Source organism: Chaetodon trifascialis, chromosome 2, assembly GCF_039877785.1.
Source record: "Chaetodon trifascialis isolate fChaTrf1 chromosome 2, fChaTrf1.hap1, whole genome shotgun sequence".
Taxonomy (NCBI): Eukaryota; Metazoa; Chordata; class Actinopteri; order Chaetodontiformes; family Chaetodontidae; genus Chaetodon; species Chaetodon trifascialis.
This window is the reverse complement of record NC_092057.1, coordinates 24,125,123-24,269,301: the sequence shown is the minus strand read 5'-3', so window position 1 is coordinate 24,269,301 and position 144,179 is coordinate 24,125,123. Positions and strand designations below refer to the sequence as shown.

At 41.2% G+C, this 144,179-nt stretch overlaps 6 protein-coding genes, 2 non-coding genes and 1 pseudogene across 10 annotated transcripts in view; 1 reads left to right on the top strand and 8 right to left on the bottom strand.

Annotated features, from left to right (window-relative positions):
- clgn (calmegin) overlaps positions 1-7,020 on the bottom strand; it is a 10,346-nt gene extending 3,326 nt beyond the window's left edge. Inside the window, exons 1-13 of one of the 2 annotated variants that reach the window (XM_070976042.1) lie at positions 6,797-7,020; positions 3,907-4,194; positions 3,672-3,745; positions 3,446-3,504; positions 2,959-3,100; positions 2,759-2,840; positions 2,381-2,573; positions 1,712-1,901; positions 1,354-1,467; positions 1,095-1,251; positions 606-821; positions 327-443; positions 79-229 (exon numbers count right to left, since the gene is read on the bottom strand). In XM_070976042.1, coding sequence (XP_070832143.1) covers positions 79-229; positions 327-443; positions 606-821; positions 1,095-1,251; positions 1,354-1,467; positions 1,712-1,901; positions 2,381-2,573; positions 2,759-2,840; positions 2,959-3,100; positions 3,446-3,504; positions 3,672-3,745; positions 3,907-4,194 — 1,783 coding nt within the window. In that variant the 5' untranslated portion in view covers positions 6,797-7,020. The remainder of the gene's footprint in view (positions 1-78; positions 230-326; positions 444-605; positions 822-1,094; positions 1,252-1,353; positions 1,468-1,711; positions 1,902-2,380; positions 2,574-2,758; positions 2,841-2,958; positions 3,101-3,445; positions 3,505-3,671; positions 3,746-3,906; positions 4,195-6,796) is intronic. The other variant, XM_070976050.1, reaches the window with a different exon arrangement.
- Positions 7,021-7,729: 709 nt separating this feature from the next.
- Positions 7,730-11,997, top strand: exosc9 (exosome component 9). 2 transcript variants are annotated; one of them, XM_070980696.1, is made up of 12 exons: positions 7,730-7,902; positions 8,281-8,375; positions 8,729-8,848; positions 9,037-9,139; positions 9,325-9,462; positions 9,744-9,826; positions 10,238-10,370; positions 10,485-10,573; positions 10,694-10,840; positions 10,928-11,106; positions 11,346-11,418; positions 11,546-11,997. In XM_070980696.1, the coding sequence occupies exons 1-12, from the start codon at positions 7,837-7,839 to the stop codon at positions 11,607-11,609; spliced, it is 1,290 nt and encodes a 429-aa protein (XP_070836797.1). In that variant the 5' UTR covers positions 7,730-7,836; the 3' UTR covers positions 11,610-11,997. The 2 variants fall into 2 exon arrangements, with proteins under 2 accessions (XP_070836797.1, XP_070836804.1); XM_070980703.1 differs by having other exon boundaries at positions 11,349-11,418; positions 11,546-11,993.
- A 281-nt stretch (positions 11,998-12,278) lies between these two features.
- trnaq-cug (transfer RNA glutamine (anticodon CUG)) lies at positions 12,279-12,350 on the bottom strand. The gene has a single exon. It is a non-coding gene; the product is annotated as a tRNA-Gln (tRNA).
- A 292-nt stretch (positions 12,351-12,642) lies between these two features.
- Positions 12,643-12,716, bottom strand: trnai-aau (transfer RNA isoleucine (anticodon AAU)). Its single transcript has one exon. It is a non-coding gene; the product is annotated as a tRNA-Ile (tRNA).
- Positions 12,717-23,761: 11,045 nt separating this feature from the next.
- On the bottom strand, positions 23,762-37,419 carry LOC139349913 (high affinity choline transporter 1-like). The gene is made up of 9 exons (XM_070990973.1): positions 37,102-37,419; positions 32,604-32,813; positions 32,327-32,440; positions 30,868-31,023; positions 27,171-27,319; positions 26,870-27,013; positions 25,846-25,999; positions 25,405-25,622; positions 23,762-24,530 (listed from the first exon to the last, which is right to left on the bottom strand). The coding sequence occupies exons 2-9, from the start codon at positions 32,785-32,787 to the stop codon at positions 23,985-23,987; spliced, it is 1,665 nt and encodes a 554-aa protein (XP_070847074.1). The 5' UTR covers positions 32,788-32,813; positions 37,102-37,419; the 3' UTR covers positions 23,762-23,984.
- Positions 37,420-56,203: 18,784 nt separating this feature from the next.
- Positions 56,204-61,527, bottom strand: LOC139345886 (high-affinity choline transporter 1-like; annotated as a pseudogene).
- A 2,845-nt stretch (positions 61,528-64,372) lies between these two features.
- Positions 64,373-72,877, bottom strand: LOC139344300 (multidrug and toxin extrusion protein 1-like). The gene is made up of 16 exons (XM_070982356.1): positions 72,633-72,877; positions 71,555-71,656; positions 71,366-71,434; positions 71,009-71,157; positions 70,186-70,228; positions 69,808-69,852; positions 69,621-69,718; positions 68,984-69,081; positions 68,255-68,436; positions 68,018-68,126; positions 67,015-67,090; positions 66,349-66,418; positions 66,126-66,258; positions 65,943-66,037; positions 65,777-65,840; positions 64,373-65,696 (listed from the first exon to the last, which is right to left on the bottom strand). Exons 1-16 carry the CDS (start codon positions 72,780-72,782, stop codon positions 65,455-65,457), a joined length of 1,725 nt encoding a protein of 574 aa, XP_070838457.1. The 5' UTR covers positions 72,783-72,877; the 3' UTR covers positions 64,373-65,454.
- A 1,006-nt stretch (positions 72,878-73,883) lies between these two features.
- On the bottom strand, positions 73,884-91,197 carry LOC139344293 (multidrug and toxin extrusion protein 1-like). Its single transcript, XM_070982344.1, has 16 exons — positions 90,954-91,197; positions 89,505-89,606; positions 89,347-89,415; positions 89,059-89,207; positions 86,812-86,854; positions 85,442-85,486; positions 85,250-85,347; positions 83,816-83,913; positions 83,450-83,631; positions 82,716-82,824; positions 82,371-82,446; positions 76,612-76,681; positions 76,380-76,512; positions 76,189-76,283; positions 76,043-76,106; positions 73,884-75,912 (listed from the first exon to the last, which is right to left on the bottom strand). The coding sequence occupies exons 1-16, from the start codon at positions 91,104-91,106 to the stop codon at positions 75,665-75,667; spliced, it is 1,734 nt and encodes a 577-aa protein (XP_070838445.1). The 5' UTR covers positions 91,107-91,197; the 3' UTR covers positions 73,884-75,664.
- Positions 91,198-92,854: 1,657 nt separating this feature from the next.
- Positions 92,855-128,753, bottom strand: LOC139341519 (uncharacterized). Its single transcript, XM_070978077.1, has 16 exons — positions 128,261-128,753; positions 120,459-120,572; positions 113,740-113,862; positions 113,280-113,443; positions 108,472-108,574; positions 108,237-108,282; positions 106,792-106,896; positions 104,740-104,835; positions 104,094-104,219; positions 103,796-103,915; positions 102,886-103,022; positions 102,340-102,559; positions 102,016-102,198; positions 101,480-101,624; positions 100,060-101,376; positions 92,855-98,373 (listed from the first exon to the last, which is right to left on the bottom strand). The coding sequence occupies exons 3-16, from the start codon at positions 113,856-113,858 to the stop codon at positions 94,898-94,900; spliced, it is 6,357 nt and encodes a 2,118-aa protein (XP_070834178.1). The 5' UTR covers positions 113,859-113,862; positions 120,459-120,572; positions 128,261-128,753; the 3' UTR covers positions 92,855-94,897.
- Positions 128,754-144,179: the final 15,426 nt, after the last annotated feature.

Below are 144,179 nucleotides of genomic sequence, written 5' to 3'. Positions count from 1 at the left end.
TGGCAGTAAAAGAACAATGCTCCGGTCAATACAGCACCAGCAGAGGAGTGTGTGATGTCCTGTGTGTGACCCTCTAACCTGCAGCTGCTGCTCCCTCTGTAGCCTCAGCTTCTTTGTCATCCTCATCTGCTGCTGCCTCCTCTTCTTCTTCTTCATCCTCCTCCTCCTCTTCTTCTATATCAGCCTTGGGAAGATCCACCTTCTTGTACACGTATTCGTCATCGGATTTCTAGGGCACAAAGTCGGGTTTAGAAGCTTTTCTGGTGTGCTTCTGCATTCATCAGGGATCAGAAACACAATAAATGAGCTCATTAGGTGCACAGTACCTTTGGCCAGCAGAAGAGCACAGTCAGTCCTACAGGCAAGCCCACTGTCAGTATGTAGATCACCCAGAGCCACGGCCGCTCCTCTGCTGCCATCATCAGCTGAGCAAAAATCCCTGGCTGGTTAGGAAAGACAAGAGACACGAGAGCAAATGGTGAGCATTTGTGAACCTCACAGAGATGGGCCGCACTGTGGGAAATTATATGCACACAGTGACAATGTAAGTGTCTATTAAGATGCTGCTCTGTGTTCCTGTTGCCCTTACGAAACATCACACTGACCTCGTTAGCGCTGGCCACCAGTTTCTTCAGCCCCCAGCTGTCAGAGGCCCAGCGGTCAGCCACCTCCTTGTGAGAGGTGATAATGAAGTTGTCAAAGTAGATATCTGAGGTCATGGACCACAACTCCAAGCCCAGAGCCTTGAAAGGTGCCATCCTGAACGGCTGCAGGTCCTCAAAATAGTCTGGGTTATCGATCTTACGCGGTTTCCAGACTCCCTTAAGAGAAGATGGAGAATGTGACGGTAAAAAATTAGAAGAAAGGCATCACGGAATGGTTTCAGCTAGAGCACAAACGTAAAGCATTGCCAACAGGACAAGTCAGAAGTGCTTCATGAAACACAGAGTAAACCGTGTTTTGGCTGTGTGCAGTTGTGTGCATGTTGTCATTAAGGTTTAAAAAAAAGAAGAGTAAATATAAGAGTAATGGACTCAAGATGATCTTTGAACTCTAAGAAGCCAAACTCTTCAGCCTGGTGTGGTTATAGTTACCTGATAGTTGGGATTGTCCACCAGAGGGGCTTTCCACTTGCCCTTGTACTGAGGGTTATTGATCTTGGGACGCTTCCACTCCCCACAGCCAGGGGCCGTTTCACAGGCTGGGTTGGGAATCTGCGGGGCTTCCCACTCTCCGTCCATCTCCTCATCCCTGCACACAGGGGACAGCGGCGTCATTTTCTCAGTGTAAACGCTCTGACATCATTCAGAAGCTGGTTAGGGGTTTGTGTGGGTGGTCAATGTGTTTATTTACCAGTCTTCTGGTTTCTCAGCATTAGGGTCAGGGACAAACTCTGGTTCATTGTCCAGCCAACCCTCTGGCTTCAAAGCATCAGGGTCCTCAATTTTTGCTGGAGCATCTTCATCCCTGTGAGGGAGGGAGGGAGGGAGGGAGGGAGGGAGGGACGGACGGACAGACAGACAGACAGACAGATAGACACACACACACACACACACACACACACACACACACACACACACACACACACACACACACACACACACACACAAGTCCATGTTATTCATGACTTGGTCACTGAGGCACTAAAATTTAAACATGTCCAATCTGCAACTAAATCTGTACTGTCTACTAGTATGGGGGTTGTAGTCACCAGTCATCGGGCTTGACAGCCTCGGGGTCAGGAATCTTGGCTCTCTCATCCCAGTCTTCCGGCTTGGAGTCATTTGGGTCATCTATGTCTTTGGGCGGGTTGACTGGAGGCACCACGTCATGCAGCAGGCTGCCGCGGCTCACGCTGGACTGGTCGATGAACATCTCATAGCTGTTGTCTGGGTTCAGGACTGAAAACAGGGGCAAATGTATATTTTTTAAAAAGCGGAACAACACATGCAGGTACATGTAAAACTGAAGTTGAAGTCATTATGCTTCAGTGTGGTACGCAAAGCATTACATATGAAAGACACATTTCAGACAGATAAAAACACTGACCAGCCACTTCATTAGGTACAGTTGTGCAATCTGTGTTGTACTGTCGTGCATTATATTGAAAGGCGTTTCTAATATTCTACCCCTGTCCTGTATGTAAATGGGGTAGACAAAATATTAAGAACACTTCTCAATATAATGCAGTCCAGTTCAACACCACCACAAACTGCAACCTAAATAATATGCATTAATACTTCTCTGACAGTGACAGTCAAAACTGAACATCATTATCTTGGTAAAGGCAGAAGTTATGGCAAGCTGTTGAACTGGATCACATTAGATTATAAGTATAGCTAATGAAATGGCCCATGGCCTTTACAAACTCTCTTTGTACCCAAGGTGTAGAGGTGAGTCTTCTTGTCAGTGTAGAACTTCTTGAGGTCAACATCAGGCCTCTTGGCATGCTTCTCCTCAAAGTCTTTGTTCAGAGGATTCTGGTGGCGGAAGATGAAGTGTAGCTTGTAGTCTTCGCCACACTTGTCTGGTCCAAACATGATAGTGTAGGGTGTACGGTCTTGGAATTGTTCCTGCAGTGCAGAAGAAAAAAAGTGCTCCAGTGTAAGATGCTTTGGGTATAAATGGCCATCAGATGGCCTATATGTGCCATTATATGGATATTTCATTGTCATTCACAAGTACAATTCTACCATGCACATGAAAACTTATACACATTAAAAGTTGATTAATGCACAGTGACAACATGTATACCAACCAGATTGAGACTGCCAGTGTCTGAAAGCAGTTTGACATACGCTCCACCACAGTCAATACCATCCTGGAAATTCACTTCATACCTGCAACCAGAACACAACAAAACAATTAAACAAGTCTTGGTAACATAATTTTACAGTTCTGTTGACTGTAAAATGTGAGTACCATATCTTAGCCATGCACGTAAATGTCTGAACTCACTGTAAGACCAGAGGTTCATCCTGGAAGACAAAGGGTTTGTCCATCATTGCGGCGACTGCGTGGTGCTTGGCCCGGGACTTGAGCACCAGACCCTGGTCTCCTGGAACTTTGTTCTCCTTCAGCTGCTCCACAGCCCACTTCCCTACAGCCAGAGAAGAGAGGGATGGACATTCAACAACCGAACCTATTTTTTCAGGGTCATGCTAACATTGCTGTGGGCTATGATTCATTCATTTTTTTTGTTGGGGTGTGTGGTAGCAGTCTCAGACCTTGAGACTTTCGTGTAGTCAACAGAACATCGCCAGACACTGTTTTACTGTCTGAGCTGAGGTGTTGTGACTTCAATCTCAGCTATTACGCTGCCAAGTGAAGTGTTATCACAACTAACAAGGATGATGGCCAAAACTACAACAATGCAGCAAGTTCTGCCTCTGTATAAGCTATAAGCATACAGGTGAATGAGTAGAAAATGAATAAAGCAACCAACCATCATATTTGGCAATATCATCATCTGCATCCCCCTTCACCGTCTTTGACAGCTGCCATCTGTGGAACATCAACATCACAAAACTCTTGGCTTCCACACAAGAAAAGCTGAACACACACACAAACACACTACAACCACTGATTGTCTTGGTTTATCCTGGTCACTCAGTACCGTTGCAGGCTCGTGTGGCCCAGTATGCATCAAACATTTACAATGTAGGCTGTACCTGCCCAGTGATCCATCATCAAACGTCTCTGCGAAGTAGACATCTCCAGTGGGAGTAGGAGTCTTGTATGTTACCTGGGGACCAAAAACCATAAATTAGAAGAATCCGGAGATTTACAACAGTCAAGAAAGCATTTCTTTATTGTAATTTAATTTACTATCTTTCAGTACCATACTACTATACTTCAGTTTCACATGTGACCATTATTTGACCTACATTGTGACCCATTTCTTACTTGAAAAGAAACATTTGCATCCATTCCAGCTTTATCAGCCTTCCCACTTGCTGTGGCTGTCTCATCAGAGTGGTCTTCATCCATTACAGTTGCCTCTATCTCCTCCTCCTCCTCTTCTTCTTCTTCTTCTGCCGCCATCAGAACATTTAATTCCTCCTCATCCAAGCCCATATCTTCATCGGCGTCTGTAACACCAACCTCCAGCTGCTCTTCCTGTGCTGCCACAGCTGCCACAGCCAGGTAGGACAGGAGCAACATGCTCCACATCCAACCCCTGTCCAGCTTCATCTGTAGAGGGGAAAATAGGAGCGGGCGTGTGGTGATTACAGGAGGGTGAGCAGGGTGTGTGATAAGGGCATCAGTGAAGAGCAGGGTGTGAGCAGCAGAGTGAGGAGGGAGTGTTATGTGAGAATCAGGGAGGGGGATGGGAAGAAGAGGCAGGTGTGAGTGAGATAGTTATTTATGGAGACAAATGGAAAGTGTGTATGCGTGTGCATGTGTATGTGCACGCATGGGGGGAATCAGGTATAAATAGAGAACACAAGTGTGTAAAAGGAAGGAGGGTTGAAAGTCAGAGAAAAAAAACAAAAGAGGGAGGTCACATTAGTAGATCCCATCCTTATCTCATGTTTTTTTCCCGACAATATTTCCTCAAAAAAACCTTTACAGCTGCCCCTTCTCTGCTGTAATGCCTCTCTAAAGGATAATTCATCAAGACAGACTCCTTCTACACAGAAGCCAGAAACATCTGCAGTGTCAACATACAACTGACCTCTTTGGATTTACAATACGTCCTCTTCCTCCAACACCCTCACTAGTCCCATTTTGTAGCAGCAAATGCATCAGATTACAATCTTTGTGTGTGTCCTAATAAACACCTGAAACCTTAAAAGTTATTCTATCGAATAAAGGTGCAATTCACAGATCTGTTACAGCAAACTACAGATTCAATGACCTCCTATTGATCGGGCCACACCTGCTCACTCTTGCTGTGAGCAGCAGGAATTGAAAAGCATGAGCACAGACAGCACAGCAACACACTTTCATTAATTCCTAATTAACTTTAATTCCCATAATGCTGTTGTTCTATTTGCTAACATCAGAGCGCAGGAGGATCAAAAGGGTTCTGATAAGCATAAGGGAGGGATGATGAATGGGGAGCACTACAAAAAACCAGCTTATCTTGGAAAGCATCAAAATTTATTTGCAGCAACGACAGTTTGTAAAAAAAATTTGGCCACCTTTCATTCAGATGGAGGTGATCAACAAAAGCAGATTCTGATTTGAGAATATACAAAACGTGTGTGTAAAAGAAGAAACTTAAAAGCTTGATGCAGTTGTTTAAATTAACAGAGTCTCAGAAGTAGGTACACTGCAAAACTTCTTTTGAACCATTGCTTTTTGTTGCACAGAATCCAGTGAAGCTATTAAGTGCTTGTGTTTATATCAGTGGGGTATTGAGGGCCCTCAGTGGATTGGCTTCCTATCTTTAACAACAATGAATAAGAGGTGACATTGGGAGTTAAAACTGAATAGACAAGCTCTTTCCTTGTCCTTTTGTATTTGTGTCCATAAAATAATTAACTGCCTAGTAGAGGTATAGCACTTTATGAAAATCTCAGCTGCCTGAACATGAAGAGGGGCATCTACCTTTACTTTCACTTCACAGAATCAGGCATGGCTTCAGCAGCAGGCACATCATGACATCCTCAAAAGTAAAATGATCAGTTTGAGGCCAACTATTCATTGGTTGAATGTGTGATACCCCACGGCCTTCCTGTTCTACATGACATGTCTTTTAAGTATGTCAGGAGTGGTGAACTGGGCCAATGGTTACCACCTTATGAAAGTAATGAAGGTTAGATAAACTCATGCTAAATTCAATACTACTCTCTGACATAATTACTCCAGCATTGGTCTGACTGTGAAGCAGCTTTGAGGTCTTTCCTCAGGAAACAGATATCACAGCTTAGCCTTGTGTTCTGACTAAACACAGACAGGGTTCAGCAACAGACATGTGGAGCTCATACACCCCTTACACTCAGACATAACATGCAAGGAGCCAATGAAGTGTATGGCATCGTGTAAACATCTCTCCTGCTATCAGTCCAACAGGAATATAGGTATGGTCCCCCTTCGGTGAATCTATCAAGTTGTGGCCAAAGTCTAAACAGGTACAGTATTTCCAAACAGTTGCCACTGGTGAGTCATATCAACCCCACATCCATTAAGACAAGTTTGTCATTACGAGCTAAGGGAAGGCAAAGGAGCTGACAGGAATTCCCTTTATCCAAGTTTCAGTGTGCAGATAACTAGCTGATGTGTCTGTATGTCAGCTACACAGCCAAATCTATTTCCCATTTAGCTTAATTTCTCCTTTGTGACACAGTTACAGTGCAAGTGTACATCCCTCACCAACCTCCGCTTGACGTTGATGTTTGCCAAAAAGGACTTATTTTATTCCTATCACTATGTAAGATGATATAATTGGACAGATCCCAGACCTATAGAGAAAAGGTCATAGGACAGGGTTGTGGAGCTAACATGGCTGCCTCCGAACACTGCAATGTCCAAACTGTTTCAGATGAATGGCTTCGGCTGCAGCACCTGCTCCGCTAGCTAGCTAGCTGGACCGCGCGCCAATCAATAACAGCAAACATTAGCATAACATTAGGTTAGCTCCTAAACTGACGGGCTTATGGAGAGAGCCCAGTAATGAAACATCGCCTGCCGTTAAAAACAAAAGAAAAAAAATGTTTTAGTATAAGGGTGGCCAACAATGTCCCATTAGACTTCAGAAATAAGAGGATAGCAACGGTTAGCTTGCTAGATTAGCAGTGATGTCGCACAGGGAGGGATGGAGAGAATGAATGAGCGCACGATAACAAACCTTTCGCCTTCTTGTACTTGCAGAGCAAATTCCTCAGTAAAAGCTCCTTCTCCGCTTTGAAAAAACAGAGTAAATATCTTGCGCGTTTGGCCCTCTGACAGTGTCACCGAGACTCGCCGTGCAAGCTTGGGAAAGAAAACACGGTCGTCGGCTGAAGAGGATGGAATATAGATGACAGCTTGGCCCGGATAACGGTAAACGGTTGATGAGTGAGAGCGTGTCCCTTCAAATGGGCATGCGCAGTGCGCCCAGATGGCCTGCGAGACGGCGCTGCAGATGTCGGGCGAGAATGGTGCCTTCACGTGCCAGAGGCAGTTATAGGAAACGAGGATTAGACACTACTCTGTTTCTACTCATATGACTATTGTTTTACATGAGATACGGTTTCAGTGGCAGTTGCCACAGAAACAACTGCAATACTTTCCACACCACTTAAACGGTTCCTTCTCTACCTATTATGGAGCAAATTTTTATTGTAATGAAATACTATTTTTTAAAAAGATGCATGATGCACAGGACAAAATGGCAGTTTGCCGATCGACGGCTACAAAGCCACCCAAAAGTACCTAAGATAGGGGACCCATTCTGTTAGTGTTAAAACAAAAGCACACAAGTACCTGATACGTGTTCATCTGTCAAAATTCCCCCCAAATTCTACAGGTTCTTGCTGTCAGTATTTACAACGTGAAAAAAGCCCAAATTACGAGGTATCGGAAACTTGCTCTGTAGTGAGATTGCAAAGTAAAAGCACATTTTCAGTAAATTGTACCAAAAATGCTCCGCGAGCACAGTGCCAACAAATATTTGATTTATAATAAATAAACGCATGTAGGCTAACATAACCGCCTATTCACAATAATCGAAAAGTAGTCAAATTAAAACAAATATATTTCCCATACTTTTACTATGGCATGTTACATGCACTTCCGGGGTAGAGTTCAGAAAACATTGACGGTAGGCACATGCCTGTCAGAGCAGTGGCATCGCCGTTGTAAATTAAACTGTTGAAATCTAAGCATAACCACTGACAGTTCCGCAGGATGAAGGACACACCGCTGTCAAACTGTGAGCGGGACTTCCTGCTGAAAGCCATCGCAGAGAAGAAGGTGAGCTGGGTTTAGGACTTTGTGTCCACATTGTGCCCCGACTCATGAGATTGGTGCAGAAAATGATGTTGCACAGAAGGAAAGCAGTACTCTATTTGGACACAGGGCTAACACACTGTAACTGATACGAAATAAAGAATATTTCTTTGTGATTCATCCAATAACCGGAAGATGGACTGCTTCCAAACACCATGGGTCACAAAGCCAATCTCTAGTAACTGTAAACGCAAAGGACTCATTGTCTTTATTTGGGACTTTGGATCATGGATTTGTGCTTTGGGGGAATTGTTGTCCTTATCCCCATACGGAACACAGTAGTTTCTCAAACATGTCGCCTGTTGTGGGTCTGTGAGGGTCTCACCTGTCCTCTTCCTGCAGCGCCTGGATGGACGACAGACCTACGACTACAGAAAGATGAAGATCACATTTGGGACTGACTATGGATGCTGCTTTGTAGATCTGGGGAAAACCAGGTGAAACCACATACATGTCTTTACTTTTTCTACCTAGTAACCCATCCTCATCAAAAAGTGGTGCTGAATTAACCTTTTAAAATTAATTCTCACAGTATTGTACAGTATAAAAGCTTAATATACTGTATTTTGTGTAAATATTCATGCAAGATGTACTTTTTTTGTGACAGCACCATTATTGTGCAGATTTTAAAAATATTTAGTGGGACACATTTGTTGTCTTTGAAAATATTTGTAACACTTAAATCTAAGGTTCTATGTGCTTGTTGTCAAACATTCGTAGAACTCATACAAGTTCATATGGAACATTTGTATTTATGAAGAACATCATAAGCTCTTCCTGTTGTCCACAGAGTCATGGCTCAGGTGTCGTGTGAGCTGGTGGCTCCTAAAGATAGTCGACCAAACGAGGGAATCATGTTCTTCAACATCGAGCTGTCGCCCATGGCCTCACCAGCATTTGAACAGGGCAGGTGAGACACAACTAAAGAGATTGTGTTTGTATGTACTCTCCAGAAACATCTGACAGATTATGTGTTAATGTAAAAATGATGACGTGAAGGGATGTGTTCGACCAGGACTGTGTCTGAAACATGCTTCATTTAGTCAAACAGTTTGTGCAGACAGTGTAAATCATCTGAGGGCTTTCCTTTCTCTCCAGACAGTCTGAGTTGTCAGTGAAGCTGAACAGACAGCTGGAGAGATGCTTGAGGAACTCCAAGTGCATTGATACTGAGTCCCTGTGTGTGGTGTCTGGAGAAAAGGTAAAACATACACACAAGCAAGAGAAACAGCAAAGAAGCGTATCCAGTGTGGTGACGGTGTGCGTGTGTGTGTGTGTGCGTGTGTGTGTGCGTGTGTGTGTGTGTGTGTGTGTGTGTGTGTGTGTGTGTGTGTGTGTGTGTGTGTGTGTGTGTGTGTGTGTGTGTGTGTGTGTGTGTGTGTTCAGGTGTGGCAGATCAGAGTGGACGTTCACCTGTTGAATCATGATGGGAACCTGATGGATGCTGCCAGCATCGCTGCCATCACCGCTCTGTGCCACTTCAGACGCCCTGATGTCGGCATCCAGGGAGATGAAGTGACAGTGGTGAGTCAGCAGGCTCACCAACAGACTCAGCAGGTGGTGTCTCTGCTTCACTGAGCCTGCTGGGAAACGTGCGATGCTCCAAACGCCAACAACTGCTCTGTTCTGTGAATGTGATGTAGGAGCTTTACTGCTTTACGACAAGTCACCACTATTGAGTCATTCAGTTTCTTTTTATTGTCAAAACAAAAAGCTTTTCTGTCATAACTCATGTCAGGACGGTTTTCATTTCTTTTATACTCTGTGTTGTTTGTAATTGTGTGTTTATTGCTGTACTCCCACAGTACAGTCCAGAGGAGAGAGACCCTATTCCTCTGAGTATCTACCACATGCCTATCAGTGTCAGCTTCTCCTTCTTCCAGCAAGGGTAAGAACCACATTTTCAGTACAAGACAGAGTCATTATCCGTGCAAAGGAAAAAAGATGTTATAATGTTCATTTGAGGTTTATTTTACAGGATGTAGTTTGTGGTACATTTGAACTGTGTTGCAATATGCAGAGAGGTGTGTCTGATATTCAGCCTCCCCTCACTGATGTAAAGGAGGTGGACAAAATCATGGAAACAGCTGTTCAACAGTACCACTCATACATTTAAATAGTAGTAAGAGAAAAGAAAAAACAAGTATTGCAAAAGTCAAACTTCGTATGTATTGCATTACACTGGATTCGTTTTAGCTAGGTGTACCCGATAAACTGCCCACTGAGTGTGAACTGCAAACTCACAGAGTTTATACGTGATCCAAGTTTTCTTCCTGTGTACTTCCTGTTCGCTCTGCAGGACATACCTGCTGGTGGACCCCTCCGAGCGGGAGGAGCGGGTGATGGATGGCTTGCTGATGATCGCCATGAACAAACACAGAGAAATCTGCTCCATCCAGTCCAGCGGGGGCATCATGTTGCTTAAAGAGCAGGTGAATGGAGTCACGATGATATTGCTTCGTTTTGGAGCCATAAAGGTCAATTAGTCAAAGAAGTAAAAAAGAAAGAGTTAATCACTAATGTACTTTTTATGTGTGATGTTGAAGGTTATGAGATGCAGTAAAATAGCCAGCGTCAAAGTGTCTGAAATCACAGAACTCATCAGCAAAGCCCTGGAGAATGACAAGAAAGCAAGGTGAGCAGTAGCAGCACGTTACCACACTTCAGTGTTTCACAGCAAACTGTGCAAGTGGACACATTTACCACCACTGGTGTTGTCATTAGAAGATGACCTCTGTGCTTTTATGTTTTTCAGGAAAGCAGGTGGCAGGTGTGGTTTTGCAGAGTCTATGCCTCAGGAGCGAATCACAGCACTGAAAATGGACGAGACTCCAGTGGAGATGACAGATGTGTCAGACAGAGCCAATGACGTCATTCAGAAAGCCGAGGCCCCACCTCACACGTATCCTTTACTGAGCCGAATCACACCACCATCTTCCAACAGGAGGTCATTTTACATCCACTGTGGCTCCTTAACCATACACACCAGTGTGCCTTCCCCTGTGGTGCCCGTCCCAGGTGTGGGTCAGGTAGGGCAGGGGCTGCAGAACACGTGGGGACTGGAGGAGGATGATGAAGAAGAAGAAAATGATAACAGTGGTGAAGAACAGGAGGAAAAAGTAACACAGATGGAAGAGGAACTGCATGAAAAGGAGGAGAGCGGAGGAGGTTATTACATGTTTCTCAATCTTAATATCAAGAAAGAGTTATATAGGTATGATTTCTTTTTCAGACAGGAGACAGACAGGAATGAGCATCGACTCGCAAATGTAATGTAATGGAAAGTAAAAGTTGTTTCTGACAGAAGTGATGCAATAGGCAGAAATCATAATTAAATATTATGTAATCTGTATGCTTTACTTTAAATGACTTAAAAACATACATGAGGAATTTGTTTTGTTTTGCAGTAGATGTGGTTGAGATATCTGACAGTGAAGAGGAGGATGTGGTCATACTTCATCCAGAGACATCAGCTCCCAAGTAGGTGCATCAGTTGTCTCTTCCATGTGTAGGACATTGTAGTCAGCAGCAGAGGAGGTATGCACTCTTTACACAAGGATTATCAGATTGTTTTTTTTTTTAATTCACATCTTTTTCTTGCTGTCAGAAATACAGGACTCAGCAGCCACCAGAAGGGGGCAGCAACGTCAAAGAACAGACGGAAGAAATGAAGTGGAGCGCAATCTGAGATGTTCATATGAACAGAGTCAGCACCTGCAGCACCTCTTCATAATAAAGACTCCTGTCCTGGCTTAAATGATTCCTTCCTGCTACAGCTGACGATTGGGATCAAACAGCTGTTACAGTACAGAGACACTTCCCAGTGTTAGATTCTTACTCTGAGAATATGAAGTTTACTTCTTGCTTGTAGCCATTTGGATCAATGTAGAAACAGACCATGCTTAGAAATGTACAAAACATGAGTTGTAACTTTTTTATGATTAAAGAGAATATTCTCAAACACCATTGGGTGTTATACAGACATTTACATCTCAGCTTGAACAATGATATATTTTTCTAAGGTGAAATGTGATCTGTGGTGGTGAGTGTCATCGAAATAAAAAGGAAAACAAAAATGTATTTCTTGTACGTTTTCTGGTTTGAAAACAATCATGTGCTTAGCTGCAAATACTTTAAGTACAACATTTTTTTTTTTTTTTCCACTATGTGGCGTTTGTGGTGCCAGAAAACACATGCTATGGGTGGAATGGCAGATATTAATCACTCACTTCGGTCATTCAGTGAAGCACATAAGGATGGAGTAAATATTTAGGCTAAGTGAGGTATTCATCCAGTTGAACGGTAAAGTGTGCAACGAAAGAAAGCATGTAAAAAAATACAGGTTCCACCGAGATTTGAACTCGGATCGCTGGATTCAGAGTCCAGAGTGCTAACCATTACACCATGGAACCTCCCTACATTCGCCATACGTCATTTAAACAATTAATTCCTAATGCGTCACACCACACAATTTCTACTGACGACTGTGCGACTTCGAATAAGACTATAGCAACACTGTGGTTCTCATTGCAACAGATATTACACTATTTTCCCGAACAGTAACTAGTTCCCGCTGTCGTTAACTAAATCAGGCATTGTTAGCAAGCATATATATATTGCCAGAAAGTAGTGAATTGAAAAAACACACGCCAGTTGCTTACGTTCATAACAAACTACCGAGATACATTGAGCAAAAACGTAACTTGGCCCGTACGGGGATCGAACCCGCGACCTTGGCGTTATTAGCACCACGCTCTAACCAACTGAGCTAACCGGCCATACTACCACTCAAAATCGGCATCTATTAAATATCAAGATATGTATAATTGTTATGCCATTTTCGGTTTGTGGGTTCTCTTTGTGGTCACCAACCTGCCATTTTGCCAGTACAAACACACACAGCAAATTCAATTTAATTTAAGGTCTGCTGTTGGTCTAAAGATCGCTGAGGTATAGAATTCTCTTGTTTTCACAGGAGATGTCTAAGGTTGGAACCAAAATGCTTCTTAAGCGAACAGATCAAAAGCCGACGTCCAAGTTGTATTGAGGAAACGTTTCTGTGGTAACACAAAAGAAGGAATGAATTGCAAAATGTGTTATATTCAACATCTATTAGTTGCTAATTACTCACTATGGCATGATATGGATAGGTGTGTGCTACACACACACAAGCCCGGGTGGTTTTCTTTTATGATAAATCTTGTGCACATATACTTGCACACAGCACAGAACTTATGATGCCTCCCTGGTCAGGGAGCTCATCTACTGTATGTTCCCAGGGTCCTGTGCTCTCCAGTTCAATATTCTATTAATACACATTAATTCACCTATTGTGTTCAGGTCAAAACCCTAATTCCAACACCTGGACCCTTGGAAAATTGCTCTGCACTGAGGCAGCCAGATACCTTCACTCAGCCACATCTCTGCTTTTGCTTCAGATTTTGTGGGAGCCATGTCAAGCACTGAGGTGTCAGAGTTGGCAGGGCTGTCCCCTCTTAACAGATACGCATGACTAACTGCTCAGTAATGCTGCCTAATTTGTGCACATGAAGTTCTGTGTAATCCTCTGAATTTGTCTCCCCCCCCAAGAGTTCAGGAGTTTAAGTTTTTGTCTTTTCCTTCTGGTTAACTGATAAGGTACAACAGGTGCAGCTGTATTTTCTTCACACAAGGCACTCCTACACACAGCTCCTGACAGTCAGTGGAAAAGTACTGGACAAAGCAGAGACCGCACGCCAGCCTCATCACTGTCATTAACAGGTCCGCACACAAAGCCACAGACCATGGTTACCTCCTTGGTGTATTAAATGACATACAGGGATACTGTGTGTGATCGTATTCGCTATTTGACCACTCAATTGATAATCAGTGTTGTTTGTACAGCCATAAAAGCCACTACAGTGCATCAGGGATATGAGCAGTGCTGAAAAAGCTGTAATTAACACAGCTAGATTTATACTGGGGAGACCTGATATCACTGTGGCATCTATCTCTTTAATCAAACTTCTTTTGCAGGTTTTTGAATGTACACAAGTGTACATTCAAAAAGAGTGCATGCAAAAAATATATACAAGCATGATCTGAAATTGATTATGTTAAAAACAAAAAAGAATAAAATAGACATTAAGAGCAGGCCAAGCCAGCATGTATTATCATACCTTATTTTATATAGAATTGTTTATATTATTAGGATATAGAATATTATTACTTAAAGGTATACAAAATGAAGCAATGTCACATCTTTTTTTGCTAAGTGAAATGAGGAGGTAATCTAATATCTGATTTAAGAGATGAGTGCAGCACATTAAGAGAGCAATGTTAATCAGGACAAGCTGACTTTAGTTAAGAAATTAGAGGAAAGAGACTGCCTTAAAGATGTTGAGTAACTGGAGAAATTGAGAAACTTATTTGCTTAAGTGATTTGAATGCTATTAGATTGGAAGAAACTATTTCAGTTCAAGACAATATTTGCCAAATTATATGTACTTGAAGCCTGCAGGTTTTTTATTCAAAATGCCATGAGAGCAGTAAAACTCATGTTGTGGAATTGTGAAATGCCATTTAGTCAAATGATTTGTCAATTAAGCTTTAACTTACCACATTTCACGATATGAAAAAAGATGAAGGAAGAAAATGGCTCAGCCTCCTTAACTCCATTACAGTCAGTGGTCAACCTGGTCAATATTCATCCAATGATGGTGAAAAATATTAAACAGAAAAAAATGTCTTGGTTTTTGACTACTGATAACTCAGCTAGTACAGACAGTCTATCAACTGCTGAGGAGAAGCTGCCATTAGTGAGTTATTGCATCACCTTTTTTACAGACAATGTGAGAAAAGGTGACACAAACATGGCAGTTGCCTTCTTTGTCATTAAACAAGCTCTGCTCATGCCAAATGTGGAGTGAATTAGACAAATGGAAGCAAAAGTAGGAAGTGCTGCAATGTTAATTTGGAGGGCGGTTGTGGTCCAGGCTGAAAAATTTAAAACAATGTTGCCTTACAATAAAGTGTATTTTAGTGTGCATGTATAGGCCTGTAGTTTAAAGAATCCTTCCAGATCCTTCGAGTTTTACATGTTTTACCTTTTTTAGTACTTAGCACTGAAATAGAGCCTGTAGTAACCCAGCAAAGTACTGGTAACACTGGTGCTTGGTAATGACTGCAACAAAAGCCCAGTATCTAAGGAATTATGTTCAAATTGGACAGGGATGTTTCTCTCCTCTCCAGGAAAATGTCCAGGAAGAAGTACTGACCCCCTGGCCTGAAGACTTGGATGTCAAGATACTAGAGTGGGTGACATTTCAGACCAGCTGCTGAAGACCAGTTAACAGGGATACAGGGGCATCACCGGGACAAGATACCAGAGAAATGAATTTTTCAGATGAGAGGACCAGAAGGTACCCTGGAGTAAAACCAGAAAACTAGAGGTGAGAAGAGTGGACTGGCCATAACATTTTCTCAAAGCTCTCTGGTCCATTAGGACACTGTTGTCTGACCTTTAATGGAGAAAACACATAGCAGAGTAATAAGGTCACCGGGAATCAACATGAATAGACATTAGCTACATGAATCTGACTCAAAACAGTATAGTGCCCATGCTGAAGGACTAGCGTGCTAATGTCGTACACATTTACATAAGTTACATAAATGTCTAAACTAGTTCGCTAAATAGGATTTATTTAGCTAAAAAACCTTCAGTTAACTTGACACTGAGTATTTTAACATTCTGCATCATGCAGTGCTAATGCTTTATGCCTGTTGGATTAATAACATCAATATCTTACCCTCCAGCTCTAGGACTCAATTATCTGATGTGATAAATAAAAATGTATATATTATTTTCCTGTCCAGCCTTGAACATCTTTTCTATCTATTACCTTTATAAAGTACAGTTTGAATTAAAGTTTGATTCAAATCCTAACCAGGGCTTGCCTTGAAAGCATTTTTGAATGTTATGTGACATTTGTTTTTCAGGGAAACTACTGGGAGATATACCAGTTAGCCAGGGAACTATAACTATAACTAAGAGCAACAGCATCCTTTGTTTTGAAACATGAGCACCTTCCTGCTAATTAAAGTTCCGCCTGCTATAGATAGAGTGTGAGGGATTTAACAGCTTGATCCTTTTCATCCACAGCTTTAAGTATTTTTCTTAAGGCCACTTTTAATATGTTTTATTTAAGATGTAAAAAGTAATTTTGTTCTCTTTTATCAAGTCAGATCCACCTTCAAAAACAAAGGTTTATATTTTGTGGCAAAATAGAGCATCACACCAATCAATCAAGAACTGCTGAGGTTATTTTATACCTCACGAACCCAAATTGCACCCAACAGAGTAAGTACCAGTATCAGCCAATTTCAACATCAACAGTATCATCAAACAGTTATGTGGGCGATGTGTGGTAAAGCCACAATACATAGTTGGTTTTTGAAGCACAAGCTCAAATGTCATCTTGGTTCCAAACTGTTGGACCAGAGGTGATGAAACGAAACTTGGTTATACGAGAGCATTTGCACTTACGCAACCTACATTAATAGCTCTGTTTGAGGCGTTAATGGCCACCGGTCAAAGTGCTGGTCTTTGAGAGAAGTTAACACATGAGCTTGTATGAGGTCCCCTCTGAGTTTGGGTTTGTTGCTGTTTCACATGAGCATGTTTTCTATCTCTTAATCCAAATACATCTTTTCTCAACACATGTAATATACTAACACACTGCTGTGGTTTATTCTTAGTGTGGACTATTTGCTGGATTTTAGAACCACTAGAGGTCACTACATCTGAATGGACCAGCCTGTCCCCTTTGGAAACTAGTCCTTCACAGGAACCATAAATTAGCCTGTATATCACAGAAACACATTAACTTATTGTTATTTTAAAGGAAATTAGCAGTAGCAATAAATGTTGTGATACATTAGATCTGCTTCAACATACTATATAGTTTCGCAGGACAATCACATTAAATCTCTAAAAGTACAAGATTAACTGAACCCTTAAACCACAGCAAAGATAAGCAATTAACTGCTCATGTTACCGGAGCTGTGATGTTTTTGTAATGACAGAAGCTTATTTTAAGGCCCACTGAAACACAGCCTTAGGCCATGTCCTCTGTGAAGTCACTATTCAAACTGAAAGCCACAAACAAACTTTCAAGGTTCATCTTCTCTCCGTTTGGCAGTCGGCGAACAACATTAGGTCCCCACTGTCTGGTTGAATAGACCCGTTCAGAAAAAAATAAGCAAATCCACTGCTTTGCCATAGACTTGTTGAGCTTTGTTGTGTCTGTGACTCTCTTTGATAAATTATTTTACCTTATGTACAGGAAGGAGCAAGGCTTCGACACTGAGACCATAATACAATAATGTTTTTACATTCATGTATTTAGCAGACACATTGGTGATAAATACATGCACTACTGACTGTATTGTGTACAATGAATTAAAATTAAAGCTGGAGTATGTAATGTAATATATTTGAACCATTTTTTATTAAATTTGTTGAAATTCCCTTAACAGCTGGGCAGTCCAGTTAAAAGATAGCTCACGATTTAACTCCATCATTAGTGGCACTATTTAAACAAACTTAAAAATATAAAAGCCAAACAGGAGATTAAAGTGAATGTGTGATCCAGTAGTTGAACAGGAGATGATTTATGGTAATTATGCAGTGATGATTATAGTGGTTTGACAATGACATACTCTATATTGTTGTGTTGGCTTGCAATCCAGCAGATTAGATCTGAAATGAAAGAGACTGTGAGGGTAATGTAGCCTATTGACTTTCATCCATAGGGAACTAGTCCTATGACTATTCTCAAATTTGGACTGTAAAAAAAATTAGTATTTACAGGTTTGAAGGGATTTCACATATTCACATATGATTATTTGCTCTCTTGAGATTAAGGTGAGAAGACTGATTTCATTCTCATGTCTGTATAGTAAACATGAAGCTACACTACAATTAGTAGCCAGTTAGCTTAACTTATCTTAGCATTAAGAATGGAAACAAATTGCTAGCCTGGCTCTGTCCAAAGGCAGCTCCATCTGCCCAGCATCCCTCTACAGCTCACTAACGTGTTATATCTTGCATGTTTATTCTGTACAAAACCCTTTGCACACTGCGAGGCTAGCTGTTTCCCATCAGGACAGCAGGACAGCATCTTAAAGCGTCAGCTAAATGAATGTAATGTAAGAAGAACAGGTGATTAATGCAACCTGCCAAAGTTTCTCACGCAAAGGTTCAAAGGCCCAAATGAAAATAAACCCAAGTGACGTCTCTTGTGTCTTATAGACTTAGCTTAGTGATTCTCCATGAGTATCCATTGTAGAATGGGTGAACTATGAATTACATACTTTTTTCAATACAAAACCCACAGTTCAACTACCGATGAATGAGTCCTTATCTCTACAAAAAAATCCTCCTCAGAATCCCAGAAAGCAAACAAAACCACTTAGTTTGAAACTCAATACAACAGTTGGCCAATGAAAATTAACCCAAGTCATGCCTCTTGCATCCACTTGACAAGCTTTGTGATCATCTGTAGGACAGGTGAACTATGAACTACCTGAAAAGGCCTGCCCTAATTTGTCACTCAGTCTCAAAAGTGGTATCAGTCTTCTCACTCTCTGTAAGATGGCATGTAAGCATATTTATTTTTTGTTCTTTAACACTTTAACCTTGTATTCACTGTGTAATTTAATTCTAATGTGCCTGACAACAGAGGTACAACAATGAAGCATTATCACTTTTCTGACTGTCCTGTATGTTCAGAGAAGTAAAAGCAAACTACTACAGAGCAATTATAGAAAACAGCTGTCTTCTAGAAAGTTCACCTTTTCTTACTCAAACCAAAAAGCGCTCTTCACTAAGAATTGCCACACACCTGACATTAATGTTGTGGAATAGCCTGCGTGCCTTCACAGTGAGGAATTTAACACTGGCCTCGCTGGCTGCACACTGACTGCTCTGGTGGACCACAGTTGCTATTTGGATGCCACAGCAGAATTCAATTCTCAAAATAGAAATAAAATAATATTTCTCTCCTGGGGTTTGCAGTGAAAATGTAGCTCCTCCCTCTAATGTGCAGTTCACTCACCAGCTTGGCGTACGAACACGAAAGAGGAGCTACAGTCTAAGCTTGGTGCTAATGTCAGTTGAAACCCACTAAACTATTTGAATGCTGATGGTATGTTGCATTTTTACTGTGCCAACTTTTAAGTAAAAGTCTACAGAGTCCAGGTCTCAGGCACAGTAGTTCCTTCAGCTAAATGTTAACATCAACATGCTAATATGCTCGCAATGACAAGGCTAAAATTCTTTTTAGCTGGCATAATGTTTATCATGTTTACTATCTTACTGTAGTAGTTCAGTTTAGAGTCAGCATGCTGCACTTGATTAAGTAGCACTAAGCACAGCTGAGGCATAAGGTGAATTGGAAAGGGAATTGGTGTTGGAAGTGTTTGGCATTAATCCAAAGTATTGGACAAAGTCAAATTTTAGCTTGATGATGAAGCTACTTGAAAGGTTAGGGTATAACGGAAGTTGTTAACCAAACAATTTATCCTGAGGAGAACATGAGTGTTTGTACTAAATTTCACAACAATCAATCCAAGAGTTGTTGAGATATTTTACTCAGGAGCATACACGTTAAACCGTTTGTGGTGCTAAAGGCAAAGTCACATAATTGACAAAGTCATTAGGATGCATCACCAGAGAACCATGAATGTCTGTCCAAAATTTCAAGGAAATAAATTTAATAGTTGTTGAGGCATTTTAGTCTGGATTAAAGTGGTGGACAGACAGACAGACAGACAGACAGACAGACAGACAGACAGACAGACAGACAGACAGACAGACAGACAGACAGACTGCCATTCCTTGAACCACGTCCCTAACATGTCTAAAGAAACCCTTGGAAATCATAAAAAGAAAGCTGATATTCAGCAGCTTTGGGTATGTAGGCGCACCTGAACTCATTACTGAAGGCTTCAGAATCATACATGTAGTCATTCATTTTTAAGTCAGAAATAATGTCAACATGTTTCTGCAATATGTAGTTTTGTATTGCTAAAAGGAAGAAGAAATGTCGCTGGGGAATTATCTGAATCTCCTTTGCTGGCTGGATGAACGTGTCAGTGTATGATTGACAAGAGCTGACTGCCAGAGTGCCAGTGTTACATGGAATGAGAAACAAAGTGAAGAAGCTTGCAATGTAGCTGAGGATGTACCAGTTCATGTATTTGTGCTGAATCATGATGGTACGGGGGTCACAGTACGGTGCATGAAGCCCCATGAAGACTATGGCGAATGCAAATGAAAGAGCAAGACGATTTGTCTTTGACACCTGCACTACTGTCTGTCCAAAGGAAATAAATGAAATGCATTTTTATCAAACCAAATCTTTTTCCTCGCGTTGCTCAAAACCAAGAAGGTTAGGGTTAGGGTAAGGGACTGGGGTGGACTCCGTCATTATCCTATTTAGAAAACAACTATGTGTACCAAACTTGCACTGAGCCCTGACTCCTAAATCTGGGTATGAACTGAACTGTGACCTCAGTGCAGCATTACACCCCTATTTGTAGCTACATGTCATAACCAGACCCAAAAGACATTTGCGGATACGTTTATAAACTGTTTAATGTGCTGCAGCTGAGCAGCTAATTAGCTATCAAGCCTAAAAACTGAAGTGAGCAATGCACTTGTTCCTGGTGAATCTTTGTTTGGTCAGTTGTTCGACAAGCTAAGGTGCAGGAGAAGACACGTGTTCCTGTCTGTAAGTTGGGTAAGAAGCAGCTTTTAGTATGAAAGCTAATGTGGCTCTTGCGTTCTGCGGTCCGGCCCAGTGTGACCAGCTGCTCTGCCTGTGAGAGAACCCTGATGTTACTGCTTTATGCAAGATTTGATTGGCTGTATCGAAATAAGATCTCTGTCTACATAGATGGATACTAGAACAGTTTCCCATCTCATGGATAATGTGCAGTATGATTGGTGACAAGGACCAAGCAATGTGAAGTAGACAAAAGACAACAGTATTAACCAAAAGAGCAGTTTCATTTACAGGTTGGTTAGTTGTTTAAAGGACAGTAGTCTGGAGCAAAGAGAGCAAAGTAAGACGATTATCTGTTAAAGAACTGTAGGACCAGCATCTCACTACAGCCCAGTCCATCCATTCTATTCTACTTTTACTGCCTGTATGCTTCCAGCTCTTTACCCAACATTCACCAGTAACACTCTAAATGTTTGGAAAAACTATCTATTTACAACTTGCCATTTTGCAATTCAGGAAAACATTTCTTGGAAGACTCACATGCGTTGCATGGCCCACTGACACAGACAGCAAAGACACAGTCATTTGGTTTCAGCCTTTATTCTGACAGAACATCACCCCATGGGGATTTACATTAATCAATTACAAAGTAGGGCCTTGCCAAGTGGCAAGAGAGAACAGCCTTCACAAAAGTTCAGTGTACAAACAACTCAGCTTATGACAATCGACATGCATAATAATATAAAACCAAATACATATTAGGGGAAAATCCAACACCAAAACAACTGTTCTGGACTTTCATATATGATGTTTGACTAACCCAACGTGGAGAATAAAACATCTTTCCTCAAAAAGTGATGAAAATACAGAGATGACAATTTGCTCTATTATAAAGGCGTTGCCATCTTTCATTATATTACTGGGAAGTTTTCTTCCATCAAATCATGTCTGGAGTGTCTGTTCTAAATGGCTATTACTGCCACTCATCGATATGAAACATGTTTTTCCTGTGAGGTGTACAAAGCACACCTGCTAAGAATCACTGCTGACACAAATGAACAAAGATTTAAACAAGTGTGAAGACGAAACTACATTTAATGTTCTGCAAAACTCAAGGTGAATTTCTTTTACTGAAATGTTGCTAACATGAAAATACACATTTGCGTTTTTCTTCTAAAACTCGATGCATAGCGATCAACTTTGATACAAAATAAAAAGTGTAAATATACAAATCATGATTAGACTGTACAGTACAAGAGTATAATACAGGTAGAAATCACAATCACTATATAAAAAGATGGATGCATTGTGTCCTGCATGTGTCCAGTTTGTTCTGTGCAATCAGTCTTTGGAAAGTGTCTTTCATACAATATGCTTTGGATAGAAGTCAGAATCATAGGTTGAAGTTTTATATACTTAAAATCATCATTATCAGTCGGTGAGGTATTTGAAGAGATTGAGCATACACCCATTTTACAATGATGAGCAAACAACCGCTGACAGCGGAGTGAAGCCAGTTTCCAGTGACATTGAAAGTAACAGTATGGTAGAGGAAGGATTTCTGACATCACTGATTAGCAGGAATCTCTTTGCACCACAAACTACTATGCAGGCTCAGTATAACAGAACATACATTAAAAAAACAATGATTATTTAACAGTGTATTCTCTAATAAAATCTAATTATTAAAAGATAGTAGAATTTGGACTGTTGTAAAACTTTAATGTAAATTCTCAGAATCTTAGCTGCAAACATTTTCACCACCGCAGAGGAAAAAATGATCCCACTGTAAACTACAGCTTTGCAGAAAGTATTTACCCCCCCCCTCCAAAAAAAGTCACCGACAAACTGAAAGGCACAAATCACACACAGATGGACAGAGAAGGAAATCGAGGAGGAGGAGGAGGAGGAAATGAGGGGTATGTCTGCCGTTCTCTCTGTGCAGTTGTAGAAAACAGCTACATTCAATTATTTATAACGTGAAAATTGCACATGGGGGAATGGGCTTGGGCACTAATGCATGCTGGGAGATACAGGTCTGCAGTGCTCTCTCCCTGCTGCTATTCACAACAGAACAGGTAATCTAAATGAGTCATTAGGACAAAACTATTGTTTGTGTCACTTCTGTCCAAGTGTTTGGTTGCAGTTTGTGATTTTCAATACTGCTTGCACAACAAAGCCACCAGCATTTCACTGGATACTTAAGTCATTCACAGCTGGGTGGTTTCAAACAACAACAGTCTTAAACTTACTGAAAAGAAAACAGAACATCAGAAAACAGCACAGTCTGTCTGTTTGAAGTGAAATCACATTGTGTATAAGCACTGACAGCATGTGTAAGTAATAACTTAGAAGTAAAAAATTTATCATTTAATATTAACTCGCAAGCTAGGAAGAATTACCGTTGCTGTATAGCTGAGCTGAAGGCAGCAGATTAACTCGAGAAAGGAAGAGATCAGATCCGAGTCAAACTGTTATATAATGAAATTCATAAATTCAAAAATGCAAACAGCGCAGAGCGTGCACTCGTCTGGGAAGCATTTCTTTGTTCTAGGTGTGAAAGAGAGCCCTGTCATGCTGCACATAGCTGCGAAACATTAACGGAGGTTCACACTGAGAGACAAGCGAGGTGCACACACAGTGCAGCATGGAGAGACACACCCGGCTCCAGCTGATGAATCTTTATTCAGCACAGGATGAAGCAGGTGGCTTGTTGCATTCCTGATTTTTGAGAGGCTACATGATGCTGTCTGATGCAGAATCCAATAAGTAATTACTAATTTTGTTGATGTGAATTGTAAACTTATTTTTATCATCTTTTGGATTAATTTGAATCTTTGGGTTGAAGTCCATACTTTGTGTGAGTGTCTTTTTACCATAAAGCTGAATTCAGGTCTCTCAAAAAGGAACCTCAAGGCAGTATCTCAAGTCCTCAAAATGTAGTAAAAATACATGTCTGTTCTTTATTAATTATTTAATTAGTTTTAAAGTTGGATTTTTGTATACATTTAACATAAAATACTTTTTTGTTTTTTGAAATGGAAATTAATTTGAACTTGCTTGTGAGCTCTTGTGTGGACTGCTTCTATTTCAGTGATGTATGATAATGTATATATATATTATGCAGCACAATCTCTGGCATTTGATTATGGGCTATGTATGTAAACATCTTTCATTATATTCTAGCCTTTGCCGTTGTTCCCCCTGTATGAACTCGTGCTTAGATGAATGAACATGCCCGCCTCCAGCCAGTGCCCATCTCTGTCTTCCTGAGCCTCTTCAGCAGCTGGTGGTGTCCAGTAACTGTTTGGCCACGGAGCCATCTTCGTTACCAGAGTTGGTCCTCCTGCCGCTGGCTGTGCCACTGGTTGTGGGTGTCTGCTTGCGTTTGATCTTGAACACATCCCATCTCTCAGAGAGCAGACCTTTGTTGAAAATGATGGACGTCAACCAGGAAACGAGCAAAATGGATGCAAGCGAAATTACCATGATGGCAGTACGGAAGGGGAAGAACTGAGTTAGCTTTCCTTCAGCGTCCAGCCGGCAGCCGGGGAACTTGATGGCAGGCGGGAGGCCAATGAGTGGTTCACCGCTCAGGACCCTCATGATGATTCCTATCATGTAGCCCACGATGGCTCCGTAGCCATTTGACACCTTGAAGAAGAGGATGCAGACCAGCTGAGGGAACATGATGGTGTAGGACATGTCCACACCCACAAGCCAGAAGACCAGGACGCTGCTGTCCAAGAAGGTAAGAGCAGTGCCAGCCAGACCCACCACCACCACTGAAATGCGGATCACCCACTGCATCTCACGATCTGATGCCTGAAGGAGTGGAGAGAGTGACAACAAGAAAGACAAAGAGAGCTAAGCATCACTTTATATTATACATTATACAATGTAAGGATCTAATGATCATCTGGTCCCCTTACAAAGACACAGTACCAGCACTGTAAGCAGGAGCCCAGCAAAAAATTCTGGACCCTGAACACAGCCATTCTCTATGGGCTCATGGGCTGTTCCCATTCTCACATGCACAAATATTAATTCTAGCATCCTTGTAGGCCCTCCACATATGAGGGCTCGGTATATTCAGTCCTCTCCACCCAATCCAATGCCCCTGACTATAAGAGCCCAACAGTGAACAGGATCATTATGTGGAACATTCCTTGGAGGTGAAATGATGAAGTAGATCATTGTTATCAGAGAACAAACATCATAAACAAGACTCAATCTGGAACAGTCGGCATATTGTACAGTATGTACAGTATTGTATAGTCAATAGCTACTTTGTTGCTGCCTTCAGTTTATATTATGAGGGTACAGTCTCTGGGCTGTCAATGTTGTACGGCTACCCACACAAGACATTTTGTGACGCTGCTCACTGTAGGCATTTTGTTGTCATAGTGTTACTATAAATTAAGGTAGATTTAAGATTCTGAGAAACTACCCTGTCTTGACTTGTTTGTCTGACTGCGTCACAACACCCTGATGACATCATCTGGGTTCTCTCAGGATAATTATACAGCTGTTTTCACATTCTCCCGTTAACTTTTCCTGATAGTCTATTTGCTGAGCTTTGCAGTATCGCATTTTTTAGGTCTGTGACAGTGATTGTTGTTTCTGTCCTTATTGCTCTCTGCAATTGCAATTGTTTATGGACATACACTCTGCTGGTGTATGTCTCAAAACCTCTCACCTGCTTCCTGATAATGTTCTTGTAGATATTGGAGGAAAACAATGAGGCAGAGGACAGCAGAGCTGAGTCCATGGAGGACATGACAGCAGCCGCTACAGCTCCGATGCCCAAGACAGAGATGTAAGGGGGTGTGAGGAATTGCAGGGCAATCGGAAGGATGGAGCCTGCCTGGTCACGCTCATATGGGGTGGGAAGTCCATAGCTGGTTGAGTTCCAGTCTAGAAGGAAGGACAGAAGAATTTGGATTAAGAGGAAAGTTTGAAAACTGCAGGGAGGAATAAAAGAATCAAGAAACAGGGTTCAATATGATAAACAGAGCTTCATTCAGTGAAGTGAAAACATGTTTCGATTGTTTCAGAAAGCAGAAGAAAGCCAATGCAGACATAAGCTAAGGGAAGCTAACTTATGAAATCTCCAGAGTTGTAAGTTAAGAATGTGTACCCGTAGATGCAGCCACAGCCCCCACCAGCACGGAGGGGATACCCAGCACCAGGCAGAAGGCTGAAGAGGCGAAGCAGGTCACTTGAGCCTGGGTGTAAGATGAGGCGGACAGGATTCTTTGGTAGAATGCCTGGTAGGCCAAACCGCCCAGAGCCTGGCACGAACACACAGTTCAGGCATGATGACAGGAATCAGTTTGTACAGCAACACAACTCATGACTTTGTTGTTATGCTTGGCTGTTTGCTCATCTAATCAAATAAGCCCTTTTCATTTCACTGATGTGATGGCATGAATTATGTAGTGTACTTGGATGTAACAGTATGTGTATTCGTCCCGGACTGTTGGGAACAGGTCGTTCAGGACGCCACTTCCTAATACGTCTTGTGTTCCAAACAATTACTGTTAATATGTTCTATTTCTGTCGCATGCATGGAACAGAAATTCTAGAGCGCTAATTTTACCTGGAAAGTTTTGGCAGTGCACAAGTTGTTGTCTATCAACTGTAGCATAGCCGATTTAGCCAGAGAAGTCAAAGTCATGCAGTGTTTCTGCTTCACTGTATAGGAGCATTATAGTTTCCTTGTCAATTATAGTGATAGTGTAGATCAAAGTGCTTGAACCCTGCTATAATGTGCCTTCATGAGTTGTGCTGCCCTGCATATACGAGTGCAAGCTTCAACAGGTCAGAGTCTTATGATGCAGCATTACCTACTTTTGTGTCATTTTTTATTTATTTATTTTTTTTTCTTGTTGACTATATGTCAGTATTTGAGTTCCTTAAGTGTTACAGGAAAGATTATGGACAATGAGCCACTGTTGAATGTTTACATTTTTATTTTCTACATCTTTTTGTTTTCCCTGCTGTACTGAAAACATATTGAACCGTGACCCCAAAGCAGAGGTACATGCTAAACTGTGAATTTTGTGTACTGTTACACCCATAGTAAATACTATATAAGCTGTGTATTAGGACATCTGGTTCTGTCTGTGCGTGTATAAAATGACCTTTCCCACTCCACTCACCAGCAGCATGAAGTCATCAAACCACTTGCCAGCCTGATCAAGCTCCACCGTGCCGACCCAGGGAGCCTGGAAGGTCTGGTTGTAGGCCGTCAGTGAGATGTCCACAGAGTGAGGGTTGGTCAACAGGAAAGGAACACACACCCACTGTATACACAAACACAAGGACACAGCTAATCTGATTATGGGCCCAGTGGGGGGAAGTTTTCGGTCATTCACTGGAAGTTTGGAATCTGAAACTAGAGTTGCAGGTAGAGAGTGCTGAAGGCTTCACTGTGCGAAGGGTTTAATAGATGCTACGCACCAGACTGACAAAGATGAGGATGAGCTGGATGACATCTGTGTAGGCCACAGAGTAGAGCCCCCCCAGCAGTGTGTAGATTATGGCCACCACTGAGGAGATGATGATGGAGTAGACGTATGAAAGGTCCAGGATCACACTCATAGTTCCACCTGGAAGAACACAGCGGAGCGATGAGCATCAGAGGACTGACGGAGACGAAAAGTCCAATGTCAGCAAGTCGTCTAATGTACAGGTGTTGTTGCTACAGACACATGCAGCTGCTTACTGTTTGTTTCATTAGGTTCTCAGTCTCTCTTTTGCTTTTAAATCTTCCCTCTCTCACACAGACACACACATAGACATGCATCCACTTTTATGTTCTAATACTAAAGATGTACTACGAAGCCAGTGACATCGTCTTGTTATACTGTTCATATCACTTGGACAAACAATTTACACTTTTACCAACAGGCAAAAACATGACATTTCTAGTCATTTAAGTCAAGAATAATGTTATCATTAAGCATGGGTGGCTTTGGTTTAAAGCTTTAAAAAGCATCCAAGAGCTTAGATAGAGCAACAAGCCAACATAAAAGTGATAATGATAAAATAATCACAGAACTGTACAGAAACACGTAACAGAAGCAGCCTATTGATTGTGACACCGAAATGTTCCCTTTTCACCCTCTTGGGTAAATTATCACTCATTTAATACTGATTATTCTTAATCAAGAAGGTAAAGAGAAGTGTCTTCAAGTAGTGAAACAAAAGTGTAAAAATGAGAAAACTACATTTATAAGTAAATGTAAACAAGTGAATAAAGAAAAAGACATCTTGTTACTCAAACAAGGCAAGCAAAACGTCACTACCTTCACCGTCTCTTCTGCCACATTGCCAGGGTCCCCCCAGCCGCAGCCTGCAGCCACACCACAACAATGCCCTTAAACAGAGAAGTGTCAGATCGGCACCTTCGATCGCCACTCACCACCCTTTGCACCATCTTGACGATGCATACTTCACCATTTCAGATTGAGTTTCCACCCCATTGTTTGACATTTAAAATCTGATCTGTTAACCCGCAACCTTATTTTTTCCAGCTGATTTGTCAATGGTCTCAAATAGTTTGCTTTTGTTCTCTACAAACACACTAACCCGTCACTTATGAAAACAACATAGCAGTTACTACAGTTGTTAACCGCCTGTTCACACTTGGCACAGAAATGCATCCTGTTAGATAAGCTCTCCGTGCAGGTGGGAATACATTTAGAGGTGGTCAGTGGTGCAAATGTATACAGGACCACATCAAACCTCAGAACGTCAAACCAAAGGTACCATCGTCTTCTCACTCTGTGCATTGAAGTGTTACTCATTTTGAACTTTTTCTCATTTTATCAGCATAGCTTTTGTTTTTTCAGTTTTGTAGTTTTAACTAAAATGTTATCAGGGACGCAAACTCTGACCACAGATGATCAGTGGAGATGCATTCTGATGCCATGTGTGAACTGAAATCCATCTCAACTACATCTCGACCTGATCTGGATATATCTGGTTACACATCCAGATCAAACAGGGTCTTGGTGTTGTTGTTTGTCCTGTAGCTTATCCTACGGTGGGACATCGCTGTATTGTAAATAATTCCTGCTTGGTCTGTTTTCCAGACATTCTGTGTTCTGTGCTGAGCTGTGCTGTTCCCCTCTGTGCTAAATTTAGAGAGGGGAAACGTGGAACGAGATTCAGAGGCCTCTGGGACTTACTGGGCAGCACCAGGGATGGACAGAGGGAAAGCGCTGCCTAAATACCCCTGTGTTACTTTTAGATACTTGTCTCACTTTCAAAACTCATGCATGTGTGAGCGTACACACACACACACACACACACACACACACACACACACACACACACACACCCTTTGCAACCTTTCTGTCCTTTCCCCGATATCTTCCCGGCAGAGATTTGACCATGACTGTGTACTGTTGATATTATATAGCTTGACTGACAGCACATGGAAAGTGTTTTTTTTAAATGTTAAATCCTTTCTGGCACTGAACCACCACACACACACTTGCTCAAGCAGACCATGAAGCTCAGTTTATAGTTTACACAACACATACACACAGATAAATCTCCCAGCAACAACACCCCGTAGCTCAAATTATCAGTGTAATACGCTCTACAGTGTCAAGTGTTTATGTGTGTGTGCGTGCGATGCTAAGAGCACATCAGGGATGTATTCTTAACTGTTCCAGAAACAACGGCAGGAGGTTTTAGTGAGGAGTGAGGGGTCTTGATGCTATATTTGTTTAATGGGTTTGGACAGAAGTGTCCCAGGAGCATTCCTCCCTCCCTACCAGTCCTTTTGTGGAGCATCAGCACAGCATGCACTGCTACCTTGGTGACTCAAACACTGTCATGGATTTCACTGTTTTGTTGTCTTTTTAAACATCTTTTTACACACAGGAATGAAATTAAATGAATCATAATACAGCATTTAACATTTACCGTCTGTCAATCAGCCGGTGCCTTGGCACAAACAATGAAAAATCTGCTTTGAATAATTTATCACCTTTCACAATCAACAGGCTGCTCGATGTTTAACCCCCTTTTTCAAATAACACTGGAAAAGAAGACAGCGTTAAAAACACACACAGGAAAACATTATGTACACACACACGCACGCATGCACGCAAGCACACACACACACACACACACACATACTTTCTTTCACTTTCACACTGCAGAGCACATGCACCCTCACATCCACTATCAAAGGGCATAAACGAACACGCATGAGTGCGCACACACGCACGCACACACACACACACACACACACACACGCACGCACGCACGCACGCACGCACACACACACACACACACACACACACACACACACACAAATGATCACTTACAGATTTGAGAAACAATGAAATAAATAGTGGTAAATGTAGTAACATCCATAGAAATAACAGTACCAACACATCATCAGCTCTAATTATATCACAAGGAGCTACTTTACTCTTCAAATAGGTCAGTTAATGACGTGCTCCTTGGTTACTGATCAGTTACTGCTGTAGGTACTAGTTAGCTGAACATGCTAACGATTGCACTGAGCACACTGTTCCATTCAGTTCTTACACTTTTGCTCTTGTGTTTTTTGGAAAGGCAATAAAAAAGTTGTTATATTACCGTGTGTCTCTTACTACACCCCACAGACACTGCTTAAACATATAGAAACCCAAAACTTGACAGACCAGCCGTGCCCAAGCTATGATTGAACAACTGCTGTTCAAAAGAGGGGGGTAGCAAACGTATATAGCTCATATATACTTCTTGTTATGCAACAGTTTTTCTACTGAACTACAGCAGCTAAATATAATGTGTGGTCAAAATAACAGGAACACCTGACAAGAAAATGTAATCCAATGCAACGGTTCAGTCCTAAAAGGTTTGTGAATTTGGTTTTGACTGTAGTTTGTGGTGGTGATTTTATAATGTTGTCATGTGTTTCTTTTATTTCTTTTCACATGCCTTATTGCAGTAATCTGCAGTTCCAACATGACTGAGTTGGTGCACCCCCCCCAACCTCCCCCCCCCCACTGTTTTTCTACTCTAGTGTTTGTGCACATTGTGTACCCAGATCTGTGGGTGCCCGCATGATTCCACAAGTATGTGTGTGCACACATTGTAGTGCCAGACAGTTTTACAGTGTGAAGTAGCTTACCCAGGCTGACAAGTGTGCGTGCCACCCACAGGACATCGGCAACCAGTGCAGGTAAGATCAGCGCACTACTCATAACGTTCCCATACTTCTGTTGGAAGGGGTCCATCATTGTCACATACTTGTTCTCTCTCATTGGCTTGGCAAAGAAAAAGCCACCTGGAGCAGGCGGGAAGGAATTAGTAAAATCAGAATCTCGAAATGATGGAGCGATCAGTTTTAAAACACGGCTATATTTCCATCATTGAAAAACAAAAATGAGAGAGAGAAAGGAAGATGAGGAAGAGGGTGAACGGGAAAGAACAAGTGCGTGTGAACAATAAGATAAGGTGAGTGTTCCCCCCAGATAACACAATAAACACCTTCAGCTGGACTCGTGTGCACTTGGTGAACAATAGACAAGAGCAGAACAGGGAATGTTATACTTCCTGATCAGGGACTTTGGTGTTTCCAGTTCCCATTACTCTCACACCACGCAGGCCATTGTGACACTGGGGACTGAGTGCTGATTATTTCACCTGTTACAAATGTTTACAGACAAACCACAAGTTTGCTAGTTTGATGAATTCAGGACTGGCCAATCTAAGTCTCTGGGTGACTCTTCCTGTTGCACCTGTTGCTTCATGTTACAATCCTGAACTGATTTCTCATGGTCCTATTTTTAACATGAGCGACACTTTTATTGGTGCGTTGAGTCAGATAGGAGTTTGGGAGCTGCATTACTGGTCAACAACAATCTTGAGACTGAAGTCTGTGAAGCTCATTTTAATATTATATTTAATAAACTGTGCGTAGAAAATTTCTCCTGAATTAGTTAGTGCACTCAAATTCTAATGAAAATATTAATCCTATAGATGCTTGATGCTGATATACTGATATGGCAAATTACAATGTTGCTCAGCGAGTACCCGAGTGTCATTGTCTCATATAGCTTTCATTACCCACTGAGTGTAAAACAGGGGATGCATTGAATGTTAAATGGTGACAATGACAGTCTTCTCTCCTCTAAGTCCTCACCTCACAAAATTATAAGATTTTAGAAAAAATAAAGGACCAAAGTCTGTATCTAATTGAGGCTTTACAGTGTGAATGTTAGCAGCCTGTGTGGCAAGTTACCTTCTGCCAACAGCTAATGTTACTGGTTATTTGCTGGTGTTCATTTCAGACCCAGCATACAGCACCATTACACCTTGTGTGCAACACTAACTGTGTTAGGCGACACAAAGGTCATGTCTATTTCTTAATTTTTGTCTATATAAATATTTCACCCTACCTGTGAGGATAACATGCACTATTAACTCAATTTCATCACCACAGTTGTATCCAATTACATTTGCTCAGATTGCAATTAGCTGACATCATCCATCTTAAAAAAAAAAAAAAGAAGTTTAAGACAGTAGAGGTGGGGGGTGAGGCCGTATGGTTTATGGCCTAATGCTTGGGGGCCCATGGGTCTACTCACCCAAGAAGAAGGTCAGGACATAAGGCACAGGCATGAGAGCCCACACTGCGCCAAGTGTTGGGTTGTATGTTGCCTCAGCTATACCGAGGATGAAGCCTCCACCCACCCATGTAGCTGCAGGGAGACAAATGCACATATCAAAATATATATATAGTGTGTATATTCCACTGATGTCTTCATGCATACCAAATAACTACTAGACATTAGTTATAACATGAAACACAAATTATTATTTTTAATATTTAATGCCATAAACACATGAGACTGACTGCTTTACCAGTAAGAGTGAAGATGCCAACTAGCAGACTGATTTTACGTCCTGCCAGTAGTGTTATCTCTATGCCATCTCCTGTCCACTTCTTCTCCTCCCTCTTGGAGCGCATAGACGCCCAGATGCCCGTGCCCAAGATCAGCAGGTAGAACGCTGCCATCACCACCAGACCTGGCACATTGAGAGCCATCCTGAACTACTTCTGTGTGTGTTCTCCTGTTGAGAGACATAATAAAGAAACATGAAGTTTTAAGTTGTTAACTGATACAAAAAGAAATGTGCACATGCTTTTTGCGATGGTCTTTGAATAGCACAGATCAAAATGCATAATACAAAATCACATGATGATACATATTCTGGTTTACTTTTTGTATAAAATGTATTTGTAGGACTGCAAGACAAAGGTGGTGCAGGAGGCAAGTTTACACAAACTGCAGTTTCACACAGAAGTGTCATCTCAGGTGATTCTGACAAACAAAAATGTAGATTCATCATGCGCAGAAAGCTGTTAAGCACAAATGATAAATCATCATGAATAGAAAAGAGTAGCATGTATTCAAATCAGTGAACAGAGCATGTCTGTATGTCTTAAAGTGGATAAAGAAAGAGCTGCAGAGGAAAAAAGAAAAGAGGAGCAGCAGCATCGCAGATGATCTGGGTCTGCTTGCTTAGCAGATGGGGAGATAGAGTGAGGAGGAAGAGCTGAGGTGGAGGAGGAAGAAAAAAGAAGGCAAGGGTGTGAGTGATGGGAGGATGCAGAGTCAGAGAGTCAAAGGGGGTCTCACCATAATACTTGGCAGCACTGACAAAGATGGTGGACAGTTGTTGTCCCCCGTCGTCAGTGGTTGGGCAGTCGAGTTTTGACCCCATACATTGGGATGTGAACACAACTCAGAGCCACGTTAGTGCGTACACACATGTGTGTCCATGTGTGTGTCATTACCATAACTGTGCACTGAACAGATGGTTTTCTAAAGGATTAGAAGATGATTTTTGTCTCTGTAAATAAAGCGTGAATGTATAATTGCTGGTTTGTACCTACTTGCACACACACCGTGCATTAACATGGTTGATGCTCTATCAACTCTGTTCATGCAGTCCAGGTAAAGTGAAGGACTTGGGACACGTTTTCGGCACAAAATATCAGAGTAAGACAGTTTCTTAGAAAAGTGTTTTCTTTATTATAGACAGAAGCTCATTTATCATAAACAAGCCATCATTGTCAGCAAGACATGGATTGAAAAAGCTTTAGCTCGAACCAGAGACAGAATGTACGTATATCCACTTGGATGGAGGAAAAAAGGAAATACGAGTAGGAAGCAAATGTAAACATGTTTATGTGAGGACATGGAAGGAATGGGTGAGAGGATGAGGGGGGCGGCTCTGCGCCAAAGTCAACAAAAACCTGAAAAGCTCACTAATGTGGCCTATATGTCTTTCTGTACATGTGTGGGCACACTGTTACAGCCTTTACATACCAGACAATGCAGAGTTCAAACTGTACCTTTCGGTTAAATTACAGCACGTAGCCATATAGGTTCAAAGAAAACCAAGACGCACTCTGTAAAACATGATTCCTAAATGTACTGTGGTGGAGGAAGAACACTGTGAAAAATTCATTGGAAAAATTGCCTTCATTTTGAGAATTGATACATTTTCTCCATATTTCAGAGCTACTGCATGATTGTTTTACTCCACTACAATGATCTGACAGCTGTAGATACAGGCTCCTTTGAAGGAGAAGGCTCTACATGCAGTGAACACATCAAATATGTTGAATAATTAAGGTTAACCCAAACCCCAAAACCCTTTTCCTACAGCAGTATTAAAGCTGTGTGAATTTGAATCTTACTCAGAGTGGAAGTACTAGTAACCGTTTCAAATGCAAAGTCTGATACTCCACCAATGCTTCGTCGAGTAATTGCAGAATGGGACATGTAGTTCATGTAAAAGAATACACAATACAAGGAGTCAGAAATTACAAGTCAAACATGCACGCCACAGAGAGGAAAAAAGAAATCCCATTCATCCCAGTCATTCATTCATGCAACGCCCTCACAGAATGAAAATATAGCAAAATGCTAGTAAGATGAGAGAACTTATTTATGCTTTTAGTTTAGCGGCTTGGGTGCTGTCAGGCTGTAAAAAATGGAGTCAAAACAGTCATGTCTCATTGATGATGACTACAAACAACAATGGTCAGCCAAACAGTCATTTATCATTTAGATTTTACTGATTCTGCATCTGATTCTTGACATACTAGAGTAGGAAATTAAACCCAATTAAACCCATATTTTCTGCTTTTCATTTGTTGATTCTAGACCTATCTGAAGTGCATCTCTTGATGTTGCAGTCAGTTCAGTTCCTACTGAAGGGCACTGTCCAGTCACTATAGGTTTAGACTGACAATTGTTTGTTAACTGTTCCTCATTCAATCAAAAATGTGTAGAAAAATCAAAATCATCGAAATCACCAGGTAAAAAACTAATACTTTAAGAAAATGTAACTTTTTGAACTCTTTTGATGCATGGAGCAGTCTCAACTAAAGCAACTTATTTACTGTCAAATGTGTTAAGACACTGGAGTTTAAAGAAGCCCTGCAATCGGCTGGCGACCGGCTCAGGGTGTACCCCGCCTCTCGCCCGTTGAAGCTGGGTTAGGCCCCGGCCCCCCCGCAACCCTGAACGGGATAGGCGGTATAGAAAATGGATGGATGGATGAAGTTTAAAGGACCATTCAAATGCGCATGTACAAAAGAGTCCTCCCCCGGTACAACAATGATTGAATAAGTCTAATGCTGACAGTAGATATACTGCAAGTTCGACATGTCCAAGCAATAATTGAAGGCTTTTTGCCAGGGGCTGAATGTAACCATTGGCTATGTTCAGCTAAGAGAAGGCAGGCACAGTATCTTTGGACATGAGTGCTCTCTCTGTCTAAATATCCCATGTGGTATTCTCTTTCATACAGGTGCAGAAGTGTGTGTGTGACTTGGCACGGGTGCAGCTTTAACACTCTTTCTACGAATACCCCCACCCCTCCTCATCTCCCTGCCTCTCAGTACTTTTCCATTCAGACCGACTCCTCTCCATCTCCACCCCCTGCAAACTGGCAATATGGAGAGTGCCTGAAGACGTTTTCATCTGCTATTAGCGGATAGCACTGAACTGAGCGTAACTCGTAACTTTCTCTTCAAACCTGCTCATTTACACAAGCTTTTAGACATCAAGTAGATGGAGAGTGCCACTGAAATGTGACCTTGCTATGCTCCAGACACAAGTGCGTTGTCTTTCACAGAGATGGTGAAGGGACCAACAGAGAGATCATGAAAAAAACTGGCAGCTGCCTTTCTCTTCCCTTGTTAAAACACCTGTCTCCAGTCTTAATGGGGACAATTTGCACCCCACAACATATTAGAGTAGTTCTCGGTAACAGATATGGTCCTGATTTAGAATGTTTCTAGGAAATCATTCATTGCAGCAGAACAAGAACTGAGACAACAGCAAAGACGAAATACTGTAGCAGTTACTGTAAACATTGCATTGATGCTTCTTCGGAGGATTTTAAAGGCACTGAACTAATAAGAACATCAAGTATTTTCTGACACTCTGGCAGCAAAAATTGACTTTAAGATTCAAGATTTCTGGTGGATTAGAGAAGAAGACCACCTTAAAACAAAGGTGGATTTGGATCACGGGACACAGAGTACATCACACGCATTCATCAAAGGTTGGGTGGGCAACAAAAGGATCTGCCAAAAGTACACGATAGGGACATCAAAGACAAATCACTTTGAAGACAGATTAAAGATAATCTCTTAGTATTAGAAGGAGCTGCTTACGCTGTTAGTTCACTCAAGGTGCTGCGATGAAGAGGTGTCGGGTGAGGCTGGATGGGTGATTAAGAGTAATGGGAATGATTTGAATGATTAAGTGCTGAAAGGAGCAAATATGGAGTGACAGTGACCAAAAAAAGTCAGACCAAAAAAACTACAACATTGTTATCACTGAGAACTGGCAAATTACAAAAAGTCTGCATCTACAGTTCTTCTACATAAGATAAGAAAAGATAAGACTTTATTTGTCCTACACCAGGGAAATTAAGTCACTACAGCCAGCAAATATTACAAAAAAGCAAAAACATCATCTGCGATATACACATTCACACACACACACACACACACACACACACACACACACACACACACACACACATATATATATATATATATATATATATATATATATATATCACAGAAGAACCCTCAAGGATGATGACTTTGATTAAGAGCCCACTTGGCTCTGCAGCAGCGTCCCTCAGTGCTATTTCTAGGACAGGCATGCACTCTCACTTGGTATCCCAATGACCATCTTAAATACCTTTCTCAATGAAAAACGCATACATACTGTACAAACAAACACACATAAACAGATGTACATAAAGTAAATAACAAGACAACAGCACAGGAGACTGAAGTGAGCACATTCAGTGGTTGAATACATACCTAGGGTTAACAGTACGTGTCAGTTCTTAGTGATGTTGTGAAGAGGGAACAGAGGCTATTCTCACAGGAGGAGAACAGGCCAGCTGATAAATTCAGTCCAGGAGGAGAGACTCATGCGACACTCATCCACAGTGTTAGGGAGTGAAAGAGACTGCCAAGAGAAGGAGGGCAATACAACGGAACAACAGTTGGTCTTCAATCTCTTAAACTTAAGGCCTAAAAGTCTATTTCAAATCTGTTTTTAAGGCTTTTCTGACAAAGTGCTCTGCAGTGAAGAGGGAGAGAAGTTGATTCAAAGCTCATGAAGCTGGTTCATTGAGGAAGGATGGAACTCTCTAGAATCAGCACTCAGTTGTCCCCTGGTTTTAAACCTCAATGGGTGGGAGGGGTCACACGGGATACAAAGGAGAGGGAGGCCACCACTACTGCCGCCTGCTGGGTGACTGCATCAGTGGTTGTGTCCTCAGCCAATTAGCTGTGTTCAGAATGTGGGGCAGGTCCAGTCCCTGTTTAGCCGTGGTCCACATGAGGCTGACTTTGACTGGAGGGTGGCACTGGCACCTCCAGCTGCTCATGATCAGCTCATTACTTTCTCTGTCCAACTCTGCCCGTCTCTTACTCAAGCATCATTCTTTCCTCTATTTTCTCTCTTTGAAGGGATACTATGCAGGAATTGTTGGTTACTCTTTGTAAAATAAAGTTTTTTGTGTCCACCATTTTTGGAGTTTCCTCTTGGATGTGTGCTCCTTACATTCTAGCAGCTGGTTGCTACCTTTTTAGAAAGTCCTGATCTCACCTGTGTGCCGTTATTGGCTGGACACTACACACCCGCTGCAGCCCTGAAACATCCTGACCACACTAAAATAAGAAAATGCAGGCAGAGGGCAGGGTCTCTGCAGATAGCACATTTCTGGTGGGTCATATGTGATGATTGAGCGGTATTACTTTTTTATGAGTCTACAGACAGTTTTTTGGGAGGAAATCCTGCATCTTTAATTTCCCTAGCCACTGTCAAACTGTGTCCTTTTTTTTCCAGGATCTCTAATCAAAACTCTTTCTTTTTCTAGTTCCACCTATTCTAACCTAAGAAATGACTCACTGCACCTCTCGATCTCTCACCTACCTGCTGTGTTTCACAGCGACTGTACAACCAGCACAACAGATACCACCAGGATCCTCTGACGCATACATGGAGAAAAATATCTCCTTCTCAAGGCTGTTTTTGCTTCAGTTTTGTTAGTGTGTGCTCATGTGTGAGTGTGGGTGTGCACAACTACCCCCTTGCCCAGGACTACCACAGAGCTTTCCTTGTTCTGTCCATATGGTTTTTTTCTGTATCAAGCATTTAGCAACTAACTTGGGAAGTGCCAGACAGAAAGTATGGGGGAAGAGAAGTTGCAGTGAAGAAATAGGCATGAGTTTGTTTAAAAATAGACCCAAAAAAAAATAAAGGTGTTCATGTTTGCAGACGGGCTTACTTCCCAATATAAAATGATTTAATTTTGAATGTGAGGATGTCAAATTTTTCTGAGATCTACAGAAAGCTGTAAAGGCATCCTTGTAGTGTCCAGGTGAAGCCAAATATCAGCTATTTGTCACACACACAACCTCAAGCCAAATAATTTCAGACAGCTTTCACATAGTCTCACACTGGTAGGGAAAAATGAAACCTTTTCACATTCACATTCAACTTACATACTTAACTTACATTCAAACATACAGGGGAGGGAGAACTAATGAGGCACGGGTTAAAATACATGGACAATCACCCTGGCAGGAAAATACAAGAAGTAAAGCAAATTGTGACACATAAGGTAAACCATCAACTTAAAACCAAAAAAAACAAACAAAAAAAAACTAAACCAAACAAACCAGATCGTGACATACTTCTCATGAATGTACAGATAAATCTTAAGTTTGGTGACATAAATAAACATCCAACTTAAACTTCACAATTAACACAGACAAAGGGCAACACAGAGGATGAGACAAACTAAATTATTACTCAACTCTGACTAAGGCAAGTTAGATTTGTGTAAATAAAAGTATTATGTACTGTATAATATTCACCAAAATGACAAGATACTAGGTCTGATATATTGTATATTTTAAAAATGAAGTTAAAAACAGTGCATGGAGGCTTACTTAATACTTGCACATGCCTCTGGAGCCATGGTTGGTTTAAGGGAAAGTCTGGCACAACTATAGACTTCTCTTATGCCAAGTATGACTTCACAAGGCATATGAACAATAGGACTAGTCCTTGGGTTAAAAAAGAACTTACCACTGGTCAGTCGTTTACATTTATTCAATTGGCATGTACTTGTGTCCAAAGTGATGTCCAACTGAGGTAGAATCCAAGCTATAGTAGATCAAGAAAGAGCCTCAACACCCAGTTCCATGTTCCTGACACAAGTACCATAGCTAGGGTGAGAGAGAATATTAGGTGAGTAAGTACACTAGGAAGAGATAGAATTTTAAATATAAAAGGTAGAGGAGGCTTTTGAAGGATGGAAATTGGCCCAGGAGAGAGAGAAAGTTGTCTGATTGTGGTTTGTCAGGGTGGATGCTCATATTGTATTATGAGTGGAGGACAGCAGCATGTCCATATTCAATTCAATTCAATTTTATTTGTATAGCGCCAAATCACAACAGAAGTTGTCTCAGGACACTTTCCATATAGAGCTGGTACAGACCAAGCTCTTTTATCTACAAAGAAACCAACAATTCATATCATCAGTGAAATTGCACAACTATCCTGGTGAACTCCAAATAACAACGTGAGAGATTTTTGACAAAGCTGTCACTGTGACTGAATGGTATTCAAATGTGAAATGGATGCATATAGGGAATATCCATCCATCTATTTTCTATACCGCCTATCCCTTTCAGGGTTGCGGGGGGGCTGGAGCCTATCCCAGCTGTCAACGGGCGAGAGGCGGGGAACACCCTGAACCGGTCGCCAGTCGATTGCAGCATATAGGGAATAATTTGTTACATTTTCACATGTTGGAAATCAGAACATCTGTCCCAACTTCTCACCTAGATGCCCAAGCAGGCTGAGGTCCTAGTTAAATCTGGTTTGATTCATTAATATCACTAACACTTCTAAGGTCTCTGAGTACTTTTTACAGGCACTGTTAGCTACAATGTTAACATTATGCTTTATTATTATGGACAAAGACAGTTGCTTATCACAGTGACACTGAAGTATTAAACATATATATACATTTGTACATAGCAACAGATCCAACAAGCTCCAACTTCACTGAATCACTGTCTCAGGCAGCACAGTAACAATGTGAATTAATGTGCAGGTACACTGTAAAATGGCCGTCTCTCTGATTCATATTAACATGGCACTGGCACGGTCATCTCATACTTTGCAATTCGAAGAAGTCATTCAACATTTCATCTCCATGGTATCGAAACTTGAAACCACAACAAAAACATGATAGAGTGCCCTTGTGAATGCCACACTGGAAACCTAACAGAGATATTTGCTACTTTGATTACAGCTGGCCTCGTATATCAAAGTTCACTTATTGTCATTTTATAATGCATGGTTGTGCAATCAAATATCAGTTGTAACCCCTTCATGCTATATACACATATGGCATGTACACACAAATTTAAATTAGAACTGGATAAAATAAGATAAAATCAAAATAAAATAAAACATATATACATATATTTGCCAACACAGGAAGACAATGGTGTGATGCATTTACCTTTGCCAGGAGGCTGGATTCATGGGATCACAAGATCAGATGAGATCGCACACGCATCTTGCCACGCTTCATGTTATGCATTTGAAGCCAAACTACTGGTAACTACGGGCGAGCATTGTTCAAAGTTGGCACAGATGCTGCTATAGCAAAACGCACATCTATGTAGTGAGACATGAGATATAGCTTTAATAGTGATGATGACGACGACAACAACAACAACAATAATAAAAAACACAAAAACAGCCAAAAACAAGCATGTAACAGCCATGCTAGTGGCTGTCCTTTAAGCTAAATTCTAATGTCAGTATGCAAACATGTTCTTAGGGACAATAGCGATGTGCTGATTTTTTGTAGGTATAATGTCAGACATGTTCATTTGTAGTTTAGCATGCTAGCATACAAATGTTTGCAAATTAGCACTACATACAAAATACAACTGAGGCTGATGGGAATGTTATTAGTTTTTGGTATTTGGTAAAAAAAGAAGTTAATGCAATTCTTCCTGAGAAAAAGATGAATTTCTGAACAATGTTTCATTGCAATCAGTCCTTTTCAGTCCCCAGTACTTTTCACTAAAAACTGAAAATTTCAAATTCACAATGAAACTATAAAAAATCAGGAAATCACCAAGGTAGTAAATGTTGGCTCCATCCCCTGGGAACCATAAATGTCTGTACAAAATGTAATGGCAATCCATCCAATAGCTGTTGAAATGTTTCACATTGGACCAAGGTGGCGACCAACAGACCACCATTCCTCCAGCCATGTCGCGCGCATGGTTTAATATACCTGGACTTTCGAAAGATATACAGTGTAAAGATCCTCACTGTGTGCCTCTGGACTTAAAGCCTTCTCTGAGAGCTTCAGATACACTGGATGTGCAGAGAGTGGTATATGGGTTGGTTTTGTTGTTATTTGATGTTGGCGAGTCTGCTTGTTTTTTGGGGCTTCGTGCTTTCCTTTTGGTATGGTGTGGCACCTCCTACCTCTGTTACCATATACAGTGCGGGTAGCAGGGATGCACCAGAACTACAGTAACGTTACTGCATCAAGAAACGTGAATGCAGCACCAATGGAATTTAGGATTATTATTATTCAGCTGCAGGATATTTTTCTATCTTTACTATAAATAGTTTCTATTTCCACTGCAAAACAGAATCTCTCTATTTACAGATTTTTTCAGTTTCTGAATATTCAGTGTCCCGAAGTTAAAAGGGAGCTTTGGAAGGCACAGCAATTTTATTGCCATTATAAATTAGATTAGAAATATTTGCATGATTTGACATGACTTCTGATATTAACCATGGTCATGTCTGGTCTTCTATGCAGATACAGGTACAAAAACAGGTCCTTTTGTTGCCTGAACAGATACAGATCTGTCAGTCACATCTCTGTGCACCTCTAATGGGTGGTAATACAAATGCTAGTCGTCATTTGTACTTTGTCTTGAATGTCAGTAGCCACTGCTACAAATGCATTCTTTTTTTCTATTGCATCTATTATTGGTATTTTTTTTTATATCACCCCTGGTAATGAAGTAATATTTTTCATTGTTTTGTCCATGTTCATACAGCCTGCATCAAACAACATGGTAAGAACCCAAAGTATCCAAGATGAGCCTGTTATTATCCATCTTCACAATGTTCTAGTTTCATCATGGTGGACCCACATCAATAACATCCATTCAGCCTAGTGCAGATGGATTCTCTTGGCATTGCGGTTGTCATTTCCTAAATCTTTATGAATTCGTCTTTGCTTACTTTACTCATGATTTTTTCAATCGAGGTCAAAGAAACACAATGTTTTTTTTTTATTCTTCGATTGGACCCCAAGTCTTAAGACTAAACTGTACATTGCAATGAGAAAGCGGAGACTAGATGGCATGATAAGAGTGAAACCAAACCCATGAATCAAACGACTGAAATGTACAGGGGACATAGAGGATGAATGTGTGCGTGTATACACATATGTGTGTCTTAAAGGGTGGACAGGCTGTGAACAGAAGGCATGCTGTTGACGTTAATAAGCTCATAAATTGTTTCCAGGAAGGAGAAAACAATCCAGGGACATTTTGTCAAAGCAGAACCTGTTACAGCCAGTGAGCTGGTCTAATCAGGACAGTCTCAGCGTTTTCTGCTCTAACTTGTGAATTAAAATTCCATTTTAAGCCATGTTTAAGTTTAGTCTACAATAAGTACATGTTTCTGTGCGAGGATTTCGGCACAGAAAAGTCCTTACAAGGTTTGATTGACTTCAAAAATATATTTACAACTCAAAGTATGGATGACGTGTTATAACCAAAGCTTGTGGTGTGTACTTTCCTGTACTTTCCTACTGTATGTGTTTATACACTTTGTGTAAATGACCTATTTAACTTCCATTGTAAATGCATGTTTTACTGGCTTCGGCACACCACCTTGAAGGTACACAAACCTATAACTTGAGATTCAGCCTCTGTCAAAATGTCAAGGAACTGTGCCTTTTGTGTGTCTTTGCAGTCTGGATGCATTGAATTGTGGATACAAATGAGAATAATGGTGCTCGCTTTCTCTCCTCAAAGGCATTCATGGTGTTGCAGTTAGCTGTGATGGGCGTAGTTGTGAAGAATGAAGTAAAAGAATGAAGAATGAAAATGGAGCACTCGAGAGAAGTTCAGATTCTGCCTCCATTCTCACCTCCGCAAACCTGGCCAATCATGGCATGAGGTGGCATGCTTGTTAGCCGGTTTTGGAAAGCTGCAAAAAATGAATGACTCTGCATTGATGGAGTGTTGCACATTGACCATCATGGTGACAGAGGATGCTGTAGTGTCAGAGTTCCTTCAAAGTTTATGTCTTGCCATCACAGTCTCAATTCCTTAATACCAAGTCAGCCATCAGATTCTTTAAGACATGTACTACAGCAATTACTGTACTGACAACTTCCTTCAAGTGTCAGTCATTTATACTTTGCTGTATGTGTCTTGAATATCAGTAGCCATTTCAAAAACTAACCAGACTTCCTTCTTGTTGAAAATGATATCAGCTGAATGACAGAGTGATGCACATCAGCTATCAGTATCCTAGCATCTGTATTAAATCATTACACATCATCCCTGACATAACGCTGCCACTCAACCCCCTGAGTGATCCTAATAGGTACATGTCAGGAATTTTCAATCACATTTCCTATTATTAGTCACAGGGGAAGCGCATTCTACAATAGTCCACAATAACTGCCAATGCTATCTCTATTGCTGCAGACAGCTGTGGCAGCCAACATCATTTCATGTCTTATTGCATAAAGTCACTGTGGACAGTGGAAGGGAGGATTTGGCTGATGAATTCTTTTCCTCCCTTTGCCTTGGGGCCTCACAACAGGCCTGTGAAATGTACCTGAGAAAGCCAAACATGTTTCCTGTTTACACGAAGAGGATATCATGGATTACTTCTCATTTTCTAACATTAACATCATGCTGGAAGAGTTGAAGAAAGCCTGCTGTAGCTGGCTTGCAACTCGATTTGCCATCTAGCAGCAGTCTTACAGCAACTAAAAGATAAAACCGTCCTGGCTCTGTCTCTGACTCTGTCTAGCTGGGACCCATCAGGCTGAGCTGATTGATGCTGTGTGCACTGAGCTGCCCAACAATGCGTGTGGCAGTTTTTGATGGATTCTGCTGCCAAAGCCAGTGCAGGAAGTGGGCTTGAGATTTTCCTCAGAGATAACAAAAGGGAACAACCAGTACCAAGAGGACAGTCCACCTTTGGCAGGCATTGTAATTAAATGTAATTTGCTACACAAGGCTGGCTAATCGCAGCCAGACACCAGGGCTATGAAGGCCAAACATCAAGATTGACCATTGATAATGAGTCTGGAAAAAAGAGCTGTATAGTGGAGAAACAAACAGGAAACCAGCTGAGCTATTTCTGCAAACTTTTTGAAAACATATTACACTGTTCTGACTTGGAAAGGCATAAAAGGAAAAGGAAATATAAAGATGAAACTGAGGTTAATTGGACCAGTACCTCATGAACCCCATCACCTGAGGGTGTGAATGATGACTTCAGTCTCATGACATTCTTGGGGTCTGTCCAGATAAGCTATCTGAGCTGCCCTTGCTACTAGATTGCAGTCAGTGCCAAGTCCTCATTGCAGTGCTGACATGTCATCATACTGTACATATATACTGTATAATTTATGACCAAAACAGTTACAGTATTATTAACACAGGCAAAAGGCCAAAACACTCTTATTCTTGAATTACACACTATTAAGTGCAAAATTGATATAGAAAGCTGTGTAACACCATAGGGAGCACCATCCTGACCTGGAGCAAGGCAACTCTACAACTGATACTTGTAGACAGGCTTATTGTGAAGGCAATGGTTTGATATTGTTGCTATCACTTTCCCAATAGATGACTTGAAAATGATCATGATCAAATGAAATTAGTGCTTAAATTATCTATTTTCCTCTCAAACATGTATGGTATATTGTCTATCCTTGGTCCTTTGATTTGTGAATGCTGTTGAGGTGTGACAACACAATAATTAATAAAGTAAAAAATTATGGCATCAATGTTCAGTGTTTTTGGAGCTGTATGTATGTTCTGTATTTGTAACATTACATGCAGTAAAATATATTACATACAGTTAAAGCTGCAGTAGGTAAAATGTGACCAAATCTATGCAGAACATTCCACCTCTCTCTCTGCTGCCTTGTATCACCCTGCTGAGCCCCTCCCGCCGCAAGTTTGAATAGCTATAGAAGTGGTCGTTTGGCGAAATCTCATACCTCATAGGTCCCACTTTCCATGAGTCTCGCCAATAACATCCCAGTCCCTCTTGTCGCAACTCATTTTCTCAAAAATGCCCCTCCAGTACTTCGTGGCCCCAGGGCTGGGTGCCCCAAGCTTCACAGGCAGTTGTGACACCATCTAGTATTGGAGTGGGAGGTGAGTGCACAATGTCCCTCATCATAAGTTATTCCCCACTGTTTGTCATCATGCCTCTTTGCCACTCATTGATTTGAGGCCATGGCATCAAGCATAATGAGCCTGATGCTCTGTGTGGAGCCAGGACATGTTTACACATGTTTTGTACTGTGCACCCTTGTAGGCACAGAGGTATTAGAAATTGGAGTTAGAGATTTGAATCAGGCTTTCACTGTCTGAAGGGATGTGTATGCATATCTGCATTTGAATGGGAACACCCTGTCTCTGAAATGACCTGTGATGGGTCAAAGTCTCCTATTAAGGGCCAAACTTTCTAAAGCCTGAAAAGAGAGTCCAAGAGGAGGTACAGAGAACTTAAATTTCAATATGCTGAAAGATTATTAAAGAATTTTTTACCCAGTGATGACAAACAAAAGAGCCGCACGCCGCTGAGGTGGTTCTGTTTTAATGGACCACAGGCACACACTGCGTCTGCGTGCTGAAACCAATGTTTAATCACAATTACGGTCTGATAGGAGTCAGTTCTGTTGCCAAATAATGAGTGAAAACACACACACATGCTAGGTTTTCATCACTTTTGAGGACATTGCATAGACTTCTGTTCATTTCCTAGAGATTTACCCTAACCATAGTCATAACCACTAAGTGCGAAACCTGAACCCTTACCCTGACCTTAACCCCAATCTTGACCCTAGAATTTAACAGTTTACATTAAGGGGACTTGTCTTTTGTCCGCATAAGGAAAGTGAGTCCCCACAATGTGACTGTGTAAAGAGACTTGTGTCCCCACAACATGAGGAATGCTTGGACACACACACACTTAAGAACACCCTTGACAGTGTCTTTTAAGCCACACATGAAAAAGTAAATTTTACATTTGTCCAGCCTTGTCGACAACAAAGTCAGGCAAACATTGGCAGACACACCCAACAATAACCTCTAATCTGGAGAGAGAAGGTATTTTGCACAGACTGGAGCTCTCACACTGGAAATGAGCTCAGGCAGCTCTAAGTCTGTGACATTATGAAACATACTGTAGATACAGAATTTGACATGACGATCATTGTACTAGACTGCAAATACTGCACACTTTTAGTTTAGTTATGTATATAATGTAATGTAGCATACATGGGCTTTACAGGGCTGCAACATGATATAACCCTTTTTTTAATTTGGCCATATTTAGATTTGAACATGCGACACCAATGGCTAACATAACTTTATAATGGCAGCAGCGTGGTATCTGTCAGTAGTGAACACAGAACCAGCTGGCTCTCTCTGCCATGCCACTCACAGTAGAGTACTTTTCCATGACGTCTCTAATGTGTGAGTGTGGGGGCAGTGTATTTCCTCTGTTACATCAGAGTACTACATGCTTCCCCCTCATTTTCCAGGACTTTTCCTGTGATGATCCAGCTGGTATGGCACACTGGGATATCAGTATACACTAATATGTCCCCCTCTGTGGAAGGATGATTTAAAGAGTATGCCTATATGGGCATAACCTTTAGATGTTTTAATGTCACAACTTGTGACACAATTTTACACACACACAAATACATATATTTTGTTTTTTAGGGAGGCCCTTTGTGCTCTATGCTTGGTAATAAAATGGATCATTATCATTATTTACTAATCTGAATCCCTTCTTTCTTATCAATTATACTGACCATTGCTGCCTGAACACCAATAACTGAATAGCCTGCACATGAATAACACACATAGTAGCCTACTGACGTATCTAGACTAAACTCCAGATAGCTAAATGTATGGAAGTTGTTAGCCAGTATTTAACCACTGTTTGACTGGGCTCCCACTCTCTCAGCAACACACATTTGAAGCCACTGCTCTTAGCTGGAGTTGAATCATAAACCTTAAAGGTTCAATATGTGAGATTTTCAGCCACCAGATGTTGCATTAACAACAGCATCTCAGGCCAAAACAAATGGGCATGTCGGCCACACCTCACACCTTCCCTTCCTGAACATAGGAGATAAACAATGAAATAAAGTTCATTTTTGAGAGCAATGCCATGTGACGAGGCAAGCAACAGGATGCACATCTTGGCAATTATTTTGTTGGTTGGAAAATGGATTTTTACAGTATAGAGTTACTTTAGTTACGGTAGCCATGTATTCAGCTTGGTAATAAGCAAATTCTTTGATCTGCCAAGTGACCTAAATCAAGGTAACATTATTTTTGGCTTGCCAGCAATCCCACTAATGCTAGCTACCTAAAACATTAAGAAAAAAATGCTTTAGATGGCTTAAATTTGATGGTTGCAATGTGTTACAGTTTATGCCAGATGTTTTTGGTTGGACCCAAAGATGCAGATCAGGGAGGTAGTTATAATAAGAACACATTTTATTTACAATAAATAATGAACAACAAAAGGTGCACTAAAAAGGAGTGGAGGAAAAATTAAGGGAGCTCCGTTGCGACAGGTCTGAAGCAAGCACATGCTGATGCAGCAGGCAGGCAGGCAACTGAAACACATAAACACACTTTGAGTGGTAGTTCAAGAGAGGAACATTAACACACTCATGAACAGAGGAGACAGAGGATTTGTTACACACAATCATGGAACATACAATCATGCCAGGAGACAGGAATCAAGATTCAGGAACAATCAGGCAACAGGTAGGGGAGCTCTATCTCCTTTTAACCTGTGCCTAATCAGCATCATGCGCATCTCCTGTGAAGGCGGAGCTGGCCAGATGTAGAGACACACCCAGCTAGACAGACAGGGGAGACAGACAGACAGACCCTAACACTGGGGAAAGGAAAAAAGGAAAACACAAGGAAACAGACAAATCTGCAGGATCGTTACAGGTTGTATCTAGTTTCCATGACTAGACAATTGGTCAGCTGCTTTCAGGACGTGTGGGAACTCTGTACTTGAAAAGACTGGCCTCTTGTCATTCTTCTTTTCATTATGAAAGCCTACAGGAACTTACATTTTTACTTGCAGAGAGATGATTAAAGACCTGGCCATAAGCAATGACCAGACCAGACCTGCCACAGAGTGACACTTTGTAACACTTAGGATGGGCTACATTAAGTCAAACCTCACACATTTGCCACATTAGTTTGGACAAGTTAGAAATTTAAGAGATTTCCTCTGTGCCATCAAAGCACAAGGGAATGTGAGCAATTGTATACCTTAAGACATATACAGAAGCGATGTAGTAACTGTTTTAATTTGGGCTTTTGTATACATAAAACCATGGGTTTTTGATGGTCATCCATCAGAACACTTTGATGGGAAAAGCACCCTCACCAAAACACACTAGCGTTTAGTCTAATCCTCTCCTGAACTTTCCTCTCAATGAGTGAAAGGAAGTATGTTTTATCCTGGTCTGCCATATTTACCCAGAAATGTCAAGTTTACACTTAATAATTAGATAGTTTATGAAAGTTCATCTTCATAATTGTGGTTGTTTCTAGAAAAGAGAGCCAGCTCATAGTAGACCGAACCTGTTAGGAGACACTTCACACCTATTCAATTATTCAAGTTGAAGGATGGGCCTAAGTCCAAGATGGGATACAGATTACTACAACTCATTAAACTTGTCATGAACCAGGTAGCTCACATTGGAAGTTGGACGTCAATGCAGACACCGATGCACAGCAGATACTAGTTAAAAGGCAGTTTTCCAGGGCGAGGTCTTTGAGCAGCTGTCAACAGGCAGGCAGGTTAGACTAGGCAAACACACATGGGCACTGAAAGACAGGCAGAATGTTGGCAACATGTAGTGGGTCACAGACCCAGGGCTGAGGCCGAAAATAAAGACCCACTGACAGGATCTAAGAAAGGGGTGGAGAGAGGACAGATGCTGAGCGGGGCTGAGGATCACTCCAGATTAGTTTTAGCTGCCTGGTGGCAAATACCCAAATTCATTTATTATTCTTATCCATTAACAATCCGCAATCCTTATTATCCAATGTTCCTACGCTGAAATCTACAGCTCGTTAACAGAAAATATAAATCATAGGTAAGCAGTGACTGGATGGCAGCAGTGGAGACAGTCTTAAGCTGCAGTGCAGGGTTGATTTGTAGTTTTCAGGGTGGAGCAAAGCTAGCTGTTGTACTTTCATGACTTGCAATTTGGTTATAGCTACTGTTGGGAGTGTGAGGAGGCAGTGACAAATTATGAAGTATGGAGAGTTTTTAACATTTAACTGGCAATGTGAGAAAAAAAAGGATAATTTCTTAAGGTCACATTAGGCAAGGCAAATTTATTTGTATAGCACAATTCATACACCAGGCAATTCAAAGTGCTTTACAGAAACATAAAAATACATTAAAATCATACATTTCAAAGAAAGAGAGAAAGAAAGAAATCAGAAGAGAATAGGAAAAATAAAAATAAAATACATTTAAAGGAAAATTCAAAACAGAAGCCAGTAAAAGACAATAATTTAGCATTTAGAATGATTAAAATCATTGAGCAGATATATTTACTTTAAGTAAACATTTAAATGAGCTGACAGTCGGTGCAGACCTCAGGTGTGCAGGGAGAATGTTCCACAGGTGAGGAGCATAATAACTGAAAGCTCCTTCACTTTGTTTGGTTCTGATTCTGGGAACACACAATAGACCTGTCCCTGATGACCTGAGAGGTCTGGATACTTCATATGGGGTTAATAAATCTAGAATATTTTTTTGGGCCTAGACCATTTAATGCTTTGGAGACCAACAGTAAGATTTTAAAGTCTATTTCTTGACTCACAGGAAGCCAATGTAGTGATCTGAGGACTGGTGTGATATGGTCCATTTTTCTGGTGTTTGTAAGGACTCGTGCAGCAGCATTTTGAATCAGCTGTAGTTGCCTAATTGTTTCTTTGTTTAGGCCAGTAAAGACTCCATTGCAATAGTCCAACCTACTGAAAATGAATGCATGAACAAGTTTTTCCATGTCTTCTTCTGTCTACATCCCTTAATTCTGGTTATATTTTTCAGGTGGTAGCAGGCTGATTTGGAAATGACCTTTAAATGGTTGTTAAAATTCAGGTCAGAATCAATAGTTACACCAAGATTTCTGGCTTTACCTGTTGTTGTCAGTGACATGGAGTTAAGGTGAGCACTGATCTTTGACCTTTCATTTTTGTGGCCAAATACAATCACTTCTGTTTTATCTGCATTAAGCTGAAGAAAATTCTGGCACATCCACTCACTGATTTGATGAATACACTCATTCAGTGAAAGTAAGGGACTGTAGTCATGTGATGACACAGAAATATAAAGTTGTGTATTATCTGCGTAAGTATGATAAGAAATATTATGATGCTCCATAATCTGAGCTAGGGGCAACATGTAGATATTGAAAAGAAGTGGTCCGAGAATGATCCCTTGTGGCACCCCACACATCATCTTTTTTTCGTTCAGACACATGCTCACCAATTGACACAAAGTAGTCTCTATCTTTTAAATAGGATTTGAACCAGTGTAGTACAGTGCCAGTAAGCCCCACCCACTTTTCCACTCTGTCAAGAGGAATGTCATGATCGACCTATCAAAGGCAGCACTGAGATCTAATAATACTAAGATTGAGGTTTTGGAAGCATCATTATTCAGATGTATGTCATTTAAAACTTTGATAAGTACAGTCTCAGTCCTGTGGTGTGGACGAAATCCAGACTGAAATGCATTAAAACGATTGTTCTGCATCATGAAAGCATGCATTTGTTGAAAAACAACCCTTTCAATAATTTTTCCTAGAAAGGGAAGATTTGATATTGGCCTGTAGTTACTTATTACTGAAGCATCCAGATTAGTTTTTTTTAGGAGAGGTTTTATTACTGCAGTTTTCAAGGTCTGGGGAAACTGACCAGACTGAAGAGAATTATTTATTATCTGCAACACATTTGGAGCTATGCAATGAAAAACATTTTTAAAAAAGTTGGCAGAGTATCAAGGCAGCATGTTGTGGATTTTAACTGTGATACAGTTTCTGTCAGCCTTGTATGATCTAGAAGGTTAAAATGTGCTAGATTAACTGGAGAACAAGAAGGCATAGATGGACTTATCATTTTGCCTGAGTTGGAGCTGTACAATGTTTGTCTTATCCTTGAAATCTTATCTGTAAAAAGGCTGCAAAATCATTGCATGACTTGTTGGATAGCAGTTCAGGAAGGACTGATGCTGTGGGGTTTGTCAGTCTATCCACAACAGAAAACAAAGTGCGGGCATTATTACAGTTTCTGTTGTTAATGTCTGAGAAGAATGCTTGCCTTGCCTTCTTTAGTTCATGGTTATAGGTGTGGAGACTGTTTTTGTAATTCTCATAATGAACCTGGAGTTTGGTTTTTCGCCAGCATCATGGCTCTGTGGATGGCAGGTCCACCAACAGACTGAGATTATGGACGTCCCTGGAATCCCAGTTCTGTACAGTTTTGACATTTTATTTTTCAAATAACTCCAAAAGAGAGGTGAGTCTTCTCTAATAAAACCATCAGCTGAATGCATCAGGACTATTTAAGAGGTCAGAAATTCATCCATATCATATCAATAAGTGAAGCGGATCAATTTTCAGTTTTGAATAAGGAGCTTCAGGATTCGGTGATTCCTTAACTTTTGATCTAGTATCATCATCAGGTCAAAACATTAATTTGTCCAATATTTTGGTTTATGACCAAATACCCTCTCATTCATTCACACACACACACAGTCAGACACTGATGGCAGACATGCAAGTGCCTGGCATGACAGTCGGGAGTAACTTGAACAGCCAGTTGAACAGCCAACTCTTTGACTAGTTACTACAACTACTACTACAACTGTTACTACAACTCTTTGACCCACTCTACCTTCTGAGCCATAGAAACAACACATTTTGGCATTTTATGGCTTGAAAACAAAATAAAACAAACAAAAAAACAAATAAAACATTTAAAGTATTTTGTTATGTAACAGCAGTTTTAGTGTCCCAGGGCCACAGCTTTGGTAGCATGGCTGGTATTGGGATCTTCATGACACCAATACCAATACAAAGAACACTGTATGTCAGGGATTCTTGTCTAAATTTATTATCCAGGCCCAAGCCTTCCTCTTCTAAAATAGACTGACCCATATCTTAAGTCAGCGGCCATTTTAGGCACCATACAACCTGATCCATCTGTGTCAGAAGCATATGGTGACAACCTGATGCTGACAAAAGGTCAACTCCAGACATGTCATGAAACAAGTTATATTCTCCTTGCAGCTTATTTAACTAAGCCAGTGGGACATCCCTGAAGTGATTAATACTGCAGGTTCACAGTCATGATCGACATACTGGGTTGCTCTGTAGACTGAATAAGCCCTGTTAAAAATCACAGAGCCAACGGTAGCACAAGGCCAGCTGCTGTAGATGATCTTCCCTTCAAAGTTTATGTTACACTCATGTAAGAGCAGATTTAGTTTACTGACATGATTTATTGGGAAAACAAAGATGATTACATAACTCCAAGAGGAATATCGGTGTCTGTATTGTACACAGGGGCTAAATGCCTCTATTGTTATTACAGTATAGTAATAATAGTAGAGACATTTAATATTCAATAGACAACTTTTTATTTATTAGAAATGCCTTAATGTAGAGCAGACTAGCATCAATGTAAAGGTTTAGTAACCAATGCAAACACATGACAAATCTACCTGAATTCTATGCACATTTGTCAATAACTAAACGATAAATTCATACCAACACAGTAAACAAAGCATAAGAAAAAAGACATCACACAAAAATATAACAACAAAAGCAGGTATAAATCTGGTTTGCTGTGACTAAGACTTGTAAGAAAAACGATACCATTGAACCTACGTAACCTACAATGAAAGGATGGGCATTGCCCAGAATGATCAATGATCATCTTGCAGTGATTGTTTCCCAAGAGACCAAGTTAACTTGATGACATTGGTAATTTGGACAGACAAGGTCAAGAAATATCTAAAAGCAAAGGGGTCTAAGGTAAGCTACACAGAGTGCTGGTTAATACTTGCTTACCTTCAAAGATGCATTGAGTTGGCTAGATGAGGAATCTGGCAATGGCCCATATCAGCTGCAACTTGGTTGGTGCCAGTATGCTTCAAACAAACTGCTTGACAGATTGTCAAATAGTATCAGAAACCTTTTGATACATCAAAAGCCATCATTTATTTCAAACATTGAGGTTTGGAATTGGGAAGATTTTTGTGGATTGGCCTGAAATGATTTATTGCTCTCTTTTAATCACAGTCATAACAAATCATACCTCATCAGAGCAATTTGTTCCATATCGAGGTGTGGGATGGGGGGTTGTCTTCCCCCTTTGTTACTTAATATAGCTCGTAAACCTTTGGAAATTGGGAAAAGAAGTCGTCTTCACATCAAGGGTATTCCAGCTGCCACATCACGATGTCTCGTTAAGCTGCACACTGATGATTCACTTACTGCAGGAGTGGGGAACCTCTGGCCTCAGGCACATATACTAGACATGAACTAGTATGTATGCTAGACCCATGAGGCAATTCATAAATACAAAAAAGCAATTACTTTTTCAGCAATAAAGACAATAACATCATACTAGACTAATAGTAGGACATTTTTACAAGTGGTCCCTGAATCCAACAAACATGCTAAACTGGATGGGCTACAAGGACAAATGTGCTTCCTAAAGTTAACGTTCTTCAGCGGAGTTTGGATGTCCAACAAGCAGCTGTCACAAGACAACACTCTGACAGAGACTGCCTTGTTGCTGCTGCGTTGCTGCTAGCACAAGATGAAGTAAAACGTGTCAGTTTGTCTGGAATAAGTCCTAGAGCTGAAGGAAATCCTGTCATGGAAACTCAGTGATTGCAAGTCCCTGTGAGATTTGGCCTTGATGGTGGACATTACCAATTACCTCTCAGAGCTGAGCATCAAGCTCCAGCCAGCTTCTCGGCTCTCTGCTTTCAAATGTGGAATAATTTGAAGCCAAATTAAAGCTGTAGCAAGTTCAACTGCAAAGAGGAAACACTGCATTTTACTACTCTGCAAGAACTAAAGCCTGCTATGACATCTGAATATGCTGGTGAGTGTGGAGGGAGCCCACCCTGATATAGTTGCTGGCTCCCCAAAGTGAACTTATGTTTATTGGAGAAAATACATTTTTACAGGATTGCACAGTTAAGGTTCAGGATGATGAATATATTTAGGTATCAAAATCTCAAAAAACTAAACTTTTGCTCAAATTCAATTTGTTAGAAGGTGTTGCTAAATTAAACAGCATAGAATACAGGACTTTGCCCTGATTGGCAGAGTAAATGCCATTGAGGTTGATGGGATCACTGCCAAAATTTTCATATCGCTTTCAAAATTTGCTGATCTTGATCTTGGCTGATGATTTTAAGAAACTAGAGACAATTGTTTTAGAATTTACTTGTGTCTTAAAGATTATTATTAGGCAACTAATGAGTGAATGTGGCATGTGTTGTAAAGTCCTTTGAGTGGTCAGTATACTTGAAAAGTGCATATGTGCATATACATGCAGTCTATTCACCATACTGGCAGTGGGGTTCTCTACAGCACAAATCACTCAACCCTGCCCCATTCTGCGTAAAATGAGAGCTTCAGTCCTTAAAGCCATATGCCTCACTGTCCTTGGGCTTAAGTGCATTAAGGACTTCTATTAAACAACAATTTTGCATCTTTTAGTCAATTAAGCTTAAAGTATGATACACCACACTCAAATAGTTTTCATTATATGCAGCTCAGACCTTTAGGGAAAACATCCCCATTTTGAGTTCAGTTGTGAGAGACACACTGTTTTGGAACTGGTTTCTCTTTCACCAGGGACAGGAACAAGCTTATCGCCCAAATCTGCTAATTACTTCTGTAAGGACTCTGTCTGTCAGTTGTTTTAAGAAAGGCTTGAAAAAGTTGCCTGACGAAAGATTCAGGTTAATTCAGTACTAAGTGATTCAAAGTTTCGTTATGCTCAGGTCATGTTATGTAAATTTTACCCCTCCGTATCTGTTGTCTGTGTTCAATGTAAACAAATGATTGTACAAGATCAAGAATGTTTTCCTTTTTTCTGGAGTTAGCACTTTCTTTACTGATAGAGACTTGGCTCTCTTTGGATGCTCAGAGGACTGTTCAATTCTCCTTTCACACATTCAGACAGCTCTATTGATGGACATGGTACTACTAAAAAAACGTATTCTTTAGGAAGACACCAACTCCACCGTGCTTGTGTGTCCACTGTGTGTGTGCAATTTATTTTGAGCAATCTGTTTTTTACATGGTCACATTTTTTGTGAAACCTGGTTACAAAAACAATATTTCCAACAGAGAAAGAAAGTAAAAGCGTAAAATACCTCATTAGCAGCTATTACCAGCTGTTTAACATACAGGCAAATCTGCGGTTTCTCTAAATATCCATACTTCTTAAGAGCACAAAAAAATTCAGGCCTGCAACTCTACAAAAAGAGAGACAGTTAGGATCCATTCTGCAACATTGGCTGTAAGGCTACTCCATCCCTGTTCTCGTCACACTCAGCATCACTTCCAGCTTCTCCTTCGTCTTCTTTGAGATTCTGTGTGACAGCACTCGCTGGTGATACAGCAGCATTATATTTTACTTTGAAGATGTCCCACCTTTCAGGCAACAGGCCGTGGTTGAACATGAACAAAGCTAGCGAGGAAAAAACTAAGATGGTTAACAAAGTGCAGAGCATGGACACTGCCCTGACAGGAGACTTTTGGATGTAGATGCCATCTTCCAATACACAACCGGGAAGTTGAAGAACAACAGGAAGACCTATAGCGTTCTCTCCCACCAAAATCCTTACAGTCACGCCTATGACGTAACCCACCAAGGCACCATAACCATTTGTCACCTTAAAGAAGAGCACGGCAACCAGATGGGGGAATATTAGGGTGTAGGAGATGTCTGCGCCAAGAATCCAGAGGACCAGCGTGCTGTTGGTGTAGAACGTTATGGATGTCCCAACCAGACCCACCACCACCACTGTGACCCGGATCACCCATTGCATTTCATAGTCTGATGCCTGTGAACATGGAGTCATACAAAAGGATTAATATAACTGTGTTTTTCAAAATGGATAGTTTTTGATTCATTTCTGCTTTTTAACGATTGGAAAATGACATTACCTTCATCTCTTGAGACACACTGAGCTGTCACAAGGAATGTTTGGCACTCCTTACCTGTTTACGCAGGATGTTTTTGTAGATGTTTGAAGAGAAAAGAGACGTTGCAGACAAGAGGCCAGAGTCTGTGGATGACATGACAGCAGCGGCCACAGCTCCAATTCCAATGATTGAGATATAAGAGGGAGTGAGGTATTGTAGTGCCAGGGGCAGAATAAAGGTATGCTCCCCACGTACATATGGAGATGGAGAGCCATACAGTGTTTGGTTCCAGTCTGTGCAATAACAATTCAACATTTTTCATTAAGGGTTCTCACCACAATATTGGATCCATAAAATGAATAATATCTAAGGTTATCATTGATTTTAAAATTGTGCAGTTTGTTATCAAATAGATTACATCTGGGTATTTTTAAAATTGCTTTAAATGATGATTTTTCACCTCAGGGACAGTGGAAAGGCAGCAGTGACATACCTTATAAAGTTGTTATGGCAAAAGTGTTGCCAAATAGTTGCTTATTTACACATCCAGCAGACATGGAGCACCATTTGGATTCAGTTGGAGTCATGTTTAGGGCCACCACATTGATATTCCTGAGGGAAATGTCCATCTTTTTAACTGCTAAAAGCTAAATATTCACCAGCTAGTTGCTAACTCTGTCTGTCTCTGTCAGGTTTATCAGAGATTTTTCACTGGAAACAGCTGCCTGCTGCCACAAGAAATGGGCTTGATGAGAGCAGAGAGAGTGAACCATATCAAAATTATCTGTAGAGGGAAACCACAAAGCTGAAAGATATGCCTCTGGGGGTTTGGCACTATGAGTGACCCTTTCCACATATTATATTGATAACCAATACAAAAAAAACAATACCTGGCCACAATGTGTCTGTATCAAAGTTCTGCTATCTCTAACTTAATTCCCACCTGTGGAGGCGGCGACTGCCCCAACCAAGACAGGAGGGATTCCCAGTATGGCAATGACAAAGGCAGCAGCAAAGCAGGTTAACTGGGCTGTTTGTGCTGAAGAGGCAGACAGCGTCCTCTGGTGGAAGCTCTGAAATGAAACACTGCCAAGACCCTGGAAAAAGGAGCACAAGGAGAGGAGGAAAATGTGTGTAGAGGACCAAGGAAATATGAGGAGGAATGAAATGTACTGATACACAGGTATTGACAATTTCTCCCTCAGACATAAAGCAGTTTTCAGTGAATAAGTTCAGGAAGGAACATGGCTGTGCAGATGGCTAATACTGTTCAGACAGATACAAATGTTTACCCTCTGTAATTCATTTATTCTCTCTACACTTACAGTACTCCCATTCAAAGCATACTCTCTATTCCTCGATGCACTGGACAAAAGCCAGTGCAACAATCCAAGAAGGTCACTGTTCCATCACAGGACTGACACACTGGCACTTTAGATCTCTACTGCACCTTATTGCACATCTTTGAACAGGAGTCTACCACAGACCATACCTGTGAGAGCTAACCTCTACATACTATGAATGTTTTGCACTCCTGACAGGATACAACATTGTCATTTGGGGGCAGAGTGGAGTAGTTTTTCATTTTTGAAAATTTAGACTGGAATCATATCTCTGTGTAAGGTGGGATAATCTTAACATTACCTGCATTTGTCAAATTCAGCCATCATTACAGCCACCTGCTGTGAAACTTGCTAGTCCTCCAGTAGTCCTGTCTACGGCTACATCCTTGTACTTTAAAAAGGAAGGAAAAGCTGCCTGTCCTTTTTTTATCAGCTAAAATCTGAATTTTGGGGAGGAAGTCAAATGAAGGTCTGGGATGCTGGCTTAAGTTTTTGAAGAGCACAGTCAATAAATTTTATTCCCCACCTCACTGTGTAATGTGAATCCTGTGCCATTGGGCCAGTTTAATTCAGTCACTGATTTAAATGACTTTTAATACAAGGACACATTGCTCTGTGTAATGATTTTCATCATGTCATTCTGCCACAGTGTTGTGAAAGAGACACTTCCTGTCTTTAGTCTTTGTCACGCACATAAAAAGCAGATTGGAAACATGATTTTGCATCTGCAAGTGGAGAGATCCATCTTGTCTGATCTCCTTCCTAAATTACATAAACAGAGCATCTCATTTAAATGATTTAGGAATTTAGGTTACTTAAGTGCATGCATGTAGGCATTGATGATGGTTGGTCTGTCCCACCAACATGTAGCTTTGCTTTGAGCTTATGGGTGGAACCAAGAAAGTATGATACTGATGAATATTCAGCTCACAAGCATTAAGAAGTCATCAATCCACATCCAGACATCGTCCTTGTTCAGAGTGCCGACCCAGGGTTCTTGGAAAGTGTGGTTGAAAGCAGTCTGGACAATGTTTGTAGCTGAGGGGTTGAGCAGCAAGAAGGGAACACACAGCCACTGCAAATACATAAACATGGAGATCATCCAATGAAAAACCTTAGCACAAAAAGTCTGTTAATTTTGTCAATGTTACAATATAGAAATAATCTTCCATTCAATCCATTGTGTTTACACACCACATCTGACACTGCTGTTTGTCATTGATGGTTTATGAACAGTCCTGACTTGCTGTGTTTTTTCCTTTTCCACTGAAGCTTTTTTTGGCTTTATACTAGATGGCAATGTACATACATGCAGATACTGCACATATTTAAAATGATAGCACTACTGTCACTCACCAAACTGAGGAAAACTAGGGAAAGCTGGATGACATCAGTGTAGGCCACTGAGTAAAGGCCTCCTAACAAAGTGTAGATAATGGCCACAGCTGATGAGATCCAGATAGAATATGCATAGGGCAGGTCCAGTATCACACTCATAGTTGATCCTGTTGGACAAACCAACAAAGACAGAAACTTTGTTTGTATCCACTAATTTAAAAACGTATGGTTTTAGTTGGTAGGGATATATGTTTACCTAAGCCGAGGAGAGTGCAGGACACCCACAGCACGTCCACCAGCATAGAGGGCAGCACGAGAGCACCACTCAGTACTTTGCCATACTTTATCTGGAATGGGTCCATCATGGTGATATACTTCTTCTCCCTCATTGTCTTGGCAAAGAAAAGTCCACCTTGTGCAGTGGGTGAGATATTAACCATGATAATATAATGATTACTGATATATAATGGTACAATATTATTGTATTTATTCTGATGAATTCATTAAAAACTCTACTTTGTGTTGCGCGCCATCCTTTACTTTTTTTGGATGCTGTGGGCACTGTAAGTCACTGATGTCCAGTGCATCAAGCTCATTGGAACACATTACTGACTGTTTAAAAATCTGTCTATAATACAGATCAAATGAACCACACAGAAACAATAAACATATGTCTGTCATTATCAGGATGCCTCTATCGTGTATGTCTTACCTAGAATGAAGGACATCGAGTATTGTATAGGCATAAGGGCCCATATTAAGCCCTTTTTAGGAGTGTAAACAGCCTCAGCCTCACCCAGGATGAAACCACCTCCAACCCATGTAGCTGCAGAAGAGTGACAGGGATACACACACTTTTATTCTTATTGTACTGTATTTTGTGCTATATCTGCACAGTTGCAAGTTTAAATATATAGCAACCCAAATGTTCTGGGAGGCAGATGGTGTCTCCTGTTCTTTGGAAGTCCAGTGGTTTCTGTGCAGACTAGTGGGAGATAGCATGTGGAATATGTCTCATTAATACATTTAACCAACATGGTTTTCACTGTGTTACAGTTTTTCTCTCTTTCTTTATCATAATGTTGGTTGTTGAAGCCGATGTACTCATGGCAATTCCAAATGCATTACTTCATGTGCTGCAGTACTTTTCCAGGCAAACTGGAATGAAAGCGATGACATAACAAAATGTGGCCTTGAAACTTTGCCGGTATTTTGCAGCAGCCTTGTACTGGTTGCGCAAGATTGTGTGTGAAGCTGCCCTGCTGTTATGTTTTACTGGTCTAGCAATGAAATAAAAATGCATTGCTCTTAAATGTTTTGAGAGGACATGTACATTTTGTCTATAAAGTTCATGCAACTGTTGCATGAACAAAAGTGTGACACTGATTCAAATGACACAGCCAACTACAGTGAAAATAGTAGGTTGCACCCTGAATGCATTGAACATCTGTGCCTTGAATCATGAAATCAGAGTCCATGCCTTGAATAACATGTAATCCAACTCAACTGGCCCCTCATACTTTGTGATGCTAATGACAGCATATAGCCATCCTGTTCATTGAGAAATGAACTTTTGTTTCTACTGTTGTCTTGAGAGGACAACCTCTTCTTTAGATAATAAGCTGATTAACCTGTTAGCATGAGGAAAGTTTTGTTTTCTCAATGTAAGATAATGAGTTTGATACTGGGATTACTGGATTAAAATAATAACTGCAGCCACTCTCAGCATATTTGCACAACACCTATGCTCAGCTAGCAAAATGTGAAAAATAAAACAATGTCTGAACCCCACAGAACAACATACCTGTCATGGTAAAAATCCCAACCACCAGGCTGATATTTCTGTCCCCAAGGAGCACCACTTCGGTCCTGTTTCCATGGCTCTTTCACTCAGCTTTCCTGGACTTTTGGGCAGCCCACAACCCTGTCCCCAGAATTAAGATGTAGAAAAGCACCACTGCAACCACACCGGCAATGTTCAGAGCCATGGTGGTCAACCACTATGGAGCACACTGAGAGACAGATGGGCTGAATCGATAACAAATACTGTACATGGACAGAGAGCGTGCAAGAGCAAAGGTCACAATCGGAAACCTGAAAACCATGTTTTGGAAGCACTTCTGAGTTCACCTGAGGTAATGTACCTCGTGAGTACACAAGCAAACAAGGAAGAGATGAGGTATACATGTCCAAAGCAAAAACCTCATTCTCAATGGTCGGCATTAATCTTAGAGGAGGATGAAGGGGAAAAAAGGCTCAAAGGGCCATCTTTGGTGGGACCCTGGCATAAAGCGTAATGGGTCAAGCGTTGGGTCAGAACCAGGATAGGTCAGGACAACTGGGTCAGATCAGAGTACAATTAAATTTTCCATTTCTATTTCATTCTCCTTTCTTGTTCCATCTACGTCTCCATTTTAATTTCATTTGTTTCTTTCCTTCTTTTCTGTCCTTGCTTTCACCTGTTGCTTGCGCAATATAGGTCAGATAGATCCCCTCTAGAATGGCCCCACCCTGCAATAGGGGCCCTGTTCATTTGCTCTATCTTTACACACACATATGCCTATGTGTGTGCTTAGTAGAGTAAGAAGATCTGAAGGTATCTAGTTAGTTTTACGCATGTACCTCATGTTGATTACATAAGCTTATCTAGCTAGCTTGTATGTCTGCATGTTTGCAAACAGCAGTCAAATGACACATGAATTGAGGGCAGTGACTGAGGGCAGTGGGTGAAGAGCCAAAACAACACTGAGCCATCACCACATAAAAGATGTATATGACTGGTGTTTATGGATGTAAGTAGAAAATGGACACTCACGGCACAACATGGCACATTAAAACCACATGATTAGTCATTTAGTAGACTAGTTGATTTGTCAATTGAAAAAATGTTGATTATCAATTCATCATTTGATTAATTTTTCAGGCAAAACCCACCAAACCTGATCTAGCTCCAGCTTCTGTAATGTGAGGTTTTTCTCCCCCTCTTTTTTATATCCTTGTTCCTAAGATGCCCATCTTGGGGTTTTGCACATTTCCACAATTTCTTATTTTTTAGACCAAACAACAAATATATTAACGGGGAAAACGGGCAAATGGCGGATTAATCAGCAATGAAAATTAGTGTTAACTGCAAGTCCACATGCTGGCTCACCACTACAACCACCACCAGGGGTCAGTAAAAGAACCACTGAAGCACAAAATATAGATTTAAAATCGTCACAAAATACAAGAACTTTTTCAACCCATTCAAACCAAACATTTTTTTAGGTTAGATCGTGTCATACAGTATGTAGGCTAGCTGTGGAATATTGACTAAATTAGTATGAGGACCAAATGTTTACAATTGGAGCTAACTAACTTCAGAATAAACAATGGACACTGTCCAGCTTCCTTCATTATATTAATGGTACCAAATTTCATCGGCACTGGCTGCTGCTGCTGCTGCTGCTGCTGCTGCTGCTGCTGGAAGGAGGTTTGGTCCAAGTTTATTCATCTGAGCCACTGACATTGGCAGGTACTACAAATGCTATCTAACAGCTTGAAATACTGCAGCAATAACAAGCAGATGACAAAGCAGAATGAGCTCTCTAAAAACTTAAGACGGGAAGCTTAACTTCCATCACTCTGACGTTCACCTTCACCACAGTCTGCTCTTGTAGCTTGGTTAGCTGCACATTTGTTAAGAAGCTGCTGAGGCAGGACACACTACTGCTGCTCAGACTGTGACAGGACCCTTTCTATCCTGTAACAATGAAAATGATCATTCCAAACAAAGAACATCAAATAAATAAATATAAAAAAATAAATCACGGTTTTAGTATGAAGTCACCTTTAAAAGTAACTTTCTACTTTAATGACAAAAGATACTATACAAGACAAGTCAGGTGAAGAAAAAAGTATGACCGCTTATAAAACGAGTATAAGTGAAACAAATTCATATAAAGAATCTTAAGTAAATGTCATTACAAGCAAAAAAACAAAACAAAACAAAAAAATGGAATAATCTCATAATTCAAGTTTATTGCATTTCTTCCATTAAGTCAGGTGAAGGATTTAAGTTGGAACCTCAGTTCCATGATAAAAGCTAAAAATTTAGAGAAGAATTGACAAACTTTCTTTGTGAATAAAGATCTTGCATAATGAAGTTAATCACATATTGGAGGATGCCATCATCTGGATTATCACACAGTGTCTCACATTATCTTTAAGGTTAAAAGAACAAACAATTAGTAGCCTTAAGAAAATGAGACTCTGGATCTGCCTTGAATTCTGGGGATATTTTGCAGACTAAACACAGGTGACAGAGCATTGGTCATAGCAGCTGTGGTTTTAATCTTTAGTGATCTAAATTAATGTGTAACACTTAAGCTGTATGTGGTATACAACGTTAGGGGGGTTAGTGGCTGTGCATTGATGCATTTACCAATTTGGAGAGTTCTAACAAACAATTGTACCTTCAACACAAACATCCTCTGGACTCAAGTTTGATATGAAGTGTCTGGTTTCTGAATTCCGTTATTTTCCTTCATCACAGTGTCATCACAAAACCATGGTCACAGCCCTCCAACACAAAGTATCAATTTCTTAATGCAGTATTCAAAATGGTGACCTCTGTGCTCAACACTAATCTTTTTAATTCTGCTTGAGCAAAACTGAGCTCAAGCAATGGTACTTTCGGTAGTTTTCGGTGGTATGTTCAAGGACTCCTTCACCTCCTGGATTGCAGTAGTTAAAGACATCTTCCAAACCATGACAAAGTCTCTTGTGTCATGTGAAACAGCTTTGAATGGTACAGTGTGAGGTACTATTTAATACACACATAGATACAACATGTTTATATCAATCACTTAATATTTATTTATACTGAGAGACAGCAATGATGAGCATACTACTGTTGGAAAAAATTTTAAATAACTTCTTTGGTTTTGTTGATTTTCACTTTGATTCCAGCCTTTGTATTTGATAGCAATCTCACCTATGTGGACAAAAACATAAAAAAATAGTGGTGGATGTACCAGTGAGATGAACACATTTAGAGGACACAAAAAGAAATGAATGTGCATACTGATACTGCAGACTGATTCAGGAACACCTACATATATACTTCATGTATATAGTGTATAATATCCACAACAATTGACCAAGACACAAAGAGTAGCACTATCTTCAGAGTCTTATGAGTCAGCTGTCCCACTGTGGGCCATGTGGAGTCACTATTTATCCCATATTAATAACTACAAGATATACACTCAGAGTGCAGTTTGTATTCACTTACATATACATAGTATTTGAAGGCACCAAGGCACAGTGTATAACATCTCAAAATGTTCCTTTAAAATCAAAATATCTTGGAATTTTTCTTTTGAGCTCTGCCTGAGCTACTGAGACAAACACGAACAAACAAATTCTTAATTAAAGTTTAATTTTTCACCCTCTAAGGGACACAAGTTGGCACCGAAGCAAAATCACTGTAAAAAGCCATGACATAAAGCACTGCGTCAACATTCATCAGTTGCTGTGGCTGTAATGTAGGCAAACACCTGCCTGCTTTTACTCAAATGTGAACAGAAACAGAACAACGTGAGTATCCCTTGAAAGGCCTCCAAATATTCACATTTCTGCCCTGGTTTAGTTGGCTAACACCTCAGAAAATAAACCAGTCTCTTTGGCTTATCAAAGACCCAGATCCACCATTATCACCTTGTTTAATTCAGCTCTCTGTCACAGACTCCAGTCATATGACAGGGTTGTATAAAGCTGCAGACTCGAGAGTTGATCCTCACAAGGTGATAGCATGACTCACCCTGTCATACTACAAGGTGATTCAGTGTTCACATGAAAATATCGTTGGATGGAACTTTATATCAGTCCTGATAAACATCAGTCTGGCTGCCAGCTTTGCATCATCAGAGGACTCATTTCAGTAGACTGGTGAAGAAGTTGCTGGCGAAGATTCCAGCGATGAGGATGACGACCATGATCAGCAATGCGAGGCCACGCCGTAAAACCAGCTGTGTAACTGACAGAACATCTCCCACTGTCGTCGTAGTGGATTTATTCTGGCCTGGAATATGCACCTCCTGGTATGTGCGGTCCTCCTCAGCACTCTCACAATTGGATGCAGTGGCACTGAGCTGAGCCTGGTTCTGACTCGATTCTGGAGGTTTGAAGGAGAACCTTTAGTTTCAACAAAGTTCTGTAATACCAGGATGCTTGAGTTAGTGCGCCGATGCTCACCTGTACTTTCCATTCCGACCATCTCTTTTTCTTCTTTGACCTGGACTCCTGCTCTCACAAGAGCCTGACCAGTCATATAAGACAGTTTTTAATAGCAGGTTTTACTTCAAATACATCTCAGAACAAAATGTAGAATTTTGATTGGTCAAGGGATCTAGGCACACACCTCTTCAGCAGCCTTCTTCCAATTGAGTTTGCACAGATATGTGATGAAGAAAATGGCCTGCATTAACACACAGATGGTAAGTCCTGTCCACAGTCCTATTACAGAGGTGAGGGAACGTCAGGCAGGAGGCGAGGCATCATACAGCAATAATAGTCAAACTGTACATTAGTGGTCTGTTCTTACCTACGATGCCCATATTTGCTGCAAACATTAGGGACACACCAATAGGAAAGCCAATTAAGTAGTATCCCACCAGGTTACACAGTGCGCCAATCATCTGTTTTCCAGCTCCTCTAAGAACACCTCCAGCCACACCCTGGGGATAACAGAGCATCGGTCAAATCACTTTCTGTATATGTCTGTATTGGTCTTAAATCCATAATACTTGCATGAAATTGTTTCTCACCGCAATGGCATCAACGAGATGCATGAAAGAAAATATCAAGATGACCTCAGCAACCCTCTGAATAATGTCTCTAAAAAACATGCAGACAGATTCATGATGGAAACTAAAACATGTTCTGGCAAGCAGATATCTCCAACTGATAAACACAGTGAACAGATGAGGACACTGCATGGAAACAAAATTTTACCACTCATATTGAAATAAGAAATGTGACATAATGACCTGATAACTGTTGTGCCACTGCAGGCAAATCATCTCATCTTACAGAAAACCACTTTCATGGATAAGGATGTTAAACATTAAAACATTAAACATACAACATAAAAATTGGAAATAGTGTAATAACCTAATGTAATAATCTGAAATGAATTAGGCTTGTTTGGGTTAAACGAAATGGAACAAACTGGGCAACAGATACTCTATGGCAGACTGCAGAAATAGAATGAATAGGTGTTTTTGCAGTGTTTAATGTGGCATCGCGAATAAGGAGCTCAATGTTTGAGTTGGCATGAAGATGATGACTTTGGTTAATGTATGACAGTCTGGACAGCAATGTGAAACTAAGCCTGCTATGGCACATGGACTGCAGCTAAAGGTACGCAAAATAACTGAATAATACTGTTAGTGCAAGAAAGTGAAGGATACTGTGTCAAACACTTTACTTACTGCTCTGAGGTGAAAATGTATCCAATAACATGTCGGGCAATGCCGAGACCGCCTCCAACAAAACACGCAATAATGACTGCCATGAGAAAAAGAAACAAAAAGCAGCTGTGAATGGAAAGTATGGTTTATTCATCCAAACTGTAGACACTTTGCCCTTAACAATTCATTTGAAATGTTAAGTGTTAGTACTGATTTTGCCTTGTAGGTTGCATTCTCTCAGATTCAATCAGACTTCTCATAATGGGTCAGAATTTCAATTCATCTCCTTCCTCAGGCTTTGCACCACTTTGGAATAAACGTTCAGACCAAACAGCTCAAACAAAAGGTCCAGACAACACAGCGCTGCCCTCTGGAGGTGCAGAGCATAATGACCCAACTGCCTAGTTTGACAGATAGACCAGGGGTTCCCAAACTTTTCCATGCCATGGCCCCCCAAACAGCACTAGCTTCTGGCCGGGGACCCCCTTTGCAAACCCACCGACAATGCTACAAAATATGTAAAGACTTTTAGAATGAGTTTGTTACTTTTATTCACTATTCAATAATTATTCCATTTGTTTAGCATAAGAATATTAATGAACATGTTTTCAACACTGAATTATATTCCCACTGAATAATGAACTTTTCAACAAACTGTTGACAGACAAGAACAGAACAAAAGAAATCAAACCTCTCCCAATTGTGTGTGTGTGTTCACTATTCAATAATTATTACGTTTGTTTAGCATAAGAATTTTATTAACTAACATGTTTTGCTTTTTTTTCTTAACTTCCCTCCAATTTTCTGAGGCCACCTAGCGCCCCCTGGTGGCCCTGGCCCCCACTTTGAAAACCACTGAAATAGACCACAGCATGTTCAGATGATTGGCATGCAGTGCACTATGTATTTGCTTATTTTATTCAAAATCTGTTTTCATGTGCATCTCTGTTGCTGTTAGTGTGAAGAGGGAGACAAAGTGAAAATGCATCTCAGGCAACAATGTACTGTATGTCTTGGTTCTTACATGCACAAATCATGGGGACCTTGCAAGACAGTTTGGCCTGCTCTATGTTTCCGGCACCAAGAGCATTCCCAACCCGTACACTGGCAGCAGCAGAGAGTCCCAGAGGAAACTATGGGAAAAAAAGATAAGTAATTACCAAAACTGCATTAAAGATACTCTTCCTTAACTATGCTTTCACTGGAGCAATGGTTGACATATGAGCAGGGTTGGCATTTACAATGAATGATTAATGTTTACCATGTATCCTATAACTGTCAGCTCATACGCTATAGACTGCGCTCCCAGCTCAGCCTCACTAATCACTCCAGCCAGGAAGCCTCCCACCTCAAACATCCACCACTCCAGACAAAGCATGAGCATACTGGGGATGGCAAGCTGAATGAAGGGTCCCCACTCCTGCAGACAGTCCATTGACCAGCCTGTGGGTCAGAGGTCTATACGTTAAGCTGAAGGTTATGCTAGAGCTAGAGAGAGAGAGAGGACATTAGATCTATGCGTGACAAAATCTATGCATACGAGGTTATTATTTGAAATTACTCAAAGGCTGCAGGTGTGTTTTAGAAGTCCTAATCTGGGCTTAAAGTTTAAATGGAATCAAGGTTAAAAGGGTTCACTCAATATTTAATAATTGTGCAAACCCTTAGTTGAAATCAAAGAAAGGCCAGAATTACTGTCCTACTGGCAGAAACAGCCAGCTGCATCACTGCTGTCACCTCTCCTCCTGCACTACATTACTCAGTTATAGAGTTTTGAACTAATTAACTAATTCTATCAAACATTACACACTGGCGAGTTCACAGTGGACCACCTGTACAGACGTTGTGAAAGACCAGAGACTTGAACAATGAAAGAGGATGAAAACACTGGATAGAATATGAGACTCACTCACTACCCCATTAAAAAACACATCTAAATCAATTTCATGTTGTGGTCAAATATCTCAATAATGATGAGAAAACCACTGACCTCCCCATGTGGCTTTGTGCAGACCCCTCCAGCAGATGTAAACGTACAGGACCACAGCCAGCAAGTACTGTGAGATAGCATTGGCTGCTGCAGAACCACTTTAAGAAAAAGAAAATTCAGATCTTAGAGCAAAGCGGAAAGGAAGAAACAATAGAAAGCTCTCTTCTGTGACAGATATTCACATTTTTGACAACTATTCATGGTCACAAAAACAGGCTTTGTGTACATTTTGTGTCCAGATGGCTATCAGATTCTCATAAAAAATGTTACTAACCACGAACACAAGATAAACAGTTGTCTCTGTAAAATGTCATCCAATACAACCATCCAGTGATAAATATGACACTTGTGAGACTGACAAATGAAAACAGTTGTTGAACTGGATAACTGTTCAACTGCATTTGCAAGGCATTTAGGACAGACAGAATGACTGACAAACATAAACAACATTTTTTTAATCACTGTGATGTGTGTGATGGATATAATTTATACAATGGATATAATTTATACAATAAATGCTAATCATTCTCAGCAGAAATTAACACACATTGCCATCGTTTCTCTGACATAACTGACCATTAATAACATATTAATAATTACACAAAGGTCGACTTCAAAACGATGTTGGTAAACTCACGCGACGCCCATATCCAGACGATACAGGAAGATGTAGTTGATGATTGCATTGCAGACATTTCCAATTGCTCCTGTTACAACCTGAGGCCATATGATTCCCTGTAAACCACAGCACAATCTGGTATCAATACTAATCAAACTATGGTCCAGCCATTAACTTTGACATCAGTGTGTTTGAACTGCTGTACCTGATTTTGAAGATACCTCCCTTGCAGCTGGTACATAAAGGCAGCCTGAAAAAGGAAATACAAAATTCAGTTAGTGTCCCTTTTGGCTTAAGAGTAATGAGGTCAGCTGACCAATTATTCAGCTTGGCAGCCTTCACCAGTCACACAGGGACGTACATCACCGTTTTGCATGGAGGCTCCACACAGGAAGTCAAAGTAATGTCATTGCGTACATGAGATAATTATCATAATAATTGGCTATTGCCTTTTTCATGCTCCAAACTATATATCGGCCTTTAAAAACCCACTCTCAGTCAACCTCTACTCATGATCAAGCAAAAACTGAAAACCATGGTGAAATCTGTGCATATTATGTCGTTATCTTCATCCACAACTCACCGGCAGAGCAGGCATGAAGATCTTCACGTACAGCTGAGTGAGACTTCATGCAGAAACACAACAAACAAATATGCATGTGAAACTGTGCAGTTTAAATATAGGTTTGCACCTATAATGGGTTAATAAAATATAATAATAATAATATAAGTTTATTTGTATAGCATTTATCTAAACAAGATACAAAGCGCGTGTTGTTGAGTCAGTCAAATCAGTGAGGATGAGTAAAAGCTGCAAAGATCAAATTTCCCATGTTAACATGGATGATCAAAGTGAGTGTCAAAGCTGTCACATGTAGTGATGAACCCAGAGAGAGCAGTTCCTTCATGGAGTGATTTAGCATCTTTGAGTTTGCTGTGTGTAATGTAAGCAACCTGCCCAGCAGACAGGCACACACACAATTAGTGATTAGCTGTTGAACATAATGAAGCATTAGCAGCTAAACAGCCACATATTTCCCTTAGGAGTTGTTGGAGACCAAACCAGAACTAAAACCAGAGTGAAAATTGGACTTTGATTCATCAGGTAGCCAGAAACATGACTCCAAATGAAAGCTAAGTGCACAACACTGCAGGGCCTAGTGACAGGTCAAAACATCATTCAACATGGATGCTGACTTCCACTGGAATTTTTCCACAGAAACGCTCAGCCACGTTTTGGCACATGTTACTGTGTACTGATAATTGACTGCCAAATTATTGTATCATTCATCTCTAAATTTCTACAAGTGTAAACAGATTATCAAGTCTAGATGAGACCGCAGGTCCAGCACTATCAGTAACTGAGTTGCTCAAAGTGTCTCTCATTTTGGGGATAAATGACTGACCTGGCGACCTCTGGGCTCTGTTTGACGGCGAGTAGAAGGGGTTCAGTGTTGATGAGGACGGCCCAGCAGGGGAAACAGGCCAGCAGCAGAATCAGAATCCCCCTCTGGAGAATCACTCCCACACGCTTCAAGTTACCGCTCCCATACGTCTGCATGAAACAGGTCAATAACAGAGCAGAGTTAGAAAACACTAATCACACCAACAACCAAGGCATGACTGGTCAAAGAAAACTAACTTGATACAGAAGCTCATTGTTGATTTGTTTTAAAGGAGACCCCAGGACAACCTGGGAACCCAGCAGTAGTGGTTTGTTTTGGTTGGATAAATAAAGAGAAAGAACCTCTGGTGAGGACTACCTGAGATATGAGGGTATCACAAGTTAATGACAGACCAGTGCCAATGGAAACACCAGTCACATTAACCACCTGCAATAAGAAGAATAAGAAAGACTTGAGGGAGAAGCATACATTTTAAAAGCTATTTCAAATGCCAGTACTGGCAGACACCAGTCCAAACACAGATAGGCCTGGAGAAAGTCTCCTCACCGCGATTGATAATGATACTCCAGCAAGTTCACTTTTTCCCAGGTGACCGCAGAACACAGTGCTGACGAAACTGATCATGAAGATCATCAGCTGGGAAATGACCTGGAGCACAAAAACAAACTCAATACCCTTTTATCATTTTCTTCTTTGTACAAATGCCAGATAATAAGTACATATAAAAAAAAGAAACTGTGGTGTGAGTGCTAGATGTTGAAAAGCTGACACTAAATTGCACTGCTGGCTTTAAAAGTTGAATAATACTGGTATGAAACAGAAAAAGGAGGAATATGAGTTTAATTTGCTGGTGAAGGAGTCGGCTATGAGCAACGAGCACTGCTGAGTTTGACAATTGAATAATACCAATAACATAGATGTGGAGTAGTTTGGGATTTGTTGAAAAACTGAAATGAATTGCCGGCTTTAATTTGTATGAAGCAGCTGAAGGAGCATGAATAGATGATAAAGTGAGTCAAATTAGTATGAATGAATCTCATGACATTTAAGTTTGAGTTTCTAGCTGAAATTAGTAGATAAGTGTTGAAAATGCATAATAAATTGAAAATGTGTGAATTCTGAACATTCCGTCCATGATTTTACTGAGGAATGTTTCTGTTGAATATGTCTGAAAGTATGAAAGGTAAGAATGAGCAAAATCAGGGATTCCACTGATAGATGAAAATTCAACCATGTAAAGTAAAACTATCATCACCGGATACAACAAGTCAAAAGCAGAACAAGAGCGTGCGAGTCGCTCAACAGGTCAACACACAGTGCGAGGCATAGCCGAACAACAGCGCCTTCCGAGGTGGAAGTGTTGACTGCTGTTCTGGGGCCCCAGACCCTCAAGGGGCCCCAAGGCTCCATGCTTACCGTGTAATGTTTGCTGTGTTTCGATTATAAAAAATGGAGAAATTAGAAGGACCCAAGGTGACGCTTGTATTATTAACCGACATAAACAGAGAGTGAGAGAAACGTGGAAAAACTTACTTACAGTTTACTTTACAGCACTGAAAAATACACGTAAATACTACACAGAGCAGGTAAGCAGTACACCTGGAGGCGTTGGTTTACTTCTTACCACTGGTCCCGCCAGTTTGAAAAGATGTACGAGTTCTTGCCGGTACTCCGGCGGGATGACGCACCCCATCCTCTCCAGGCAGGAGCCACAGCCTTCAGAAGCAGCAGCAGCAGAAGAAGCCGCTTCACTTGCTTTCAAGTCTTCCTTCATTGCTTCTGTAAGTTTAGCGGGTGTTTTACCGGGAGCGTCCACAGCAGGATGAACTTCAGTGTTCTCTGTTACTGCTTTCCCCTTGACAGTGACATTAAGACAGGAGGTTAGAGCAGTCCACGTCTGACCACGGCACGAGCCAGAGGAGGGGTTACGCAACAACACGTGCAGCAGTTCTGTAGCGTCACTGTCATTCTGCAGACCTAATGTTGCATTCATTACTTTAGACTTACACTCGTCATATAAACAAATTGTAGATACATTTTGCAAACAATACGTCATAGTACTCTGTGTCGTGTATAAGTACTTGCAGCCAGTGATAAAAATATACATTTACTTAAAAACTTGTAGCCCACTTTAGGTGAGTATTTCAATTTGGTGCTACTTCTACTCTGCTACATTTTGGAGGCAAATATTGCGCTTGTTACTCCATAACGTTTATTTAATGGTCGTAGTATTAGTGTAATTGCAGATTATTAACACAAAATATAAATAGTAATGATATATTATAGGTTAGTCTTTAAAAAAATGTCCTTAGGCGTGAGTGTGTGAGCCTTGATGGTTGTTTGTTTGTATGTTGCCTTGCGATTGGCTGGCGACCGGTTCAGGGTGTACCCCGCCTCGCGCCCGTTGACAGCTGGGATAGGCTCCAGCCCCCCCACAACCCCGGAAAGGGATAGTCGGGTATAGACAATGGATGGATATTATAGGTTATGTATGTGTATAGCAGTCATGTACACTGCTTATTATAATACAATAATATCATATTTTTAACGGTATGAAATGAGTTCTGCTTGAGTGATTATACTTGGTATAATTGATCATTTATTTGCTATTTTAATGATGATACTTAGAGGTCTGAATACTTCTTCCACAATTGCATGTAGCTTCAGTCATACAATATGTGTGTGCCTGTGTGTCCACTTCCTGTGTGGTGTCATAGCCCTTGGTTGTATACCTCTCTTGTACTATTACATATAAATAGACTTTAGCCCTAGCATTAAATACCAATGGCATTTGTAAATATTAGATACATGACCAAGTTAAAAAAGAAAACTCATAGAGATGTTCACCACTTTAAATGTAAATGAAATGAAAAAATCCATAGACATCCAAAAATACTTAATTTAGAAAGACAACACAGGCACCAATCTGAATACATTTGCACAGTATTTCGACCACATGGAGACTGTTAGGTCACTTGCACAGGTCAAGGAGCATAATCCAACTGCCAGATTTTAAATTGCTTGAAAATTCTCATTATAATACATAACCTGTCTTGGGCCCTTCTTACATCACACCTCAGAATTAATGTCTCACATCTTGCTCATGTAGATTCATTTTCAACAGCTATGACAGACAGAAAAAGAATCACACTCGCACACTGGACTTGAGCCAAAGAAGAAATGCAAAGAAGCCATGGAAACAAACAACAACAGGTGAGTTAAGTGGCACAGAGGTCATCTCTACTTGTGTGAAAGTCTAAGCTGATCTCTGGGGGGAACTTTAGCTGACTTTACAGAACACCTTAAACTTGCTTATTAGGCTTAGTCAAGCCAGGCTTTACATAATAAGCCTGACATCTAAGCCTTATTCATGAAACAGATTTCTATCTAGCTCAAAATTTTTGGCAGAGAAGCTCAGAGCTGAAGGTGTCCCAGCTGAAATGCTTTGCTCATATTCACAGTTACATTTGCTGACACCTAATAGCTGCCCAGTAAAACCACAAATTACCTACTGCAGAATCTAATGATTACTAAAAAACAAAACAAAACAAAACAAAACAAAACAAAACAAAACAAAACAAAACATCTTTGTCATCATACATATACAGACATGATAATTCAAAGTGCTTTTCAATATACATCAATAATAAAACAAACAGCAGTAAAAATGTTGTTTACTTAAAAGCAACAGCAAACATGTTTATCACTTTATGGTGTCTCTGATATGTGCTGCCAGGTAAACGCAACTTGCCTATATTTAACCCTGAAGTCAATCCACTGACCAGAGGGCCTGAATCCACAACTGTGCCATGGTTTTCTGATACGCTTCATTTTCAGTGACAGAAAGTTAAGATGAGCACTGCCTTCAGGCATTCTTCTTTGAAACCAAAACCTATTATTTCAGCACAGGTAAGAACATTTTGGGTCATTGGAATAACTATGATAAAGAAAGTTGCTACTGTTTTCCTAAATTTGAGTCAAGTGGAACATGTACACACTGAATAAAAGTGGTCGAAGGACTGAACCCTGAGGAACTTCTCACATTTCAATCTGATTTGCAATGATTCATACTACAAGGTGAATCTCAATACTATACACTCACTCCACAACTAAAGAGTGAAAACATCTAAAAAATATGAATCCTAAAATGTAAACATCTTTGAATCCGAGCTGCATGAAATCTGATAAACTCCCTCAAGTGAGTTTACCAGACTTGAGGCTAGTGACCTGTATATGGTGAGTGTGACAATGTAGGAGTTCAGTGCAAAATCGATGGAGTTCTCTTTTAAAGCAGACTGATCTGAACTGAACTTAAAGCAAAATGAACAGATTGTACAATAAAACAGCACTTAGCAACAAACTCACAGGAACAACTGATACACTGTACTACATAAACTTATCAAGTTCTTAATGCTGACATGATGGCAAAACTATGACTGATGTAACTTACACATCCAGTATCCAGAGCAGCAGTGCACTCCATGCTGTATTGCTTGCATTTGATCCCTGGTTTTACTTGCTGAGAAAAATAAAGTATTTGATTCTCTTTGGCTCTTTGACTCATCACAAGACATACATAAGGCTGAGTGCCTGGAACACATGTATGAGCAGCCCTTTGACACTCAATGATTAAAAATAATTTTTGAGCTCGGTGAGTCATTTGAACATTTTAACCAGTAAGTTGTTGGTTACAATTCCAGCGATGAGGATGAAGATCATGATGAGCAATGACAGGCCACGCCATAAAACCAGCTGCTTTACTGACAGAACATCTCCCAATGTAGTGGCAGTGAGCAATAGTGCACTGTGGCCTGAATCATGCATCTCCAGGTCAGCGTCATCCTCCTCAGCACTGAGAGAGCTGTACAGAGCGGTAGTGACCTGGGCCTGGCACTGATTTGAGTCTAGAGATATGAGGCGGAGTTGGAGAAGGAATGTCTAATATTAACACAAAACTGTCACACAAGACTCAAAGCAGGGGTGTTTCATGTAATTACAGTGTGTGTAGAAAGTGAAGGCGGTGTCTGAACTCACCGGTGTGTTCCAACTCAACCATCTCTTTGTCTTCTGCCTTCTGGACCCCTGCTCTCACAAGAGCCTGATCAGGAACATTATGAACAGTGCTGAGAGTGTGTTTTAAATTCAGATACATCTTAATACAAAGCAGTGTCATTACCCACCTCTTCAGCAGTCTTTTTCCAATCAAGTTTGACCAGCACTGTGATAAAAACAATCACCTGCAGTAGCACACCGATGCTCAGTCCTGTCCATAGTCCTACACAGAGAGGGGAGAAGAGTTTAAGTGGCTTTTCTGAAGGTCAGTTGACAACTAGGATGCACAAGACGTGGTAATGCATGTTAGCAATTTTACCTACAATCCCAATGTGTGTGGCAAACATCAGGGACACACCAATGGGGAAGCCTACGAAGTAGAGCCCTACTAGATTACAGAGAGCACCAATCAGCTGTTTTCCTGCTCCTCTGAGAACTCCTGCAGCCACACCCTGGCAATATCCAACACACATTTGGTCAAATCCCATTTTATTCCAGTTTGTATAAAATGGACCATATGGCAGACAGGTATGAAGTTCATTGTTTCTCACCGCAGTAGCATCACCAATATGCATGAAACCGAATATGAGCATCACATCAGCCACTCTCTGAATAATGTCACTAAAAAAGATGCCAACAGGGATTCTAGTTAGATACAAAAATATACAGACAATTTTTTTTATTTTAGTGAGGGAACTGCTTATAAATTACTTCTTGCCAACTGATGAATATTATGGAGACACTAAGAAATTGCTTAAACTTAAACTGCACGTGAGTACGACATTGTCATTGTAGGAGATACTGTAGGTGTAGGTTGAGCTGTGGTGCACCTACGTAATGACGCTAGGTGATTGGATCACATGATGTTGGTGGCGGTAAAGATTTGTAATATCAGCTGTTCACGGTCTTAAGTGAGTTGGTACATAGGTTGGAGCTGAGAGTAAACACAGGCTTAAGTTGCTACAAATGAGTACAGGCTGAAAAGGAGTCGAGACTGTTCCAGCCGGCGAGGGGTAGAGTGGAGAGCAACGACAGTTAAGTTTGGTTCTGTTTTCTTTATATTTGCAAGGTTTGGGTAACGGACTATTGGACTTGACTACCAAGCTCCCCTGAAAGGGGTCCGCTATGGCTTCGGGAGGGAGTTGGGGGGGTGGGAGCCAACAAAGTACAAAGAAACGAGGCAGACAGAGAATGGGAGTGATAGCGAGCGGGCTCAGGAGATGAGGAAAATGACAAAGTTTAAAGAGGAGAGTGGGTTTAAGATTATTATCAAGTTTAAGGATAAGAGTGACAAGGCCTTAAACCTTCTCAGCCTGTCGGAGGAACTAAAAAAATAAAATGGGGAGTGTACTGAATGTGAAAAGGTTGTCGAATGGAAATATACTTGTGTTCTGTAAATATGAAGCCCTGCGATTGAGTGCCATGAAAGTTTGCCATCTGCTTAACAGGTAGAAACAACAGTGGGTGAGATGTGGCGGGCAGTGCACCATATGTCAGGAATTTTAAGGAAAAACAACATGCCAGTGTTAGAGGAAGAGGGCAAGGTTTGGACAAATGATTCAGAAAAAGCAAATTTGTGTTAAGCTAAATTTAAGTCTGTTCATAGTGGGGTTAACCTTGGTGAGGAAGGTGTAAGGAAAAGAAATGAGACACTTAGACGACACATGTACAAAATTGAGGTAAATGAAGATAACAGTGACAGTTACAATCTTTATTTTTCATTGGAAGAATTGCATAGAGCTATTAAAAAAGGGAGGAGAACAGCCCCTGGTAAGGATGGCATAAGTTATGAGATCCTTAAGAGAGCAAGTGTTAGTGGAAAAAACTATGTATGTGGTTTTTGGTAAAAAAAACAAAACAAAACTGAATCTCAGGGTTTATTTATGTATGGACAAGCTATTGAGAAGGTGAAAGAATTTCAATTTTGGGGTGTTTATTTTGATGAAAAGTTAACATTGAAAAAGCATATTGATAACATTGCGAATAAATGTGAGAAAGTGGTGAATGTAATGCGTTCTCTGTCGTGAAGCTCATGGGGTGCTGGCAGGGATACTCAGTTAATGATTTACAGGGCCATTATAAGGTCAAGACTAGACTATGGTTGTGTGTGCTTTGGAACAGCAGCAGAGTCAAATTTAAAACGGTTGGATGTAATTCAGGCAAAGGCACTCAGAATATATTGCGAGGCACTCCAAACAACACCAATCCCAGCTTTGCTTGTTGAAATGGGTGAAACACCTCTGGGAATTCGGCGGGCTAAACTGGCGATGCAGTATGTTGTTAAGCTGCAGGTGCATCAAGGAGAGCACCCAGCAAAATCTGTACTTGATGTTACCTGGGAGTGGGGGGTGGGGAAAAAGTCTAAAAAAAGTCTCATTTTTAATATGTGTAAACGAGTGGAGAAGCTGGAATTGGAAAAGGTAGGGGTGGCACCTCAAGTTCTCTGGCCAGCTGTACCCCCATGGCTCCTTCTGACACCAGAAATAGATTTTAGTATACCAGAAACCATAAAAATGCAGGGAAGTGCTGTAGGCTCAGATTTGGTAAGGGACAGACTTAAAAGCAACTGGGAGCATTATCTCCAGATTTATACAGACATTCGGATAAAACAAGAAAATCAGGTTTTGCCTTTTTCAAAAACTGTTAAGCTCAAGTGACTGTCTATACAACAGAGTTAACTGCCATAATATGGGCTTTACAGTGGGTGGAGGAGGTCAGGATGAGGAGGGCAGTCATATGCTCGAACTCAGCCTCAGTCCTAATGACTTTGAGGGATAACAATCTGGGGGCCAGACCAGACCTGGTGGTGGAGCTCCTCACTCTGTTGTACAGAATTGAGCAGGCCGGAGGCATGATAGGTTTTCTGTGGGTGCCTGCCCATGTTGGGGTGGAGGGTAATGAGATGGCAGATATGGCGGCTAAAAGGGCATTAAGGATGTGGAGTTGACTGTGGGCATCGGGTTATCCGAATGTCGCTCTATCATCAGGGATGACATAACAGCTCAGTGGCAGAAACAGTGGGAGAATGGGGAAAAAGGACGGCATTACTTTTCAATACAAAATACTGTAAAGACAGACCAGTGCTATCTGGGCCGTGACACACTGTGCTCATAATGAGAAATAGAAACCTCATAATGAGAAGATTTCATTTTTTAAAAGGAATGGCATCTGCTTTGGCTGTTTGTGCACTGGGTATGTCAGTAAAGAACGCCTATCATGTAAACTCTGTGGTTCCAGACACCCAAGCATTCTCCATATCCACCACAAGGAGAAGAACGAGTTCAAACCCAGCACTGAGGCAGATGGCAATCCTGTTACAGTCCAGTCCGGCCTTACTGGGGCCGGTGGACAAGATTGTAAACTCGCTATTGTACTGGTCAAAGTGAAATCAAAGAAGGGTCAGGGAACAGTGGAAACATATGCCTTCTTGGGTCAGGGGAGTTCAGCGTCCTTTTGTACTGTGGGTCTCATGGACAGACTGAATCTTGCTGGGAGAAAGACCAAGATTCTCCTGCGCACCATGGGACAGGAGAAAATGGTGGACAATTTCTTTGTGCCTGACCTGGAAGTAGCTGGATTGGTCAGTGATGTCTATTATGACATGCCTGATCTCTTCACTCAGCATAGAATGCCTCTCAACATGTGCCACATCCCAACACAGCAGGACCTGGAGGACTGGCCACACCTAAAGCATGTTCACCTGCCAAGATAGATGCACAAGTGGAACTTTTGTTTGGCATGAACATGCCCAGAGCCTTGGAACCGTTGGAAGTTATCCGGAGTGTGGATGAGGGACCCTTTGCTATTAAGACTGTCTTTGGTTGTACTGTGAATGTGCCACTTGACAGAGAATGCTGTAAAGGGCCAGGGTATCCGTCAACAGTCACTGCTAACAGAAAGAGAATTTCTGTTGTTATGCTTGATGAGCTCTGGAAACAGCAATTCAAGATGGACTTCCCTGAGAATTCCCACGATGAGCAGCCAGGGCTATCAAGAGAAGATTCCAAGTTCTTGGAGTTGGCTAGTGAGACTGTGTCCCTGAGTGATGGGCACTACAGCATTGCCTTGCCTTTGAAAGAGAGAGAAATAAGAATGCCCGACAACCGTGCAATTGCAGAACAACTTACTTTAAGCTTGAGGAGAAGGTTTGGCAGACACACAGACTTCCATAGAGATTACACTGCTTTTATGAACGATCTCATATCCAGAGGATATGCACAAAGAGTGCCAATCCCAGGTCTAGAACGTGACAATGGTAAGGTTTGGTATATCCCGCTCCATGGGGTTTACCATCCTACCAAGGGAATCATGCCTCTTCTTGGACCCACCTCAATAGGGTGATGGGCTGGATCCTGACATTCAAGACATTGCTCTTGCAACACAGAAAGAACAAGGCATCCGCTCCGTCTGCATCTGATGTCACTCAGTGTGAGGGAGCTCATCACAGTGTTGAGTCCTCCTGTGGGATTCTTTCAGCGGGAGAGATTAGAGATGCTGAAATGGAAATAATCAAGTGCTGTCAGAGAAAAGGGTATGCTGAGGAAATCGCTTGTCTCCAAAGGGGAGAGAGTGTGAGGCGAAGGAGCCACATATATAAGTAGAATCCTGTCCTAGTGGATGATGTGCTGCGAGTTGGTGGACGTCTCAGCAGGGCTGTTATGTCTGAAGAATCCAAGCACCCTGCCATAATTGTTAAAGACCTTCACATTTCTGAACTTGTGTTACAGCACATCCATAAAGAAGTGGGTCATGTTGGCCAGAACCACATTCTCTCAAGGCAAGGTTGTGGAAGATTGTGGCAAGGTGTGTGGTCTGCAGACGGCTTCATGGAGCTGTGGGTCAGCAGCAGATGGCTGACTTGCCCGAAAGCAGAGTGACCCCTGATAAACCTCCCTTTAGCTTCGTGGGAGTGGACTATTTTGGTCCATTTGAGGTTAAGCGTGGGAGAAGTCTTGTGAAGCGATATGGAGTCATTTTCACATTTCTGGTGATAAGAGCTGTACATATTGAAGTTGCCACATCCCTTGACACTGACTCTTTCATCAATGCTTTACGCCGTTTCATTGCGTGACGAGGCCAGGTTCAAGGTACAGGTACAATGGCACCAATTCAGAAGAAAATCACTGGTGCGTTATCTTTGAAGGGAGTTAGATGGATCTTCAACTGGATGGTAGGAGGGAGCATGGGAGCGGTTGAATCATTCCATCAGATTGTCCTTATAGTGGATGACTCTGCGCCTCATGGTTCTTGGATCATTGGCAGAGTCACAGCAGCTGTTCCTGACAGGAAAGGGCTTGTACGTCAGGCCTGGATTAAGACCCAACCAACCACGTATGCTGGCGTGTCACAAAGTTATGTCTTCTTCAGAAGGCTTCTGACCTTTGACAACCTCTTTGATCCAACTTGAACGTGATGTGTTTGATGTGATAGGACAACGTGACCAGACATGGGTCACAGACTGACTTGCTATCTAGGATAAGTGCTAGTAACCTCTGGCCTATGACTGACAATGTGACCAGATATGGGTCACAGACTGAGTCATCTAGGCTAAGTGCTAGTAACCTCTGGCCTATGAGTGACAATGGGGTGGGAGAAAAGAAAAGGAAAGAAGAGCAGTGAATTTTGATGGACCCTTTTTAAATAGTATTGTATATTGTCTTATTAATATGTCGTGTCGTGTGTTGCGTCTTCTGGATTATGGTGTTGAATATGGAATTATTACTATTGTGTGTCGTAAAAATTAGGGGCTGGAATGTAGGAGCTAGGCGTTGAACTGTGGTGCACCTATATAATGACGCTCAGTGATTGGGTCACGTGGTGTTGGTGGCGGTAAGGATTCGTAATATCAGCTTCACGGTCTTAGGTGAGTTGGTAGTGAGTGGGTGAGGGAGGAAAACCTACTTTTGCTGACCGCTTACGCCTTGTGCTTTGTGCTCTTGCTTTTGCCTTGCATTCGTGTTTGTCATACCCTTTTAATATTGTGATGATGCTTGTGGACCACCTGTTTTAACGTCTGAAACTTGAAGATGAATTTTTGATATGGAATAAAGAAACCCTTGCTTGAAACTTGGATCTGGCTACTCTTTGAACGAAGCGCGTCCGGCAATTTCCCCTATTCAGCTGCTCAGCGACCAGAGATTTAGTGAGACAGTCGTCACAATAGTCATCCACAATACAGATCTTGGTTTGACCAGCAGCGTTAAAGCATCAGCGTCAACAATAACAAACTCCAGTTGTTAAACATTACTGAGGCTCATTATACAATCACAGTTATCAAAGTGAAGGATATTGCGTCTAAGACTTTACTTACGGCTCTGAGGTAAACATGTATCCAATGACATTTCTGGCAATGATGAGACTGCCTCCAACAAAACACGCAACGATGACTGTGTTGGAGCAAAGAAACAAAAAACAACACTGATTGTTAATGAAGCTAAATAGTGAAAGATTTCTTAGAACATGCTGAATTTGCCAAGAGGGACAGTGAGCACAAGATGTGTTTATGTGACAGACTAATGTATCAAAGATACTCTCAGTACAATATAGTAGTTATTATATCACTACCACACCCACTTCCCAAGTGAAATGTTGTGTTGTCATTATTTGAATGACTTTCTGCAGTTCTAGTACATGTGCTGTATACATTGGCTCTTACATGCACAAACTATGGGGACTTTGCAAGACAGCTTGGCCTGCTCTGTGTTTCCTGCACCAAGAGCACTCCCAACCCGTACACTGGCAGCAGCAGAAAATCCGAGAGGGACCTATGGAGTAAAATCAATGAATGACACAGAGGATTTAGTGTATAAATACATATTTGAAAGAAATACCTTATAAAGGAATATTTGTTTTGTTGTTGAGAATTAGATGAGAGGAATGGCACCACTGTATGGAAATTAAAAGGCCAAACCCAAAGAGTAAAAACACTGTGGTTGTACAGGGGGGGTTATGTATAGGACTATTTCTTGGCTGGTTGCAGTGTATATTTGTTCTTTTCGTACAGACATGAGGGTGGTATTGATCTCCTAATCTCCTTTGGGAAGAGGAGGATGGGGCTCAGAAACACCTGCAAAAACACCTATACACAAATGTGCCATCTCTACAAAGTGCAATACAAGAACTGAAACCCTGTTCATCTTCTGTTCTGCCAAAACTGAAATTATTATTTACTCTAGTTCCTTTTTCTGTGCTGTAGCATTAAATTTAATATGTATATGGCATGAATATTTGCCTCTCACCTTTTCATGATTATTAAATTACTGCAAAGAAAACAGAATCAGATTTACTGATGTGTACAAACAGATAACAAAAGCTCCCTTTCCTAAATGATCATTTCATGGAAGTCATCACCAACACACTACGAGCACCTTTAAATACATGAGGAGTTACCATGTAAGCTATAATGCACAGCTGGTATGCTATGGACTGAGCTCCCAGCTCAACCTCACTTATCACACCGGCGAGGAAACCTCCGACTTCAAATATCCACCATGATAGACAAATCATGAGCATGCTGGGGAGGGCAAGTTTGATGAAGGGACCCCACTCCTGCAGACAGTCGAGTGACCAACCTGTGGGTCAAAGGTGTGTCATTATAGATTCTAAACATAAAAGATAATCAATTACTGTGCTTTAACAGACATGGATGACAGAACAGGATGAAAATATTGGACATAATAATTGTCCAGAGACTAGAATGATGACAATCGCAAACATTTTTCACATCAAACTCAACAAAAGTGAAATAGAACTGACCTCCCCATGTGGCTTTGTGCAGACCCCTCCAGCAGATGTAAAGGTACAGGAAGAAAGCCAGCAAATACTGTGAGATAGCATTGGCTGCAGCAGATCCACTTCAGTAACATCATGGAGAAGCAGCAGGTTTTAGAGAAGAGAGAGAGAGAGAGAAAAAAAAAGTAGAAATAACTTTCAATTTGTTGAGAAATATCCACATTTGGCTGACAGATGTTAGTATGCTGCTATTACAGTAAAATATACTTCATATATATTTTACATGGTTATTCAGATTGTTACCAAATAATATAATAATATGTAATATATTACAATAATTGATAAGAAAAATAGAAACCTGTTTACATTTTAATCCATTTCATCAACTCTGGAATAAAAAATACCTAAATGAAATAATAATAATAATAATACACACACACACACACACACACACACACATATATATATATATATAAACAATAATATAAGTAACAATAATAGTTAACAGAGTTTCACACAGGTGCTGATTCCTATAATCATTTTTGTTTGCACTGTTTCTCACTCCAATACAACACAACGATACAGGCCTCCCAATTCTACCACTGAAGCAATGCCATCATCAATGACAATTAAAGGTTACAGGCCTTGAAAACTCAAAGCTAAATTCTTCAGGGGCTTTAAAAGTCTATAGCAGCTCCTGTGACTTTGCTATTCTTATATCCTTACCACTCCAGGGGCAAGAACAGTGAAATTTTGCAAAGCACAGGTGTCCACCAAAATATTTTTTCCTGAGGCCAGCATATTTTTTTTGATTGTTTTCAATGGGAGCACAGCAAATGTACACTATTCTACAAATGCCAGCCACGAGACAAGGTAGTGAGTATCTACTCTGTGCTGACCACCGCAAGTTTGGTATTGTTCCTGGTTGCAGAGACAAATGTTCAACTTTCCCTGCAATCGGCTGGCGACCGGTTCAGGGCGTACCTCACCTCTCGCCCGTTGACAGCCGGAATAGGCTCCAGCCCCCCTGCAACCCCGAAAAGGGATAGTCGGGTATGGACAATGGATGGATGGATGGATGTTCAACTTTGAGTAAAATGCTGCACTCATCACTGCCACTTTTTACAAAGCCATCCAATGACAGTGGAGGAGGTGCAGGACAAATACCTCAAAGAGGTGGCTTTATGTATCTGTCCTGCAATAGGCTCATGCTAATTTAGCATGCTAATGTTTCAAATGTTAACATGTTCACAGTCAGAGCTGAGAGTCCAATTGCTGGACAGCTAGAACGAGGTAAATGTCTAAAATGATACCCTTTTCATATTTATTATAGCTGCTATTAGCAGAAATGAAAACACATTGATAACACTTGTGCCAGACACCTAAAGACTGACTTTTACTGATCAATAAATAATTCATCTCTAACACATGCTGAAATTATGATGATAAAAAACTCACGCGACCCCCAGGTCTAGACGATAAAGGAAGATGTAGTTGATGATTACATTGAAGACATTTCCAATCCCTCCAGTTATGACCTCTGGCCACATAATTCCCTGTCAACCAAAGCACAACTTAAGTTTGGTTTTAATGTTGATCTCTAGAACTGTGCATTAGTCATTGTTCAGTTTCACATGAGTAGTCTTGCACCTGATTTTGAAGATACTTCCCCTGCAGCTGGTACATAAAAGCTGCCTGCAGAAGACAGACACAGGTAAAATTTCAACAATGTTAATTTGACACAGCAAAGGAACAAATTTGTACTTGAGAGTTATGGTGAAGTAGAAATTGACAAAAACATGGTTGAAATATAAATCTGTTGATCATAGGGTTTGATTATAGTGTACTGGACAGACACTCTGCTGCACAAGGCAGCCTGTTGGGCTGCTCTCACTCGCCGTTTAGCTTTCTACTCTAGTTTACTTTCGATCTCTAACTTAGTGTAATCCTTTAGTACTTTAAACATGCATTTACTGTTTTAACTTCAGTGCATTTTGGACACAATTTACTGGCCTTCTGAAAAAAAAAAAAAAATTGAGAGACTTTAACTCATTGAAAACTCTGCAGCTCAGCTCTTAATCAGAACCAAGAGCAGAGAGCAAATGAGTCCAGTTTTAGCTGCTCTGCACTGGCTTCCTGTAACATTCAGAATTGATTTTAAGGTCCTCCTCTTTGGATACAAAGCCCTTAATGGACGAGGACCAGGCTACATTATTATATCAAGAACACTGCGATTATCTGCTGTTGGTCTGCTTGAGTTTTCCAGCAACGGTGAAAAGAAAATTGGGGATGCAGCCTTTGTCCATTACACCCCAAAGCTCTGGAACATACTACCTGCAGATATCAGGGAAGCAATTTGCTGAATATTATTATATTATTATTACTTTTTAACAGACTATATTAACTTCTCTGAGGAGAATACCAATTAGAATACCAATTAGAAACCCTGGATTACAAAATGTGCACAGGTAGTTGAGGAGGAGGATCAGGGAGGGAAAAAAACAACTACAGGAGGGAGATCGAGGAGCAGTTGGAGCAGAACAGTCTGGCGGGGCCTTAAAACCACCCCTGGCTACAGGGAACCCAACTCCCATCCTGCGGAGGACTGAAAGTGACTGAAAGATCTGAACTTCTTCAATAGATTTCATCAGTCATTTGCTCCTCCCCCAGTCCAGTCCTCCCTGCTGCAACCCCAATGTCTGCAGCCCCTGTGTTCTGGAGCATGTTCAACACATGTTCCAACAAGCCAGAAAACCATGATGGATGCCTTCAGGTTAACAAGGATCATGATCATGCAGTCTACCTGCCTGCTGCCAGCTTTTGCATGTTTTCCGCGGCAATTAACTCCCCAGCTGTTGCTGTTGTGTATTGACTGCATTTGAATCCTTACCCTGCTGCCTATGACTCTCCACCTTGACATACTGTATACACTGATGGTTTTCTAGATATCAAACCACCATTAGCTGAACAGATATCTTAGTACCTTGATACACATGAAGAACAAAGGGCACTGAACTCACTGGCAAAGCAGGCATGAAGATCTTCACATACAGTTGGGAGAGGCTTCAGACAGAAAGAAAGACAAACAATGTGAATGTGAAAAACATGTAGAATTTCACCATAAGACTATATGTTTTGGATATGTAACATATGAAGCTATTGGTAAACAGTATAGGAATCAACATAAGCCCTGAGGGGTGTACTGGAGTGGGACTAATGGGTTAGTGACATAGGTTGAGTCTGAAGCCAGAGTCTTCAGTGTCACAAAGGTGACTCTTTTATCCTGGCTTGATCACCATGGTAACTTATGCTGTACAGCTAACCTGTGCCACCCTTTCACCAATTCTTTTCCTGAAGATCTATGAGAGATCTAGATTCTCAGCTGAGGGAATATGTTAAACCTGTTGAGCCATACGTTAGTGACATCACTGGAAGAAGGTGTGTAATTACAGCGGTGCAAACTGCATCATGTCCTAGTTGGTGATGCAATAAATCATTTTTGTTCCATTTGCTTCAGGTAATATTTACACTTTTACAATTTTACAGAGCATATCATACGTACACTAAAACAATAATGCAGGCACAGAAACTGCCCACCACTTTGGACTGAAGCTGCGACAATTTTTTGATTAATTGTCAACATTTAAATAAATCTGCAACTATTTTGATTGTGAGGGAATTTTTTAACATAATATTTAGAGACCATTCTAGCAGACAGCAGATAGGAAGTCTCTCCCCCGTTCTTACTACGGAGGTAGCCAAGGTCTTATAGATACACTGTAGAGACATAGACCAGTCCAATTCTAGGAGGATTGCTCGAGTTAACATTTTAATAAGGGATTAGGTCAAAGTGTCCTCAGTTAGAGGGCTGGAGGTCAGGGCATACGTAAGTACGGTAGGGGCTATTTAGTTTTGACTATCCAGTAGAGTACCACATATGTAGAAGGTAAGAAGAGAATATCTGTAATAGGGAATAGTTCAAGGAGTAGAATGGAAAACATGCAACATTGAGGGTATTAATACACCTCACTAGAAAGGACATGTTCAGAATTTGGTGTGGCACTACCTTGGTTCACTTGTGGACATTGTGTTGCTCATCAGTTTCTCCTTGATACATCAAGCCTAAAATAAATACTTCTGCATAAGACATCTGAAGTCTCCTGGTGAACTCCTTCCATTAGCTCACAAGAATTTGCACCAAATTGATAATCAATTGGTTTGAGTAATTTTGGAAGAAAAAAAAAAAGATCAAAATTTTCTGATTCCAGCTTCTTGAATGTGGACATTTTCTAGTTTCTTTACTCCTCACTGACAGTAAATGTCTTGTTTTGTGTGACAAAACAAGACATTTGAGCATGTCCCTCTGGGGTCTGGGAAATACCGATCGAAATGTCCTTGCATGCAGGGCCACATGCAAGGACAAACAACCATTCACACTCACACCTACGGACAATTTAGAGTCATCAATTAACCTAATGAGCATGTTTTTGGTCTGTGGGAGGAAGCCGGAGTACCCGGAGAGAACCCACGCATGCACGGGAGGAACATGCAAACTTCACACAGAGAGGCCCCGTCTGACCCGGGGATCGAACCGGCAACCTTCGTGCTGTGAGGCACGCGCACTACCTGCTGCGCCACCGTGCAGCCCTTTTATGAACCAAACAAGTAATAAACAAATGGAGAAAATGATCAACAGATTAATCAACAGTTGTAGCCCTCATTTGGATTATGTATTTTTGCTTCGTCCTGCTTTGCTGCAAAGTCTGTTTTATACTGATGGGATTGCAGCTAAAAGAACACATTAGAAAACTGCACAAATGCTACTTTAGTCTATTGGTACTTACCACAGATAATATTCAATCAATAAAATGAATTGCATTTTGATTTGGCCAGCATCTTAAGTGACTGCTATGTATCATTCATTGGGGGACAGCGTCAGACCTAAATGCAACTATTGAGTATAATGTCTAAATATGCTGTTTCAAGTTTAATTCATTTAATCAATAATGTGCAATTGTCATGTTGGAAATAAATGGGAGGCATTGAGAGTGCAAATGTCGAACTTGCTTTGTAGTATAACCCTCAAGTTCCTATATATGCAGTAAGCTAGCATCACCACAAGCGATGAAAACAAGCCAATAACGGCATAATATTGTTTCTGATCTAGCTGTTAACAATGCAGTCACAGACTCCATCCTCCTCCACCCTCTGCTCTCTTCCTATGGAGACTTCACCTCTAAGCAAAACTACTTCTCATTGGGACTGACCTGGCGACCTCTGGGCTCTGTTTGACAGCGAGTAGAAGGGGTTCAGTGTTGATGAGGACGGCCCAGCAGGGGAAACAGGCCAGCAGCAGAATCAGAATCCCCCTCTGGAGAATCACTCCCACACGCTTCAAGTTACCGCTCCCATACGTCTGCATGAAACAGGTAGAGTTAAACAACACTGATCACACTACTAAGCAAAGGTGTGAAAAGGCCAAGAAAACAAACTTGATACAAAAGCTCATTGTTGAGCTGCTTCTAAGGCGTAAGAACCTCTAGTGAGGATACTACCTGAGATATGAGGGTATCACAAACTGCTGACAAACCAGTGCCAATGGAAATACCAGTGACATTAACCACCTGCAATTGACAAAAACACGAGCAATTAACAAGAATGCTTACAGAAAGCAAACGGGCTGGGATAAACAAAGAAATGCAGGTCTCCTCACCGCAGCTGCTAAAGATACCCCTGCTAGTTCTGTTTTCCCCAAGTGACCACAGAACATCATGCTGACAATACTGATCATGAAGGCCATCAACTGGGAAATGACCTGGAAATAATATTCACAAAACAAACAAACAAACAAACAAACAAACAAACAAAACATAACTTGTTTGTATTGAAAAAGTAGTTGAAACACAAGAAACTTCAAACCAAACTGTGTAAAAGCCTAGAGCCTGGAGCAGGCCTGAAGCGGATCGCATTTAATGGACAGTCAGCATTCAGAAGTCTTCCCTTCGGTCACATGTTAGTTTGCCTGTGGTAAAGCTGCACTGGTGTATTTGTGCTTCAGGTTAAAGTCCATCTGACTGAAATGTTCACTTTAGGCTTAAATAATTACTTTGCTACCTTCACTGCTCTGCAGGTCATACGGGTTTGTTATTGTGTGATGCAATGAGGCCTTCTTGGATTCATTTGCATACATGTATGTAATAAACTCCAATACTATCCTACATCTGGACCTCTGAAAAGTCAGAATAGGCAGCTGGTCGATGTGCTCAGGTGCTGTGCACTGTATTTTACATGCATACACATGTCTATTAGGGGAAAAAAAACCTCCTGTCTAGATCAAGTTTCCTAAAGCTCTGAGGGATCCCCAGAGGTCAAAGACATTAGTTCATCACTTTCAACAGCCTGTCTGACACAGCTATCCTTGCACACTGGGGGAGTTCTGGTTTAAGATATGTTGACAAGGTCAGCTCCAATTTTCAGCTACTTTCATTGTGTTTACTTGAATGAATCTATAGAATCCTCTTTTTCTGTGATGTTGAGAATAGTGTCTTGTCCTCACTGGTGTGTGTGTGTGTGTGTGTGTGTGTGTGTGTGTGTGTGTGTGTGTGTGTGTGTGTGTGTGTGTGTGTGTGTGTGTGTGTATAACATCTGAATGGATGATGACAGGAACAGGCCACATCAAACAGGAACAAACTACCAACCTTTGTCTTAAGAGTTTGGAACACTGCAACAGTAACATTTTCATGAGGCATTCAACTGGTTAAAGACTGGCAGCCACTTCTATTATTCAACAAGGTGACAAACTAGCTTTAGGATTTCTAACTAAGTTAAAATTGTGCGCAGTGCATGCATAAGAGGCCAGAGAGGAGCTACATGTTGTTGTTTCAGCATCCAGGCAGAGCCTACACGTTACCTGCTGTTTAACACGTGTTTCATGTCATAAGTCACATTCTGACATTCTGAGCCACTTAACTACACAACTCAAAGCATTACTAGTGCGGAATGATGCACAGCTACCAGCTTTTTTTTTTTTTTTACAACTTTGGAGTCAAGTACAACTGAATTAAAGACTACTTATGTAGAATCACTGGTATTAAAGAAATCCATACTATCCTCTGCAAAACTTAGTTCCCAGCCCCGTCACTTCCATCAAGATCAGTCTTACCACTGGACCCGCTAATTTAACAAGTTGTACGATCTCATCCCGGTAGTCTTGAGGGAAGCAGCCACGGTTGCTCTTCATGCAGCCGGAGCCCAGAGCACAGGGAGCCGCCCCAGCTGCTGTCAGGACCCCGGTCAGTCCTTTCAGACCGTCCATACCCGAAAAGACGCGCTTTAAGAAGACAGCCTGGACTGATTTCTACATCTGCAGTTATAGAAAGTGTCAAACAAAACTGGTCAATGTTTGTATCAGAAGGGGGTCACGCTTTTTATGACGAAACGGATGTGATGTGACGTGACGGATCTGACGTATGTTATCAGGACAATTTGACAAAAGAAACGTGATGAACGCTTTAATCACAGTGTCTCACGGGGATGGGACAGTCTGTGGACATGTGCGGGTGGGGTAAATGATGGGCACTTGCTTCTCCTCCTGTTTATTAGGGCGTGACGTCACCTCATTGGATAGCAACGATAACATCGCGAGATCTACGTTTTGTCCTGTCGGCAAAAAAAAAAAAAAAAAGGTCTGGAAAAATGGAAGATTACTGTCAATATCAAAATTACTGTGTTCCTTTGTGTGTTTTTCTACAGTCCTTTATGCAGTGTGAAACAGAATCAGATCAAAATGAAAAAAACAAAAGAATCAACTTAACACTATAGTTTATATCCTCTTTGTTTTATAGTCACTTGACACCACAAAGTACAGAATCCAAAGAATTTAAACATCATAAAATTCACTTTATAACCCCTTTTTTACTTGTACAATGCCTGTACATGATGAACTCTTATGTACAACATCAGTGCTCACTGTGGTGCTTCAAACTGCAAAGATGGCAGGGCATGTCTGAATAGCCTGAGCCATTCCAGCAGTCACACGGCAAGATAAAACAGCTGAGAACAGCAGTGTGAGGCCATGCAGTAAAACCAGAAACTGTACTGGCTCTGGTTGCTTGGTTGCTCCAGCTATGATTGCAATTAAGAATAAAGAGCAATAAAGTTGAGCAATGTATAATTTTTTATAAGAGTGTCCATATTAAAATCCACTAAATAGAGCTTCCCATGGGTGTTTCAAACACAAACTAAGTCTAACTCAGTGCCACCTTACAATAAGGCTCTGGGATCAAATCCATTGGCCATCTGTGAGTTTTGACGTTCTTTCTGTCAAACACACAGATGGGTCGAGAAAAATACCTCATGGTCCATTTACAAGCTGTTCAGTTACATTACATGATCTTCATCAGCAGACGAATTTGCCCTGTTGACATGGAGTTGTAGATAGTTTGATGGAGGAACTAACAGTTTTCTGGTTGAGGCATTGGCACAGGTCATTGCTGTTTATCTTTATATGTTTCTGCCCTCTAGTGGTAAAATAATTGAATGCTATGTAAAACTTCAACTCCTATCTACCATCTAGATTTATTCATAGATCCAAGGGTGAAGAAAATTATGCATCTACTGAAGTCTCACTAAAGCTGAAGTAACATGTTGACCATGAACTACACATACACCAACTTCAGTGGGTTTTCCCTGAGAGGAGCTTTGTTCTACACGCTCAAGTTTGGCATTTCATGCCATGTCTGTCTTTTATACCACATACTATAAGAATACTTCTTTTCAACTTTGTAAACATGTTATAAAGCATAAAAAAGTGACTCACTTTGTTTAATAACATCCTACAAAAAAGGCGAAGAATTTGAAGCTTTCTGTGTTAACAGAGTTATCTGGTGTGCAGGCAGATTTCTGGTTTAGCAATTCCACTTTTTAAATACTTACTAAATAACACCCTGAAGAATTTCTTGTTGTGCTTGGAGATTAAAAGTCATTGTAAGTGAACCTGACTAGGTGGCTGTTTAGCTGACAAGATACAAGTGGATGAGGAAGAAAGGACTCATAAAGACAAAATCTTGACATTGTTTTTAATGGTGGGAGTTGAGCATTACAAAGCAAGAGCAGACACCATCATTCAGTCAATCACAGATAAAATCCCTGAAACAACAATGCATTTTATGGCTTATTACAGCATGCTTTGTGAGCACAGATGATGATTTCAGAAAATTCCATCATTTGCTTGGGGCAATTTTCTCCTTGAGATGAAGGTAAAAGTAATTCAGATCTTCTCTGCTGCGAATTGGGAATAAAATACAGGAAATTATATGCTGTTGCAACCACAGGGAACAAAACAGGACAAGTTAACAAATAAAGTGTTTCAACACTGTTTGCAATAAATTGTGTTCCCAGTACTGCAGTGGTGAAATTATTTCTGCTAACTTTAATTTCTCCAGTGAACATGCAGGTCCAGTGTGCATCAGTCCTTTTTATTTTAAGAAACATTCCAAGTGAAAATGCAACAGCTTATCCACAATAAAAAGCTTTGCGTAAATCAGTGTTGTACATGATTTTGTGACGAATGTGTTGAGTTCAAGGAACTTCAACGCCAGGCTGTCAACCAATCACCGGGTCAAGTTTGACAGATGTTCTCTGAGACCCTCCCACTCAATATCGATCAGAAGCTGAAAAAGCACATACGGATAGCAACAGCACTACATACTCTAATCCTGCACTGCTTTGGCTATATGTGCCCATGTCCAGTTACCGGTTTACCACTATTTGTAGTCATACTGGGAGATCTGTAGTAATAATGCACTTAGTGTAAGGGAGATTGAAGTCGAAGTCATTATTAACTGTCCCCAAAGCTTAGAAAGAGGTGTGCAGGTTTTTATGATCTGGAAAAGCTTGCAGATTGCTGGAAACTTAAGATTCTTGAAATTCTCACTCAACTATAGAACATACTATGAATGTCTATTCAGAAACGTCCCCAAGTCTCTTATAGAATGTAGATTCCTGTTCTCAATGGGACATGTTAGTACTAATACCAAAATACTAGAAAAATAAAATAATAGAATACATGTATGGAAAAAACTGGTGGTTGACAGCCACATCACCATGCAGTGGAAGGTTCAGTGTTTTAACTGGAGGTGGAGAAAGAGATTGTTAACGAATAAATGAGAGAAAAGCTAGCAAACATATTACATTTAAATAAATCATACCAAATGTCTGTGCAAAATGACAACAAATTGAATGTGCAAAGGACTGTATGTCATCCAAACTGCTTCATAAAGTCACATAATAGGCATACATCAGCATTCTGCTACTAGATTTATAAAATGGCAAACACAGCTTTAGGCTTGATTTCTATGATTTGACGAAGTCATTTCTTACTCCAGTTTTTGGTTTTGTAAACAGTAACATTCAAAGAAGTCTCCACTGTCAATGTAAAGATATCTAAGCATCAGTTAACTGCAGTGTTTCTCATCTTCACATGGTCAGTCAAACAAAAGGCCTGTGTATGAACGGACTCAATTACTGATTCACTCTGTATGTTCGTGTGCTTATGTATGTGTGTAGAAGGCCCACTACTCCTCCTCTAAAGCTTTGCCTGTAAACATTTCCAAATGTCTTCCTTCCTTCCTTGTCTTTACATTCCTTACTTGTTCACTGTAGTAACTCATTAATTAAATAAAGGAATAAGTAAATAAACATAACAAATAACATAGAATACATTCAAGTATAGCAGTTCCTCAATACTGGAATACAAGCAGGGTCTGCTTTTACAGCTCGCACCACTCTACAGTCTGGTTGATGGCTGATTGGTTTGTGGCTCCAGTAAGTGCACAGCAGTAAGTCAGTAACCACATGCACCTCAACAATCTCAAACTGGCTCTATGATGTTGAGTTTGATGTGATCATTTGAGTTGTCATGGAGTTCAGTGACACCAGTGTGTTTCTGAGGTAACCTCTCCTGCCCATCCTAAACATGACTGTCCTGGGTCACACTCTGCCTACATGTGCAGCAGCTGTGACCTCCCTGGTGACCTCATGTATCTGAGGTTTAACACCACACGTAACTGGAAGGTCATTTCAAAGACTTCAGAGGTTGTGGTCCACTCATAGTGCAGTGAGGGTGCGGAACAGCTGAGTGAGGCAAAAGACAGAGGCGGTGAGCGCGGTGCACTGTTTGGCTAACAGCTTGGTGCTCAGGTCCTGACAGCTGCGTTTGCTGCTGGCTCGCTCCGCTGCCACACAGAAGTCCCTGAATGAACGCGCCACATCTGCCAGACCTGCAACGGCCTCGGCATTCCTGCGGTCACACCTGTCACAACCAGAGAACCAGAGGCACACACCTGCCAACTCCACCAGGGTCCGGAAACTGTCAGCAAGAGAGTGAAGCATCTCCTCTGGGCTCTGTCCAATGCCCACCACCTTCTGGCAGCCTGACATCAGCCGCCGTGCCTCTATCTGGAGCACCCGCTTGTTCTCAGTAAAGTGTGTAGGACAGGTGTCCCTTGGGTGGCGACCTCCATGGCCTGCAATAGATCGTTCAGCACCACCACTTTCCAGAATGGAAAGGAGTTGGTCCACGTCTACGCGGAGTAATTGGAAACCTGTTGGGGGTTCTGGGTAGCACTGCCTTCCTAGCCGACTGATGGTGTCCTTCTTTGTCTGAGACAGGAAACGGTCAGAGGCCTCAGACAGTGGTGAGAGGAGAGGGCTGAGCTCAGAGGTAGAGGAGGAGAAAAGGATGGAGTGTGGGAAAGAGGGAGAGAGGGTGGATGAGGTGGAGAGAAAGGAGGGAACAGGTGGAGAGGTCATGAGAGGAAGACCAGCTCCAGAAGTCAGAGTCATACCGCTGCTCTGTGTACGGCAGGAGAACTCATAGACTGTCAGCTCCTCATCAAAACTGTCCCCACCGCTGAAGCAATTGGTATAGACTGCTGGGCAGCCACAAGCATCCAGTGGAACCTGCATCCCTTCCATAACTGACTCACATCCAGATGTGAGCATAGAATTGCAGCCAAACTCAGACTTCAAGGGTGGGGTAGTCCCCACCTCAGCTGGGGTCTTTGTTTGGGATGGATCCTCACAGATGGTGAACACCCTGCATCCAGAAGAGAGTGATTTTGGTGAATCTGAATTCTGCTTTGTGGGCCTACAAAGACCCATCAAAGGCCTGTCGCTACTGGTCCGTTTTACTTTTTGTGACTGACTCTGAAAAAGGAGTCCTGGCCCGTTTAGATTCTGTGTTGTTACCACTATCGGAGGGGGGGCAGAAGGTGAGACATTTCTTATAGGGCCGGGGGTGTCCATCTTTAGGCCTGAAGTGTCTCTTTGGAGGCTGTTCACTATGGAGGCTGGAGGCTCTGTTATTGGTCCTGGTGAATTCTTGATAGGTCCAGTGAACAGAAGCTGATTTTGGTGTTGGGATTTGGGCTCAGTCTGGACAGGCAATAGAGAACTTACTTCCTTCACCTCTGGCACTGAATGAAAACTCTTTGCTGAGGTTGTTTCAACAAAAAACTCCCCATCCACCTCTGATCCTGTCACCGTTGTATCTGAATCATCTGAATCCACTGACTCTGCAGTTGTGCCCGTCTCAAGGTCTACTGTTTGTGTGACATCATGAACATCTGTGATGGTGATCTCAATATTGTCCCCACTGTTGTCCTCAGCAGTACTCTGAACTACATTCCCTACCCCAGCTTGGTTGAGTGTTTCCTGGGATCTTGATAAATATAAGGGCAAGTTTTGAATCTTCTCCCTGAGTGTGGAGGCAGATAAGCGACCCATAATGCTTGGGGAACAGGTCTGGAAGAGGAAGTGAGTTGGAGAGGAAGGGTCTTTGGAGAGATTGTGGATTGAGGCTGTGTTAGCTTTTGCTAAAATAGGACTAGCTAAACTATCTTTAGCTTCAGCATTGGGCATAGTGGAATCACTTCTGCATCTGCCTATCTTTTGATTCGAACATGAAGCACTTTCCTGTGTTTCCTCACTTTTCAATCTAGTACCTGAATTAAATGTAGGAGATGTGGCACTTGTTGCAACTCCAAGCTTTGCAGTGATTGAGTTTATAGCACGAGCATAATCAGAATTAACTGAATGAATTCTTGTCTGAGCTTCACTGTTGGTATGAGGTTTAACAGTCATTGGAGAATCACCTTTAATTGCTGTAGCTGAATTAGCACTGATGCTATACTTTGTAGCTGTACTCAAGTCATATTTCTTATCATTTGAACTAGAGTTTAAGGAATAACTCACCTCATCATCATCAAAAACGTTGTCCGAATTGGTGCTGTCAGTGACTTCATCGCTAGTAGTCATATTAGAACTAACAACACCGATACCGATGGCTTCATCCTCATTAACACAGGTAGTTACTTCTAAGTGTAACTGTGTTTTGTTAGTGTGATTTTGGTGAAAAAGTGGCATCTCCTCAGAATTAGATAAAGATATTTGCGTTGAAGTTCCCCTGCTTCCACTTTCCCTTTCTTCCCTCACCAAACCGTCTCTTTGAGATTTGTGAACTGCTGGTATTGGAGGTAGAGGGGATGAGGGTGGAGGGGGTGGTGGTGAGTATGATGGAGGCTTTTCACTCACATCTTTGAGCTCATGTTGCTCTACACATAAGTTTTGCTCTATTGCAATCAGATGGGCTCCCAAAAGGCCATTCCTACTCTTTTTATTGACATCTATCAAACACGTAGGCAGTGGGTTGGTTTCTGGCTGCCTTTCAGCATCTATGAGAGGTCTCTTTGAACTGGATGAGGAGCCTGTCACCCCGTCAGTCTTCTCTTCTTCCTCTGTATTGCCCTCTTCAGTTATTTCAGGCAAAAACATATGACTAGTGAATGGCCCATTTCCCAACACACTTGCTGTCTCCTCCTTCTCTTCCTTCTCTTTCCCTTCACCATTCTGTCCTTCCCCTTCCTCTTTTCCGTCACCTCTCCGATCAGCACACTCTTTCCCGTCTGGATCCACCCGGCAGCGGACAACAGTGATAGGAGGAGATGCTGCCTTCACTAGCTCTGTGACTGATTTGGATTCCATTGCATCAGGTTCCATCTCCATTTCTTGCTTCCTGGTTCTGGAAGGGGGCTGTGGGTCTCTGGTCTGCTCATGAGACCCAAAACCACGAGGAGAGCCAGGCCCATGTAGGTGTGGTTTGGACAGGATGGGTTTTGACTCAAGCTGAGCTGGTTCCCCTTCAGAGTGAGTCAGGGAGGAAACAGTAGGACTGGGATTCTGGGTTTGCTCTGAAGGTTCAGGATCTGAACTCAGCATCTGTGCATCATTGGCTTCTGTCAAAAGGCTCTCGTGGAGCCTATTAGAGACCAGGTCCTGCCTTGATTCTGGATCTGGCTCCGGATATGACACCCTAGAGGTGTAATCAGTTTCCATGAAGGAACGGCGCTTACGGGATCTTTTTCTGAGCTGGAACAAAGTTTCTCTGCCTCCTCCTTCCTCATCTCCTCCTCCCTTTCTGTCTTCTTCTGCTTTTCCATCTTTGTCTACATCAGTCACAGAGACTCTGATGTCACTGAGGCTGAGTGTGCTGAGCAAGTCCAGTTTCATCTCTCTACAAATATCTGAAAGAAAAAAAAAGACTCAGCCAAACTTGTGAACAGTACACAGAATTAGGGAGTAGACATACTATCAGCCATCCAAATAAACTCAGTGACAAATTAACCTCTAGCTTTGTAAGCTGAGTGGCAGGGTAACTGTTATTGAAACTTTCTTCTTTTTTTTTTTGTGATTTCATGAACTACTTTATTGATACAATAAAAAGTTGCATGTCACTATGGGCACCAGGGATATTGTTTCCACTGCGGATGAGGGAGACAACTTTTCCAAATCTTTCTTTTTTCCTCTCACTGTCCACTTGCGAAAATCCGGATAACAGAGTAGATATTATAAAAATCCTTCAGTTATAATGTTCTAACAATTAAGCTTTACAAGCATCAGTGACTGATTTTTCTACACTAGGTTTCACCTGTCAGGCTACACAAGCTTATTTGTGGGGGTAGCTGGGGCTGGGCCCAGTCATTTGTCATGTCAAAGTATTAGGTCTCTATGAAGGAAACAAAAATACTTTAAAACACGCACGCACGCACGCACGCACGCACGCACGCACGCACGCACGCACGCACGCACGCACGCACGCACGCACGCACGCACACACACACAAGGGGGATTTCATCACTTGTGGGGACATTTCATAGACTTACATTCATTTCCTGGAGCCTTACCCTAACCCTAACCATAACCACTATTTGCTTATTCCTAACCCTAAACCTAACCTAACCTTACCTAACCCATAACCCTATCCTCAGTCTGCACCCTAAAATTTAATGATTTAACTTGTGGGGACTTGTATTTTGTCCCCACATGTGACTGTGTAAACAGATTTTTTGTCCCCACAACGTAATACATGAGTGCACGCACACACACACACACACACACACACACACACACACACACACACACACACACACACACACACACACACACAGTTAATTTCACTGAAGTTTAATTAACAAAATGTACTTCAAGTGTAATAAATAAAGGGACTCATTCGGCAGAAAAATGTCCCCTGTGACTTAGCAGATACATTAGTGCATACATTAGTAGATAATAAATATTGTAGCATTAATGTGCAAGCAGCATTTTACTGTTGTAGCTGGTGAAGGTGCAGCTAGTTTTAACTACTTTATATAGTTAGGTTGTTAAATCCTGTGGTTCCAAGCCAAAGGGTCAGACCCCTCTAAAGGGTCACAAGATAAATTGGAGTGGTTGTGAGATGATTAGGAATCAGGAAAGATGGGTAAAAACTAAATTCTGTTGCACAAATTTGTGTTTATTTTTGTACTTTATTTTTCATGTGAAATCAGTGGAACGTCTAATAACTCTTAGATATATGAAACATTTGATAAAGGGTCCCAGTCAGGACATTGCCTTTCTGTGAGGAGTCCTATGCCAAAAATGTAGGGAACATCTGATTAATCTCATTGTCTAAAGGCTCTATAGTCTGAATCTTTATTGACAGTGGACCACATCTAGCGTTACTGTCACAGTAGGTGTGGTCAGAAGCGCGGTTTACTACTTTTCTGCCAGTTATATTGCATTGCTCTATAATGGAATGCTGTATCACTTCTGTGGAGTAAAAACTTTAAACACTAGATGGACGCAAAAGCAGAATTAACCCCCTGTGCTTTCACCCCTCTACAGCGCTTGAAAATGTCATGTGATCAGCCTCACAAAGACAACCAAATCACCTCTTGGCATGGCCCCCGAAGTTGGGTCTTCAGGTGAAGTGAAGCGATCTCTGGCGTCAAAGAACTCGTCATCAGAGCTGCTGTCTCCAAATCCAGGTGGTGGGTGGAGGATGGGAATAGGCTCCTGGTCATCGTCCTTAACTGGCTCTCCCTCTACCTCCTCTCCATCTTCTCTCTCATTATGATGCATGGGGCACGGCAGGCTGCGAGCGCTGTCAGGGGTGATGTTGGAGCAGAGTTTGTAGTAGCAGCGAGCGTCACTTTGATTGAAGTTAAACACAAAGTCCATGTGGGAGGAAGGGGAGGATGGGGAAGGGGATAGTGCATGCTCTTTAAAACTACCCTCCCCACTCACACTTCCGCCTTCACCTGCTCTTCTCACGGACTCATCCATTTCTCTCAACATCTTCCTCCTCCTCAACTCCTCTTCTACATCCTCATCATCCTCGCTGGCCTCTGGAGGGCTCGGCAGGGAGTCCACCAGGCGGGAGAGCTCAGTGAAACATAGGGAGCTGTCATCAGAGCAGGGGTTACTTGAACATTTTTGGAGGTGGTGAAGGCTCGCAGAGGGGGAGACAGGTGCCAGCAGTTGGGGATCGGCTCCATCACCTGACCTCCTGCAGCCCCCTCCTCCTCTGCTGTGAGTTGTGAGATGGATCAGGGGATGGGAGTGAGCTGGTGGAGGGGCGAGGAGGTGGGGCTGAATGCGCTTATGAGAGTAGGGATGAAGCTGAAGGGGAGAGTGAGATGATGCATTCGGATGGATGGAGGAGGAACATGAAACTAAGTCGTCTTCCTCCAAAGCATCAAGGGAGTCGCTGGAGGGGCTGGTGAGGACACGAGAGTCAGACTGACAGGAATCTGACGCGTCCGACACAGATGGCTGCTCCTTTGTTGCTTGCACCTCTTCTCCACCTCCTATTTTACCTTCTTCTCCCGCTCTGTCCTGTTGTTTCCCTAAACTCTTATTCGTCGTTTTGATCTGTATTTGCTGGCCATCCTGAACTCTCTGTGTCTCTTCCCTGTGCTGTGCTTCTTCATTCTTACCCTCTCTATTCTTGTCTAGTGGACACCTTTCCTTTTCGGTGTCAACATCCTTTTCTTCCTTTTGCTTTTTGTCTCCCCAGGGTTTATCTCCTTTTTCTTTGCTGTCTTTGTTTCTCCTTCTGTCTCTGTCTTTTCTTTTTCTTCCCTCTGGGTCTGATGAAGATCTGACACGAGGGCAGGGCTTCTCATCACGAGATACCTTGGTGACCAGCGGTTCCATGTCCAAGTCTGAGGAGTTGTCCGAGTCGCTGCCACACCTTGACACATAACCTGCGAACATACATTAATATGAATACAACACGGTGTGCCGTTGCGTATGTATGGATCATTTTCATGACTGCACATTGCCGTAAGTTAGTTTTTTTTTCTGCACCTTCCTCAGCAGACACTCTATGTTTCTTGGCATCATCTATCCACGGAAAGATGTTGAGGTTGGGGTCAACAAACACTCGACAGTACCCTGCTATTAGGCAGGACATATCTTTGGCTGCCACTGACTCCAGTAGCAATGTGATGGGCTTTGTATGAGAAAGGAGACAAGATGATATGAGATGAGACAAGGAAAGAGAGGGAATATGAAGACAATTTCAGCATTGGATAAACATTTAGCATACAGTAATCTTGCTGTATCTAAAAGAGTTAGAGTATTGAAAAAGTTCAGGTGCATCAAAAAATGCAAAATGACATGACTCTATTAAATATGCAAAGGGACAGCGTCTTGAAAATGACAAACTGCATGAACAAAGGCTGAACAAATAATGCTAATTGGTATTCAACCTCATATAACCCACCTTTGTGGCAATGTTTTCGATCCTGATTTAATTACAAAGTAAGTTGATGAGGTTTACAGTATTCGCCCTGTCTGTTAGGTGTTAAGTGTATGATGTTTGTGTTTATTCCAGCTCTTACCTTGATGTCCTGCAGGTATATTTTGACCAGGCTGACCTTGTCGGATTCAGGCAGCAGCTCGATGCGTGTGATGCTGGTGAACTCTGTGAGGGTGGACAGGATGCTCAGTTTGTGGTTGACCACCTGGCTCACACCATAGCGCGCCCCCACCAACAAGGTCACCATTGACTCCCTGTCTTGGAGCTGAAGGGTGGGAAGTCAGGGGACAGGTGTTGAACAGGCAGACGGAGGAGAAATTATAAAGAAAGAGAATATTGAAACTTTAATCGACCAAATCTCAATAAAAAAAGAATAGAAACATACAGTAAGCAGTCCAAACCCTACCATCATGGTGGCACTGAAGGATTTCCCTCCAAATGACTTGAGATCACTCAGCTCCTCCAGGTAGTTTATCCGTGCCTGATCGACTGACAGGCCCTTCTGCTTGGGATCGTGTTGTGATTGGCTCTTCTTCATGTGGTATGCGATAGCCTTCCTCAGATCTTTCTCTCGCATGTTCCTCAACAAGGTAGATGACACAAAGTTCTCTATGCCCCACGTCTTCCTGGAGCAAACATAGAAACTCAGACTGAGAGGGTCTGTTTGTGTGCACAACGCTGTTAGACACTGTTATTTGTGAATTTGCAGTGCAAATGAATGAGTAGCATCCCCTTGATCACAAACCATTCTTTCCTTGCAGACTACAAATGACTTTCAAATCTTAAAATGCATCCTTGATGGCTGAGTGCTACAATTATATTACCTCCAAAAAGGTAGGACCAGCATAGAACCCCTGTTTGTTTGAGAGTGTTCAGTAGGAGTAAATGAATGTGTCAAATACGGTTTAATTTAATGCCTGTCACTATCATTTAAAATACGTGTGTGTCTCACGTGATAATCTTCAAGTTGGTCTTTGGTGACTGTCCACAACTGGCCAGTCTCTCCTGGATGTGCAGTGCAGCCAGTCTCAAGGCGGTGTTACACCTCATCTCTATTGCAAAGCGCTCCTGCAGCACATCATTCACCCCCTAACACACACAGACAGTGAAATCAGTACAGATAAACATTTCATTTGGAGAAATATTACGTTACAATATTATGTTATGTTGTTCTGTCATTTGCACATTTCAGGACCATCCATAGTTTGTCTACTTGTATGTCTCATTTGCAGCATTTCCTTATTTATTGAGTTGAGGAAAAATATCCAGATCCACAGAAGGTAACTTGGTTTCAAATTTAACAAGAACTTGTCTTTGGAAGGACTTACAGCTTTCTTTCATAGGGAGTGAGCCAAAAAAAGTCAGCACTGAGCAGAGAGTTTCTTTCACTCACACAATATGGTGTATTTACAATTCAGGTTTTGCTTTTTAAGTAACAAACTCTCCGTTTTCCTTGTTTGAAGTCACTACAGGGCAGGGACAAAACTATAGTGGGATTTAATGAAAAACTGCACTTCAAAACAAGCTGATGTTTCAGTCTGCTGATTTACTTCATAGTGAAATGCCTCTAATGCAGCACTCACTGGACTGATTACATAACATTGCTTCTTTATTTGATTCAGATTCAGAATCCTCTCTGAGGTGAGGAGACTTGTTGAGGTCTCTTCTTCTATTGATGTTGCATCAGAGTTTGCAAAGCAGCTGATTACATTATTTTATTGCATTATTTTTCTACCCCTTAACACTCAATGCATAAATAAATAAATACAAAAATAAGTGAAAGGTAAAATGGAAAACTTCTGATTCTTGGAGTTCTGCTGAAGCCTGCAGTTTATCTGCAGGTCAGAGGTTCATCAATCTACCTGCTGGTAGAGGTACACAAAGGCAGTGGGATCCTCCTGCTGCAGCGTCTGGAGGGTTTTGGGCATGAAACAAACACGAAACAGACATCTGTAGCCATGGGCCTCTTTCTTTTGCACCACCTGAACACACAGATACACACAGATACACACTTTGCTTCAAATATGCATTTCTGAATGTAGGTAAAAGCTTTAATACGGTCACTGAATAAACCCACGTCCAAATAGAGCTGCAGTGTTGATAAGTCCAATTGAGGAGGCTGTAAAACTTGTAAAATAACTGTTATTAAAGTGAGTGTACCTGCTGTATCATTTCCTCGTCATGTAGGAGCAGCAGTTTGGTCGTGCTGTGCTGCTGCTCCAGCACCAGGGAGAAGTGTTCAATACGGCTCAGAGAAAGCTTTTCCTTCAGTGTCATCACAATGTCCTGATGCACAGAGAAAATTACATCTTGAGAGACAATATTTTACAACATCCAGAAACATAATTGCTGAAGTGAGTTGAGCTGGGGTTTGTAGGTCTCAATGAAGCAAGGGGAAGTCTGAGTAGTCCCTGAGAAGCTGATGCACAATATGTATTATTGATAAAAACTGAAGGAGTGACTGAACCACATTAGTTGTAGCTTTCAAATTAGACTGTAAATTCAGCCCAATATTTAATTCGTGATGTTATATGGTTATATTGAAATATGAGGCTATTGCAGGCTTGAAATTTCATTACATTAATTGACATTTATAGAGCTGTGTCCTTGGCTTGACTCCAGTCAAAATATTCTTACCAACAAGACCATGTGCATGAAAACTGGCTTCAGTTTTGACTTGACTAAGAATCCCAGAGACTACTCATGAACCTCAGTGTCAACTCTAAATCCCCAAATACCATTCGCAAGTATAAAGACAACAATAGGAACGGACACTAATATGGTAGACTGTATCTTTGCAAAGTACCTTGACTGTGGTGCTCGGTTCAAACTTAAAGGCCTTGGTCTGTCCATTCTCCAGATAGACCTTCAGAACGTTTGGCAGGAAGAGCAGTGAGTTGCCCTGCAAACCAGACATGGGGTCAAAGGAAGTGTCATGTGAAACTGTGAGCGTTGCAAAACCTGCTGGTTCAAGAGGATTATAAGTAACAGCAAGGGAGAACAGGAAGATACTGCATGTGACAGAGTCCAGGAAAGAAAGCAGTTTGTGTCTCTGTGTCTGAGACATAGATTTAATTGGTTGACTTTTCCTTTGTTTGGGTATTGAGACAGAACAGGCCAGGGCTAGCTGGTTAGCATGCTAACTTCAGTAGATATCGCTGCAACACAGCACACTGATGTTTGCTATACTTCTTCACATTCATTTCTTGAACCTTTCAAACTAACATTCTGGCCATATCTTACACATTGTACTTTCCAGGCTGACAAACAACAAATAACACACCTTGGCTTTTCACGAGGCTTAGTGTTATGGAAAGATGGACCATGTGAGCACTGTAAATCTGTCCTTAGCCTGATTTTCAGGGTCAAATGTAGCACAGATTTCCAGAATATCTGCGAAGTGCAAAATAATGCTTCCATCTACTATGGTTATGCCAGTATAACAACTGTTACACTGTTACAACACTACTACACTATTTCTCCATTGGGTGCTAGAAGAAGAGGACACAATGAGGTATAAGATGTAATTAAAAGGGCATCAATCGCACCTCAGATGATGGAAAACCATACAGAAAACATGATGGAGATATTTTTTACACTTATATTTATACACTTATATTACACTAGATACTTTTTATACTTTTTTTTTGACTTCTGCATGAATTTGAATTACTGGGCAGCCAAATTAAAAAAAGGTGAATAGCTTTACACATTGTAACATGCTTACACAAGGAAGGAGAGATTAGCCTCGTCTCACTTTCAGCTCTTCTCTCGCAGCATTTCTACCATCATATCCTCTGGCCTGTTTCTATCATCTTTCCCTGCCACATCCCTGTTCTCTTCTCATTTTAGAAAGTGTTTTTCTCTATTGACACAGTAATGTAATGCAACATTGATGTATATTTGAAGTTTAAATGGAGAGCTTTCGTTCATTTCATTTTAGACAACCTCTCCCTTGTCACCCTCCCATCTTCCATTTCTCTTGTTTCCTCCTCCTTTTAATGGTGGCTGACAACATCCCCACCGTGTCCTCCCCATCTCCCTCTGTCTCTATTTCTACCTCTCTCCTTAATCAGAGACTTATTATTCTGTAATCAAAGACATTAGGACTGGAGCTTGAGGCTAATATTGATCCATGTTTTCTCTGTGATTAGTAATGGCCACTCCAGCCTCTGCGGTTTTCCTCATCCAGCTAATTTCACATCCGCTGTCAGGATGGAAACTCTGACCAACCAGAGCCAAGCTTCTAAGAGAAAAACTGCATACACTTTGGAATAATACTGACCGAGTATAAAACTTCACTCCTTGTCATTGTGCAAAGGTATGTCTATAATAGGTAAATACTGCTACATTCAATTTCATTCACCAAAAAGCACTGTGTGTATCCCTGAGATCTAAAAGATATGCTGAGTGCATTTCCTTCCTTGTGAAGCATTTGCAAAGCCAATTTTTGAAGTGTTTTAAATCTTGCATTGTCTGCATTCGTGTATACTAAGTTGTCCTCTTCTTCCCTGTCATTGCAGGTGGCACTGAGTGTCGTCATATGTTACAGCCTCCTGCTGATCAGTGGAATAGTGTGACACCACTGGAAAGACTATGTATCAGTTAAGTTTGTGAATGAGCGGCATTCATCTGCTATGAGCAAATCAAATTTGTACAAAAGATGTAAAGGTGTTGATACCTGTCAACAGCAACATAATGGTTTCAAGTTGTTAATGAATGTGATGAATATCAACTGTGTCCAGGAAATACTGTCAAACAGGTATATGTAAACTAGCACTGAAGAGAGGGATGGATGATTTGTAACTTATTTGCATCAAGCGTGCTGAATAGCTGCATCCCATGTTCTCTCACTCACCTGAGAGTGGCCATTGACTTCCACCTCCTCAGCAAAATGAACTTTGACAGGGTTGGACCTGAGCTTGGCCCGTTTCTCTGGTGTGATGAATGATGACTTTGGGCCCTGGGAGGGATACAAAGCAATAAATCAATTTGTTATAGTATTTTTCATAATTGAATCATGACTGGATGCGATGATGGTATATTTTCAGAGAAGCACAGTGGTTCATGTGAGGGAAATGAATGGATGCACGTTCTGTTGCTTTTGTTTTGCATTTCACCCGAGAACACAAACAGCTATTGAACCAAAGCTATTCAGTTATTTAACAGGTTGATAGCAAACACATTGACTTTCTTTGGTTGACCTCAGGTTGTACTAAAACTTAAAGCAGTTAAATTCATCTTGCCAGCCTCAATATCACTACTGACATCAATGCTATTAGACTGTTAGAAAGAGCTATTACACACTGGGTGTATCCCTTTTTAAAAATGTATGAATATAGTAACAGTAATACTATTTCATTTTCAATACAACACAACCATCCAAATACATATTGTCCTTTCAATCCTATTGATCTTAGGTACAAGTGCTCAGTAAATATAGAGTAGACAGATAAAGATAGAATATAGTAAAGATAAGCACATTGTTGCCTTCATCACTTAAAAGTTACAGTTGGTGGATTAACTTGACAAACAATCATCCTGCACTTATATCACTGATTTTAGCAAAAACCTTCTGGGTTAAGAACTGTTTTGATGTTTTGTTACCATCAACAAGCATGGCAGAGATGAATATTTTCTGGTAAATGCTAACAATTGCTTAAAACTCAATAGTGATTTCTTGGAGGGGCTGTGGGCTATGAATCAGATGGTAAAAGTGCTTCCATCAGCAGAGCCACTGATGAGAATCACTGAGGAGCAGCAATTTATTCACCGATCTACTTCACCTTAGTGCAAACACATACATCACTTTCACAGATTGAGGTACACGACCAGCACCCACACACACACAGTAAAAACACACACACACATAGATTGAGTGATCATGACAGAGTGTGTGTCTATCAGTGTCTGTGGGGGGAGTTTCTGAGGGTGAAACATGCTGTCACTGCTAACACTGATCTAGTGGTGGGACCTTGGTGACAGGGCGCTTGTTAGCAACGACGCTTGACCCCAAGCCTCATCGACGTGCTGATTAATGTCTTTGTTGACAACAGCTTTTTTAAATTCCTGTGTGTATAGAGACACTGTACATCTACAGTATGTAAGCGTGTGTGCACATAGATGCCTCTGTATGTGTTTGTTTTTACAAGAGGAAACAGGAAAGGTTCATCTAAAATACTGCAGGAAGCGGATGAATCATCATCCAATTAAGCGCCCATCAGTGAAACACTGTGTGTAAATGAGTGTGTCTGTCAAGTGTGCGTGCATGTGTGTGTGGTTAGTTAGCTACAGCAGACTCACCAGCATTGTTCTGAGGACAGTCATTGTCAACAAATCTTGACTCTCCCTGAAACAAACAGCAAAGGGTGGCTGTTATGGTGACATGGCTTCATTTTAAAGAGCACTTTGTGGTGTATGTTCCGATAATCATGCATGCATTATGTGTGTGTGTGTGTGTGTGTGTGTGTGTGTGTGCGTGTGTGTGTGTGTGTGTGTGTGTGTGTGTGTGTTTGTGGATGCAGCCGTCAGTGTGGACCTGATTATTTCAGCAGCTTGCTCAGGGGTCAGGTCATCGACAGCGACGTTATTGATCTTCACAAGCTGGTCGCCAGGGACGAGCCGACCATCTGCAGGACCACCTGGACACACAAAATGTCCTTGTGTTGTCATGCCTGAGGGTGTTCATTTGGCCTGCATTCATGCTGAAAATGGGGTTAATGACAGGCAGTGGCTTGTATTCTAGTGGTTTCCTTTCATCTCACACTGATGCATAATTTTTCACACAGCTATCCAAACCTAACTGTCCCACCGCTTTGGGAGCATCTAGTCACTGTACATCCAATTTAGGGTATTTCCAACAACCATATATTCTATCTCTCTGCCTCATTCCAACACGTTCCTCAACTCTATGTCAGTGTTCAACATCAATGTTATCTTTCCTTTGCTGTCCCTAGGTCAGCATCCAACACTAAATGACTGCTGTCACCAACACTGATAACAGTATGAGCAAAGTCTTCTCTTTGTAGGATTCACTTAATAAAATTAAACATTCAATATTTCATCATGTTATATAATCATCATTTCTTCAAGATATCAAATTTTCATGACTTCATCACAGGTAATATTTCCTTCCCACCCACCAACGCAAGCACACTCAACAAAACAGGACAAATATATTGATGCTGGGTGACTGTGCAGCTCTAATGTAGGTGCTTCCTTATTTTCCAGGTTTGTAATACAAGCTTTTTATAAACTGATGATGATAAAATAATTGGCGATGTCTTCTCAGCATTTTGAAAGAGTCAAATCATTGGTGAAAAAGCAACTTTACAATTACAAGCTCCTGAAATTCATCTTTCAATGTTCTCCCAAGTCTAACTCTAATTTCCTCAGGGTACTAAAAGGTATGTATGAGGGGGTGACTCTGAATTCAGCATGTAAACATGTATCTGAGGTGTTAAACTTGTGACTTTTATCTTAACTGTAGTATTTCTTGTCATTAATTTCATCAATTAAATATCAATTTTCATTTGTCTCATTTTTATATGTGAGTTGTAGACATTTCTTAATGTGTCATTGTATTAGGAGATGAATGGAAGAAAAACCTTGTACAGTCAGCAGTGTTAGAACAGAGTTGATGTTCGCATTTGGACATGATTTCTTCCACAGCTTATGCTAAAAAACTGCTCCAAATACATTTCCGATGTTGTCACACACAGTGCACGTTTACATTTTTTAAACTTTTTTTTTTTTTTATTTTTTAGGTCTGTCTTAAAACAATAGTTAGATGCCTATAGACTGAAAATCATCCCTCATCATTCCATGTAACCACTGTTTCTGTTCATACAGTACTGGCCATTAAAAGACATACACAAACATAAGTGATCCAGGATTAAAGTCACAGTCCTCGCTCTGTGCAAAAACACAAGCTGAGGCTTATCTGAGGCTGATTTGAGGCTTGAGCAGTCTGTGTTAGACAAACCAAACAGCAGTACAACATTCTGTCTTTGTGTTAATATCCCTTCACTGCAGCTCAGAACATGAACATTGTCCGGGTAACAAAGACGGAGTTTTGTACTAAAGAGGCTGTAACTTAGGAAAATACGTGCTTCATTTGATAAAACCTGAAACACTAAGAAAAATGTGGAATACCAGTGACTTTGCATTCGTGAAACTGTGTTTCACAATATTAGAAGGGAACACAGCAAGGGATTTTATTTTATCGTGTGTCTGACAGATCTAACTCTAGATATTAGTGTTTTATTTATACAACACTTTACAAGATACTTTCTTTTCTTAATTAAAAATCAGATTTCATTATGTGTATACTTTATCTTTTTCTTTACAATTAATATCCTGCATGGGAGAAAAGGTAATGTTATTTTTGTGCACCATCACAAAGGCATGAACAATGTCATAAATTTCCTCTATACAAATATTGAAAGACAAGTTGTAATTCAAGACAATCTGACATCAGCAGCACAGCAAACCTCATGGCTCTGACAGCATGCATGAGTTCACGTAGGTACAGTATGTGCGCAAAAATGCAAATGTTGTGCCATAAATTGTGTGTAATCTATGTCTGCTGTGTTTGTCATACACATAGACAGTCATTACACATTTCACAATGTGTCCACAGACCACTCCCCATCATCGTCTTCCATAGTACAATCACCAACAGTATCCTTTTTCTGTACATCAGCTAACCCTCCAATAGTGAGCAATTCAATTCTGAAACAAGTTAATACTTGATGTGACATCAAATGGGCACAGACAGATGCAGGTGACACGGATAGCTCTGACAATGCTTTTAGATAAAGGATTCATATTTCACTGTCAAGAGGCTGCAGCACGTGCCACAGAGACAGAGGGAGAGGAAACACTGAGCCAAGCCTTAGTGGGGCCACTGGAGACATGAGCAACACTGTGTGTGTGCCTGAGTGTGAGTGTGTCTGTGTGTGTGTGTGTGTGTGGGACCACCAGAAGCAGATGGTGATAAAGCAGACTTGAGCCAGACAGGAGAAAGCGAGGTAATCTACCCTTGGACCTCAGGGGAATTCAGGTCCTTGTGGCTCTGCAGATCAGCAGCAAAATACTCTTCAGAGTACAAATATAAGTAGAAATATATCTCTGTATATTTTTAATGGTTTTTAAGTAATAGTTTAACTTTGAGTCAGATGTCAGTCATCAAACTGGGAATTCAGTTATGAAGTATTCATTAGGAATGTGCAGGAGAGATCAATATTGCTGATTGACGTTACAGAGCTGGGACCGATTCTGAAAGTATTTCACTCCCTGACTAATGAACTGTGTTTACCGACAACATGTGCCGTATTCTGAAATGGACACATCACAGTGTAGAACAGAACACTATGAAAACTATGAGAACAGAGGTGGACAAACATTGCAAGGCAAACATAGCAGAGGCACATTTGGCTCAACAGAATTATAATCTTTGAATGATTAACTGTGCGTCACTATAAATTGGCATCAGCTTTAACAGGCAATTAATCCTAAACTGGGGGATAACTATGGTATATTTAAGTAGATCATATTCAAGATACTGTACATGATGGTGAATGGATGAAAGTTTCTGAGGCACTGTAAGCTGCACTGCAGCTCTCCTTCAGATGAGACCAAATCTAAAGCAGCCAACCGATTTAGATTGGAGGGTGTACTATACATGTATAAGCACATCAGAGTCATGCAACGTATGCAATGTAAGTGTTACATTGTGGCCAGTAGGAGGTGTTGTGCCATGAGATCTAGCAGAGGTGACAGTACACCTAAAACTGCTTATGTCCTTGTAAATTAATTTAAACGATGACTTGTTCACCCTGTGTAAAGCTTCCCAGGCGCACAGCTGCATGCATTTCTCTTTTCTTTTGCTGAGACCCCACTTGCAGTCCTTATGCCTGTCTTCTCATCTATTGCATAACAGAAAGTACATTAGGCATTTGACTGGAAGAGGTTTTTGAGGACAGTACACAGCCTGTGAGAAAGTGCTGCCTGAGAGCCGCAAGAAAGGGCAGAAAAGCCCCTCTTCTTGAGAAGCTCCTCCTTTGCTTTCCCTCCTCATTAAACTGAAAATGCTTAACACTAATAGTAATATTGCATTCCCACTCACACACAAGCACACACACACAAACACACACACACACACACACACACACACACACACACACACACACACACACACACACACACACACACACACAGAGCTGCAACTAATGATTATTTTCATTATTGATGAATATGCCAATCATCATCATCAGGGCCACAGTACTCTTCATCTGATAATGAGATTTTGTGTGCAGCATGAGCATACAGTATCAGCTCCCTTGGAGTTTCCACTTTTTGTTTGTTTGTTTTGTAAGTTGCCAAGAGGCCTGCAGTGGTCTGGCAAAGCTCCATTATTGCATTTTGCAAAAGAGAGTTGCTCTATACAAAGTGGTAATGAGACAAAAAAATGGTCTGTTCCTGAAAGACCAGAATATATTTGATTTAAACATCCTCCTACCAATTATCGTCCACCATAATGCAATAAAGGAGAGATCCTGTCAGCCTCATAGTCAGCAGACACTGAACAATAAAGCTCTTTACAGAAGCTTGCACTTCAATACCACGAATAAGAATAAGAATAAGGATGACAATAAGAATAATGAATAATAATATATTTAGGTAGCTTAAATAGACACTTTCACTTTTCACTTAGACATGCTTTCAGTCCCTACAAGCAATGATAGCTGTGGTTCAATTCATTAGATTTGACTGAGATGACAGATTGAACAGCACATCTGTATGGTCTGTATGTAAGCATCCCATGGGTGGGACAGATAATTTCAGGGCTGTTGCCATAGAGACTCACCACGTACAATGCGAACAGTAGCAGCTGCGCCTGTTGGGCAAGAGCAAGTGACAAAGCAGGCCAAAACACTGCAGACCTTGGCAAAGGAACCTGGCACAAAGAACGTGATCTCTGGAGGGGAGAGAGCCTGAGCTGGTGTTGATGAAGGAAGATGAGAGATACCAACCAGACATAGCTGGGCTCACCAAAACATGAGGTGTCTGCTATGCAATCAAACTCCCTGATACTGAGTAGCACACAGTTATTTGTGTAGAGAAGATTGATGTATAAGCATTACACGGTTTGTGCATAGTATCAGGCCAGCTTGATTAAACATTCAGCTTTATAACTGTTCAGAACAGACATGAGGGGGGAGGGGGCTTAGCTGTTAATAACTAATTCATATTTTGTCTGCACTCATTTAAGATTGCAGGCGTTTGCAATGCGGCTTTGCTTTTTCCTTCTTCTGTGTTTACACTTTATAAATCTTGTCATACCTGGGGTGACCTCCTGCACCAGGATGGGGGTCTGGGAGGACAGAGTGAGGCCATGAGAGTTGAGGTCCAGGTCCCGTTGGATCTGAACATTAAAGCGGAAGGGGTAATTCCTCTGATCGGAGCCACCAGACTCTGCTGTCTTCCCATCCGCTGCAATTCGGTCTCTGGAGAGGAGCGAGCAAAAATTATGAATCTTATCTTGATTATTACCTATTGAATTTCTGCTCTGGCAATTGGATCAGTTCTGTAAGTGAGGAGAGAAAGAATATGTACATAGCAAAAACTATTTGCTATTCCATGGAAGGAAGTGACTTCAGCTGGCTTGGTGGGACACGAATGTGGACTTCCTATGATATATTTATTATATTTGTATATTTTTACAATGTCCCCTCCCTCAGTCAAGAGACATGCAGGTCAGATGAAATGGAGAATCTAACTCATGACAAAAACAGAGGTTTACCTGCTCAGAGAGTGAGACCTGCTGCCTAAATCTCGGGATCGCCTCAGCCATCGTCCCACCACCTGCTCCACCCGGCTGGTCCTACGGGACGGAGAGCGGCTCCTGTCCTGCGCCTCCATTTACCTACCAGGGGCCAAAGGCCGAAGAAAATGTAATGAAATATTTCATGCAGAAATCCAACCAGAAATTATAAGCAAATGAAACAGGAGGCAGAGAGCTCTGATGCAAAAAAAGAAAGATTTTTTTTTAATTAAAAAAAAGTAATGTGAAATGTGAGGAGAAGTGAAATGTGTGTCAATCAGCATTTTACCAAGACTGTAAAATCAAACACCATCACAATATTGTTGAATGATGAGGTTCATTGCATGAGTGAAAATAATTTGTAAAATGCAATGATTCAGAGACACAGCAGAAGTACACACACACACACACACACTCACACACATGCACAAGCAGCACACATTAGGCTTGGCAGTGGGACGTCTGGGTATTAGACATGGTCTGCGGCCAAAACTGATGTCACTTGTGACTTCATGCAGCCTAATAGGCTCTTAGCCCAAGCTATGAGCCAGTTGCTTGCATGTTGCCTTCAACCCTCAGTAATACTCAAAATCATTAATTCCTAATTATCAATAATGGCGGCATCTCTTTTAAATGGGCCCCTGTTGTGTTTGTTGTGAGGCAGATGGTCATCATAAATGATTGTTGACAGGCCGCCGTGGTTGGTGAGCTAGATGTAATGCACATGGGTTTCTGCTGGTGTCTGTGGGGTTCAGTCAGGCTAATATGTGGACCTGTTAGTGTGAGCTAATGGGTCTTTGAGGAAGCTGGCAATATCTCAGCTGATGCCATATCAGCTTACACACATGCACACCCACACACACACTCACAAAGGCCAACAGATATTAATGTTGTCCATGAAGGACAGAACAATGGACGCAGACACAGTTGTGTTTAGGGCCTCAACTAATGATTACTTTCATTACTGATTAATGTGGCAATCATTTTCAAGATTAACTGACTGATCATTTGTCTATAAAATGTTGGCAAATAGGGCTGCACGGTGGCGCAGCAGGTAGTGCACGTGCCTCACAGCAACAAGGTTGCTGGTTTGATTCCCGGGTTGGGCCTTTCTGTGTGAAGTTTGCATGTTTTTCCCGTGCATGCGTGGTGCTCCAGCTTCCTCCCACAGAACATAACATGCTCATTAGGTTAATTGGTGACTGTAAAATTGCCCCCAGGTGTGAGTGTGAGTGTGAATGGTTGTGTGTTCGTGCCCTGCTATCGACTGCCGACCAGTCCAGGGTGTACCCCGCCTCTTGCACATTGACGGCTGGGATAGGCTCCAGCACCCCCCGCAACCCCCAAAGGGATACGCGGTATAGAAAATGGATAGATGGATGGATGCTCATTCTGTATCATGTCATATATAGCAAAGACAACATCACATTCTCACATATGAGAAGCTGAAATAAAATGATGCCTTTTTGCTTAAAAAATGACAGGAAAATATGAATTAATTCTCAAAATAGTTTATTTGAGGAGCTTGATTTATTATAAATTAATTAAATAAGGATCTTAAGGGCAAGTCCAAATTGCACCAGTGTAACTGAGGTCAAGGAAATTATTCATGCAAAAGCTTCTGACAGCTTAATAAAAGTTAATGATGTTTGAATGAGTAGTTCAAATTGTGTGACTGCAGCTGAGTGAATAAAATAATCGTCGTTCACTCACCCCTTCAAATAAAGTGTTACCAAATAGTTTAGTAGGTTAATATAACATTTTTGTCCATGAATTGATCAATAGACAAATCAAATTCTTTCAGCCCTAGCTGTATTGATGCTACATTTGGGGGTCACATGTTGGTGTACGTGGTCACAAATGTGGGGCTGCGTTCAGAATCAGCACACAACAACATTGACATCATGTGGCCTTTTGGGCCACACACAATCACGCGGATGAGGAAAGTATCATTCGGATTTCATTACATTTCCATGACAACATTATTGAGTCTTGTGTTGAACAGCTTTTATGGCTTTGCTTAAGTAATGTAGCAGTGGCTCGTCAAGGGGCCCCAACATTAGTGTGCAATACAAGCATTTGCTCTCAAAGTCTTCTTTTCTCTCTCTCTCTCTCTGTCTCTCTCACACACACACGTACGCACGCACGTACACACGCACGTACACACACACACACACACACACACACACACACACACACACACACACACACACACACACACACACACACACACACACACAAACCCTTCCTCCCAGTCTGATGACTGAGACAGTCAAACACAGACTTGGTCATTAGCTGTTACCTAATATCCCCTTCACATCATCAAAGGCATCATCTACTAGACTGTGACTAGGATGAAGGTACTTTTATACTCTCTTAGTCTGAATAACATGGAAACAAGCATAAACGGTGGATGAATAAATGAACAAATGAATGAATCAATCATTCACACTAATCAAATGATCCATGAATCAATGGTCAAAAAGGTGGAGCTCAAAAAAACTAAATAAGTGAAAATGGATCATGGGCTGATAATTGAATGAGTTCAATGATGGATGGAATGAATGAGTGAATGAGCTCAGCAGGCCTGTGGTGTCCCTCAGTGAACAGAGGCAGGAAGGCATTTCCCCCAGACGGATGGGCATTAGCACCATGCATTAGAGAAAATGAGAGAGTGGGGAGGGAGGGAGAGGAGAGGAGAGGAGAGGAGAGGAGAGGAGAGGAGAGGAGAGGAGAGGAGAGGAGAGGAGAGGTATAGTATGATGGGACAAGAGAAGAAAACTGAATGAAAGGAGAATAGAAAACGGAGAAGTATGATAGAAAGTGAGAGAGGAAAAGGGCTGAGTGATCAAAGTGGTGGCTGACACAACCAGACAGCAATGTCTCCCAGGGGATCTTGAGTCATTAGCACATTATCCATCCATCTGTCTGTGGATACCCCCCCCCCCCCCCCCCCCCACACACACACACACAAACTTCTCTCTCTTCCGTAGCGCACTCTTACTGTTTGCTTCACTCAGAGTATCTACCTTCTCAGATTACAGCGACACAATGCAGAGGTGTGCTTAGGTCTGTTAGGGGCACTATAATCCACCTCACTCACCAGCGCGGTGATCTCACCAGGGAAAAGGATACAAACACAAACATAAAGAAACAGCAAGACTCTGTGGATTTATGCTCACTTCATTCTAAAGAATCAGGATGAATTCCAGCCAAATGTGCATCTCAAATGTCAAACACAGGGAGAAATCCTTCATACACAGCTAATCCCCTCTAATCCCATAAACATGTTTTCCTTCCTAAGTGGCTTTGATTGATGATAATGATGAAGTAGAAGCCCAGTGGTCCTCTTGGGTAAAAAGTGTTGAGACCGCATAGCGTTTCCCATTTTGCAACCACAGCATTCAAGAGAAGAGATGAAGACAGGAAACGTTGGCAGACTTTTTTAAAGGTGTAACATTAGAGGCTGCTGGGAATATTACTATTTCTATTCTCCTTTCATTCAGTTTTCTTCTCTTGTCCCATTAATCACAAGACACACCACGTTTCTCAAACTTACACTTTTCAGGAATATTCTAAGTGCATCTATTGCTGACTCTAGCAATTGCTTTTGGTTTGCCATAATGGAAAGTTGGGATTTTAAGCATTTTCTGCTCTTGTAGTCACTGTTATTCACTTTGGATTCAGTTCACTCATCAGACCAAAGAACGAAATGATATGCTGGTTAGCTCTGATTGGTTCTGATTTACACTGACTTATTTCGAACAAACGCAGTTGCAAAGAAGAGTCTGACCAGTCATGCTGCACTTTACATCACCTTATACATCAATTGATTTTCTCTGGAGGTGGTTTGGAGCACTATTAGTCTGCAACTGGACCTTAAATGTGCTACATAATGACAGACAGCTCGACACAAGATGAAACAAGACATCTTGTACAGTAATGGTGGGAGGGAACAGTTGCTTTGTGAGCGATATATTTCACACAGTTCTTAATGAGGAACTGCAATAACACACCAAGTAGCACACAAGCACAACACACGTCTGATTTAACCCCTTTTCATATTCTGATGTATCCAGGAAAACCTTGTTCTGGTGCCTATATGTGTTACCATGGTTGCAAAATAATTTCTCACAATTCTTTTGTTTGCTATAGATTGCATACAAAATGGTGTCCTTGACAGTTCCACAATCAGCACATGGATATTGGATAATATAAATTTTTAGTTTAGTTTTTGAATTCATGCTAAAAGTATGTCCTGTCACACAGTCTTGTGCTTGGTTCAGGTTGCATTGAATTCACATGTGGAGACCCTCGTGGTCTCGGCCCATCCAACTGGTTTATCTGCGCCAGAGTTCAAAGCAACCAAGGAACAGACAAAACTGGAAAACTCACCAGTGTTCAACACAAAAGAGTTTAGGTGGAGCTCAGAAGTGTTTAGATGATTTCATTTCCTGTCATTTTTAAAATAATTTTATTGTCATGATGATGCATTTAATTACATTTAGTGACATTGAAAAGTAGTATGTCTTATCGCCAAACCCAAAGCCCATTACCCAGAAAGTTTCCTGTTTAATTGTGGTGTGCTGCTGGAATGCTAATAGCACCTACTTTGCACCAACTGTCGTGAACAATAAGTTACCAAAACACCAAAAAGGTGCAGGTGAGGAAAAAAACTGTAAAACTACAGAATTATGATTTTGAAAGTTGTAGTTTTTACCCTATCAAGTTCCGTTGTAGCTGCACTGGAAATATCTCAACATGTCAAGGAAATGGTTCACTGGTTCAAGTGGTAAGCTCTTCCATCCAGACATGAAGCATCAAGCTGAGGCTCTGTGATCTTCTTTATGATAACTCTCTGATCAGAGTCATTCATGCAGTTTGTAGTCTTGAAAAATATCTGCGTACTCTGAGTAAACCTGATTCAGACTGAAGTTTTTACTCACACATCCTCACGTGAGCTGTTGGCCCCAACCTTTCCCAACCCATAAAAACTCAATAGTTTTCCTTTTACTCACCATTATGACGTGCTCTGAGTCCTCCATAAAGTGGACTTACAATGTGATCAGCTGAACCCTAACCCTGACTCATTACACACTGTACATACTCTTTGGTGTGAGAATGCACGGCTCTGCTTTGGTCTCCAAAATGTTAAATTTCATTAAAGTGAAATTTCTTCTGACATGGGCAGGAGTGGTCTTTTATAACACCCTGCAGGACACCCTGATGTCATCTCCCATCAATGAAGCATTTTTAGGATGGATTTTTCTTGAATGCTCAGGCTGGGGATAGGCAGGGTAACAACTGCTGCAGAGAAACACACACACTGACACAAGCTCAATGATGGGGCTGCCGTGGATTATCCCTCACTGCCCACACCTATGATATCTTTTGTACAGTCGTTCATTTACTTTATCATCTCTTCTCCCTCCATCTGTGCTCCTCTCTGTGTGTGTCATTGCATTTCACACATGCTGAAAGTGCACAAAAGATTTTAAATACCTGATTTTTTTTATGAAACAAACTAACCAGGTGAATTTAGATGAAAACTATTGACTTGCACAAAAACTCCTACATTTATGAGGAAGTATAATATAGACTAATGTAATGTTGTCTATTCTATCTTTGCCCAAACCTTACACTTAACTCCCTTTCAACGTGTTGACATACATGTTTTTGTAAATGTTCTTGTAGCTATAATGCTGGTAATAATTACAGTATGTGCTGGTGGAAAGAGCTGAGAGTTCATGTGCATTATTACAAATAATAACTGTGCAAGTTGTCCCTGTGCCAGCAGTCTGCTGCTATGATGCATTTCATCACAGATTAACTGAACTTTATTTGTGTAAAGCTTCAGTTTACACTGAGATTAAGCAGCCTCAAAGTAAATAGAACAGTTGGTGACTTTTTAACCAACTTCTATTGTACGTACTTACTATCTGCATAAAGTTCTCAGTCAACATAGTTGTTTTGTTTTCCTACAATATTAACCTGTGACAAAATACACATAATTACCATTTACATGGTTATGTTTTGGCACTTGATTAAGATCAGGGAAAGATCGTGGCCAATACTGAAAAGGTCAACATTGACTTGAAGCATGAGAGAGGATGCATTAACTGTTTTAATGTTTAACCAAAACCATGATCCTTCCCTAACCAAGTGTTTTAGTCACCAAAGCCCACATGGGATACATGTCACAAAGTCTTGTCTTGTGCTTTATTCAACCATCCATCCACCCAGACATACTCTCTGCTTATACAGCTGTATTGTTCTGAGTATAGCATGCATTACTTACAACTTTTGTGTAATGTTCTGAATGCACACACAGATACATAGACACACACTAACACACAGAGCAGGCAAATGGGATTACTGAGTGTGTCTGCAGGATGTGACAGAGAGTTTGTGCGTCACTCCTGCTGAGCCAGATTAGACTGAGCATCACTGCAACCTTACAGGTCTGTTTAAGGTAACAGACTGGCTAACACTGTAACACAGACTGTCTGTCTCTGGTTCTCTACTCACTTCCCTCTCACTGTCTCTGACTCCCTCTCTCCTTATCCCACACTCTCTTAATCCTCTAATCTTGTCATGTATGTGTACACATGCAAACAAAATCTGTTTCACATTTGCATTTACTGACTTACGAAGACTGACACACACACACACACACACACACACACACACACACACACCTGCTCTCAGCCCTGTGTATCAGGGCTCCATGAAGGCGCCAGTTACAGTCCCACTCTGCTTTCTCTCCATCCATCGTTCTGCTGCAGTGGACCATCGTGATGTGTCTTCATCTCCTGAGGGCAAACACAAAATCAGAATTAAGGGTTTGGATATGCTGTGGGCCCTTTGACGTTGCTGTAGTCTGAATCACAGAGTCCAAAACATTTAGCACAGCCAGAAAAAGCAAAGGAATGAGCTATGAAGAGAGAACAATGGAGGGGGTGCTTCTTTCTTCATTCATATGTGGTAACCAAACAGGGAGAAACAGAGAAGCAGTGGGAAGAGACAAGGACTTACAGGCCAAGCAGTGGAAAAATTCACACTTTGTCATCAAAGCGGTTGATAGACAGACAAAGATAACGGAGGAGAGAGGAAAAAGTCAGGAAAGAGGAACAGAAGGAGGGAGGAAAAGGTTTGTAGACAGTGAAGTGAGTCGAGGGAGGAAAGGAGGAAGATGGAGAGACAGAAGAGGCGAAAAAGACAGCAGGGCTCCAGTTCAGCAGGATGGGCCTGCCTGCGCTGCTTGTGCTGTTTGTGGAGTCCCACTTGCCCCTGCTCTGCTCCAAACAACATCCATATTTAATGAGGCCCTTACAAAGCCCTGGGAAAAGAGATGCTGGGAACTCTCCTGCCCACCCGCTCCCCTCACCTTTGCCTTTCCCGCCACTCAAATTGTTGCCCCTCAGTACTTTTCTCTTTCATAATTCTCCCTGCTCTCACTTTCTCTTCTGTTGTCTTTCCCGCTGTTCTGAATATCTCTTTTGTGATTTCTCTTTAGTTATTTTTAAAGATTGATTGGCTCCTCCAGCTCCTCTGAGTCTTCAGGTCCTCCTAAAGTGCTACAGGGTGTTAAGAAGCACACAATGCTAACCAATTAGCTCAGCGTGTGGTTGCCACAGGAGAACTTAATATTAGTCCTGTGCATTTCAAACAGAAGGGACTGCTCCATCTTTTCTTGTTGGGTAGAATCAGCTGTGTTCTGTCAGCCATGAAGAAGCAGCATGCACGTGTGCTGTCGTCCTCTTTTTCTCCCTTGCATCCACTCACATTCACAAACAAATCGAAGCACATGCTTTGTATGTGTGTGTGTTCGTGTGTCTATGTGCGACAATGTGTTTGATTTTATGAGTGTATGTATGTTTTTATTATGTGAGTGAGTGGTTGGAGTTTGTCTATGGGTGCATGTGTGTGTGCGCGTTAGTCAGAGTGCTGCGTGCATCAATAATGTATCTAGATAATGCAGCCGCTTCACTCTACCAGGAACAACTAACAGGCATACCGACGCACAGAGAAAGACAGAGACAGAGAGAGAGACAGAGAGAGAGAGAGAGAAGGAGAGAGAGAGGGAGAGAGAAGGAGAGAGGGAGAGAGAAACATGAGGAAGCACAGAGGAAAGATGAGACAGGGAAATGTGACTGACACAAAAATGGACCAAGAAGATGAGGGGATGAAGGAAACCTGAAGAACATGAAGGAACATCTGTGTCACACCTGGGTGTCAGATTCTGATTTGTGATCAATCCCCAGTGGTTTAAGCCACTCTAAGCACACAGGGTTTGTGCAAGAAGCTGATTTAGACATTCACAGTAACCGACTGTCAAATACTCGAAACACTGTGACAGGCACTGCCATTGTATTAGGATGTGTATTAGGTTGGATTATGAAGAAATCCAAATTAGAGCTACGTAGAACCCATTATTTCAACAGTGTGGGAATATGTCTGTTTATTTGCATATACAGTAATGACTGATTTCTTTGAAGTCCTTAATAAAAAAATCCAGATGAAAATGAGATTTTCAAACAGTATGTGTGTATAGCTACACTCATGTTATAGTAAATTACTCATACTGGGGGTGGGGGGGTGGGAGAATATGCATCTATTGCAACTACTTGCAACTATTTGGTTGTATAATCTGATTTACAGGACGAAAACCTTCAGGTCACTGTGTGAACTCTGTTAAGATGTGTTTCGATCACTATGCACTCCGACAGCGTTTCTGTAACAAAGTTAAATATCTGAAGACAGATATTTTGCCCAGTAAATGTTTTTAGTTTGGTCTCAGTGTGATGATGATTTGTTTGGGCAGTTTCATTGAGAAAATCTCGTTTTTGATTTGTCCACCATCTTTATTTGCGACAGTCTGCATTAGCCAATGGCTGTGCTCATAATAAAGGTCAGGTCACTTGGGTCAAAGTTTAAAAAAATCTGAAGTTTAGTTGCAGTGCATACATCAGTACAGACCATTACAATACACCACATCCACATCAATGGAGGAGGTGCATGCAAAAGCAGTCTTTTCCACAATAATAGCAGTACAGCTAAACTAACTTTTTATTGCATAAACATTTTATGAGCTGTCCACTTCAGGTAACTGTAGACTTTTATCTACATCGCCCAGAGCTAATGTATCATCTGTAAACTGACGACACCACTGTTATGTTTACCAACTGAGCTTTCTGTGATTGCTCCAGGATAAATGCTTCCCCTGGTCAATAGGAGAGAGAGGCTGATGCCTGTTCTGGATGTTTGCTCCACTGATAAGTCCCAGTTGAAAGTCAGTCTTTATATTACTCAATACATAATCACAGGAGTCAATTTGATCCCATCAAAAGGGTTTTGGTGGATGTTTTAAGTAGTATTTTTGCTGATATGATGTTCGCTAAGAGTCGAATAATACAGTTTGCTGGCTTCTATTAAAAATAAGATGCCAGTAGAGCCACAAAGTGAAATGAGTGTAGCATCTGTTTGGCTGAGACGCACCAATCAGGAGACACATCCAGCTGTCTGCTCCGTATGAGAGAATTTAAGCTTCCTTGTATAGAGACTCATTTGAAACTAAAGTAAAATAAAACTTGCAGTAGTATGTGTGTGTGTGTGTGTTTTTTTTTTTTAATATACCTCTCTATGCTTCCTTTTGGTTGCCTTAAATCTCTTCATCCAGTGTGGCAGTGCTGTGCGATATGGACAAAAATGTATATCCCGATATAGGTAATTTTATATCCCGATAACGATATATATCCCGATATAATATTTTTACTTAAAATTATATATACACGCGCGAAATGAATGCCAATTCCTCTGATCTTTTCTCCTTTTATTTATAAAACACATATTTTATATATAAAGGGACAAGACAATTAAAATCAATAAAAAAATAAAATAAATAAAAAACAAATATCAAGTGGACAAATACCATTCAAAAATATCTGGTAGTGCAACCAGTTTCATCACTTCGTGGTTTAACTTCAGTAGTTTGTCGCCGTTTCTTTAAGTGATAGAAAATATTAGACGTGTTCGAGTCGCTAGTGATGACTTGTTGGCGGCATGTTTTGCAGATTACCGTTTTTTTGGTCGGTGTCTGTCTTTTTAAATCCAAACCAGTGCCAAACAATGGAGTTTCTATTCCCTCTTTTCGGCACAAATTCCTCTTTGGGTTCTGTTGGTTCAGCGTCCACTGTGCTCTCCATCTCTGCAACGTTGTTTATGTCTATGCTCCCGCTGGCTCTCGCACGCATGGCTGAAAATGTTAGCAGTGCCGTAACTGAGTTCTTGCAGGTGACGTAAACTGCTACTGCAAAGCAGTAGCGTTGCTACAGTTACATTAGCCAAGCTAACCACAGCCCACATGTTAAAATTACGATATAAACAATAGAGGATTATATCATACGGTAGACATTTTTCTGTCGCACTACGACATATATCGTAATATCGCACAGCACTACAGTGTGGCTGATGAAAATTTCTGCTCCTGGAAGAAGAAATGCAAATTACATCACTTCATGTTCAAAGGTGTTTCTGGAAAAGCCTTTTGAGTTTAAGTGTCTACATGTGAAAACAAGTCCATGAATGGGGAAAACATATTTGCATCTTTTGTGCTGCATGTGCCTGCTCACGCTGGTCAATGTTTTATCTTTTATTCACAAATCTGTTCTGTTGCAGTGTATTCTTTTCCCTCCTCCTCTTGACCCAAAAAATGTATGATCACACCTCTAAGGGCAGCAGACAGGGGACACAATCCAATTAGCAGCTCACATTGGCGTCAGACACAGACGTACACACACACACACAAACAATCCTCGTACCCTAATGACCTTTTCATGTAAATGCCTAACATGGACAGTGATTGGCTGACACTGTGTGAATGTTTGTCTCCGTTGTCTCAAGTCACATGTGCTAACAGGTGAATTACAATACATGTAATCTATTAAAGTTATAAGTTCTTTCACTGAATGATGCTTCAGATGATATGTTGTCTTTCTCAAGTTTATTCATATTTAATTGCAATGTATAATGAGTGCTTAGTCTCAGTGAAGAGAAGGTTGGCTTTGATTCAGGGAACAACTTAATAAGCTAATTGGGTGTTTATGGCAAATATACCAAAACAGCATAAAAGCTAATACCAGTGCTATCATATTTATTCATGTCATGTTGCAAAACTTGTTTCTATTTATTCAATTCACAAATGCTTTTGTGAACTAACTATTGAGAACAGTTTTAGATCATGAATGTCGAGTTACTTCCATCCTAATACTAACAGAGAAGCAGACATCATAGCCATCAGGTGTCATTAGTGTTAGATATCATCAAGTTTTTCTCAATGAGACACAGCTATTCAGTGCCTGGCTTTACTCTTAGTAGTAGGGCAATTAATCCACTGACATGTGGCTAATGGGATTGTGTCTGCTAACTCAGGATCAATAATGAGTCATCTGACTACTTTGCCAAGTTAGTATGCTCAAACCAAGCCTGTGAAAAACAGAGGTGAGTGTGCTAGCACTGGTTGATCCTCATGTCCACTGGATGTGGATGTGTGTCATTCACTTTCCACTGCTCAAATATCCACTGAAAGCCTTCTGGAAGCAGAACGTCTTCAGCCTGTTCTTCAAAGGCACCATTTCCAGGATTGTTCTGAGAGCTTTTGCATTTTACAGGCATACTGACTAAAGGTTTACAGCTAATTTCTGATCAGTGTGGTAAAGACACTTGGTGGCCGTACCTCATTGGGTTTGATAACAGTGCTACAACATGCCATCTTACCTTCATTTTGTGTCTGTAGAAGAAGGAAAGTTGTAGCATTCCTTCTCTTCTTCCATAGACTTGGTCAGGGAAGTGACATAAACAGACAATAATTAGATGTCAATGGTCTATAATTATGAGTATTTCCAGACATTTTCAAGTGAATTTCACTTGGCAGAGCAGTGAGCTGGTTCACCAAACACAGAGCCAGCATGTAAAGGAAGCAGAGTGGAGCTGCAAGTGAAAGACTTCATTCACACATCCGGCGGACAGTTGGCTGGAACAGCAGCGGATTATCTCCGGTATCAAGTGGACATTAGGGTTTATAAATACTGCATACTGTAGATACAGCAGCATAAGAGTGTACAGAAAGACAACTGGACAGCAGCCAAACATGTTTTACGTACATGTAATCAGCCCCACCTATCTTTAGACATAAAAGACTGCATCTGGGTTATGAGTGCACAGCTTTCTGCCTGTCAGCAGAAGAATAGGTGTGCGTTTTCCTTCAGTTCTTCACACTGTGTAGATTGACCCAAATTCCCACTAACGCGTAGTTTATGGAGGTAAAACCTGAAGTAACAGACAGTTCACTGAATCAGCAGGCAGGTATCACTTTATCTTCTGCCTCCATCCAATAAGAAGTGATGGACAGCCTCTGATGGGTCAACTGCCTGAAAACCGCGTATAGAACTATTTCTGCTGCTCTTCCTTTAATAAGGAGTTTCAGATTGAAGCCAAACTGGCTGAAAGTGCTGTCTATAAGTTAAAGGAGATTAAGGTTGACCAAAAACCTTTTAGACCTCATTGGAGCAGTTCCTCTTCAGTCAGGGATTCACCATTGTGTCGTAATAAGCCAGGGAAAGCTAAACTTTTTGTTTGTGGCTGTACCAGTTTGTACTCACTGGGAGGACTCACTTTTCTAACACCTTCACATCCTCAAATGTGTTGTGCAGCCTTTTAAAGGGATTTACCTCTTACTATATTCAGGTTTCAAAAGCAGCCTAAATATAGCTCAATTTGAAGTGAGATTCTGAGTTTTTGGGGTCGAAAGTTCAATTGGTAAACCCTTCAGTTTGGAGAAATAATAAAATTGCACCCTGCTTTTCATTTCACCATTGGATGTAAAGCTTTGAGGCTCTGACGCTGAAGAGGGAGCTGAGGGAGATTTGGTTACATCAGGGACATAAGATGACCAGTGCACTTGTGCCTGAGTGTGTGTGAGCAGTTTCATGTCAAGCACTCTTTTAACTTTGGTTTATGAAAAGTGCTACACCAGTTAACTTTATTACCATTATCAATAAGGCCTTACAAGTATCTCCACACATCGTTGGGAAGCCTGAATGTGTGCAGGTGTGTGTGTGCGTGCTGTATGTTTGTGTGCATGAAGTTACGTACAAAGAGGTTGACAGACACACCCCGAGTTTTCGCTCAGTATTAAACTTGACAAATACGAAGCATCAAAAATGTAGCTGAGCCTAAAAATAACATCATAAATTAGTAAAGCCTGGGAGGGCCTTCAGAACACAGCTGGCCTCATATTCTTCTTCTTCTTCTGTTTCACTCTGCACTGTATCAGGACTCACTTGCTCATGCCTCTTCATGAAACACAGATACATGCATCCACTGAACACACCCACGGTTATGGGCACATGCAGGCGGAGTCGAGCCACACACAGCAGCAGCAGCTTGTGCCATTTATTAGCATGTTACAGTAGCGTCGACACAGTGTGCTGTGTCTCAGGAGGCTGAAGCGTGATGCAGCAAAATATCTGGAGCAACATCTTTTTGTAAAATGCATGTCATTGTGTGTGTTTGAGTGTGTCTGTGTGCACATGATGAAGGCTTGTTTGTGTACGCCGTGCATGTTTCTGGTCGCAGTGATGCATTAGTAAAACATTTGGATTTCACACAGACTACGCACTGTTAGTCTATTCATCAATTCTTTAGCAGCAGCTGAATCAAGAAAATGACTGAGTCATTAGCTTTAAAGGGAGGCAGGGAATGCCTCAGTGTGTTTGTATCAAATCTGACTGAAGTGAAGCATCTTTTGGAGCCTCCTTCCTGATACCGCCCAGTCCTGTCTGCACAATCCACCTCTCAGAGTGTCACTAAGCTTAAAAGTCCCTCTTATCAACCTGCCTCCGCCCCTTCACGTGCACCCCTCCTCCATCGTATGATTAGATGGATTTGAACAGGTAGACTTGTGAATGGATGGGAACTTTTACCCCTGTCGTGTCCCAGCTGGAGTACTTCTGGGGACAGTACGTTAGGTGTTACCTGTTCAGTGACTGCAGGTGGTGCATTACATGCAGTGGTAAGCCTTTAATGATAAATATTGAGATGACTTTTCTTATTTAGGGCAGAAATTGGAAATTGGGAATTGGGAAGCTGGCATCCTTGTTTTCATTGGACTATTTTTTTAAGCTATAAACTGAATAACCGCGAGCTGGAGGAATAATACATACTTTTGAGCACAATTTTTCTTTCGTCTTAGTTTATTTATTTAATTTAATTTAATTTAATTTAATTTAATTTAATTTAATTTAATTTTATTTTATTTTATTATTATTTATTTATTTTTTGTCTGGCGTTTGTCGTGCCAAAGCTCCGTGGTTTGCTTTGCTAGCTTGCACTGGAGGCAAACAAATACAATTTCTATTGACAGAAATCTATTTTGGGCACTTTATGTCTCGTTGTTATTCAGTCTAGTTGGCTGTATAATACTGAGGTGTAAGGACCTTACCGTGTGGCGTGTATCTCCTCTCTAATCCTCTCCTGAGCGCAGGGCGAGCCGTCCCGACCGTCCTGGATGTGGAACAACTTCGAAAAGCGCCGCAAAAAAACAAACAAAAAAAAAAAAACCGCACCTTCCTCAGACAGTGAGAAGTCAGTTAATCCATATCACCCACCGTTTAGGCAGCACGCGGAGCACGTCTCGAGATCCCTGTTAAAAAGCTGCGTTTGATAAAGTCCTCGCGCAGGTGAGCGCGCGAGATGCGGATGGATGAGGCGCACGGGGCTTAAGCGACGGTAATCTCTCTCTCTCTCTCTCTCTCTCTCTCTCTCTCTCTCTCTCTCTCTCTCTCTCTCTCTCTCTCTCTCTCTCATACACACACGCGCGCGCATAAAGTTTTGATAGTGATGCTTGGACGCTCGTTTCATGGAGAGAAAACAAACGGTGGAGACAGAGACCTCGTTGATGTTTACTCACCTGCATCTCTCTCACTCCGTTTGTTGCGCCAATTTATATGTGCGCGTGCGTGCGTGTTACGTGAAGACCGGAAGAGCCGGTATAGACTATAGTATCTTATTTCTGTAAGGAAGTAAATACCATACATGGTCAGCTCACAAACATTTAGAATCACGTAGCACAGACAAACGATAGATAGATAGATAGATAGATAGATAGATAGATAGATAGATAGATAGATAGATAGATAGATAGATAGATAGATAGATAGATAGATAGATAGATAGATAGATAGATAGACCGTTAATTGGCCTCTGTCGCCTCCTATTGGCCTTAATGTTTTACTACCACCACTCACAGCTATCCACTAGAGCATAGTCAAAGTTGTGCTTCTTCAAATTCTTCACAGACTTCAAATTACTTCAAATTACCAATGGGAGTACTGGTTAGTTCCTGGCTCTCGAAGAAGTATGCTAACATCTGTAGTGTGTTGTTTAACAGGGTCCCAACAGCCCACTTACTGTTGGGCCAATGGTAAGTTAGTTTCAATCAAATCAATCATTAGACTGCACATTTTGTCTAGCTGATCCAAAAATCTTGATCAGGTTTCTGTGTACACTATCACGCATAAGTGTCCAACACTGTCCGTCTGTTACTCACGCTGCATTCACACTGAACATCTGGGACTCAGATACAAAGACATTTATGCAGACAATGTCCTGAATGAGTTGTTTGGATCGTTACTGCAGAAAACAAGTTTCCCTCAAGCATGGTTAACCACATGGTCTCTAGTGGTTTGGATTTTTTTTTGTCTAACCTTATGGCTACTATAACTTATGGCTACTATTTATTTATTTATTTTTTATTTTTTATTTTTTAATGTTGGACAGTACTAGTGGGCCAATGGGCCATGTGGACAAAATTGTGAGTCAATGAGCTGGAATGCTTTATCACTGTTAATAAGTACCACGATTTATCATATCATTTGGGAAAAAAAAACTTTAGCATCTGGTTATTTCATTCATATTCATCACCATACTCATACATCATGGTAATACGGTGTTAAAGAGAGTGATGATTAGATGAGAATCTGTGGTCGTAAATGAAAGTGTCAAGAATGAGTGATTTCAATTTACAGAACAGACTACACATCACAATTAGTTACAAGGTTATGCATTAACATGTTTTTGAGGAATTTCTCTTTATGGTTTTGAGGTGGACTGTGTTGATTGTGGTGTTCGGTAGTTATCTGATGACAGCAGTTCTCTTATTAAAATACCAAAATACGGTGGCTGTGGCTCAGGAAGTATATTGCTCGTCTGCCAATCAGTAGGTCAGTGGTTCGATCCCTGGCCTCAGCAGTCTAAATGCTGAAGTGTTGGGCAACATACTGAACCCCAAAACTGCCCCTGATGCTGTGGCATATGTATAGCTGTCATAGTCCAATTTGAAGTTAAGAGCTCAGTTTACCCATCTGGCCACAAGATGTCAGTGTTACACAGCTGTACTGCTGCTTCCTCAGTTTTGTCTCTCTGTCTCACTTTCCTGCACACACACGCACGCACACTCAGCTTTAGCACTTGTCCACCATCCATGCTGCCTTTATTAATAATATCATAACCACACAGTCCACTTCCAGTCACTACTCAAGCCCCTTTATCCTCTCCAGGAAGCCCACACCGCTACACACGTCTACTCTAATTTAGCAGAGATTAGGAGAGGAAACCTTTTGTTGCTCTTGCTTTGACCCCCCTGCCTTGTGGTCGGTTTGATCTCTGTCCTTGGCTGTCAGCTGGTGGACAGAACTATTTTGGGTGGGTGTGAGGGGATTTTTTGGCCTGTTGATTGTACTGAGCCATGTGAATTGGCTCTACTTTCAGCCAAAAGAGCAAGACAGGCTGCAGTGTGAGTAGCAGCATATTGTAATACAAAAATGGGGGGAAAGATAGTGTGTTATTCACATGGACGCATGGAAGAAAGGGGAAATAATAACAAAACAAATTTAGCACTCGTCTTACAAAGCATAAAAGGAAAATTAGACCACAAGAGAAGGTGCGTGAAGACCAGTTTGCACGACAGAAGAGACGGCACAAGGAACGTGTCAAAGGTTATGATGTTCCTCATGTCCTCAGCTTCATGAAAACATCTTGTTCTCCCTTCTCGTTTTTTTCATTTTTGCAACATTAATTGAGCACAGGATCAAGACCGTAAACAAGAAATACATTTCTCCTCTTGACCGAGTACACCAAAGTTTCAAAGCAAAGTCCAACAAACTATTGTATTGACTACAGAACTGAGCGTATACACATTCTCATTGCTTCCTTTCCCTTTTCCTCTCTATATGGAGATGAAAAGATCTTTCATGTTGTTTCCTCTTGTTGCATTATTTATTGCCGTGTGGCGCTTTATTAGCTGGTTTCATCTCAGATTTCGCAGGCTGTTTTTGGGGAAGCCTTTGAAATGTGTTTCTGACTCCAAACAATCCTTTTCCCGCTTTCTCTCACTTGCTCCAGTCGCCTCCTCTCTCATGATAAAAAACCCCTAGATTTTCAAAGTGAATTGAGCCACCCTCTGAAGCCAAAATCCATTCAATACTGTCCTAAGGAAGGGAGATGTTGTTCTTGTTTCGTGCTGACATGAAAGGAGAAAAGAGGATCCTCTTTGTCATTAGCCTTATTAGCATCATTAGCGCAGTATGGATGAACTTCAAATGATTGGCTTGGAGTTATTTGTGTTACCACAGAAGCAACATGAGTACTATTTTATGTTCTGTGTTGGAGACTGTTGCATTGTGAATGAGGTGGGTGCGTTTTGAAGACAGCCAATATGTTTCAGATATAACCACTAGATGGTGGAACTACTCCTGATTCAAAATGAGACTGACTGGAAGTGGAGAGAGAACTGGAATTACTGGAAGATATTGGAGATTTTGAACCACATAATCACAACTTAAAACAGGTCTATTCCAGTATTAACAAACATTACCAGGCTACACAGACATCTACATATTACATATGTACCTGTCACATATTGTCAGTGCCTTTCAGAAAAGCTCAGGTATGTTTGAAGTGAAACAAAGCAAGAGGACAGAGCCAGGAGCATCCAAATCCTTTTTACTGTATTGCTATAGCAATAGGCAGGTACATCTCAGTTGGCTGCCGCATAAACTTTGATAATGTTGTCATTGTTATCGTTGGTTTGGTGCAGAAGACTAAAGGGTAAAAAAACAGCAGTTTCCACCCATGTGTTGATTTTCTCTGATTTAGTTTAACAGTCTAAACATGCTTGTGTGCACCATCTTGAATCGTGCCAAAAAGGCATTACCTTGAAAGGTACTCTACCCTACATGCTCATAGTGCCCACTTGTGTCAAAGCACTATCCAGTAACATTTAAAGACAGCAAAAATATCCCGTAGATATCACATCATAAACCAAACATTTTTAAATACATTTTCTCTCTTAACCAAGATGAAAGGGATTCCAGATGAAGACGTTATTGAAACCAAATGTAACTGTCAGCGGTGAGTCTAATGCATAAATGGATTTGGTCTCATCAGGGAAGGAATGCAATATATGCAGAGAAACATCTTACTGTAAATTACAATAAGGACAGAAGAATCTCCTTTGGCTGGTTAAGAGCTTAAGGCACCAGCATGACTCTAGAATCAAAGTGGCCATCACGTCGGGTGAGGGAGGACATGAAGGTAAAAGAAGAAAAGGGCAAGCAGATTTCTGGATAGCATGTGAGCAGTTGGTGGTGGGGGTTGAAACCTATGTAAACTTAATGGCTCAGCGTTTTATTTTTTTTCCTCCTTCTTCTTCTCAACATGGCTCCTTGCATCTTTATCAGGAAGCTCCAACCACTCTGCAGCTGATGGTGGATAAGCCCAGCAGGCCTGATTTGGTTTGAACTCGTCTTTTATTCATTCCATCTCTCCCAGTACCCACACCTCCACAATGGCCCGGTTTCTCCTGGCAGGCCTTAATCTCTCTCCCTAATCGGCTGCAGACGTGAGGCTTTGCCATTCCCCACAGGGCTGCGCATGGGATATGGCCAAGTTTTTTGAGTGAGTGTGGAGGTACTTGGTGCAACAATGGCAGAATCGTTGTCACTTCTGAGTTTAGAGAACTCAATGTGCTACCTTGCCTTTTGTCTTCATAATTTTCCAAATCTGCTGAGATGAAGAGAGGAGCACATGCTACAGAGGAGAGGCTGAGGTCATGCCACATAATGTCGAAATGTCAGCAGAATGAATGGACCCAGAATAACCAGCTGATCCCAGCATTCAAGACCACTTGGGTCCAGCATCAAACGCACAGCAGTACTTTGATTCTCCAAGGGAGTCTTCCTAAAGGTTCATATTGCGAACCCAAGTCATAATAAACACACATAAACAGCTCTGGCTTTCATGTTAGCCTTATAAAAGAGGAATAAATAAGTACAATCAACTTCCAGTGAGGGCCTTTGTGGAGAGGAAGCAGCTGGAGATGGCACTGGGCCCTGGTATTGTTTGCCAGCAGCTCCCTAATCGGACCATGGTGCCTTGCTGGCGTCTCCTGGAGAAGCGGGCAGGACACGTCACCCACATGAAAGAGACAGTTTTGAGTCTGAAAGTGCTGCGATGGTCACTATGTGTCACTTTGTTGTCAGAGTTCTTTCCACATTGAATGCTTCTTCACTTCTTGCTCATTATTGTTTATGTTAGTGATCAATCATGGGACTGAAAGCTATCAAATTACCTTTGATGATTTCTTCAGAGTAAGAGAGAACAAACAAAAGGTCTTATTAAGTGAGGATACAAATTATGCATGGCTCCAAGGTTTTCCTTGGACTAACCCCTGTTGAAAATGTACTTCTCTGTCTCCCATAACCTCTTGTATGGGACTTGCATTAAAGGATTTCTGGGCCTGAATACTGAACAATATGGTATTTTTCTCTCTCCCTTGCTCTGCTCTGAGTTGGTGTTTTCTTGCTAATTCCGTCTCTCCTTTAGATGTGGTTCAAGCTATTTACAAATCCAACTTTTGGAATGAGTGTCCAACTCCCTTTCGTCTGGGATTAGATAGAAAGAGAGAGGGATGAGGGATAGGGAGGGAGGAAGAGACGGATCATGGCACATGCAGTGCTGCTGAGGACAAACTTGAAAGGATTAGGGGAAAAATACAAAATGTCTAGCAAGTAATAAAAGTGCATGTTATGTGTTGTTGGCTACAAAGTGAGGTCAGTGGAGCTTCAAAGGACATCTGATTATTGCTGTGAAGTCACCAGATATACTGTCAGGAAATAAAGTGACAGCCAAAGAGCTGTATGGAATATTTACCAATACACAGAGCATGACTTGGGTTCCCAGCCAGCTGGCAGCACATACTGAGAAGTAGAGTGAGAAAGTTCAGTGGAGGCCTGCAGCAGCAATACAGCTGAAAGAAAAGCAGAGGTATGTTTTATGTTAAAGCATATAAATGTTCAGAGAGAGAAAAAAGGTGCTCATTAGTGCAGATGAAGCGTGTGGAGTGAATGACCTTCATATTTTTCCAGATGACTATTTGGTCAAAAGTCTTCCACCTAGTCATTTTCTTCATTAATATGCAATATGTTGTGAAAGAAAAAAATATCTTTTTCCCTCCTCTGCAGATTTCTGTGCGCAGTCGTTGACAGGAGTTTAGCATCCTCCTCAGAATCCTTAGGGCCCGACTATCCTTCAAACGAACCAGTTTGTAGTGTTGTTTGACCACATTTGAAGGCAAAAGTGCTTATACTGTACATGTTTTCAACAGCCACCCTTGAAGGTGGGGCAAGAAGCATGCCATTGTAATGAATCATAAATCGGATAACAGTGCATACTCTTGAGCACTCTCTCCTGGAAGGCATTTAAGTTACACTTGGTTGTACAATGAAAAATGATGGAAGTAATTGTGTGAAACCTGAATAAAGAGAACTTGAATGGGAAGTTCAAATCCTGCAGACTTTTTCAACTCTGCACATCTGTCCAACCACTGTGTGAAGTGGGCATGGATGTCGCACTGAACCTTTCAGATGCAGGCTCCAACAATTCCAACATCATAAAGGTGTGGTGGGTGGCGTTTCAGTCATTTCCACAATGTGACAAATATTTTGTTTGAAACACACCGACGCCTCTTACCCTGTAGTGCGATATTGCCCTGAACAATGGAGCATGGGGCCACCAAAGAGTGCTTCAGCTGAGTCATAGTGGCATGCACTGCTTTGATTTTCCACCAGATTTTGAACCCAAAGTTCGGCTAAATTGAATTTTGACTCCAAATATTCTGAAACCTACAAGCACATCTAATGGTGTTCCAGCACTGACTGAGGCACCAATTTCACTGTAGAGGTCCGAGTAAAATCCAAGTTGGGTAACTTTCTTCTCCTATGCTGCCAGGACTTTGCATTTCAACATCTTAGTTAGCTGCTTCATAGGACGGAAATACTCTATGTCATGTCATTCATCGTAGCCTCCACCACTTACAGACTATATGCACTTTGTGAGAGTGATGGGGATTAGAACAGGGTTGTTTGTCCCGCACCCCCCTACCAGCCTACAGGTAGTGAAGCTGTGCATAACTGAGACAGACAAAGTCAAAGGCATTAGCAGACCGATGATGTGGCTTCTGCACATGCTAGCAGGGCTCGAGTTGAACACAAAGCTATATGTGCAGCACGGCAAGACATGCTGGCCTAATGTTTAGGAGACTGTCTGTCTTCATTGCACATTGTTAGGCTTTTTCTCTCTCACACACAAGAGAATGGGAGAGACAGACAATGTGGGAAACCTTCATTTCCCTTTACATCAGGTCAAGTTCTAGCTGGTGTGCAGATGGATAAAGTAAAACAGGCATTCTTTACTATCAGACAGCTTGAGCTGGAGAAGCACATGAGCACCTTGAGCACCTGATTACCTGGTTATCACCTAGAGTCTTTGTAGGACTTTGCCATTGGTAAACATGCCATTTTGAGGATGATGTCATCCAGAGTGACACACTATATCACAAATGTTACATGGGTGACCTCAGTAAGATCTGAACCCTGCATGAGAGCATGCCTACTTATTGTCCATGAAAAACTTTGTTGTCCTACAGCAAAACTTCAAAGTGTAATGTTACATAAGAGAAGAGAAAAGAGTTCAGTTGTTCATTTATATCTGATCTATTAACCAGCTGAGTAACACAAAACAAATGTGTTTAACTGCTGTTCTATTGAAATGAATGCCACACAGCGCCATGTGAATACATCATCAACAGGAAACTGATACTAATAGCTCCCAAGTTGTGGTTTGGAAGGACACATGTCGTGACAATTAACCAGGGGCTGGAGGAAGCGGGTTACTGGCAACACAATGCCTCAGACTGGACCGATAATATGCCTGCCTGATAAACACTTTGGTCAGAGGAAAACCAAGTGTCAGCCGGATACGCTTTTGAAGTCTGTCTGTATTGTTTTTTGCAGATAAAAGAGACAGGTGCCTTTGTTGTCGAAGGTTGGAGGAATGTGAGAAAAGAAGCTGCCATTTTGTGTCATTATATCCTCTTTCATATTGGTTCCCACTGAAAAGGGCACGTACAGTATTTACAGGAAAGGCAAAGCTCCATTACCTGCTAGTTTAATGTTACCTTAAGGTAGCGGAGGTTAAAAAGACTGCTACCCTTTGATGAAATAGAGCAACACTTACGCCCCAGAAACCAAGGGTCTTTGATCACTTAACCCGATCTTCTTATATTTAATAGCAAGACCCAAGGAACAAGCATGGGAACAGGCTGCACCTCCTTTGATGATCTGAGCTGGGTTCACATGTGCACCTCCAGCAGAGGAAACATCACAATGTAATAGCATAAATCTTGCAGGCAAGACTGGTCTGTGAGACAACAGTGTGTGAAAAGGTGCACCCAATCACATATGCAGAATTTCATTTCAGATATGTTGAGTGTCAAAAAGCTGCATTAATCAACATTTTGCTATTAACAATGTATTAGATGAATGTAATGTGCAGTTCCCTCATCTCTACAGAGCATTTTTTTGGGGGTTTTGTTTTTTAGCTTCTTACACCTCATTGTTTTGGTTTTATGGCCAGCAGCTTTACTGTTCTGATTCACTCTCACCACCCTCAGGCTGCTGCTGTCAGTGGAAAAGCTGTAAAAACCCACTGTACACTACATGCCCGGCACCAAAAACAAAAATTAAGGTAGAAACAAAATTAGCATCTTGCAGCTAAAGCAGCAGATATCTCCCTTAGAAGTTGGTCGAGACCAAAACAGAGCTAAAAGGAGAGTGAATACTGGACTTACATTCATGAGGTGAATACCAGGTCTGCCCCCTGTGTAAAGAGGCAACTGCTTGCTAACATGCTTTCATGATTTTCTGTCAGTGCTGCACATCTATTGGGTTGAGACTCTCACTCATTATCAGTGCAGGCCCAATAAGATGCCATATACAGTGGTCAAGTTTTAGGAGAACAATTTTAGAGGCTAATTGTAACTCTGATTGATAGACTTAAAATGAAAGAAAGTAGTCTGCAATGGAACACTGAATTTTCCTGTCACAGATGAGCTGTCGCCCACAATAAAGCTTTTTCTCCAAAACAAATGTGCAATGGCAACAAGAATCTGGAGTTACACCATAATAATCGGATCCAAGACAGCAGTTTGTTGTGAGTGCACCCAACTGTTTTGCATTCACATTGAAATGCCATGGAGGTGCTCAGTGAAATACCCCGTCACATTCATACTACAGCATTTAACAAATATCTATCATTAAATCATTTCTGTGAGTAATGGCTCAAAAGTGGACTGTCTCTCCAGGTGTGTGCCAGAATTGCCAGATGGCCAGTCTGGGTCTGGCTGCAGCTCTGCATTTTTTCTCCTAATATATGTTACATCTGATTCACTGACACTGACCTACATGGCAGTGGGAGGAATGGAGGATAGATGAACCTTTTCTTCTTTATCCAAAACAGGGAAAAAACAATCTGTGGCCAAGTTTAATGATGATGACAGTTTGTCTTTTATTTGAGAAGAAAAAAACAACCCACTGTTTAAAGTGGCCTTTGATGTAACTCTCTCTGACTTGTACCATTAAATTTAACACTGAGTACAACTTGGCACAAAACTCCTTTTTTTCTCTCTTTTTCCTGTTAGTGCTGTACTGTGTTCAGTTTGATAAACTTCCATCAAAGGGCATGTGCTGATCCATCAGACATCTTATATAATCCACACTGCTCGTCATTACTGTAATTTACTTCTACTGGAGAGATCAGCTCCTACTCGCAGTCTTTATGGTTCCATTGGAGTTAAATGGACTCCTGAGTGTCATAGATGCCTGTTTGGGTGGGTACTAAAGATGAAAAGGTTTGCCTTGAGCAAAGAGAGGCAGACAGAATCAGAGAGGGAGGCTGATCTTTGTATGAAACAGGCTCACAGTTTTTGTTTCTTCTTCTTTTACCATGGAGCTGACTTCTAACGGCTGCAGTTGCACAACCAGCACTTTATTTTCATCTCATTCTTCACACTACGTGTCATACATGTACCAAAGCCTCAACCCACATATCAGTTTCCAAAAGCCAAAGTCCTCGGCCTCTCTTACGAGGTACATACGCTTGCTGCAAGTGTTGTTTTGATCGCCCACTCATTCTTTTAATGAAGGTTATCTTTACATCTGTCTGATTAAAAGGCTCCCACATTAAAAAACGTCATTATTGACCAAGCAGATTATGATTTTAATATTTTTAATAATTAGTGAAACAAGTATTGTTTGTTGTCGCAGTTACATTTTTTCCCAGAAGAAATTTAATGTGGCTACAACCAATATTTTTATATTAACAACAGATCAAATCATTATGTGATGTAAAAGGGGTCATTTATACAACAAAACCCACAGAGTTTTTTGAGCCTCCAGTTCCCATCAGTTCGACACGACTTTTTGCATCTTTCAGCACATTGTTTTGGTTTTCCAGCCCACAAATTTACTGTTTTGGTTCAGTCTTAGTGCTCTCATAGCGCTGTGTTCGGCCACATGTAGGCAGCTGTTTTTAGCAAAAAAGACCAAACGAACAAAATTAGCAACTAGCTGGTGAGCATGTTGGAGCATTCAGCAACCAAGAGTCATTTTCCACAGGAGCTGGTAGAGACCAAAAACAGCACTAAAAGGTGAGAGAAAACTGGACTTACATTGGGCAGGTGTCCAGAAATGCAAATGAATACTAAATACTTCTTAAAGGTCCAGTCTGTAAGATTTAGGGGGATCAATTAGCAGAAATGTTATATAATATTCATAGTTATGTTTTCATCAGTGTATAATCACCTGCAAATTAGAATTAGAAGTTCTGTTTTCATTGCCTTAAAATGAGCTCTTTATAAAGATAAAGAAGGTAGTGTTCCACAGAGTCCAGAAGAGACAAACCAAACATTGACTCTAGAGGATTGCTCAGTCGGTTGCAATCTGCAACCTCACTGCTAGATGCCACAGACTCCTACACACTGGTCCTTTAAGATGAAGTATGAAAAACGAACACCATCATCAGCGGTGCAACAGATATTTCTATTTGTTATGTTTCTCACTATTTGGAGGAACAGCTTCAACAAGGCATACTATCCCACTGAGGTTAATTTTTGGGAACAAAACACAAAAAGTCAGAAATTGTAAACTCTTTATGACTTTGTATTTTAAAGCAAGTCGCAGCACAGTGTGATGTGGTTTTGCAAGTAGTCTCCATGCTGAACTGGGCACTCTTACAAAGTGCCATTGTGGGATCTTTAAAGAGTTGCCCAACATTAAAGGGGAGGTAGTGGTAGCAGGTGGTGTGCTAGAGGAAGAGGATCTCCCTGTGGTCTCATTCAGGCCTGAGAGAGAGGATTGGGACAGGTGGTCAACCCCTTTAATGTTCCTAAGCTTTTCATCTGCGCATGTGGTTCTAAAACAGGGCACACTGTACACTGACCAAAAACTCTTTACTGGCAGACCTGCGATATAGTTTCTGCTGCTGTTGCTGGCCATTTCATGTGGTTCCACCCAGCATACGTCTGCAGTTGGAAGACTTTGTGCATGGCATGGCTACTTAATCCACCAGTGACATGTGTATTTCTTTCAGTGTTCTAGACACGTAATGTTGTTGAAGCTTTGAGAAATTTTCTGTCACCTGTCCACGACAACTGGCAGCTGACTGATAGCAATTTCTGGGACAGGGACAGGCCTAATGTTATTGGGAAAGATGAAAGAATTATTCATGTAGTCCTGGAAATCAGAAACTATTCCAACAAGAAGACAAAAAATAAAAGTAGAACTTTGATAGTTAAGATGCCTCCTGAGCAGCTCTGTTTGGACACGTTTGAGGTTTTGATTTATGAGACACTTCCTTTCTACTTGAGTACAACCACAGCCAAGTCAGAATTGGGAGTCATTGGGTCAATGTGTAAAAAGAGCCACTGGCTCACAATGAGCTGTCCTGTGTTGTGGAAACAAGCAGGTGCATTATGGGGGCCTTAAAACACAGTGGTATCACTTTGCATAGGGGCTGCCCCTTGTTACCATTTCTGCTTGATGGACTGCATCATTATCCTAACTCTGTTTTTCTGACTGTGCTAACAGGAGGAACTGTCAATATGGCCGTGTCGGGTTTCATGTTCCCAGGTCCCCAGTGCCACAAAGAGAAAGAAGAATTCTGTTTTGGTCGGGAGTTGTTGAGGCTCATTTGTAATGGGCCCCCTGGTTTGTTTGATCTAGGCACTGTTGATCCTGCGTCTCAAGCAGTGATGAATTTGATAATAGTGGCAGGTTCCCAACAGCAAATGATGATTTCTGTTTAAATGTTTTTGGGTACACACAAAGTTTCACTGGTGTAATGCTTCAGCACAAAGTACATGAGGAAACATTCCCCTTTAGGGCTGCAACCAATGATCATTTTTATCACTGATTAAACTGATAATAATTGTTTCCATTCATCAATTAAACGTTTAGCCTATACAGTGTCAGAACATAGTGAAAAATGTCCATCACAATTTTCACACTTTACTATCACATCAGACAAAGAAAAGGAACAAATTTTCATGTTTAGAAGCTGGTGCCTGAGACAGTTTGGCACTTCTGCTTTCAACATTTATGCCATTTAGCAAATAGACATTTAAATTTATTCCAATTATAGTTTGTATATTTTTTAGGTTGTATATGTCTGTTTTTAAATGTTATGTTTTTTCTTTTGTCTGTGTTTTATCTGTTTAAAAAGACATGCAATGGATTTGATTTCTCATCAGTTTTGACAAATGTTCGTTAAAACACATACAGCAGATGAAGTAGAATTTGGGAACTTTTCTCTGGCAGAACTGAAAGTACAAGTTATTTTTACACCAGTACCAAACAAATCAGTGCAAATCTTCTCAATCATTGAATGCATGTGAACAAAATGCTGAGTGATTTATTATTATTTCCTACCTGTACATGTATATAGAAGTGCCATTCTAATTACAAATTGAGCTTCAAAGCACTTGAATTGGCATTTAAAATCATCCTTGATAATTCTGTTCTAATTACCTAATTTGATTAAAACATCAATAATGCCACTAAAATGTTTTTTCAAGACAGGCACAACAGAATCACTTGCATCAACCTCAAATTGTACCTAATCTTGTGAACATTTGGAGATTAAAGGGACACACCCCACCAATTTAGTAATTCCTTATGAATCTGTGCTCTCCAAGCTGAAAGCACAGTTACCATGATGACATCATAGTGACATCATCAGGGTTATTTCCCCAGACTTTACAAAGCTCCTCCAGAGCTACAGACGACATACAACCGTTTCCACATCCTGGGTAATGTAAACTAATGATGAGTAAACTGATCTTTAAATCGGTGGAGTGCCCCTTAAAGTGAAAACTCAAAATGTTGTGTTTTTCCAGATGAAATATTTCACTGCAGGACATCAATTTAGAAGTCTCTGTAACCTCTTAGCCTGGCAACAGGAAGAAAACACACAATTCAAACTCTCCGATTCCAACTTTCCTCTTATTTTCCATATCCTTCACACAAGGAAAGTACTCTGGCTTTTTCATTAATGCCTGTTTGTTCATCCTTGGTAATGATCTCATAAGGGGCTTTTTAGTAGAACATGGTGCTCTGTGATTGAATGGTTTTATGTAGAGTCAAAGCACTCAGGTTTGCACAGCAGGGCGCCACTTCAGATCACTCAGCACAAATCCCCATGGAGCTCTGGGGGAAAAAACCATCGATTGCTGCACTGCCTTCCTCTCCATTTTTCCCTCTTCTACCCCCAATTTTTTCCCTTTCGCAAAATAATCCACTTTAACCGTCCCACTCCATTTCCTCTCTCCCTTCCCCTGAAACTAGTGATTAAGCGCTTACCCAGTTTACACACAAAGAGAGATGTGTTTGAAATGCAAACAAAAAAACACCTGGGACTTTTGAGGTTGTGTATATTGTTTTATGAGTTGCTGTGGTAGTGTTTAGTTCCAATTTACTTCATCAGAATGTAAATGCAAAGGGTTGTAGGCAACGATAATTGCGTCTTCCTTTGTGTAGCACTATTTTAACAATCAACAATTTAACGATATTCTGCATAAAGTTCAAATAAATTATCAGCATAGGACGAATAGTTTGGTCAGTTTCAAGATCTCTTAGAGGTTTGTCATTTTCACCTGCAGGATGAAGTAAGGTGTGATAATGTGCATCATAGTATTTGAAAGTGTTGCTTGCAGTAGGTATTCATTTAGTAATTATCTGTCTATTGTTTAATTAACTAATTTGTTTCAGTCAATATATTAAATACTTTGGAGCCAAAAGCATCTTATTGGCAGCAAAGCAAAGAAAAAAAAATCAAAAATCAAAAATCACAGTGTTCATTAGAATGGATATACCAGCTCCTCATCTTCCATTCATTGATTTTTGGACCACTTGGGGGCAGCACACCACATCACATCATTACTTAATTCATTTATCAGACAAAGAACAACATTATTATTCATCTGGAGTTGTGTTTCTGACTTTAGCTCCGTTTTTGGTCTCCACCAAATCCCGAGGGAAAAACCTGCCTCTATAGCAGCTAATGCTAGTTATGAACCTTGTCAGTCTGTCATTTAGCACAGCATACTGTGGATTTTGCTGAAAACAGCTGCCTGCTGCAGCTGGAAATGACGCTGATCAAAAGTAGTGAAGCAAACGTTGAAGTTTTGGACCATAAAAACAAAACAAAGAAGCTGAAGAGCTCCTAGAGCTGAGGAAAAAAGCAGAGTCAGCTGATTATTCTCTGTGGGTTTGTCACTATGACCCCTTTCATACATTGTCATTTCATCCATTGCTAATATAAAAATACTGATAAGAGCACCTTTAAAGGCACAAATCTATTTAAAACTAATACATTACATATACTATATTATACTATATTATTAGTATATTACATATACATTAATTTCTTGGAGACTTAACATAACTTAAACCTAATCCTAACTTTAAACCAAGTCTTTACCCTAAAATTTCGTGATTTACGTAATGGAGACTTGCATATTGTCTCTTAGATTGTATCTTCCTTGGTCTATCAGAGTGCCATCTGCAGGGCTCAGCCTGAGCCTATGACATCACTTCCTCTCACACATGCAGGCGCTGGTGGGAAATTCTACCACCATGATATCATTTAATGGTTGCAACATGTGGTGAGGCGAGTTGTATCCAACCGCCCATGGATGCAGGAATGCAAGCTCAACTTTACAACAGAGTCAGTTTCTCTGTTCACCTTAACCACTGTGGCCTCGGTCCGGATTGACTCCCATTCATCTGGGCTTAAATTTCATGTTTTGACCAGACCTGGCCTTGAAATTAAGCCTTTCCAGCCTACTTAAGTAACAACCGACCGCAGGGAGATTAGAGTCCATTTCCACCTTAACTTTTAAGGTGAAACTGCACATTAATCCCCATTTTAATGATGTCACGATGACCTGCACTCTTGCACTCTGCTGTTATTATCATATTGCTCAAAGTCTTGGTCCAATAACTCAGTACGACTCCTCAAACTCTTTCATCGTGCCTAAGGATCTTCACACATCTTGTATCCATCATCTGTCCCTCCCACACGTGATACACTCCTCCTCTGTTCTCACGTTAATCTGCCCATCCCTCCCGCACTCATTTCCACTCTCCTTCAGCCATTCGCTCATGTAGGATCCCCCCTCTGCCTTCTCTGACATGGTACACCAGGAACCACTGAGAACAGCCAGTTGTGTGTGTTGGCTGCATTTGTCTTGGCACTGGCTCAGGGTTCTAATATTGCCACTTCAGATTAAGTGTACTAGATGACTGTGGAAAGGGGCTTCCTTCTCATGAGGCTGCAGTAAGAGATCAGAGAATGTGGGAGGAGATGTCCACTAATCCATCTACTTAGGGTTTTTGCAGTTTTGTTACACTGACTTCAACCACCAGTCACGGAAAATGCCTTGTGAAAGCTATTTACTGTACACAACG

Bases quoted from the DNA above. Each gene is read 5' to 3' on its own strand.
- exosc9 (XM_070980696.1), top strand. From the start codon at position 7,837: ATGAAGGACACACCGCTGTCAAACTGTGAGCGGGACTTCCTGCTGAAA. The intron at 8,376-8,728 runs GTGAAACCACAT...TGTTGTCCACAG, and splicing joins GTAGATCTGGGGAAAACCAG to AGTCATGGCTCAGGTGTCGT. The intron at 10,574-10,693 runs GTGAGCAGTAGC...TATGTTTTTCAG, and splicing joins GAGAATGACAAGAAAGCAAG to GAAAGCAGGTGGCAGGTGTG.
- LOC139349913 (XM_070990973.1), bottom strand. From the start codon at position 32,787: ATGGCTCTCAATGTGCCAGGTCTGGTGGTGATGGCAGCGTTCTACCTG. The intron at 31,024-32,326 runs GTGAGTAGACCC...CGCCTGCTCCAG, and splicing joins TGTCCTGACCTTCTTCTTGG to GTGGCTTTTTCTTTGCCAAG. The intron at 26,000-26,869 runs GTGAGTGGAGTG...TGTTCGTGCCAG, and splicing joins TTGATGACTTCATGCTGCTG to GCTCTGGGCGGTTTGGCCTA.
- LOC139344300 (XM_070982356.1), bottom strand. From the start codon at position 72,782: ATGAAGGAAGACTTGAAAGCAAGTGAAGCGGCTTCTTCTGCTGCTGCT. The intron at 70,229-71,008 runs GTCAGTCATTTA...TTCTGCATGAAG, and splicing joins CAGAGCCCAGAGGTCGCCAG to TCTCACTCAGCTGTACGTGA. The intron at 68,437-68,983 runs GTCAGTGGTTTT...TCTGACCCACAG, and splicing joins GCACAAAGCCACATGGGGAG to GCTGGTCAATGGACTGTCTG.
- LOC139344293 (XM_070982344.1), bottom strand. From the start codon at position 91,106: ATGGACGGTCTGAAAGGACTGACCGGGGTCCTGACAGCAGCTGGGGCG. The intron at 86,855-89,058 runs GTCAGTCCCAAT...TTCTGTCTGAAG, and splicing joins CAGAGCCCAGAGGTCGCCAG to CCTCTCCCAACTGTATGTGA. The intron at 76,513-76,611 runs GTGAGAAACAAT...GGATATTGCCAG, and splicing joins ATATTGGTGATGCTACTGCG to GGTGTGGCTGCAGGAGTTCT.
- LOC139341519 (XM_070978077.1), bottom strand. From the start codon at position 113,858: ATGGAGGCGCAGGACAGGAGCCGCTCTCCGTCCCGTAGGACCAGCCGG. The intron at 113,444-113,739 runs GTAAACCTCTGT...GCTCCTCTCCAG, and splicing joins AGGTCTCACTCTCTGAGCAG to AGACCGAATTGCAGCGGATG. The intron at 101,377-101,479 runs GTGCAGAAAAAA...GTATGTTCGCAG, and splicing joins TAGAGTGTCTGCTGAGGAAG to GTTATGTGTCAAGGTGTGGC.